The sequence below is a fragment of the Bos indicus x Bos taurus genome, chromosome 5 (assembly GCF_003369695.1).
Source record: "Bos indicus x Bos taurus breed Angus x Brahman F1 hybrid chromosome 5, Bos_hybrid_MaternalHap_v2.0, whole genome shotgun sequence".
Taxonomy (NCBI): Eukaryota; Metazoa; Chordata; class Mammalia; order Artiodactyla; family Bovidae; genus Bos; species Bos indicus x Bos taurus.
The window spans coordinates 23,344,980-23,489,158 of record NC_040080.1 but is presented as its reverse complement, the minus strand read 5'-3'; the positions used below and the strand labels follow the sequence as shown (position 1 = coordinate 23,489,158).

Sequence of the window (144,179 nt, the reverse complement as noted above, 5' to 3'; positions counted from 1 at the left end):
GAAACAGGGACTTCCCTGGTGGTCTATTAGGGAAGACTCCGTGCTCCCAATGCAAAGGGTCCAGGTTTCATCCATGGTCAGGGAACAAGATCCCACATGCCTCAACTAAGAATCCTGCCTGCTGCAACTAAGATCTGGTGCAGCCAAATAAATTACTTAAATATTTTTTTAAAATACACAGCAAAAAACAATTAAAATTTCAAAGGAATACGTGCACATGATTAATTTAATCTCTTGCCCTCCTCTTCCCTCTGCCCCTGAAATCCCTCAACGAAACCACCTTTCACTCTTTAAAATTTTCTCTCCTTGTGGTTACATTCATTTCTCTAGGAACTATTTCTGGATTTCTAGAAAGTCATTTCTTAATTTAGCAATTTTGCATAACTTTATTTTTTTTGCATTCTGACTCTAATAAGGAGTGCTTAGCATACACGACGCATACTAAAATTTTTATTTTCTTGGTGGAAACCATAAATCACTTTAAGTTACAAGAAGAAGCAACATAAGATTAAAAGAAAGTAAGCATTCACTCTCTGAAGTTAGACTAATTGGGTCCAGATTGCCAGCTTCAACTGACTTAACAATTCTGTGTTTATGTCTTTATAAATGGCGGAAAATACAAATCCGACTTTCCTTCAGCTGTAAAATCTGTACTGATCTCTCGTTAGACCTACAGCAAAAATGTCATCTTCATTTCTCTTCCCTCCTGTCCAAGTTGCAGGTACTGCTTCCAGAATCCTACGTCTCCTTCTGGCTTGCTTTACTCTCTCCTTTTGCAGAGCTGTGTCCTCAAATGACTTCCTTCAAAGATGTGTGGAATCAAGCCTTTTCAACACTGCATTTGTCTGAAAATGTCTTTTCTTCTGCCTTCAAAATTCACAATTATTTTTCCTGAATAGAATTCTAGTGAACAGGAGCTTTCCTTCATAATACGAAGCATCTCATTACAGTCTATCATCTAGAGTTGCTCTCAAGCCTTCAGTGCCCATTTATTTGTGGGTTGTTGATTTTTTCTTCATTTCTCTCCCTGTCTCTGTCTCTGTCCCTCTCTGGAAGCACTTAAGATCTCTCTTTTAATATCAACATTCCGAATTTTTAAATGATGCTTGTGCTATCTTTTATTCATTATGGTGGGTAGGTGGGCCCTTCTGTTTTAACTTTTATATCCTTCCACTCTATGAAATTCTTTTGTAATATTTCTTTGTAATTCCTTCCCACATATTTTTCGTTTGGATCGTCCATCAGCTGGATATTGAGCCCCCGGGTTATTTTTAAATGTTTTTGTTGTTGATGATCATTTTATACTCTTTTTCTTTTGGTTTTCTCTATTTTATCTTCCAACATTTTAATTAGCATTTCATAGCATGTTCTTGTTTAATTGATGTGGTGTGTTCATAAATGTCTCTGAAGATACAAATTCATTTCTCTCAAGCTCCTTATTTAGGCTGAACTATCTCTTGTGTTCCTATGAGATAATTTCTCTATTCCACAATGTTTTCTTTTCATGTATCACAGTTCCCTCAAGTACCTAATCACTGGTGGGATTATTAAAGCTAACTGTGAACTCAATGTGACACTGTTGGCTATTGGGTTCCATGTCAGGGTGAATGGAAATGGAGCCCAGATGTGGCATTAGTTCCCACACGAAGAACAGATTGTTCATTTTCTTTAGACAGGGACGAACCTGTGGTTTCAAACCCAAGTTCGTGTGCCTTATGCACAGTGAGGCCAAACAAATGGGAACCTCAAAGTTTGGGGCCCAATATGCCACTGGAGATCAGTGGAGAAATAACTCCAGAAAGAATGAAGAGACAGAGTCAAAGCAAAAACAGCACCCAGTTGTGGATGTGACTGATGATAAAAGCAAAGTCCAATGCTGTAACAAGGAAAATTGCACAGGAACATGGAATGTTAGGTCCATGAATCAAGGCAAACTGGAAATGGTCAAACAGGAGATGGCAAGAGTGAACATCAACATTTTAGGAATCAGTAAACTAAAATGGATTGGAATGCGTGAATTTAACTCAGATGACCATTATATCTACTACTGTGGGCAGGAATCCCTTAGAAGAAATGGAGTAGCCATCATAGTCAACAAAAGAGTCCAAAATGCAGTATTTGGATGCAATCTCAAAAATGACAGAATGATCTGTTTATTTCCAAGGCAAACCATTCAATATCATGGTAATCCAAGTCTATGCCCCAACCAGTAATGCTGAAGAAGCTAAAGTTGAATAGTTCTATGAAGATCTACAAGACCTTCTAGACTAACACCCCAAAAAAAGATGTCCTTTTCATTATAGGGGACTGTAATGCAAAAGTAGGAAGTCAAGAAACACCTGGAGTATCAAGCAAATTTGGCCTTGGAGTACAGAATGAAGCAGGGCAAAGACTAATAGAGTTTTGCCAAGAGAACACACTGGTCATAGCAAACACCCTCTTCTAACAACACAAGAGAAGACTCTACACATGGACATCACCAGAGGGTCAATACCAAAATTAGATTGATTATATTGTTTGCAGCCAAAGAAGGAGAAGCTCTATACAGTCAGCAAAAACAAGACCAGGAGTTGACTGTGGCTCAGATCATGAACTCCTTATTGCCAAATTCAGACTGAAATTGAAGAAAGTGGGGAAAATCACTAGACCATTCAGGTATGATCAAAATTAAATCCCTTACGATTATACAGTGGAAGTGACAAATAGATTCAAGGGATAGACAGAGTGCCTGAAGAACTATGGACAAGGTTCGTGACATTGTACAGGAGGCAGGGATTAAGACCACCCTCAAGAAAAAGAAATGCAAAAAAGCAAAATGGCTGTCTGAGAAGGCCTTACAAATAGCTGTGAAAAGAAGGGAAGTGAAAAGCAAAGGCAAAAAGGAAAGATATACCCATTTGAATGCAGAGTTCCAAAGAATAGCAAGGAGAGATAAGAAAGCCTTCCTCAGTGATCAGTGCAAAGAAATAGAGGAAAACAATAGAATGGGAAAGACTAGAGATCTCTTCAAGAAAATTAGAGATACCAAGGGAACATTTCATCCAAAGATGGGCACAACAAAGGAAAGAAATGATATGGACCTAACAAAAGCAGAAGATATTAAGAAGAGGTGGCAAGAATACACAGAAGAACTGTACAAAAAAGATCTTCATGACCCAAATAATCACAATGGTATGATCACTCCCCTAGAGCCAGACATCCTGAAATGCGAAGTCAAGTGGACCTTAGGAAGCATCACTATTAACAAAGCTAGTGGAGGTGATGGAATTCCAGTTGAGCTATTTCAAATCCTAAATGATGATGCTCTGAAAGTGCTGCACTCAATATGTCAGCAAATTTGGAAAACTCAGCAGTGGCCACAGGACTGGAAAAGGTCAGTTTTCATTCCAATCCCAAAGAAAGGCAATGCTAAAGAATGCTCAAACTATTGAACAGTTACACTCATCTCACACGCTAGTAAAGTAATACTCAAAATTCTTCAAGCCAGGCTTTAGCAATACATGAACCATGAACTTCCAGAGGTTCAAGCTGGATTTAGAAAAGGTAGAGGAAACAGAAATCAAATTGCCAACATCTGCTGGATCATCGAAAAAGCAAGAGAGTTCCAGAAAAACATCTATTTCTGCTTTATTGACTATTTCAAAGCCTTTGACTGTGCAGATCACAGCAAGCTCTGGAAACTTCTGAAAGAGATGGGAATACCAGACCACCTGACCTGCCTCTTGAGAAATCTGTATGCCAGTCAGGAAGCAACAGTTAGAACTGTTAGCAACAGTTAGAACTGGACTTGGAACAACACACTAGTTCCAAATAGGGAAAGGAGAACGTCAAGGCTGTATATTGTCACCCTGCTTATTTAACTTATATGCAGAGTACATCATGAGAGGCACTGGGCTGGAAGAAGCACAAGCTGGAATCAAGATTGCCAGGAGAAATATCAATAGCTTCAAAAATGCAAATGACACCACCCTTATGGCAGAAAGTGAAGAAGAACTAAAGAGCCTCTTGATGAAAGTGAAAGAGGAGAGTGAAAAAGTTGGCTTAAAACTCAGCATTCAGAAAACTAAGATCATGGCATCTGGTCCCATCACTTCATGGCAAATAGATGGGGAAACAGTGGAAACAGTGACAGACTTTATTTTGGGGGGCTCCAAAATCACTGAAGATGGTGATTGCAGCCATGAAATTAAAAGACGCTTACTCCTTGGAAGAAAAGTTATGACCAACCTAGACAGCATATTAAAAAGCAGAGACATTATTTTGCTGACAAACGTCAATCTAGGCAAAGCTATGGTCTTTCCAATAGTCATGTATGGATGTGAGAGTTGGACTGTAAAGAAAGCTGAGCACAGAAGAATTAATGCTTTTCAACTGTGTTGTTGGAGAAGACTCTTGAGAGTCCCTTGGACTGCAAGGAGATCAAACCAGTCCATCCTAAGGGAAATCAGTCCTGAATATTCTTCGGAAGGACTGATGTTGAAGCTGAAACTACAATACTTTGGCCACCTGATGCGAAGAACTGACTCATTTGTAAAGACCCTGATGCTGGGAAAAATTGAAGGCAGGAGAAGGGGACGACAGAAGATGAGATGGTTGGATGAGATCACCGACTCAATGGAATGAGTTTGAGTAAACTCCAGGACTTGGTGCTGCAGTCCATGGTTCGCAAAGAGTCGGACAGGACTGAGTGCCTGAACTAAACTGAACTAAAAGTTGAGGCAGAGAAAGAGTCAAGCAGGGAGGATGGGCAGGTCATGCTCAAAAGACCCAAATACCTCATGATTTTCAGGGTAGAGTTTTTAAAGGCAAAATTTGGGGGTTTTTTCTGATTGGTGCTTCCCAGGTGGCTCAGTGGTAAAGAATCCTCCTGCCAACTGCAGGAGACACAAGAGATATAGGTTCAATCCCCAGGTCAGGAAGAGCCCCTGGAGTCAGAAATGGCAACCCATTCCAGCATTCTTGCCTGGAAAATTCCATCGAAAGAGGAGCCTGGTGGGCTACAGACCAGGGGGTCGCAAAGACTGAATGACTGAACGACTGAGCGTGTAGTAATTGGATGGAATCCCAGGAATCTTGTGGTCAGCCTGAAATTACCATCCTCCACCTGGGTAAGAACCTTAGTTCCAATAGAAGAACTCTAGGATTTGTATCAGATTGTTATGTGTCAATATATCCCTTGAGGAGGAGCTAGCACTCTGCTTTATTGCTGCACTATAAAGTGGCTGCTTCTCCTTTGTTTCTGCACTCCCTCCCTTCTCTAATTAGTAACTGCTGGAATCTGCCCTTTGGAACTCCGGGAAGGTCTAGGAGACAGGAATCTTTTTCCTACCAACAAGAATATAACCCATACAAATGAGATCTGAAAAAGGGAAATCTAAACTATAGGGACAGGAAATAGTTGAGTGGTTGCCTGGGGCTGGATATAGGGACAAGAGATTGGTTACTAAGGGGCATGAGGAAATTTTGGGGGTGACAGCACTGTTCTGCGTCTTGATGACAGCGGTGGTTACACAAAGGTATAAATTTTCAATGAATTGTATTCTTAAAACGAGTGCATTTTATTGTATGTAAATTATACCACAGTTAAATTGGTTAAAAAATAAATGAGAGTACACACACACACACACACACACAGAAAAGAAACGGGGGACCTGGTTGGGGGGTCGGGGGTGGGGGTTGTACTTGGAAGGGTTTTTCAGGATGCTACTCAGTTTCAATCCTTCCCCACGACCTCAGGGTGGAGAAGTTGTGGGTTTCTCAGCCTGTCTCTCCCTTTTGTGCTAAGTCACATCAGTTGTGTCTGACTCTTTGCAAACCTTTGGACTGTAGCCCTCCAGGCTCCTCTGTCCATGGGATTCTCCAGGCAAGAATACCGGAGTGGGTTGCCATGCCCTCCTCTAGGGGATCTTCCAGACACAGGGATTGAACCTGTGGCTCCTGGATTACAGGCGGATTCTTTACCCATGAGCCACCAGGAAGCCCATATCTCCCTTTTGCCCACCATCAAATCTAGAGCTTTCGAGTCCTGAACCCTTTTAGGATTATTCAAGAAAAGCCTCCACTAACAGTCACCCACACTGCTTGTGTTCTTCACAGCACCTACTTCTGTCTACCTCCGCTCATCAGCCCCCAAGCCTCCTCCCGAAACCAAGCTCCCCTAAGACCAAGTTCCCCGGTGGAGTTTACAATAACTTCTCGATCCAAAATTTAATTCCCTTTCTTGTCCTGCCCCTGTTCCCCTCAGGATTGAGGGATATCAAAGAAAGGAAGGATTAAAATTGAACAGGACCCCACAGGACCCTCCTGGGTATATAAGTCCCCCTGAGTCCCTTGTTTATTATTTGCAGAAAAATGCTTTAGTCTCCTAGGCCCTCCCTGAGTTTCTACTTATCAGAGAAGTGAGGGAATGCAGAAACAAAGAGCAGTCAAACAAGAAAAGTAATGATTGCTTAAACAATAGTGCAACAACAAAGAGTCATAGTTCCTCCTCAAGGGATAAAATACCAATCTGACACATTATCTTTGAGCTGTTCTGCAGAAAGTAAGACCCCAGCCAGGTGAAGGATGGAGACCACATGCTGATCACAAGTGCATAGACCTCAGATAACCAGAAGGTTCATGATTAAGATTCCCCAAACATCACCCTGTTCCCTCACCACCAACCAATCAGAAGAGAGTCATGCACCCCACAGCTCTCACCCCCAAATGTTGCCTTAAAAAGTGCCTCCCTGAAAGTCATCAGGAAGTTCAGGCCTTTTGAGAACAAGCTGCCTATTCCCCTTGCTTGATGCCCTTTGATAAACACTTCACTGACACCATGGTGCTGTGTCAGTAGATTGGCATTGCTACATCAGATGAGTAGACTCAAATTCCTTTTGGTAACAGTCCTACTCCCTATAAACCACATGTCACATAATTGCCTATCTTCTGAAGACTCTTTCTATGCTGTCTATGCTATTGGAAGTTTATACTACATTTTTATTCCTTTGCTGTCATGTCATGGGGCTCAGAAGGTAAAGAAAGTAAATGTATTTTAGGAAACCAAAAATGATAATGTTAAAAGTTGCCAGGGAGAAAATATAGATCACCTAAAAAGAAACAGGAATTCTTAATATCTACAATAAATGCCGGCCAAGAGAATAACTTTTTCAGTGTTGAAATTCAAGAACCTTCAACCTAGAATTTTAACACCAATCAAACTATAAAATTGGGGACAGAATTAATGGTATAGCAGGCATACATAAGACTTCTCTTAATATTCTCTTGGAAGAAGTACTCCACTAAGAAGAACTCACTATGAGACTTATGTCAATTAAGAATAAATAAGTAAACACCATATATATTTTTATTTTTTCTATAAAGAAACAAAAAAGTGAAAGTTAAGGTATAGACTAGAGAAGAATTGAAAAGACTTACAGAGTGTTATTATTATACAACATAGATAAGCAGAGGAATCCATAACCTAATGACATTATCGTGAATTTTAAAAGTGCAAAATTATATGTGGAATCTAAAAAAATGATACAAATGAATCTATTTACAAAACAAAAATAGACTCACAGACAGAAAACAAACTTATGGTTACCAAAGGAAGAAGGGAAGTGGGATCAATTCAGTCTGGGATTAAAATATACACTCTACCATATATAAAACTGACAAACAATAAGGACCTACTGTATAGCACAAGGAACTATACTTGATGTCTTGGAATAATCTATAAAGCGCATGCTTAGTCGCTCAGTTGTGTCTGACTCTTTGTGACCCTATGGACTGTAACCCACCAGACTCCTCTGTCCATGGGATTTTCCAGGCAAGAATACTGGAGTGGGTAGCCATTCCCTTCTCTAGAACCTATAATGTAAAATAATCTAAATAAGAATAGATACATACATTGTAAATCAACTATACTTTAATATAATTTTTTTTAAAGAATGTGAAAACATACAATTTAATAAAATGACATTTTATGTGACTTAACTGAAAAATAATAATTAAAATTTTAAAATAAAGTCCTTAAAAAATAAAAGTGTCAAATTAGCAAAGAATAAATTTAATACTTGCATAGATAAATAACCATTATAGAAGTGAAAATGTCAATCACTTTATGAGGCTAATAAGTAGACTCTTGATTCCATAACTGAATGAGAACAGCACAAATTATATTATCTACACTATAGATAATTATATATCTAACTCATAGGAGAAACTCTTGCAAATCAACATGAAAAAGATTGGAAATTCAAGGGAAAAATGAACAAAACATGTAATACACAATTTAGAGAACGGATAACAAGGATGAGATATGTATTTCTAGGAGAGCATAGAAAACAGAGAAACACAAACTTTTAAACAGTGACATACTACTTTATTCACATACACAATGCACAAAGATTAGAAGGCTGGGTAATACCAAGTGATGGAGAAGATTCAGGGAAATAGACTTGCCCATGCATTTCTGGAGCATCATCAAAGTGGCACAAACATTCTAGAAAACAACCAAGGAGTATTTAGTGAAAATGAAGTACTCATATACCTTATGCCCAGCAATGCTCCATGCTGGGCATGTGCCCAGGGATGCTCTTGCCGAACTTCTAGGAACACAGGTTCAAGGTTGTATCATTGAAGACTATCAGATATGAGTCAGTGATTGGTATTTGGAGGAAGTGGGAAATGAGAAAGGGAGTGGAAGAGAAATGGGAGTGACCATCAGGGATAAAGGGGGAAACAACCAAGATAAAACCAGACTCTGATCTTGCACAGCCTGTGAATGAACGGAGGAATGTGTTCAACTCTGTATCTGAGGATCCTATCATGGGTCAAGGCATGTGTAGTAGAAAAATAAATGAGTAGCAGCCACCTGACTGCTCCATTTGCTTTGACCAAAAAAGTGAGCTGTGCATCGGATGTGACACTATCCTTGACCTTCTGACAGGCTCCCTCCCCTCCCCCCTCCCTACATTCAGCTGGTCTCACCCTCTACAAACAAACCCGGCCCTAGTCCTCAGTAATCTCCAGGCTTAGGGTTTCCCACCCAAATCTCATTTCCTCCCAGAACACTTGTGGAGCAGGTTGCTCAACCCTCCTCAGGTTGAAACCCTGCCCACTTTACCTGGAGTCACATCAGACTAGTGCCCACCTCTGTCCCCTAAACTCGCCTGAGCATCACTGCAGCCATCTCATGGGGTCTCCAACCCTCGTGCAAAAGAAGCACTAAGGAACCAGATGGAGGGAAGATCCCATGTTTTCTGGGGAAAAATAAATTCCTTTCTCAGCAATTACTTGTGTACCTTCCTAGGTAATCAAACCAGGCACCTAGATAGAGAAGCCCCGCCCCCACACAGATAAGGATCAGAATGGACTTGTTGAAGTGAGTCGGTAAGACAGAAAAGGCAGCACAAAGGTGAACTCTAAGAGCTGGAGAAGTTACAAGAGACAGAGTGTTCTATGGTAACATTTCTTGTCTATATGCCTGCAGCAGACTACTCTTTCACACTAAATCCTCAGTCCTTTTTTCCCTAGATGTCTGGCTCATGGATCTGGCCTCACCTGGTTCCCTGGCAGACACGTGCTGTCCCATCTTTCCATTTCCTACAGCCCACCTGGCATGGGAACCCTCAATCTGGGACTTTGCCAGACTTCAGATCACAAATTTTACAAAGTGTTAGTCGTTCAGTTGTGTCCGACTCTTCGTGACCCCATGGACAGTAGCTCACCAGGTTCCTCTGTCCATGAAATTCTCCAGGCAAGAATACTGGAGTGGGTTGCCATTCCCTTCTGCAGGGCATCTTCCTGACCCAGGGATTGAACCCCAGTCTCCTGCATTGCAGGTAGATTCTTTATCATCTAAGCCATGGTCCTAAATCCTTTCCCACTTGCATGTCCTCAGCAACCAAATAAGATAGCCAGTCAGCAGTCCTGATGAAGCTTCTCTGATGAGCAAAACAGCACCCTGAGCCCTTAACAAGGAAAACCATAGAAACAGAAGGAGCTTCCCAGGTGCCTCAGTGGTAAAGAATCTGCCTGCCAATGCAGGAGACATGGGTTCAATTCCTGGGTCGGGAAGATCCCCTGGAGAAGGAAATGGCAACCCACTCCAGTATTCCTGCCTGCGAAATTTCATGGACAGAGAATCCTGGGGGCCAACAGTCCACGGCATTGCAAAGAGTCAGACACAACTGAGCGCCTGAGCGCTACTACTACTACAGAAACAGAAGTTAAAGACACTGCCCTTAAAGAACGTGAGCTAGTGTCTGCGGGTCACCTGTGAAGTGTTAGCCATTATCCTAAGCACTTTCATACATTTTCCTTGATGTTTTTTCACAATGACCCCAGCAATTAAAGTCCCATTTTCTCTGTTTTCCAGATGAGTAAACTGAATCTCTTCAAGGCTGAACAATGTGTCTCAAGTAACAGCTGGAGAGTGACAAATCCAATACTTCTGATTCCAAGCCCAGACATTTTCCAGAGCACCAGAGTTGCATTAAAGAGAATCCATCCTGCTTACAAATACAGAGCATTGTGACCTGAAATAGAATATGTGCAAAAGAGCATATCAGCAAGAACAAATGCATGAAAAAATCAGCTCCAAGCCTGTGTGCTCTGGTCTCACTGGACAAGAGGGGTTCAACAGTAAAAGATTCAGAAAGGCAGTTCAACGCTTGAAATCTAGCTGGAAAGGGGGCTATAGATTGGCAAGGAAGAGAAAAGAAAGTTGGAATAAGCACCTTCCCTTAAGATTACTTAGACATTCCTGCTGCCATGAAACGAATTTTCCAGTCTGTCTCCCAGAGTAAGAAAAATCATGCTGAAACGTGGCAGGGTGAATTCAGGTTAAGACTACAGAAATATTTCTGGTGATGAGGTGGTTAAATACCAAACCATTTCATTAAAGGAAGTGGTGAAATGCAGATTTTTTTTTTCTCCCGTGGATTATTTTGGCTTATTCCTGTTGGAGACTGGAGCTAAAATATATGAGCTCTAGAAACCTCACTTGGAGATCGCGATTCTACAGCTATAACTTACGCTCGCATAAAAAGGCTTCAGGGTGAGCCATATAACAACAAACTATTACTCAAGCCCAGACCCTCCCAGAGAGCTGGTGTATAGCTTTTCACCTTTCCTCCCTGGTTCTCACACTCCAACAAGCATGAACCAGAATGGGCCTGAGTCACCGGGTCACATGACTGAAAGTGCATTCGGGGCCTCTCCACTGTTGGCAGGGCCACATGAAACCAAAATCGCCTGTGCTCTGCGAGCCTGGGAGCACCAGACACTTACAGGTTCATGTTCGGAAACACCCCAGGGCAGCCATCCAGCCATTGGAGCTTTAGAGAAAATCCATGCCTGGAAATACTTCATTCCAAGGCACACTGGCCTCGCTGCAAGACCAGTCTAGCTGGCCACGTACATTACTGTCACTTATACGTGGGGTCCACTGAACAGCTGCAGGTCTGGGATTGCTGGGGGTATCTCAGTATGCTCTCTATTTCAGCATTATTCGATGTTTTTCACAGAAGAGGATGTTTGCCAGGGCTCCACTCCTACCCATTCAGGTATGTGTTGGCCAGTCAGTTGATTTGTTGGGTAATTAGTTGGTTCATGGACTTCCCTGGTGGCTCAGATGGTAAAGCATCTGCCTACAATGCGGGAGACCCAGGTTCGATCCCTGGGCTGGGAAGATCCTCTGGAGAAGGAAATGGCAACCCACTCCAGTACTCTTGCCTGGATAATCCCACGGACGGAGGAGCGTTATAGGCTACAGTCCATAGGGTCGAAAAGAGTCGGACACGATTGAGCAACTTCACTTCACTTCACTTCACTTAGTTGGTTCATTGGTTGATAGGTTTGTTCATTTTGTAAGTAGCACAGGGCACAAACCACCTCTGAGAAAATCATGTTTCACAGACTCATTCATGATTTCACTGCCCCCACGGGAAATCAGAAGAGACCTTGAACAGGAAGTCTGCCTGAAGAAATTTTTCTCCTGCTCTATGATTTCCGTTTTCCTACCAATGAAGGACTCAGAGACAATTTGGGTTTAGTCAGACCTTAGGAATCATCTAGTACCGTCTCATCATCCAGGAAAGGAAGCCCAACCCTAGAAAGATGAAGGGACTCACCCAGGTCACGTATCTGGCCAGTGCCCTTCACTGGGGAGCAGACCAGCCCACACCCAAGGTGAAGGAGGAGGAAACAGCCCATTTCCTGCTTGTGTTTCAGGTAACACAGTGCCCTTCACCTGTCCATGTCCCGACTACCACCATCATCACCAAACGCCCACCTATGTTGCCTGCCTTACTGCTTCTAAGAACTCATTAAGCCTTTGATTTCCAGAAGACTTTAAATATATAGGTACCATGGTGTCCCTTCAGTAGATATGGAGATGGCTTCCTGAACACAGAGGAAGGAACCATTCTCAGCAAGCTAAGACTGGGTGGCAGTTTTGTATCATTGCTTTTGTCATTCACCTTTTCCCCCTCATTCTTGCCTTTCAATTCCCAGAACCCACCTCCCCAACACTCAAGTGGATCTGTCAAGTATAGATCTTGGGGGTGCTTGAAAGAGCTTGGGTTTTCAAATCAAAAAGCCTGATAGTAATATCAGCTGCATGGTCTCACTCCAGATACCTAGTGATTGCATCTTTAAATTGGGGACAGTAATGTTATGGTGCCATGAGAATGAAATGACATCATATTTTGGGAAAGCCGGTTTGAAATCGTTATGAGAGGAAGTGTAAGGGATTTTCCTCACTGCCCCAGGCCTGATCATGGGAGTAGAGTTCACAGCCCAAAGGAAGGGTGTCAGCAGATGGGCTGGGCCAGAGGCAGGGCTATAGATGGGAATAGGATTTACTCCACCTGTGTACACAAGAAAGAGATGCGTCCCACAGTTCTGGGAGGGAGTGTGGCCGGGGGCGTGGCAAGGGCTCAAAGGGGCTGGAGCCCAGAATGCACTGGGGCTGCTCCAGTCAGCCCCTGAAGCTACTCTGTGTGTGTGTGTGTGTGTGTGTGTGTGTGTGTGTGTGTGTGTGTTTCTGTGTGCGTGCTTGGTTCTCATGGCTTCTGGAGCAGTTTAAAGAGGCTGCATCACTGCTGGCCTGGCAAACAGGGAGCTTGCTCCAGGGCAGCAACTCATTTTTTTCCCCTTCTGGGCTTGTGCAAGTGGAGAGTATCTGGCATGTGGACGCCTCTTCCTTCTTACTCCAGGTGCTCCAAGCACTCACTTCTTCCTCCCACTCTGCTATCTTCAGCAGTCTTGACGAGAAATGAACATCTCCTAAGACGAACGTCTAACCTTCCTTCTCCAGCTCCAAAGACTTAGTTCCTTCCAGAAAGAGCAGCCTCCTTTTTTGTTTTTTAATTGGAAGCAATGATATAGATTTAGCCATGACAATGATGGGGGTTAAGAACAGTCTCTTTTTACTAAAGAGGAAAAGTGGTGCTGTGCTGTGCTTAGTCATGTCTGACTCTTTCCAACCCTATGGACTACAGCCTGCCAGGCTCCTCTGTCCATGGGATTCTCCAGGCAAGAATACTGGAGTGGGTTGCCATGCCCTCCTGCAGGGGATCTTCCAAACCCAGGGATTGAACCCAGATCTCCCACAACTGCAGGCAGATTGTTTACTGTCTGAGCCACCAGGGAAACCCAAGAATACTGGAGTGGGTAGCCTATCCCTTCTCCAGGGGAACTGTCCAATCCAGGAATCAAACTGGGGTCTCCTGCATTGCAGGCAGATGCTTTACCAGCTGAACTGAGGAAAAGTGGGGGGAAGGGTAAATTAGAAATTTTGGATTAACATATATAAAATAGATAACTAATAGAAACCTACAAACTCTGGAAAATTCTTAAAGAGATGGGAATACCAGACCACCTACCTGCCTCTTGAGAAATCTGTATGCCAGTCAGGAAGCAACAGTTAGAACTGTACTTGGAACAACAGACTGGTTCCAAATAGGAAAAGGATTATGTCAAGGCTGTATATTGTCACCCTGCTTATTTAACTTATATGCAGAGTACATCATGAGAAACGCTGGACTGGATGAAGCACAAGCTGGAATCAAGATTGCTGGGAGAAATATCAATAACTTCAGATATGCAGATGACACCACCCTTAATGCAGAAAGCAAAGAAGAACTAAAGAGCCTCTTGATGAAAGTGAAAGAGGAGAGTGAAAAAGTTGGCTTAAAACTCAACTAAGATCATGGCATCTGGTCCTGTCACTTCATGGCGAAACAGTGGAAACAGTGACAGACTATTTTTCTGGGCTCCAAAATCACTGCAGATGGTGACTCCAGTCATTAAATTAAAAGACACTTACTCCTTGGAAGAAAAGTTATGACCAACCTAGACAGCCTATTAAAAAGCAGAGACATTACTTTGGCAACAAAGCTCTGTCTAGTCAAGGCTATGGTTTTTCCAGTAGTCATGTATGGATGTGAGAGTTGGACTATAATGAAAGCTAAGCACTGAAGAACTGATGCTTTTGAACTGTGGGGTTGAAGAAGATTCTTGAGTGTCCCTTGGACTGCAAGGAGATCCAACCTGTCCATCCTAAGGGAAATCAGTGCTGAATGTTCATTGGAAGGAATGATACTGAAGCTGAAACTCCAATACTTTGGCCACCTCATGTGAAGAAATGACTTATTGGAAAAGACCCTGATGCTGGATTGAAGGCAGGAGGAGAAGGGGACAACAGAGGATGAGATGGTTGGATGGCGTCACCGACTCAATGGACATGAGTTTGAGTAAACTCTGGGAGTTGGTGACAGACAGGGAGGCCTGGTGTGCTGCGGTCCATGGGGTTGCAAAAAGTCAGACACGACTGAGCAACTGAACTGAACCGAACTGAAGAACCTACTGTAAAGTACAGGAAACTCTACTTAATATTCTGTAATAACCTATATGGGAAAAGAATCTGAAAATGAACGGATATATATATATATAACTGATTCAACTTTGCTGTACTCCTGAAGCTAATAGAACATTGTAAATCAACTATTCTCCAATATAAAAAATTAAAATTAAATCTAAAAAAATTTAAAAGCACATCCTCTTTTACTCAACTCAGCCGCATACCTTTTTCATCACTTCCTGAATCCTCCTCCCTCAATAAGCATGGCACACTCCACCTTCAATTTCTTCTCTCCACAGATTTTTTTCTCTTTTGCTTATAAGCATGTTTAGACTTCTGATAACTTGAGGAATGTTCCTCTATGCTTTCTCCATGATTTACAGTCCTATTTTTATTTTCTTTCCATTGCTACACTTCTTAAATCAGTGAGCTGTGTAAGCACTCTTTTCTTTTCTTGAAATTTTACCCCACTTCATGCTCTATAAAATCTTTTCTCCCAAAGGTCACCAAGGAGCTGTCTAAAGGTCAGTGGCTGATTTTCTGGCCTCACTCTTCTGCAATACTGATGTTTCATTCAATGGGATTCACTCTCCCTGTGGCTCCTATGGATGACCCTCATCTCTATTTCTCGTGGATCCCATGTCCCCCTGGGATAATTCCTCTTCCTTTTACTGCCTCCTGAAAATAGACATTTGTTCTCAGGGCCTCTGCTGCTCTGTTTATTCTCTTTCCCTTATTAATTTCATTTGCTCTCTTGGATGGATGTTTGTTTTATTCTGAAGACATGTCCAAAACCCTTGTGGGGGGTGGGGGCGAGATGGAAACGTAGGAGGCGAACTAAAAGATGCTGGGTTTCTCCTGAGGTCATGAAAACCTTCTAAAATTGACTTCTAAAAATCACATATCTTTGAATAGTTTAAAACATTAAATTGTGTATAAATACTTTAAATGAATGAATTGTATGATACATAAATAACATCTCGAAAAAGCTGCTAGAAAGTCAAAAGAGGTCTGTAAGTAATTGACAATTAGAAAGCTTAATGGAAAAAATATCATCCATAAAGTCAACAAAATCTAGAAATGAATAAATATTTTGTAAAATCTTTATTTTAAAAATTACAATAGTGTAGTTCACATGCAAAGACCTGAATGAATGGAGAAATAAAATATGTCTGTGAATGGAAGATTCAATATTGAAAAGAGATTAATTCTCCCTGAATAAATCTATAAAAGAAATGAGACTCTATTCAAGTATCTATTCAATTCTACAATTCACATGTAAGGGAAAGGGGTTAAAACACTCCTAAACTAGATATAAAGTGAAAGACAGGTTTGCCTTACTAGAGATCAAGACTTAACTATAAAGTCAAATTATTGAGAGTATATTAGTAAGAAATGGACAAATAAGCCAATAGAAGAGAGTAGAGAACTCAGAAGTAAGCACATGTGTAAATTAAAATTTGATGTATGAAATAAATGACCTTAAAAGAAATCAATGGAGATATTTAAAGAAAAGATGGGATATTTAATCAATGATCCTGATATGATTAATTGCCCACAAAATTATCTCTCTCTCTTCCACCAACGACAGAAATAAATTCCAAGTGAATTAAGGCATAAACTTGAAAAAAAAACCTCACAAGTTTTAGGAGAAAATTGGGAGAACGTCTTCTTGATCTCAGTAGAGATTTTCTTAAACAAGACAAAAAGCATGAATTTTTATTTTATAAAAAATGGATTGTGGGGATGGTTTAGTCCCTAAGTCGTGTCCAACTCTTGTGACCCCACGAACTATAGCCCTCCAGGCTCCTCTGTCCATGGGATTCTCCAGGCAAGAATACTGGAGTGGGTTGCCATTTCCTTCTCCAGGGGATCTTTCCTGCCCAGGAATTGAACCTGAGTCCCCTGCATTGCAGGCAGATTCTCTACAGACTGAGCTATCAGGGAATTTGATTAAACTGGTGTTCCAAAAGTCTGCTGCTGCTGTTGCTGCTGCTAAGTTGCTTCAGTCGTGTCCAACTCTGTGTGACCCCATAGATGGAGGCCTATCAGGCTCCCCCGTCCCTGGGATTCTCCAGGCAAGAACACTGGAATAGGTTCCCATTTCCTTCTCCAATGCATGAAAGTGAAAAGTGAAAGGGAAGTCGCTCAGTCGTGTCCGAATCTTCGAGACCCCATGGACTGCAGCCTACCAGGCTGGCTCCTCCATCCATGGGATTTTCCAGGCAAGAGTACTGGAGTGGGGTGTCATTGCCTTCTCCAAAAGTCTGCACTGTTATAAATATGAAAGCAAAGTGAAAAGGCAAGTCACAGCCTGAAAGACTATATTTTTCAATGCATGTTATCAACAAAGGATTAATGTCTAGAAAATATTAAATGCTTATATAATCCAATATGAAAGAAGAAGTAACCAACGTAAAGCTGGTTAAAATATACAAATAGGATATATACTGAAGGAAAAATCCAAGTGGCCATCTATGAAATGATGTTCAATTTCACTAGAACCAGGAAAATGGAAACCTAAAAAAATAATAATTAAAGCTTCTCAAGACCAAACCTTCTCAAAGGTGCAGAGAATTGGGAGTTCTCATTAATCGCTGGGGAGAATGTAAATTGGGACAGTCCACTATGGATTAAAATATGGCTGTAAGTAGTAAAATTGAGGACGTAGATTCTCTGCTGCTGCTAAGTCGCTTCAGTCGTGTCCGACTCTGTGCGACCCCATAGATGGCAGCCCACGAGGCTCCCCCATCCCTGGGATTCTCCAGGCAAGAACACTGGAGTGGGTTGCCATTTCCTTCTCCAATGCATGAAAGTGAAAAGTGAAAGTGAAGTCGCTGAGTCTTGTCTGACTCTTTGCGACCCCAAGGACTGCGGCCCACCAGGCTCCTCTGTCCATCGGATTTTCCAGGCAAGAGTGCTGGAGTGGGGTGCCGTTCTCTAGGACCTAACAATTCTTCTTCCAGGTATATGTGCCTTAGTGCACCAGGAGGCTTATTTTAAATTTTTTGTATTATTTGCAATCAGTTCAGTTCAGTCTCTCAGTTGTTTCTGACTCTTTGCGACCCCGTTAATCACAGCACGCCAGGCCTCCCTGTCCATCACAAACTCCCGGAGTTCACCCAGACTCACATCCATTGAGTCAGTGATGCCATCCAGCCATCTCATCCTCTATCGTCCCCTTCTCCTCCTGCCCCCAATCCCTCCCAGCATCAGAGTCTTTTCCAATGAGTCAACTCTTCGCATGAGGTGGCCAAAGTACTGGAGTTTCAGCTTTAGCATCAGCCTTCCAAAGAACACCCAGGGCTGATCTCCTTCAGAATGGACTGGTTGGATCTCCTTGCAATCCAAGGGACTCTCAAGAGTCTTCTCCAACACCACAGTTCAAAGGAATCAATTCTTCGGCACTCAGCCTTCTTCACAGTCCAACTCTCACATCCACACATGACCACAGGAAAAACCATAGCCTTGACTAGATGGACCTTTGTTGGCAAAGTAATGTTTCTGCTTTTCAATATGCTATCTAGGTTGGTCATAACTTTCCTTCCAAGGAGTAAGCGTCTTTTAATTTCATGGCTGCAGTCACCATCTGCAGTGATTTTGGAGCCCCCAAAAAATAAAGTCTGACACTGTTTCCACTGTTTCCCCATCTATTTCCCATGAAGTGATGGGACCGGATGCCATGATCTTAGTTTTCTGAATGTTGAGCTTTAAGCCAACTTTTTCACTCTCCTCTTTCACTTTCATCAAGAGGCTTTTGAGTTCCTCTTCACTTTCTGCCCTAAGGGTGGTGTCATCTGCATATCTGAGGTTATTGATATTTCTCCCAGTGATCTTGATTCCAGCTTGTGTTTCTTCCAGCCCAGCGTTTCTCATGATGTACTCTGCATATAAGTTAAATAAGCAGGGTGACAATGAACAGCCTTGATGTACTCCTTTTCCTATTTGGAACTAGTCTGTTGTTCCATGTCTAGTTTTAACTGTTGCTTCCTGGCCTGCATACAGGTTTCTCAAGAGGCAGGTCAGGTGGTCTGGTATTCCCATCTCTTTCAGAATTTTCCACAGTTTCTTGTGATCCACACAGTCAAAGGCTTTGGCATAGTCAATAAAGCAGAAATAGATGTTTTTCTGGAACTCTCTTGCTTTTTCCATGATCCAGCAGATGTTGGCAATTTGATCTCTGGTTCCTCTGCCTTTTCTAAAACCAGCTTGAACATCTGGAAGTTCACGTTTCACGTATTGCTGAAGCTTGGCTTGGAGAATTTTGAGCATTACTTTACTAGCGTGTGAGATGAGGGCAATTTTGCAGTAGTTTGAGCATTCTTTGGCATTGCCTTTCTTTGGGTTTGGAGTGAAAACTGACCTTTTCCAGTCCTGTGGCCACTGCTGAATTTTCCAAATTTGCTGGCAATAGCAAAAAACAAAAAATGCTAAATATAAGAATGAATAATTATGATTAAATATCTCTAGCAGTTAAAGTGTTTTGACATGGATAAATCCTTAAAAAAAAGATTAATTTGTAACAAAAAATTAAAGAGAAATTGCCTTCTGAATGACACATGCAGTATGATACCGTTTACATACATTTTTAAAACATGAAAACATCTTTAAAAACATCTTGCTCATAATATCTTAAAACTCATTATCCAAGAAATTCAAATAAAAATAAGTAGATATCATTTTCTCATATTAGATTATCAGAAATATTTTTCTTGGTAATAATATTGACAAAGGTATTATTCCATGAATGCTGATATACTTCTGATAAAGGTATGAATTATAACTAATATTCAGAAAAACTATTTGGCAATTTGGATAAAAGTGTCCATAGTTTTTTACTTTGTAATTATACTCCTAGTTACTTATTAGGAGCAAAAAACAAGATGTGTGCTCAGAGATGTTATTTATAAGAGCCAAAAAGGAGCAAACAGAAAATATCCAAAATAAGGTAATATTTAAATAAATTATAGATTATAATTTATCTGTAAGATAGACTATTAGTAGTCATTTACTTAAATGATGTTTATAAAGATTTCTTGAAGACATTGAGAAATAACTGTCCTCAGGATTAAGTAGCAATATAGAGTATAGACCTGTATTAAAGTGTTATCCCCACTATATAAACATATACCAGGGTCCTCATTATCTACGTAGTCATAATCTAAATCATCAGAGTTCCAAGACTTAATGAAATAAGAGAGAGTCTGGAAAGCACAAAATCACTTGCAAAGCTGCTAAAAGATAAGAATTCAGAGAGTTAGATCAATAAAAAATTGAAGATAAAGTTAACAAGGGTGATGATAAAATGTGCCATACAAAAGAGAATAATCTGACTAGTAAAATATTCTGAGAGGCCATTAAGGAAATTGATGAACTCTTCAAACATTTCTTCAAAATTGGTCCTCTTTATGCCTATGTTTCAAAATAATCCAATATGAATTGAAATGTGTAGTCTTAAACTATCTTTCATTTTCTTTGTAAAAATTATCTCCCAATTCCCTCCCCGTCACTTTATTTATTGATATTTTCTTCTAAGAACTGGTGTATAGTTGAAAGTATAACCTAATTTCATTTTAAGAAGGCTTATGATAAAATTATTTTTACATCTTTCATTACACTTTCAAGATGAAAAATCATAAGGATCCTTTTGAAGAACTGTTATAAGATTCCATATATGTGTGTTAATATGCAATATTTGTTTTTCTTTTCCTGACCTACTTCACTCTTATGACAGACTCTAGGTTCATCCACATCAGTATAACTGACTCAATTTCATTCCTTTTAATGGCTGAGTAATATTCCATTGTATATATGTAGCACATCTTCCTTATCTATCCATGTGTTGACATAGAGGGTAGGAGGGAGACTCAAGAGTGAGGGAACATATGTATATATATAGCTGATTCATGTCATACAGCAGAAACTAACACAACAAAAATAAATAAAATTTTAAAATTGAAAGTGTAAAAAAACAAAAAGGAACTGTTAAAAGACAAATAAGCCATATTAAAAATTTTAAGAGTTTATTGGAGCAAATATTTGTTGGGATCAGGCAGCACCAAACTGGAAATGATTAGGAGCATTCCAAAGTCAAAAGCCAGGGGAAAGAGTGACGTAGAGAGCCTGGAGGCAAAGAAAGGAAACTGGTTATAACAGAAGCCTGGGTGACTTGATTGGTTTTCTTAAAGAGATGGGAATACCAGACCACCTGACCTGCCTCCTGAGAAATCTGTATGCAGGCCAGGAAGCAACAGTTAAAACTAGACATGGAACAACAGACTGGTTCCAAATAGGAAAAGGAGTACATCAAGGCTATATATTGTCATCCTGCTTATTTAACTTATATGTAGAGTACATCATGAGAAATGCTGGGCTGGAAGAAGCACAAGCTGGAATCAAGATTGCCAGGAGAAATATCAATAACCTCAGATATGCAGATGACACCACCCTTAGGGCAGAAAGTGAAGAGGAACTCAAAAGCCTCTTGATGAAAGTGAAAGAGGAGAGTGAAAAAGTTGGCTTAAAGCTCAACATTCAGAAAACTAAGATCATGGCATCCGGTCCCATCACTTCATGGTGAATAGATGGGGAAACAATGGAAACAGTGTCAGACTTTATTTTTGGGGGCTCCAAAATCACTGCAGATGGTGATTGCAGCCATAAAATTAAAAGACGCTTACTCCTTGGAAGGAAAGTTATGACCAACCTAGATAGCATATTCAAAAGCAGAGACATTACTTTGCCAACAAAGGTCCATCTAGTCAAGGCTATGGTTTTTCCTGTGGTCATGTATGGATGTGAGAGTTGGACTGTGAAGAAGGCTGAGTGCCGAAGAATTGATGCTTTTGAACTGTGGTGTTAGAGAAGACTCTTGAGAGTCCCTTGGGCTTCAAGGAGATCCAACCAGTCCATCCTAAAGGAGATCAGTCCTGGGTGTTCATTGGAAGGACTGATGTTGAAGCTGAAACTCCAGTACTTTGGCCACCTCATGTGAAGAGCTACTCATTGGAAAAGACCCTGCTGCTGGCAAAGATTGAGGGCAGGAGGAGAAGGGGACAACGGAGGATTAGATGGTTGGATGGCATCACTGACTCGATGGACATGGGTTTGGGTGGGCTCCAGGAGCTGGTGATGGACAGGGAGGCCTGGCGTGCTGTGGTTCATGGGGTCGCAAAGAGTCGGACACAACTGAGCAACTGAACTGAACTGAACTGAACGTTTCAGTTTGGTAATCTTGGGGCATTTACAGGTTGAGATTCTGATCTCTTTACATAAGCCACCTCGACATTAGAGCCGCCTCAGTCTCACAACCTCTTTATTTAACCAATTTAATGTATTTATGAAACTTCTATTCCCATTTTAATTGAGTAACTTCAGATGATTCTAGGTTTAACAAAGTCTTCCTGGTTGTTATGTATAGGAAATAAAAAGTAGATAGCACCATCAGAGAGAAATATAATGTGACCCACTCATGTCATTTAGACAAAATAATTTTAAATATATTATGGTTAACACAATTTTCTAAAATATTATAATTTCTATACATCAGTTCAGTTCATGTCCGACTTTTTGCATCCCCATGGACTGCAGCTTGCCCGATTTCCCTGTCCATCACCAACTCCCAGAGCTTGTTGAAATTCATGTCCATCAAGTCAGTGATGCCATCCAACCATCTCATCCTCTGCCGTCCCCTTCTCCTCCTGCCTTCAGTCTTTGCCAGCAGCAGGGTCTTTTCCAATGAGTCAGTTCTTCACATGAGGTGGCCAAAGTATTGGAGTTTCAGCTTCAGCATCAGTCCTTCCAATGAACATTCAGGGCTGATCTCCTTTAGGATGGACTGGTTGGATCTCCTTGCAGTCCAAGGGACTCTCAAGAGTCTTCTCCAACACCACAGTTCAAAAGCATCAGTTCTTCGGTGCTCAGCTTTCCTTATAATCCAACTCTCACATCCATACATGACTACTGGAAAAACCATAGCTTTGATTAGACAGACCTTTGTTGGCAAAGTAATATCTCTGCTTTTTAATATGCTGTCTATACATTTGTATACATAATCAATACATAATCAATATAAAATTATTAGTAAATCTAATAATAAATAAATTTTACTAACTCTCCAAAATACAGCATGTATTTGACACTTAAAGCACACCTCAATTTGGACTAACCTTATTTCAAGTATTATATAGCTCAGGTCTAGAAGAAAATGCATACAAAGTGGTTATGTATAATTGAGGGATTAGATGTGAGAAAATATTTTCATGATTAACATTTTTTAGACTTTGGCTTCAAGTATATCAGATTTTTAGCCTTCTTTTTTCTCTTACAAAGGTAGTATTTTTTCTACATCTCTCATTTATGGCTTTGATATTTAAACAATACATTTTTTTTCTGCTATTTTTTCCTAACGTTCTTCACTAGTTACATTTCATTTCCTACTTTGGCTTTTCTGGTTTTCTCAGCAAATTATTTCCATTTTTTTCCATCCTTTTCTCTGGTAGCCTGGCAAACTTCCACTTCTGAGATCATTTTACAGCAACCCTTGGCCACACCAAGTTAATTTCCTTCTACCCTTCCCTGCTTTCTCATGGGTCGAGATCGTTTTTTCATATGTTATTGAAACCATATTGTTTTCTTATGAAGCAAGCAGTTCTCTTACATGTCTATGTCTTTTTAAAAAACCCTTCCCAGGAGACTCTTTAAGCTACTGGAATTCACTTTGTTGATTTTCATTCTTTCTCTCCTTCAGGTTTCTTCCTGTCCTTCAGAATCATACATTTTAGAATGCATCAGCTAGGTTGCTAAATTAAAATCTCAAATACTTTATCCCTGAACACGAGTATCACATCAAAAGTCCTGTTTCCAATCCAGTGCTTTAACTTCTCCACATCTTGCCATAAAGGGCTATTTTTCATTAAATGAGCCCGAGAACTTATTTTGTATCACTTCCACACTATCCTCTTTCACAGAGAGAGACACAGAAACTGCCGGGCTACACTATTGCATTCTGTATTGAACATTTTGGGGTAAGGCGTTCAAAGAAAAATGGAGCTTGATCAAGAGATGGTGTATCATTTTCTTGAGGGTAAATTTCACTTTTCTGATGTCCCTAAAATCTCTGAGTTAGATGAGAAAAGCACTGTCAATATACATATTGGGTTGGCCAGAAAGTTTCTTCAGGCTTTTCTGTAGCACCTTATAGAAAAATCCAAACAAACTTTCTGATCAACCCAACATAAGCAAAATAATGTTGAAATCTTCCTAATATATTAGCACATATATTTTTATGTAATATATTATTGATTGTACATCATGAATGATATATTCCTTACATATCATTAGAGCTTTCCCTGTGGCTCAGAGGTAAAGAATCCGCCTGCAATGCAAAAGATTCAGGAGGCCCAGGTTCAATCCCTGGGTGGAGAAGATCCCCTGGAGGAGGAAATGGAAACAACTCCAGTATTCTTGCCTAAAAAATCCCATGGATGGAGGAATCTGGCAGGCTACAGACCATGGATGGGGATGCAAAAAGTCAGACACGACTGAGCACGTTCCTTACATACTATTACTGCAAGACACTACACACTCAGAATATAGAAGGTACTTGTGTGTGCTCAGTTTAAATAATAGAAAAGAACAGAAAGGGGGAAAATAACAGAGGTGCTAGGGAGAGCTACTCAGGTAGCAGCTTACTGAATACTAATATATTCCTGAATACTAACAACTTACCAAAGTGATTCAGACACGACTTTAGAGACAAAATCTAATTCTCAAAACATCTGCTTGGAAACCCTCAGAGGCCACCCACAGAAAACAAGATCTTTTTTCTCCCCTCGGGGCTGGGAGAGGAAGACTGTGAATAATAGCTTCTTAATGAAGGAAATGGAAAAATAAAATAGAACAAACACTTGAATTTGGGGTGGAATGAATTCATAATAATTTATATTTGATATGTGATGGTGCTCAGGTGCTCAGTATCGTCTGACTCTTTGTGACCCCATGGACTGTAGCCTGCCAGGTTCCTCTGTCCATGGGATTCTCCTGGCAAAGACACTGGAGTGGGTGGCCATTTTTTCCTCCAGGGTATCTTCCCAACCCAAGGATTGAATGCATGTCTCCTGCATTTCCTGCATTGGCGGGCAGATTCTTTACCACTAGCACCATCTGGGAAGCTCCATGTGATATGCATTGTGGGTAAAAGTGGTGAAACAGATCAAATGAGGTCATTTGAGAGAACCACATTATCTGTTTATTTTCTGCCCCTCTCTATTTAAGGCTTCAAAGGAGACAGGTAGTCATGCTAAAGATGGTAACATTTTGTACACATCACTAGTTAGGAGCAGGTGGGACTTCCCTGGTGGTTCAGTGGTTAAGCCTTCGCCTTCCAACGCAGGGAGTGTGGGTTCAATCCCAGGTTGGGGAGCTAAGATCCTGCATGCCTCACGGTCAAAAAATCAAGACATATAAAACAGAAATAATATTGTAACAAATTCAATAAAAGATATTAAAAATGACCCCCATTCAAAAAAAAGAGGGGGGTAAAGTACAAACTTTAAAAAATATACTTAGGAAGAGGTAAGAAAGTCAGAAAAAAGAAAGAAAGAAGGGGAAGGAAGAGAGAAAGGAAGAAATTTCAGTTAAGTGTATTTCATTTGTGGAATTGGTTTCCTGAAGGGAGGGATAAAACAAGACAAAATATTGGTTACCATTTGATTAAGTTAAAAAAAAAAAACATTCATTGAGTACCTGCTCTGTCCTAGGGCTTCCCTGATAGCTCAGATGGTAAAGAATGCACCTGCAATGTGGGAGACCTGGGTTCTATCCCTGGATTGGGAAGATCCCCTGAAGAAGGGAATGGCTGCCCACTCCAATATTCTGCCCTGGAGAATTCCATGGACTCTATTGTCACAAAGAGTCAGACACAACTGAGCAACTTTCACTTTGCTCTGTCCTAACTCGCGCTGGGTGCCGAGGAGTGTCACGAGATAACCGGTATGAGAAGATCTCCGTGTAATGCATAAACATGTCTTCCTTCCCTCCATCACACGCTCACAGAGGATGGTTTAGTTTTTACCCCACCACAAGGCAGGAATCCACATTAGGATGGAGCCCAAATCAATGCCAGGTCCTTCTGGGCAAGACCCATCTGGGGGAGTCTCAGAAGGGAGGCATGATTCCAGAATCCATCTGAGTCTTGCAGAGTCAACTTTAATCCAGAATTATTGTCAGCTCATCCAACAGCCATCTCTGACCATTCCCAGGATTCTCTCTGTCTTCTTATTAACCTCTAAGCTGGCTAGAGAGGAGCTCTGGGGAATGACTCAGGCCAGAACAGAATATTTAGGGAAATGTATAAAGCATTATATATGACTAGTAGGTGCCACCTACTTGTGGCAGGTTACTCTCTTCCCCAAGAACAAAGGTGCTATAAGCTAAGGGAAACTGTGTAGTGCCAGAGCTGAAAAAAGGAAGAAGAGGGACTTCCTGGTGGTCCAGTGATTAAGAATCCACTTTCCAATGCTGGCATTGTGGGTTCTATCCCTGGGCGGGGAACTAACATCCCACATGCCATGGGGCAACTAAACTACAGGCACAACTAGAGAGCCTGTGTGCCACAACAAAAGAGCCCATGTGCCACAACCAAGATCTGAGACAGTGAAAAAATACATTTTTTTAAATTTTAATTAAAAAAAATTTTTTTTTAAAGAAAGGAGAGGTAGGGTCTGGGGAAAGCCAAGAACCCTGGATTTGGGAGCCAGTCACCAGCTGTGCACCCTTAAATAAACTACTCAACTTTTCATGTCTGTTTTCTCAAACTCCAAATGATAATATTACCTATATTACTGATGATTAAATGCGTGAAGAGACCTGAATATTCCAGAAATGTCTAACATAGATGTTAATTAATATTTGTGAAATTATGAAAGAGATATCTGGGTGGGTGAAAGGATCGATTTCTTAACAGCAAAGGGAGTGAGCTGGAGAGACCAGAGTTCTAAGAGAGCCTCTGGAGACAAAAAAAAAAAAAGTACTAGACTCAGAAAGTTGGAAGCAAGCACCTGGCTTAATGCATCCCAGATAGAAGCTGCCCAAATAATTAGATGCTGCTCTTTAATTTGGGAATCTGGGATTATATCTGTATAATCCTATTAGGCCTAAACTCTACATGCTGTCTGTGATAGAATTATGAGCAAAGGACATCAGAAGGGAGCCTAAAATCCACCTTTGTCAACGGCTTTACAGTCTGGGGAGTGTTGTATTCCAGAAGTAGTAAACATGGGCGGGAGGGAGCTGCCTGCTGACAGCCACCTGGCTACAGTCCCACCACACCCTCATCCCCATCCTGTCTGAAACTGCCCTCCTGGGGCTGGCCTGAAGCTGGACCAGATTCCACGTAAGCTGGGATGCAAAGCACCTTTCCCTGGACAATCCAGGGAGACTCTGTATTTCTTCTTGGGTCCCAGTCCTGGGTTTCTTTCCTCCTTGTCCAGTTGTTTAATTTTGCCATTTACTCTGTTGCATATTTTCAGCCCACACAATAAAGCTGTGAGGAAACCAGTCCTGAGCTGACAAACAGGGCTGCAGAATTGAGCTAAAATGGTCCTTTGGATCCCACTCCTGGTAAATCCTAGAATGACCAGCTTTTCCCTTACATCTGTTTCCTCCTGTCAACTAAATGCCAACAAAGATACATAGCCTCTAAAACTTACTTCTATTTTGCAGACAGTTGCAGAATTCCAAGACACTGTAAGAATTTTGAGCAACATAAAGCAGGAATCATTAAAAAACAAACTGCATTTGGCTTTGGACAATTAATCCAGGTCAACAGGGACTTCACTGGTGATTTGGTGGCTAAGACTCTCGTGCCCCCAGTGCAGGGGGGCACAGGTTCAATCCCTGGTCAGAGAACTAGATTCCACATGCCTTAACTAAAGATCTCACATGTCACAAAGACCTGGTGCAACCTAATAAAAAAATGAATATTTTTAAAAATCTGGGTCTATAATAAGGTGATAATATTTAATGTTTAAATAGCAGGTTGAAGTTTATAAAATGTTTTATACCCATTGCCTCATTTGATGAAAGCTATATAGGTGATGCTATGCTATGCTAAGTCGCTTCAGTCATGTCCGACTCTGTGCGACCCCATAGACGGCAGCCCACCAGGCTCCCCCGTCCCTGGGAATCTCCAGGCAAGAACACTGGAGTGGGTTGCCATTTCCTTCTCCAATGCATGAAAGTGAAAAGTGAAAGGGAATTCGCTAGGCATGTGTTTATGGTAGGTACCCCCTGATGGCTCAGAGGGATTCTAGACTCCTGGCATTCTTGCACTTCTTTAGCCACTCCCACATTGAATAGAGCTGGCCACCATAAGAATGTTGCAGAAATGATGGAGTGTCACGCTTCATCAAGACATTGTAACTTTCACCTTACCCTACTCCTGGATCACTCTCTCTGGGAGAAGCCAGCTGCCATCTTGTGAGAACATTCAACAGCTCTGATGCCTAATTTTATGTTGTTAATTTGATGGGGCTAAAGGAATGCCCAGATAACTGGTAAAACATGATTGTGGGATATGTCTGTAAAAGTGATTCTGGAGGAGCTTAGCATTTGAATTAAAAGACCGAGGAAAGAAAATTGCCCTCACCAATGCAGGTGGGCATCACCCAATCCACTGAGGACTCGAATAAAACAAAAAGATAGAGGAAGGGCAAATTTGGTCTTTCTGCTTGAGCTGAGACATCCATTTCTCCTGCCTGTGGACAATGGCACTCCCCATTTTGGGGCTCTCAGGCTTAAACTGGGATTTATACCATTGGCCTCCTGAATTTTCAAGCCTTTGGGCTCTGAATAACATCACGGGCTTTCCTGGTTCTCCAGCTTACAGACAGCAGATATTGGGATTTCTCAGCCTTCATAAATGCATGAGTCAATTCCTATAATAAAATAAATATCTTTCTATGTCTGTTTAACTATTGGTTCTGGTTCTCTGGAGAATGCTGGTAATTCAGCAGCAATGAAGATGTCTACTCTACTTAACGAGGAACAAGGGCCTTCTGACAACAGCCAGGAGCAACTTGAAACTGGATTTTCCAGTCCCCATCAAGAATTCAGGTAATTACAGCCTCTCCCTACATTTTTTCTTAAATAACAGCTATATTGAAATATAATTTACATCTCATACAACTCACCCATTTAAAGTGTACAATTCATTTAAAGTGTACAGTGTCTCTTAAGTATATTCACATATATGTGTAACCATCACCACTGCCAGTTTTAGGACGTTATCATCACCTCAAAAGAAACTTTAGGTGTTACCTCCTATGACTCCATACTCCCCAGCCCTAAGTAACCTATATTCTCTTTGGGGACATTTTATTTAAATGTAATTATATAGAATGTAGTCTTTTGTGACTGGTTTTCTTCACTTAGCATAATGCTTTCAAGGTTCATCCATGTTGTAGCATGTATCATTACCTCAATCATTTTTATGGATGAATAATATTCCATTATATGGATATACCACATTTGTTTATCCATTCATCAGTTCATGGACATTTGGATTATTTTTAAATTTTGCCTACTATGAATAATGTTACTATAAATACTCATATATAACTTTTCATGTGGACATATGTTTTCATTTCTTTTTGGAAGAAATCCATCATATATATAGGAGTGGAATTCTTGGGTCATATGGTAACTTTGTGTTTAACCATTTGGGAAACTGGCAGACTGTTTTGCAAAGCAGTCAAATTATTTTATGTCCCTAATAGCAGTATATGAATATTCTGATTTCTCTACACACTCATCACTTTTTGGTTCTAGTTACCCTACTGAGTGTGAAGTGACATTTCACTGTAGTTTTGATCTGCAATTCCGTAATGACTAACAGAGTCGGACACGACTGAAGCAACTTAGCAGCAGCAGCAGCAATGACTAATTATGTTGAACATCTTTCCATGTGCTAAGTGGTCATTTATATATCTCTTTTAGTGATATGTCCATCTGTTCAGTTACTTTGCCCTTTTATTAGCTGAGTTATTTGTCTTTTAATAGTGAGCTGTAAGAGGTCTTTACATATTTTAGACACAAGTCTCTTAACAAATATGTAATTTGCAAATATTTTCCTCCATTCTGCGGTTTGTCCTTTTACTTTCTTGACAGTGTTTGTTGAAGCACAAAAAATTTAATTCTTATGAAATCCAACTTATTCATTCTTTTCTTTTATGGGTTGTGCTTTCAATGTCATATCTAGGAATCCATTGCCAAATTCAAGATCATGAAGATTTACCCTTGTGTTTTCCTCTAAGAGGCTCATAGTTTTAACTCTTACAGTTAAGTCTTTGATCTGTTTTTAGTTAATTTTTGTATGTGGTGTGAGATGAGTCCGATTTCATAACTTTTGTGAATATTCAATTGTCTCAGTAGTTGGTGTCTCACACACACACACACACAGCCATCTGAATAGAAGAGAAACTACACACTTACCTCTCCTTATAATGCCTGTAGTGGAAGGTTCAATTGACTAGGGCAGACACGGGTAGTTTAAAAATAAGCAATAGCCCAGAAAGCTGAGATAATGCTTCCCAAAAAGCTTCCTCTTATTTCTCAATTAAACAACCAGAGCATACGCCCAGATGTCTCCAAGCAGCCATTCTCGGGGCCAGAAAGAGAGGCTCAGACTATACTCCCCAGTGACCTGAAGATGAAGAGAAGGCTGAGAGAAGGACCATGGACCATAAACAACCTTTAGGGCAACTTGGCCTCTGAATCCGGAATGTCAGCTTCTTATTGCTATGATTCAACCAGGGAATTTCAGAAGGTGGAAGAGTTTGGGTCCATTTCAGAGCAACACATAGAAAGAACTGACTGGCCACCCAAAACCTTATCTGAACCTACAATGTTCTGCAGAATTGGGCAACAAAGTTGAAAGAAACAGCCTTTTCCTTGCAGGCTGTTAGTGCCAAGACTCCTTCTGGTACACTTGTAACTGAGTGAATACAGGAGCCAAGAAAATTAAAATGGAATTTTTGGAACTTGAGACTGGGTGTGCTGCAAGCTGAGGACAGAAATATTCAGGTTGATGAAAGTGGGGTGTAGGCTTGTTTGCTTTAGGGTCCTTCCCATCCTCTAGCACTCTGGCCAATGTTCATGGAATCAGGCTGATTTCCAGGCTTCCTTGCAATGACCAAAGTTCAAAGTAATATGTCCCCAAACGTCTCCACTTACAACACAGAATATTAACTGACAACCCCCTTTAAGACAGACTAGGTTCTGAAACTCCATATGCCAGGAAAAATGGTTCAAAAAACTGAATTTGACACCATATCAAAGAAACAGATGCAAAAGTACTGATAAGATAGGGATATGGGCAGACGCAAGGGGTACTGCAGAAGGCAAAGAAAAGGCCAGGTGCAGGCCCTTCATCTCCCTTCAGCCAGAACACACAGCTTTCCCTCTTCATAAACCTGGGCTCAGGAAAAGATTTAATTTGAGGGGAAAAGATTCAGATAAGTGAAATGGATAGATGATAGATAGATAGATGGTAGACAGATATGAAATCCATAAAACATAAAAATCCCTGTGGTGTAGAAAGAACACTGCAGTGAGAGTTAAGAGACCAGGCTTCTAGTCCAGGCTGCCCCTAGGTGCCAGTTGACCTTCAGCAACTGATCGTAACGTCTAAGGCACCATTTCTTTTAGCTGATAAATGCCCAGTGTGTGCTAAAAGTTCTCTAACAGTCTTCAGGTCCAACTCCAGAGTTGATTTCTTGACTGCAAGAAAGCTCTCTCTGCCTTTAATGACCACAGTTTAAAACCTACCCTAGTCACCCCGTTTTGAGAAGATGGAGTTTTACATGGAGATAAGCCTGAGAACTGTTAAGTCATCTCTTGGCTTGGAAAACCCCTGTAATGGAGCACAAAATTCAGTTTACAGATGGAATCAGCACACTGTACTTTAAAGAGAACTATATGGTGCCCCGGGCCATAATAATACCCTCAATAATGGTAATAATAAAAGCATACTGTTATTGAGAACTCATCATGGGTCAAACATAGGTCCCAACATCTTATACTTATTGACTCCTTTAATCCCCACAACAGTCCTATAAAACTAGAACTATTAGCATTTCCATTTTACAGATGAGGAAACTAAGGCTCCAAGTAGTTAACTGGCTTATCCATGATCGCAGTGCTGCTAATAGCAGGAGCAGACTTCAACACCAGCTAGGCTGATGTCAGTAATCTTGATGACTGCCCTGTTCAAAGTGGAAACCAAGATGGCGACCCTGTTGACATCTGAAGACTCATGAGAGAAGGGAGGAGAAATTGTAAAAGCAACAAAATACATTGTCTAGCAAAGAGGGAGCTACTCAATAAAAGTTGGAATCCAGGGGGATGCCTCAGAGATACTTCAGTATAGGCTGGCCGGACACACTGAGCTATTAAAGAGCGGTGGCTCCAAGGACAGAGGAAAGACAGAGTGAAAAGGAGTTCTCCAGAGAAATGATGAAATCAGATTACTGACTATTGGCAGAACAAGGGAAAGATAAATAGGCAGGCTCCAGCAGACAGGATGAGGGAGGCATGTTGGCAAGGGGAATTGCCAGAAATTCACACCAAGTATCCAGGAGTCTGTCTGCATTGCTTAATAGATCTAGGATGATCTGAATGGGACTTGTACACTACTGGATTCCTGGTTTAGATCTAAAACCAGGGTTGGTTCTGGATCAAGTGAGCTGACAGAGAGCTCTCTCTTCACCTGCTGAGGCAGCTTGTCTTCCATATTTGTGCTGAATTTTGGTGGAAGAGGAGAAAGGGATGTAACATGAGTTAACATTTAAGATATTCCCTCTGACACTGGACTGATTTTCTAAGATATTCCCTTCCCTGGACAACCGTCACCTTCTAGTCCAGAATTTCTACCATCCTAATCTTTCCCTCACTCTCCTTGAGGTTAAATGCATATTCCACATGGCTTATTTCTTTTGAAAAACTTTCATCCCTTGCTTCTTTCCAACCTTGGCAACAAGGAAGCATCGTTGTCTTTCTAGCTTTCTGGAAAAGCTAGTCTGCAGGACAGAGAGAAGAGTCCACCCCAGGGCTGAAACTAATCAGGAGCTGATGGCAGGCCTGGTGCCTCCCAGGTGCAAATGACTCAAGTTATATTTGTAGGAAGGAAGGAAGCAAGGAAGGAAAGGAGGAAAGGAGGGAGGAAGGGGAAAAGGGAGGAAGGAAAGAAGAGTTATTTTGATTACTAGTTATAGCTGATTTAAGGATTTGATGATCTCCAGACCATACTAAGGGACTGACCGAAGCCACTGAAAATTATAAAATGAATTATGTGCATGCATGATAAGCCCCTTCAATCATTTCCGACTCTTTGCAACCCTACGGACTGTAGCCCACCAGGCTCCTCTGTCGTTGGGATTTCCAGGCAAGAATACTGAAGTGGGTTACCATGCCCCTCTCAATGGGATCTTCCCAACCCAGGGATCAAACCCATGTCTCTTATGCCTTCTGCATTTGTAGGTGGTTTCTTTACCACTAGGACTTCCCTGGTGGCTCAGATGGTAAAGTGTCTGCCTACAATGTGGGAGACACGGGTTCCATCCCTGGGTCAGGAAAATGCTCTGGAGAAGGAAATGGCAACCCACTCCAGTATTCTTGCCTGGAAAATCCCATGGACAGAGGAGTGTGGTAGGCTACAGTCCATGGGGTCGCAAAGGGTCGGACACGACTGAGCAACTTCACTTCACTTTTCACTTTCTTTACCACTAGAACCACCTGGGAAGCCCCAAAATGAGTTAGATAATACATTCTATTTACGACCTTGATGGCTGCTTTCTGTTTCTTCAACCCTAACTCTAGAAATTCTCCTAAAAACAACCTTCCTAATAACAATCTAACTTTATCTTCCTCAGCTCCTATAGGAAACCCTGTTCTCCAGCCAAGTCACTGGATTGGATCTGTCTTTTGAGAATTATTTACATACCAGTCTCCTGCACTAAAGTATAAGCTTCTAGAGGCCAATGTGCTAAAACATTTTCTATTCACCCCTCCAGGTCCACTTTTCACTGTTTTCCACCCTCTCCTGGAGAGGCTGAACTCTTCAGGCTATTACCTAGACTCCCTGCACCTTTGGCTTCCAGCAGGTTTGGCCAATGGGAGATACAGATGAGAGATTGGAGGGTGGGGAGTCACTCCCTCCTGCCGACCATGTTCATTCTGCACATCGAAGCCTCCCTTCCTGGTTCTCTGCCTCATCCCACAGCTTTGCAAACTGTCTATTCATGAAACCTCCATTCGTAATTTTATTCATCCCGGATCAGTCATGATGTGGAGCTGGAACTGCTGGGCACACCCCAGTCTGGCACCAAAAATGAAGCCCACTTTACTGCTCCCTTTGACCTACTAGGGCTCCAGAGCCCCCACCCTAGTCCCACAGCGGCTCCTCCTACCTAATTCCTTTCCCTTTACTGGGATTCTTTTGAAGGTGATTAATGTATCTTTCGGGCTTCCCTGGTGGCTCAGAGGTTAAAGTGTCTGCCTGCAATGTGGGAGACCTGGGTTCGATCCCTGCGTCGGGAAGATTCCCTGGAGAAGGAAATGGCAACCCACTCCAGTATCCTTGCCTGGAGAATCCCATGGACGGAGGAGCCTGGTGGACTATAGTCCATAGGGTCGCAAAGAGTCGGACACAACTAAGTGACTTCACAATGTATCTTTGAGTTCAAGCTTATAAATCTCTCTTACAATGTACACATGGCTTCTGGGAGGAGCACAGTCTTATCTTGATCATTCCGGAAGTGAGCAAGCTTATCAGACTCATAGGAGAGAGTGAATAACTATGACATATTTTGAAAGCCCATGATTATTGGCCATGACTTAAGTGCTATTGCTTATGGGAGTCCCTAAATATGCAGTACAGAAGATGATGCTTTGGAGTGGGACAAAGGCAGGGAGAGACTGGTGAAGGCAGAGCTAAGGAGGACCTGAGGGTGGGTGACTAGAGGAGGGCGAGGACATGGGGAACAAGGAAAGGGGATCATGTCCAAGGATAGGGAAGGACCCTGGAAAGAAACTGGATTCATTCACATATTTGTACAGGGCTGGGTTGGCCCCACCCTTTCCTTCCTCCTCTCCACCCACCATCACTTCTCTGCTTGAACTGTTGCTTCCTCCCCCTCCTCTTTCCCTCCTGTGTCCTCAGTTGCCACTCATAGAACGTATTGTCTAGGTGACAGAGGAAATTCACATTCACAATTGCTCAGAAAGGTGCCCAGTACCTCTTGTGTGGCATTCAAACAGCTGAAGGTCTGGGAGGGGAAATTGGGAACAGTCACGCTGATGTTCTCAAGAAACCTGGAGGGCTAGGCTGGTAGCAAATGGGTTGGCCCCACCTTTCCCTGGCATTTAAATAAGCCCAGTGCTAAAATTATCACACTGATATGGGGGTTGGTGACTCTCTGGAGGGCCCCTACAGCTGCTACATGATTCTCTGAGGCACAAGTCTCTTTGTTAAGAAGCAGAGGAGAGAAGTAAGGGTGTGTTCACTCTGATCACATGTACAGTGCTTGTGGGATTTGCACCAGAGGCTGCTAGTTGCTTACTGGAGCATCTATTTTCACCTTGTCAACTAGAGAAATGACAGCATTTCCCAGGCTCCACTAAGTCCTGACCAATGCATTATAAGCAGAAGTGGTGAGTGGCAGCTTCCAGGAAATCTCTATAGGACAGTTGCCAGGTGCCATTCCCCTCACCTTTCCTAATTGTTCCTTCTTTCTGCTGTTGGGAGTGTGGATGTGATAGCTGGTGCTTGAGCAGCCACCCAGGGTCATGAGATGGAAACCACATGCTGAAGATAGCAGAGTATTAAGACCAAAGTCTGAGTTCCTGAGACTGTGTATGATTGTACCAACCTTAGACAGCTTACCCCTAGACATCTCATACTTAAAAGGAAAATAAATTTCTATTTTTTAAAAACACTGTTATTTTGGTTTCTTTGTTATACGTGTGACCTGATCTGATTCTAATTGATAAAGCCTCCTTTCAGGCTTTAACTAAAATACATAAGGTGCTCAGTTATGTCTGACTCTTTGCAACCGCATGGACTGTAACCCACCAAGCTCCTCTGTGCATGGACTTTTCCAGGCAAGAACACTGGTGTGGGTTGCCATGCTCTCCCACAGGGGATCTTCCCAACCCAGGGATCGAACTGATGCCTCTTGCGTCTCCTGCACTGGCAGGCAGATTTTTTTTACCACTAGCACCACCTGGGAAGCTCCAGAGAACACCTAATTTATCTTTATAAACTCTTGTCCAAAAATTCCATTGTCATTTCCTTAATTTCTCCAAGGGTTCTAAATAGGAAAATCCACTTCCCTTTCTTTCCAGGGATATGAAAAAGGCCACATTTGCATGGTTCCGGAAGATGCTCATCTCACAGTCTGAAAGACAAAGCAGAAAATGGTGTATCATCTAGGCTCCCATCCAGGCCAAACTCTGGTCCACAGATTTCCAGAGAGCATCTGTGTTACAGTCTAACTACTAAATAAGCACATGAAACCCACCGACATTTAGAGCATGAGTGAGCTTAGTAGTGATTCAAAGTTCCCAGATGACTTGGTGACCCTTAGATGAAAAGAGGCTTAGGAAATAGAAACACATCCTTTTCGGCTAGAGAACACCACACAGTGAGTCAGAACTGGTACAGCAGGACTGAGGCAAAGAATGGTTTCTCTGGCCATTTCAGGAAGTAGTTAACCCCCGAGGGAAATGGTCAGTGATGAGAAGGGAGGGTGGAGGTTGGCAGGCTGGGATGGAGCGAACACAGTGTTCCTGATCTCTCTTCCCTCCAGCTATGTTAGCCACGTGGTGTGCTTTGGTCCTTAATGGTCTTGCCCTAATGAACCTCTCTTCTCCAGTAACTCTCCATCTTCTCCACTAACATCCCCTCTGTCCTAAACATAAACTCTAGATCTTTCCCTGAAGAAACTCAGTTCTCCCATAGCTACAGGTCTGTGCATGCTAGTCTCTGTGTTTAGAATGCTCTTAACCCTCCACCTGTTCGAATGACACCTCCTCAGGGCAGCCTTCCTAGACTTCCTATGGCAATGTTAGAACATTTTTCCTCTGTGCTTTCAGAGCACCTTGTATGTTCATACAAATTTCCATCTTAGGGATAACAAAGGGCTGTCTCATATGCACTATAACTTGCGAGGATCTAACTGCACATGCTCAGTAAACAGGAAGAAAGAAAAGAAAACAAAGAGAAAGACATCTTTTTTTTTTTTTTTATTCCCCACCCCCTGCAAAATATACCTTAGATTCATAGGATTAAAAAAAAGGAAATTCTAGCTGAAATGCAAAGAAAAATGCAGGAAGTTTCTTAGAGTCAGTTTCAGGGATTTTTATGGGGTGACTTCCCCTGGTCATTTCACATTATGTGCTGACTTTGGACTAAATCTTTGAATAAGATGTGACACTTCTGTACAGCATCCTGTGGTGACTTCTCTCTGAGTGTCCCCAGACAGAGGGCTCCAGGCTGTGAGCTTCTGAAGGGCAGAGACTTGTGTTCTTCATTTTGGGGTCTCCTGGGCTTAGAACAGTGTCTGGTAGACAATTGATGCTCACTAAAGGTTTGTTGAAAGAAAAATTGAAGGATTCCAGCTTTTCCCATCAGTTACACTATTGTGTACTGAAGCTGCCACCCTCCCCTGTAACATTTGTGTCGGTGATCTCCCCAGCAACGGATGGGCCGTGGGATCCCATCTGCTGGCCTCCACAGATTGCCTAGTCCAGCGATACTCAAGATGAGGAACTCACACCAAAACGTCATCACAAACAGCTTCTTTCACATAAAGCAGAGATTGGCAAACTACTGTGTCTCCCCCATCCCAAGCCACATTCAACCCACTTTCCATTTCCTGCCTTTACCAACTTCTGTTTTTTGTTGTTGTTTTTTTTATTGTATTGGAACACTGTCATACCCATATGAGGTGTGTCATCTATGGCCATTTTAGTAGCATTGACTAGTTGTGATAGAGACTGTTCAGCAAAGCCTGGAATTTTTTTTTTTTTTTTTGGCCCCACTTCGGGACACGTGGGATCTCAGTTCCACTACCAGGGATCCAACCAGTGCCCCCCCATCCCCCTACCTCCCACCCCCGCAGTGGAATTGTGAAGTCTTAACCTCTGGACCACCAGGGAAGTCTTCCTAGAATATTTTTCTACCTGGCCCTTCACAGAAAAAGTTGGCCAAGCTTTGATCTAGAGGTCTTATTCTAAAATGTCAGTAGAACCTAGCAGTGTGCTTAGCGACATGGGTGGTTGGCATTTTTGGTGCAAGCTCCTTCCTTGGGGTAGGCAGACCTAGCCTACTAGGGGTTTGTGGACTGGCTGCCGTTGACACTTCCAGTCAACCGAGCAGTGGGGAAGGGTCGCTACTACCCATCTGTGGGTTCAAAGCTCAGGCTCCAAAAATGCAGAGCCACCACTCTACCCTCATAAGTGCAGTCACCCAGCACTACAGACGCCTAGAACGCTCCGCCATCTTAGGCACCATATTTAAAAGATAAAGGTGTTGAGAAGCTGCAAAGCAGAGGCCCTGCCTGCAGGTTATTTTGATGAGAGGAGCACTTACGTGTGTTTATGCCTGTTTATCTTCATTATAATTAGGCTGCTAACTCCTCAGGCTAAAACTTGTCTAACCATAAGCTTCTCAGTGTATACTTCATTACTAAGGGTAAATAAGTTAATAACAGAAAACCACCAAACTCTTTACTAGGAAAAAAGTTTTATTTTAATTCAATGCAAACTTTTGTGAAGTAATGGCCAATAATAATAATCTGGGTATAATTTTCCCAGTGTCTCCCAATTTTAGTATCTAATTAATTTCTTGTGAGAAGCTCTAGAAGAGATGGAATACTGTTTGCTTTGTTTCTTGGTGGATGTGTGTGTGTGCTTTAAATCAGAAGTGGCAAGTAGTTTCAGAAATGTAGATTGATTCTGAAAGTGAAAATGATAGCTGCTCAGTCATGTCTGACTGTGCAGCCCCATGGACTGTGTGTAGCCCACCAGGCTCCTCTGTTCATGGTATTCTCCAGGCAAGAATACTGGAGTGGGTTGTCATTCCCTTCCCCAGGGGATTGTCTGGATCCAGGGATTGAACCCAGGTATCCTGCATTGCAGGGGGATTCTTTACCCTCTGAGCCACCAGGGAAGTGCCAGATTGATTCTGGCTCTGGTTCTAATCCTGGCTCTGCACAAGCTGTTCAGTTCAATGCTCTCTGGCCTCCTGGGCCCACAGGCTTCCCTGACACAAGGATGACCTTGCCAGAATGCTGTCCTGTTCTGAACCAGTCCCTCTCTGCTTGGTCAGATTCACCTCCCTGTCCTGACACCCATGGTGTACTTGACTCACTCCCCCAGCCAGGCTGCAGCAGGGCATGAATGCCTGGAGGAGCTCTCTCACAGCCACACCTCCTGCAGTCCTTCCAGAAAGGCCCCTCAAGGATTCCAGCAACCAGCCCTTCCAGTTGAGCAGAAATTTCCTGCCTGGGCAACTGAGAAGCATTATGTGTTTTATTTTAAATGCACTGTACATCCCCAGGCAGCCCTGCCCTCTGTTCTAAATCCATTAAATCGATTCCTTTGGCCCTTTATTTTTATGCATTAGAAAGGGGCCTGGGAGAGAGGTGGGGCTTCCCTGATGCTCAAACAATAAAGAGTCCACCTGCAAAGCAGGAGACCTGGGTTCAATTCCTGGGTCAGGAAGAACTCCTGGAGAAGGAAAAGGCTACCCACTCCAGTATTCTTGCCTGGAGAATCCCATGGACAGAGGAGCCTGGCAGGGTACAGTCCATGGGGTCCCAAAGAGACACGACGGAGTAACACCACTTTGGGAGAGAGGTAGGGAAAGAAGCTAAAAAAAGAAGATTCTCCATAAACAGATGAGCCTTGAGGGTCCCTTGTGCTCCTATGCTCTTTTCTTTCTCCTCTCTTGAATGTGTCACCACGTCTCATCAAACGGCAAGCTTGTATCTGGTCTCCTCACCCCGAGGAGGAAGGGGCTGCCTTAACTGAGCTGAAATATATAATGTCAAAAGAGTTGGCAATAATTAAAGGACAAAAAAGACATCTGTGTCTTCAAAAACTAACACATATGCATACTGCTTTTAATTTCAAACTAATAACAATGTCATGTTAATATAATTAATGTCTTATTTATTAGGTCTAGTGGGAAATGAACTGTTCTACATAATTGATTCTCCCAGATTCCTAGAGTCTAACATTTGGGGACTCAAATTCTTTCAACATTTTTCATCGGTATGGAACTCTTTCTAAATATATGGTATCATTCTGTATCTTTCTAAATACAACTCACCCAATCATTTATTTATAGGTTTCCCTGGTTGCTCAGTGGTAAAGAACGCACCTGCCAATGGGGGAGACTCGGGTTCAGTCTCTGGGTTGGGAAGATTCCCTGGAGAAGGAAATGGCAACTCACTCCAGTATTATTGCTTGGGAAATCCCATGGACAGAGGAGCCTGGGGGGCTACAGTCCATGGGGTCACAAAGAGTCGAATGTGATTTAGCAACTAAACAACAAATAATAATATATTTACCCTCCATAAGTGAAAATGAAAGCCGCTCAGTCGTGTTCGACTCTTTGCAACCCCATGGACTGTGAATTCTCCAGGCCAGAATACTGAAGTGGGTGGCCATTCCCTTCTTCAGGGGATCTTCCCAACCAAGGGATCAAACCCAGTTCTCCCACATTGTTAGCGGATTCTTTATCAGCTGAGCCACCAGGGATAAGGACAGAACCATTCCTGTCATTATGTATCTCATACCTGGTGGCATACCCAGTCTTCCAGTGTATGTTGGTAGAACAAATAAATGATTATAACCTCCAGTAGTGAACTTTGATGTTCAAAAATAATGAACTGTTGGGCCTGCAAATTATAGAGGGCTATTTGCTTTTACCTTGAATTATGTTTCTTGCATTTTTATTTGTGCTTTTATCATTCTTCTGTCTCCTCCCTTGCCATAAAGTTGCCAGCTTCTTGCTTCTGTTTCTAAAAATTTCTCCCTGCCCCATAAATGCACTGATTCTAATCTGCTGTACAGCAGAATTAGGCTTATTAGGTCATGCCTGAAATAAAACAAAATAGTCTCTGAAAGAGGAGGAATCACTCTATGGATTTTTGATGCCCCTATTGGCCACCCCAAGCCAAGCCCCCTTCCCCGCTTTTTTTTTTTTTTTTTTTGCTTTCTTCCGGTTTCTCAGCTGTGTTTCATATGATTGCGTCTGTTGTATGAGTAACTCCCAGGTAAGTCAAGCATTACCAGAAAAGCGATGATAGAAACTCATGGTAAATGCATCTTTCATAGGTTAGAACCTCAAACCATCCAGGAAAAGAATGCTTCTGATCATAGGACCTGACATCTAAATTAACTGGTTCTTCCAGCTTTATGAACCAAAGCCAACAAAAGTCACACCCCAGACAATGAGGGGGCCCTGATAGGCTACACAAATCCTCAAAATTCAGAAGTAAACCCAATCTTCCATTTATTGGTGCTTTGAATCTACTAGGTTTTCCCTCCCTGCGTCCCAAAGATTCCACATTTATCGTGCCATCAATCCAGCAGTACTGGGCACTTCCCAAATTTCCATGGAATGGAGAGAATCTCTGTGCAAAAAGACAAAACAGATGAAAAGCACATGGGTGGAAATCCTGATTTTGAGCTCACCAAGAAATTATTTAGGCTTCAATCATACATTCTTTCACTCACAATAAGTTCAATGAAGACAGAAGAGAACTGGCCCAAAATAGTGAGGGAGGAAGTGAGGAGGTGAGCTTAGTATCAGCCTTGTTGGACGCTACCCTTGGTGTGCATCTTATATCATCTTGGTTCCAAAGCAGACTAGCTAAGGCATGAGTTTTCTGCCCCCTCAATGGTCTGGTTTAGGGCCAGAGAGTTCCTTGTTGATCAGAATAAGTGAGAGAAGGGCGAGGACACAGAACTCAGGCCTCAGCACTTTGTCGGTGACTGCCGTACCAGCTGACCCTGGGCTGGCTGTCCCAGCACTTTTGGAGTCCAATTCTCAGTCTGTAGAGGAAGTGATGACTGTATCCATCAGCTCCTAGGATGGTGGCGACTTTGTTCATTGGTGTTTGGAAAAGCTAACATCATTGGATGAAGGCGTTTACAAGTTTTGTGCGCTATTCTTAGCTCAGTCTCTGTACAGTTGGGTTTTCTTGGCTGTGGTAATGGGGCTTCTATAATTTCCCTTTGGAGAACTAATTCCATGACCCTAAGAGTGTCATGGTGAACTGATGCCTTTGTAAGCATCTTATGTTTTCCTCAGATTCATTGTTCATCCTATAGATGATCAACACCACTCCTTCAACTCTAAGAAAAATTCTTTGAAAACTTTTTATTTCTAAAAATGTGTGGTATAAACTAGATTTTTCTGGATTGAACACAGAAGTAACTGTGCTTGCTTAAAATTTTAAATTTTGAATCTTTTAGAAATGATTATGTTTTTCTAAATGAATAGCTATCTTCTGCTATCATCTTTTTTAACAACCATATTGGGGTATAGTTGACATGTAATAAAATGCACTGTTTAAATTGTACAATTTGAAAAGTACAGACAGAGATATACATCCACTGAGCCATCACCCCAATCAAGATAATGAACATACCCATCACCCCCCCAAACTTTCCTTGTGCCCTTTGTAAGCCCTCACTGTCTTCCCGTCCCCCATAGTCTGCATTTTCTAGAATTTTATGTTAATAGGAACAAAAAACATGTGCTTTCTTTTGCCTAGACATTTTCATTCAGTATAACTATTTTGAGATTTATTCCATGTTGTCTGGTATACTACAGTGCACTCCTTTTTATTGCTAAATAATATTTCATTGTGTGGATAGACCACTTTTGTTTCTCTCTTTGAGTGTTATGGGCTTCCCAGGTGGTGCTAGCAGTAAAGAGCCCGCTTACCAATTCAGGAGACAGAAGAGATGTGGTTTCAATCCCTGAGTGGGGAAGATCCCCTGGAAGAGGAAATGACAACCCACTCTAGTATTCTTGCCTGGAAAATCCCACAGACAGAGGAGCCTGGCAGGCTACAGTCCATTGGGTCACACAGAGTCAGATACAACTGAAGCAACTTAGCAGGCTTGCTCATGGAGTGTTATAAACATCTGGATTGTTTCCAGTTTGGGGATATGAATAAAGCTGTTATGGACACTCATGTATAAGTCTTTGCATGGATGTATCCTTTCATTTTCTTGGGTAAGTACTTAGGAGGACAATGGCTAGGTCATATGGTATAATATTATGTTCTGAATAGATCCTAAATAAATAGAGACTGTGGGCTTCCCAGGCAGTGCTAGTGGTAAAGAACCCACCTGCCTGCAATGCAAGAGATACAAGAGACTATGGTTCAATCCCTGGATCAGAAAGTTCCCCTGGAGGAGGGCATGGCAACACATTCCAATGTTCTTGCCTGGAGAATCCCATGAACAGAGGAGCCTGGTGGGATACTGTCCATATGGTCACAAAAAGTCAGACAAGACTGAAATGACTTAGCATGCATGCATGAAAATAGAGATTGTGTTTGGAGAAAATCAGGAGCTCCTGAATATAGTTCTCTTGATTCCTGCCAGTGTTTACCATGAAATTTTAAAAAGTATACTTTCTTTTTCTTTCCTTATGATAATAATAGATTTTGCTTTTGTGTTACACAAAGCAATTTACAAAATGCCTTTGCATATGTTGTCTTAACATATCCTCACAAATAATTTCTTCTTCTGTTTCTCTGATTCACTCCCATTGATTATCTCTCCCTGCAAAACAATGACATCTCCAAGATTGAATAAAATATTCCAGATGTTTTCTCAGAAGAACTACATGTTCAAATTGCTTTTGCTACCTTTTTTCTCAAACCCTGGGTCATACCCCCTTGCCAAAATGTACAGTGTCTCTACCTCAAAAGTGACTCCACAAGGCATAGACCAGACCCCCATTTGCCTGCTCTCAGCTGCTGTCTTCATTCTCTCTCTCTCTCTCTCATTTCCATGGCTACAGACTCATTAATCAGTAACAATACAGGTTTTATCCTACAAACTTCATATTTGAGTTCTAACTCATTCACAGACATCACCACTAAAAAGTACAGATGCTGCAATTCCCAAACTCTGAATCATCTTACCATGTTGTTTAAGTTAGAAAACAGTATTATTTAGGAGATGCAACTAACCCAACTAACCCTGCATGTTCACTGTTCTATGCCAGGAATCATTCCATTCAGTTGTTGCAGAAAATTTTAGAGAGACCTTTAGAATCTCCATTCCAACAATCTTCTGCCTTTTCTCTCTTCATTCTTCCAACTATTCTATGATTTGGAGCAAACTCAGTCAAAGACTACAGCAGAGAATTCTAAAAAGAATGTTTGGCTTTGAGAAAACTGGTTTCCACGTGGCAAAAGCTAGATTGTATCCCTCCCTATACAAAAATTTAATTTAATGTGGATTTAAATTTTTCTACCTAACACTACCAAAGCACTGAAAATATGAAATGTAAAAAGTAGTACTAGAATGGGAGACATCCTCCTAAGCAAACACAGCCCTGAGAATGAATAAAGAAAATTTTTGATAGATTGACTATGTAAATTTTCCATTTCTGTGTGTGAAAGATATCATAACAAAGTTAAAAAGTAAGAAGCAGATTGGTAAAAAATACCTTATATATATGTGTGTGTGTGTATGTGTATATCAGATCAGATCAGTCGCTCAGTCATGTCCGACTCTTTGCCACCCCATGAATCGCAGCATGCCAGGCCCCCTGTCCATCACCAACTCCCGGAGTTCACTGAGACTCACGTCCATCGAGTCAATGATGCCATCCAGCCGTCTCATCCTCTGTCGTCCCCTTCTCCTCCTGCCCCCAATCCCTCCCAGCATCAGTCTTTTCCAATGAGTCAACTCTTCACATGAGGCGGCCAAAGTACTGGAGTTTCAGCTTTAGCATCATTCCTTCCAAAGAAATCCCAGGGCTGATCTCTTTCAGAATGGACTGGTTGGATCTCCTTGCAGTCCAAGGGACTCTCAAGAGAATTCTCCAACACCACAGTTCAAAAGCATCAATTCTTTGGCGCTCAGCCTTCTTCACAGTCCAACTCTCACATCCATACATGACCACAGGAAAAACCATAGCCTTGACTAGACGGACCTTTGTTGGCAAAGTAATGTCTCTGCTTTTGAATATGCTATCTAGGTTGGTCATAACTTTCCTTCCAAAGAGTAAGAGTCTTTTAATTTCATGGCTGCAGTCACCATCTGCAGTGATTTTGGAGCCCAGAAAAATAAAGTCTGCCACTGTTTCCCCATCTATTTCCCATGAAGTGGTGGGACCGGATGCCATGATCTTCGTTTTCTGAATGTTGAGCTTTAAGCCAACTTTTTCACTCTCCTCTTTCACTTTCATCAAGAGGCTTTTGAGTTCCTCTTCACTTTCTGCCCTAAGGGTGGTGTCATCTGCATATCTGAGGTTATTGATATTTCTCCCGGCAATCTTGATTCCAGCTTGTGTTTCTTCCAGTCCAGCGTTTCTCATGATGTACTCTGCATAGAAGTTAAATAAACAGGGTGACAATATACAGCCTTGATGTACTCCTTTTCCTATGTGGAACCAGTCTGTTGTTCCATGTCCAGTTCTAACTGTTGCTTCCTGACCTGCATACAAATTTCTCAAGAGGCAGATCAGGTAGTCTGGTATTCCCATCTCTTGAAGAATTTTCCACAGTTTATTGTGATCCACACAGTCAAAGGCTTTGGCATAGTCAATAAAGCTGAAGTAGATGCTTTTCTGAAACTCTCTTGCTTTTTCTATGATCCAATGGATGTTGGCAATTTGATCTCTGGTTCCTCTGCCTTTTCTAAAACCAGCTTGAACATCTGGAAGTTCACGGTTCACATATTGCTGAAGCCTGGCTTGGAGAATTTTGAGCATTACTTTACTAGCATGTGAGATGAGTGCAATTGTGCGGTAGTTTGAGCATTCTTTGGCACTGCCTTTCTTTGGGATTGGAATGAAAACTGACCTTTTCCAGTCCTGTGGCCACTGCTGAGTTTTCCAAATTTGCTGGCATATTGAATGCAGCACTTTCACAGCATCATCTTTCAGGATTTGGAATAGCTCAACTGAAATTCCATCACTTCCACTAGCTTTGTTCGTAGTGATGCTTTCTAAGGCCCACTAGACTTCACATTCCAGGATGTCTGGCTCTAGGTCAGTGATCACACCATCGTGATTATCTGGGTCGTGAAGATCTTTATGTACAGTTCTTCTGTGTATTCTTGCCATCTCTTCTTAATATCTTCTGCTTCTGTTAGGTCCATACCATTTCTGTCCTTTATCGAGCTCATCTTTGCATGAAATGTTCCTTTGGTATCTCTGATTTTCTTGAAGAGATCCCTAGTCTTTCTCATTCTGTTGTTTTCCTCTATTTCTTTGCATTGATTGCTGAAGAAGGCTTTCTTATCTCTTCTTGCTATTCTTTGGAATTCTGCATTCAGATGTTTATATCTTTCCTTTTCTCCTTTGCTTTTTGCTTCTCTTCTTTTCACAGCTATTTGTAAGGCCTCCTCAGACAGCCATTTTGCTTTTTTGCATTTCTTTTCTATGGGAATGGTCTTGATCCTTGTCTCCTGTACAATGTCATGAACCTCATTCCATAGCTCATCAGGCACTCTATCTATCAGATCTAGGCCCTTAAATCTATTTCTCACTTCCACTGTATAATCATAAGGGATTTGATTTAGGTCATACCTGAATGGTCTAGTGGTTTTCCCTACTTTCTTCAATTTCAGTCTGAATCTGGCAATAAGGAGTTCATGGTCTGAGCCACAGTCAGCTCCTGGTCTTGTGTGTGTATATATATGTGTGTGTGTGTGTGTGTGTATATATATTTAGAAAGATTGCTACTGTTAATATACAAAAAGCTCCCTGCACTAAACTGTACCCTTAAGATGTGTACATTAAAAAAAAAAAAAGATGTGTACATTTTACTGTTTGTAAATTTTACTTCAAAAAGTAAGAAGGCCTGTAAACAAATATTAAAGTCTGTTATTGATAAACATCTAGAGTATTTAGAGTACAGATAGTGACAACTTATTTTGAAGTGCACAGAAATAAGGTGGCTTGATAAATGAATAAAAGGATTGATGGAAAGATAAGTGATAAAGTAAAAATAGCAAAATGTTAATGATGATTAAATTGATAAATTTTAAATGGTGGGTTCATGGATGTCTGCTATACAGTTCTTTCTGTTTTTCAGCATGCTTGAAATTTTTCACAATAAATATTGGGAGAAAGCCCCTGAAAATAAGAATATGCATATAACTCCAAAGAACAGTAAACAAAGCAAATTAACAATTTGAAATAAAGAAAAGCAAATGGACCAAAAAAAAGGGGGGGGATGTTTAATCTCACTCAAAACAGCAACAAGTTATAAGGCTTGATAACATCCAACAGAAATACACATACATAGGAAAATATATGTGTAAGGACATTTATCGGGTTTTTTTGTTTGTTTAAAACAGAAAATAAAAAAAGAAAAAAAAAAAGGTGGAAGGGAAGGAAAGAAACAAGCCAAACACCCCTCCCTGGGGAAATGTTTAATTAGTGACATCTCCATGGTACAGAGGAGACTTAAGAGACACGGGTTCCATCCCTGAGTCAGGAAGACCCCTGGAAGAGGGCACAGCAATCCACTCTAGTACTCCTGCCTGGAGAAACCCATGGACAGAGGAGCCTGGTGGGCTACAGTTCGTGGGGTCACAAAGAGTCAGACATGACTGAACAACAAAATACGTACTATGATAAACCAAAATGGAACAGAACGACTAAAGGGGCTTAGCACTCCATGCTACAAAAACCTTGGCAGTACTGGAGATGAGTGAGGTAGTTCTGGGTGCACTGACACGAGATTCCCAAGGTCTATTGAAAACATGAACATCGCAGAGTGAATTGTATAAAATGATCATTTACATAAAACAATAATAGTAATAGAATTATGAACATATGCAGATGCACAGAAAAAAAATGTCCAAAAGGAAAGTCAATCTGTGATTCATCTTAGGAAAGAGTAAAATTGGAGGGAAGGGACGGAGAAGGCAATGGCACCCACTGCAGTACTCTTGCCTGGAAAATCCCATGGACGGAGGAGCCTGGTGGGCTACAGGCCATGAGGTCGCTAAGAGTCGGACACGACTGAGCGACTTCACTTTCACTTTTCACTTTCATGCGTTGGAGAAGGAAATGGCAACCCACTCCAGTGTTCTTGCCTGGAGAATCCCAGGGACAGGGGAGCCTGGTGGGCTTCCATCTATGGGGTCGCCCAGAGTCAGACACGACTGAAGCGACTTAGCAGCAGCAGCAGGAGGGAAGGGAGAAGAATCTAGAAGGACATGAAAGTTTCTACCCTGTAGACTGTCATCTTATTTGAATTTTTTACAAGTTGGAAAACTTTGGTAACTTTTTAAATTACCTAAATTGATCCAAAATGCTAATAATGACTATTCTCTAAATATCTCTAAAACACCCTGTGAAGTTGCAAAATTCTGTCAAGAATCCACACGTTTTCCCTGACTAACATCAAAAGCCTTAAGTCTCACAGACGAAACATCTGATGATCTTTCATGGGATTTTTCTTTACTTTTCCTCTGAATGTCTCTGCATTCATGTCGATTAAGTTAAAATGGTCACAAGCCTATAAACCATGTGAAAGTTCTTTCTTTTCCCAATTACTCTGCCCGAGGGCTGAACCCAACCCTGGATGCAGAGCCTGGTCTCAGAAGAAACTCCGCTGAGAGAAAAAGATTCTGTATTCTGAGCTAAATGCCAAAGAGTAGATGGGTCAGGGAGGGGGCAGTTTTACAAAAACACTGCACGTCAAAGGAAAGAGAGGCAGAGATGAGAAGTGGGAAGAAACAGAAGGAAAAGGGAAGTAGAGACAGCAGAGAGGGAGGACAGGGTTTTGATTTTAAAGGGTGAAACATTTTGATCTGTGAAAGAAATTCAGGTGGAATTTCACAACCTTGGCTCCCATGTGCGCTTGTGCATACTGGCTCCATTCAGGAAACCAGAAGAGACTTTCTGGAGGTTTCAGTCGTGTCTGACTCTCTGGGACCTCACAAACTGTAGTCCACCAGGCTCCTCTGTCCATCGGATTCTCCAAGCAAGAATACTGGAATGGGTTGTCATGCTCTCCCAACTCAGGGATCAGCACTTACATCTCATGTGTCTCCTGCCTTGCAGGTGGGTTCTTTACCACTAACGCCACCTGGGACCCCTTCTGGAGGCAGGTGGAATGGTAAATCAAAGTGAAGCTTCTGTCCATGCAAATATGCAGACATGGATAGAAGAGTAGAAAGATGAGCAGGGATACACTCTCTGAAAGATTATGTGTCCGTGATGAACAGGCTCTCTCTGCCCAGGGAGAACCTGAGCGTTTCACAAATATTTTGTCATGAGTGGGGAGGGCATTTAGTTTCTTGCCCCCCTGTGGCTTCTCTGGTGTGGATCGGATGGCTTGCATCTAGAACCTACCAAAAATACCTCTGTCTAAGTGAAGATGTGATGTAACCAGTACCAGAATGTCCGTCATTCCCAGAGCACATGTCTCTGCTGAAGGAGAGACTCCCCCTGTGCTTTTGAGGGAGGCAGGGGTTGCCCAGGTCAGCATGTCCTCATGTTACACTTCGGTTCAACACACATGTACTGAGTACCTAATTAATGCCAGACACTGCGCTTTGCTCTGGAAATGCAAAAATGAGTGGCATGACCCTCTCCTCAAGAATCTCACAGTCTGCCAGGTAAATATTTGCAATACGATGGATGTTTGCAAAAGGTGCAGTGTCAGTACAAAGTCAACAGAGATCAACTGCTGGGGAAGGGAAGAGACAGGCCAAATGTCACAGAAGGTAAGCGCTGAGCTACTCTTTAAAAATGAGTAGAAACTCAAGAGAATGAAAAGATAAGCCAAAGACTGCAAGAACATATTTGCCAAGGATGTGTCTTATGAAAGACCATTATCCAAAATATACAAAGAACTCTTAAAACTCAACAATAAGAAAAGAACAACCTGATTAAAAAATGGGCAAAAAAATCTGATCTGACACCTCCCCTAAGAAGATATACTGATGGGGAATTAACATATGAAAAGACGCCCCCCCCCCCCATCATATGTCATCAGGGGAATGCAAGTTAAAACAATGATGCCACTATGCACCTACTAGAATGGCACAAATCAAAAACACCGAATGCTGGTGAGGATGTGGACAGAAAGAACCTTCATTCATTGTTGGTGGGAATGCAAAAAGGTACAGCTACTTTCGACGACAGTTTGGTGGCTCCTTAAAAACTAAATATACTTTTTACAAAGTAATCCAACAATCACAACCTTTGGTATTCACCCATAGGACTTGAAAATACATGTGCACCCAGAAGCCTGCACGTGGAAGTTTATAGCAGCTTTATTCATAATTGTCAAAAACAGGAAGCAACCAAGAGGCGCTTCAGTAGGTGAATGGATAAACAAACCATGGTACATCCAGAAAATGGAATAGCATTCAGCACTAAAAAGAAATGAGCCATCAAACTATGAAAAGACATTGAGGAACTTTAAATCCATCAGTTCAGTTCAGTCGCTCAGTCGTGTCCGACTCTTTGCCACCCCATGAATCGCAGCATGCCAGGCCTCCCTGTCCATCACCATCTCCCAGAGTTCACTCAAACTCACGTCCATTGAGTCAGTGATGCCATCCAGCCATCTCATCCTCTGTCATCCCCTTCTCCTCCTGCCCCCAATCCCTCCCAGCATCAGTCTTTTCCAATGAGTCAACTCTTCGCATGAGGTGGCCAAAGTACTGGAGTTTCAGCTTCAGCATCATTCCTTCCAAAGAAATCCCAGGGCTGATCTCCTTCAGAATGGACTGGTTGGATCTCCTTGCAGTCCAAGGGACTCTCAAGAGTCTTCTCCAACACCACAGTTCAAAAGCATCAATTCTTCAGCGCTCAGCTTTCTTCACAGTCCAACTCTCGCATCCATACATGACCACTGGAAAAACCATAGCCTTGACTAGATGGACTTTTGTTGGCAAAGTAATGTCTCTGCTTTTGAATGTGCTACCTAGGTTGGTCATAACTTTTCTTCCAAGGAGTAAGTGTCTTTTAATTTCATGGCTGCAGTCACCATCTGCAGTGGTTTTGGAGCCCAAAAAAAACAAAGTCTGACACTGTTTCCACTGTTTCCCCATCTATTTCCCATGAAGTGATGGGACCAGATGCCATGATCTTTGTTTTCTGGCTTCCCTAGTGGCTCAGATGGTAAAGCATCTGTCTGCAATGCAGGAGACCCAGGTTCGATCCCTGAGTTGGGAAGATCCTCTGGAGAAGGAAATGGCAGCCCACTCCAGTATTCTTGCATGGAAAATCCCATGGACCACGGAGCCTGGTAGGTTACCATCCATGGGGTTGCAAAGAGTCAGACACGACTGAGTGTATTACTTAACAGTTTAAATGCATACTACTAAATAAAAGCCAGTCTGAAAATTCTACATTGTATGATTACAACCATATGATATACCAGAAATGGTAAAACTATAGAGACAGTAAAAAGATCAATGGTTGCCAGGGGTTGGTAGGAAGGAAGGATGAAGAGACAAAGTGTTAGTTACTCAGTTGTATCCAACTGTTTGGAAACCCATAGACTGTAGCCCATCAGGCTCCTCTGTCCATGGCATTCTCCAGGCAAGAATACTTCCCAACCCAGGAATCGAACCCAGGTCTCCTGTATTGCAGGCAGATTCTTTACCATCTGAGCCATCAGGGAAGCACTCCAAAAAGGAATTTTTAGGGTAATGAAATTGTACTGTGTGATTCTCCATTGGTGGATGCATGTCACTATACATTTGTCAAAACTCATAGACTGTACAACACCAAGAATGAACCCTAATTTAAACTATGGACCTTGGATGATGATGGTATATCAAAGTTGGTTCATCAGTTTTAATAAATGTACCGTTCTGGTGTGGGCATTGATAGTGGGAGTAACCGCAAGGGAGAAGCATGGAGGGTGCAGGAACCTTCTGTACGTTCCACTCAGTTTTGCTATAAATCAAAAACTGCTCTCAACAATAAAGTCTATTGGGAAAAAAAAAAAAAAAAACATGAGTAGCAGGTACAGCATAGTTATTACCACACATGCCAACATGGGCTCTTCCTGTAGGTAAGAGACCCAGGCAAAGTCAAGTCCCCTGGATTGTACATGAAGCACTCCCAATACGAAGATAGACCTTGCTGCTGCTAAGTTGCTTCAGTCGTGTCCGACTCTGTGTGATCCCATAGACGGCAGCCCACCAGGCTCCGCTGTCCCTGGGATTCTCCAGGCAAGAACACTGGAGTGGGTTGCCATTTCCTTCTCCAATGCATGAAAGTGAAAAGTGAAAGGGAAGTCGCTCAGTCGTGTCCGACTCTTAGCTACCCAATGGACTGCAGCCCACCAGGCTCCTCGGTCCATGGGATTTCCCAGGCAAGAGTACTGGAGTGGGGTGCCATTGCCTTCTCCGAAGATAGACCTTAAAAGATGATAATTATATTAGAAATATCATATGATATCACTTATATGCAGAATCTCAAAAAATATATACAAATGGACTTATTTATGAAACAGAAACCGACTCACAGACATAGAGAACAAATTTATGGTTACTGGGGGGAAAGGGTGACCGGGAGGGATAGTTAGGGAGTTTAGGATTGACATGTGCACATTGCTATATTTAAAACAGATAAACAACAAGGACCTGGTTCTCTCTATAGCATAGGGAACTCTGCTCAGTATTCTGTAACAAACTAAACAGGAAAAGAATTTGAATAACTGAACATATGCTGTACACCTGAAACTGACATGACATTGTAAACCATCTGTACCCCAATATAAAATTAAAAGTTGAAAAATGAAATAAATAGATAAATAAATTTCCTGAGATTACAAAAAATATATGACAGTTATGTTTGATGAGTTGGGGAAAGGCAGATCATGAATGTAAAACACTTAGTGTTGAGAACAGTACACGGCGGCTGGTATGCTTATTATCACCCTCCTCTGCTTTGTCATCCTCCTCCTTATTATGAACACCATTCAGAGAGGGGGGACGTGTTTAAGGCACAGAAATAGAGCACCCCACAAATCTCTTGGGACTTCCCAGGCCATGTTGTATCTCTGGAACACAGGAATGGAGGTAGGAGCAGGAGGAGACAGGCCAGGTCTTGCTGAGCTAGAATCACTCCCAAAGACCTTGGAGCTTTATCCTCCACCTAAACAGAGACGGTCTTAAGCAAGAGAGTCCAAGAGATCAGATTTGTGTTTCTGAAAGACTGGGGGTGGGAGCCAGCCCCGGAGGGTGCTGCCATAGTCAAAGAGAGGAATTATGCTCTTCTGGGCCAAGCAGCAGAGGTGAGAGCAGAGTGGACGGAGGCTGAGCTGGTGATGCTGATAGACTTTCAAGACCACTCAGATGTCACAGGTGAGGGAGAAGAGAGGCAGCTAGGGGTTTCTGGTTTTAGTGAACAAGAATGATGGGGACCCTAAGGGGAGGCACGGATCCAGACAGGGCAGTGAGGTGAGGGGAAGTGAGCAAAGGGCATAAGAGTTCTCAGTCCCTGAGCACCTCCTGGATGGCCGTGGGCATCACGGCCTCATCGATGATGAGCAGAGGCAGCATTTAGGAAGCTCTGAACATGATCCCATCACCCTGCAAGGCTTCTGCATGCATTATCACGTTTAATCCTTCCATCAACCTCATGAAAGGGGACACTGTGGTTATCCCTGTTTACAGAGAAGGATGTTGAGGCTTCCGTTGCCTAAAGTCATAAAAAGTAAGTGGTGGGGCAGAAATATACACCCCTGTCTTCCTGACTGCAAAGCCTACATCTCCTAAACCAAGACACTCTACGGACTCCATGAATTATCATCACCTCCAGCCCTTTCTCCTCTGTGTGACCTAGAGACACACGGCCTCATCTTCCTAGCAGAGCCAGGCCCCATCTGGATGCATAGCTTGGTGAGGCAGCCCCCATCCCGAGCTGGGGACCCCTGGCAGGGGGCAGTCTGCACAGCTGGACTTGGGGTCCCCCAGCCCCATTTCCTAAGCATGGTTCCCTTGCTGACACCTGGAGCAGGATCAGGCCCCTGTGAGGACATCAGGAATCTATAAAGGGATTTCAGCGGCTACAGGGCATCAAGTTTCACTCTGGTTAAAGGACACTTCCCAGAAGAGTGGTCCTTTTCTGGACTTGCTGCTTGCTACTTCCCTTGCCTGGGTGGTGTGCACTGCCCCAGGAACTAAATAAGCACCGCCAATGGGGTGGGGTTTTAATTTAAAAGCGAGAAGTAAAACTAGGGGATAAAAACTGGACCAAGTAGAAATAAAAGATAGCTGTATATTTGATACCTTGGTCAGGAAAACCTTTGGGACTGTGAAATTTGCTTTCCTCAGCAATGTGGAGCAATAAAAATTGCTCCAGTTAATTAATGGTTCTGACTTTTAGCATAGCAGTTTCTAAATGCCAGTCCTCAGGCCAAGTAAGTCCATGATGAAGTGTCATGGCAAGATGAAATGGGAAAAATAAGGGCAAAGCAAAATGCATATGTGTGTGCATGCGCGCACGTGCACGTGCATGTGTAGACTATAACATACAGATTACATACATGTATCCATGTCGGAGAAGGCAATGGCACCCCACTCCAGTACTTTTGCCTGGAAAATCCCATGGACGGAGGAGCCTGGTAGGCTGCAGTCCATGGGGTCGCTAGAGTTGGACACGACTGAGCGACTTTACTTTCTCTTTTCACTTTCATGCATTGGAGAAGGAAATGGCAACCCACTCCAGTGTTCTTGCCTGGAGAATCCCAGGGACAGGGAAGCCTGGTGGGCTGCCGTCTCTGGGGTCGCACAGAGTCGGACACGACTGAAGCGACTTAGCAGCAGTAGCAGCAGCATCCATGTCGGTATAAGTTTTCCAACTGCCTTTCTTGGAAAGAACTCTCCTTTATTCTGAGACTATTATCTTCCCATTTTTAGATGATTTTTTTACCTTCTAAGCAACAAGGCCAAGATTCTGGAACAACGATTACAGTTAGCAAATTTTATTTAATCAATTAGCCAACTCTCGTTAAACATCTACCATCTGCAGAGCTCTGGGGGTATCCCAGAAGGCAAGACCAACCAACTGCTGCACTCACAGAGGTTACCCAGTGAAAAAGCTGAGTGCTGGTGATGTCATCAGGAGCATAAGGAATATTGTGAAGGAGAACATGGGGCGTGACAGGAACAGTGACAGGCAGCTATGCCTCTCTGGGGCTCTGGGGAGGCTTCATGTAGAAAATGGCACTTAGGCTGAGCCCTGCAGGGTGGGGAGGAATTAGCTGGTTGTATTAACCCTAAGTGGCTGCAAAGAGTGAAGCAATGTTGGAATATTGCTCAGTAATAAAAAAGGAACAAAACTGGGTCATTTGTAGTGATGTGGATGAACATCTGAGTCTGTCATACCAAATAAGTCAGAAAGAGAAAAACAAATATTGTATACTAACGCATATACACGACTGAGTGACTTCATTTTCACTTTTCACTTTCATGCATTGGAGAAGGAAATGGCAACCCATTCCAGTATTCTTGTCTGGAGAATCCCAGGGACGGGGGAGCCTGGTGGGCTGCCATCTATGGGGTCGCACAGAGTCGGATATGACTGAAGCAGCTTAGCAGCAGCAGCAGCAACGCATATATACGGAATCTGGAAAAATGGTATAGATGACCCTATGTGCAGGGCAGGAATAAAGACGCAGATATAGAGTACAGCGGCAGCTGAGGGAAGGGGTGGGTTAGATGAATTGGGAGATTGGTATGGACATACATACACTACCAGGTGTAAAATAGCTAGCTAGTGGGAAGCTGCTGAACAACACAGGGAGCTCAGCTCAGTGCTCTGTGATGACCTGGAGGGACGGGATGGAGGGGGGTGGGGGAGGGAGGCTCAAGATGGAGGGGATATGTGTGTGCACACAGTTGATTCACTATTTGTACAGAAGAAACTAACACAACATTGGGCAGCAGTTTTACTCCAATAATAAAGAAATAACAACTTTTTAAAGAGTGAGGCATTTTTTGAGGACTGGAGGAAATGGGGTGTGGCTCAAGTACCTGGAGGCTGGCTGTGCCACAGGGGCACTCTACTGGTTTCATCAGGGTTAGACCATATGAAGTACTATATATAAAATAGATAAGTAACAAGGACATACTGCAGAGCACAGGAATTATCTTGTAATAACCTGTGGTGGTGGTTTAGTCATTAATTCATGTCCAACTCTTGCAACCTCATGGACTGTAGCCTGCCAGGCTTCTTTGTCCATGGAGTTCTCCAGACAAGAACACTGGAGTGGGTTGCCATTTCCTTCTTCAGGGGATCTTCCTGACCCAGGAATCCAACCCAAGTCTCCTGTATTGCAGACAGATTCTTTACCGATTGAGCTATGAGGGAAGCCCTGTAATAACCTGTAATGAAGTATAATCTGCAAAAAATACTGAATCGCTGTGCTGCACACCTGAAACTAACACTACATTGTAAATCAACTGTACTTCAACATATAAATTAATTCATTTACTTAAATAAGAGGGTCGGGTTAAATAAGCTCTAAGGTCTACCCTGGGCAAACGTTCCACAAAGATAAATACATAACAGCTGCCATTTATCAAACATTTGAAAATTGAGGTCATGGTGGTAGGTGTTTCATGTATGTTATCAACTGTCCACATCACAGCCCCATGAAACAGGTGTTGCTGCTGCTGCTGCTAAGTCGCTTCAGTCGTGTCCGACTCTGTGTGACCCCATAGACGGCAGCCCACCAGGCTCCCCTGTCCCTGGGATTCTCCAGGCCAGAACACTGGAGTGAGTTGCCATTTCCTTCTCCAATGCATGAAAGTGAAAAGTGAAAGTGAAGTCATTCAGTCATGTCCGACTCTTAGCGACCGCATGGACTGCAGCCTACCAGGCTCCTCTGTCCACGGGATTTTCCAGGCAAGAGCACTGGAGTGGGTTGCCATTGCCTTCTCCGGAAACAGGTGTTATTACTACCATTTTACAGATGAGAAACTCTGAGACATAGAGCAAAATTTCCAATGTCATCCTCTAGTACCTAGCAGATCCAGGATTCAAACCCAGTTCTGCTTGATTCCCAAATTCATGCTCTTGCCACGAATTGCTGAGCACACTACCATCAAGTCTTACCATGCTCTATAATTTAGTGGTTGTCCCCTGGGTATTCTGCAACCTGGCATTCAGAGTCTCTTCTGTGACGCTCTTCCCCTGGCGCTAATCACCCTGGCCTCTGAGTTGGCCCAATATTGCCATGACCCTGCAGCACTCTGCTCATACTGTTCATCCTTCATCTCCCCATCACCTCCTCCCTCTCCCACTGGAATGAAATCAAGTAAGCAACTGAATGATGACCCAGAAACAAAACACATTTGACACAGTCATATAAGCACATGGAAGGAGATGTTACAGGAAAGGATATTTGAAGCCAACTGGTCTAAGTGGCCTTAGTAGAGGGAATGAGATGACAGTGCTCTTGGTGGGCAGGTCACTATCAGGAGCTCCTGCAACTGTGACCATTGGACCAAATACAGCGGGGTAGGAGACACCCAGAGTCAGGCATGATGCTGACCAAGCATGGGAAATGGAATTCCTGAGGCTGTGGAACTGGGTTGAGAACCAACGCAGGCATGTCTGCAATGAGGAACAAAGCAAGAAACATCACAAGAATGGAGCTAAAGATTAGGACCTGGCTCCAAGGAGCAAAGAAGGCACCCAGTCCTTGACGAGGGATGCCTCATATGGGCCAGACCAGCAGCATAACTCCCCAGGTAGGATGAGGGCTGGTTCTATGTGTTGGGAGAAATTTGAGTCTGATATCTTAGGGAACCAGGGAGACCGTTTCAGTGATCTTGGCTGCTTTGGTTCCAGTCTTAGCCCTGATACTAACTAGCTGGGTAACCTTGAGACAGTCATGAAAGACAGTTCTTCTTGGGTCTCTTGTAAGTTTGCACATCATATGAGAGAGGCACTGACAACTCTTTGTTCCAGATTTATCTTTTCAAAGACATTGGTATAATATACAGCCTTGGAAGATAAGTCTCCCTCTGGAACAAAAATCAAGTCTTAATCCCCATCATAAAAGATTTGGGTTCCCTAAGCTCAAGATTTCTCTTCTGTAATGAAACCCACTTTGTGTGAAGGTGCCATCCAGTCCACTTTGCATATTTACTCAACAAATTCTTTGCCTTCCTTTCACCATCTGTCTCAGAGAGACAATACAGAGATCGTAAAAAGAAGTTATTGTAAATACCAGTGGGCTCCATTATTATTATTAACAGCACAAATTCTACAACTTTTCCAAGTTCCAGCTCATTTCTTCATCTCCATGATGACCTTCCCCAGCCCTCCAGGACAGAGATTAGTCACACAATTTATTCATATCGTCAGACATTTTTATGCTTATTTCTTGAGTGTTATTTTTAACTCCTGGACTTTATTAGTGTTTGAGGGCAGAGATAATATCTCCCACCTCTTTTGAATTCAGCATTTGCACTTAGCTTTATGGTAAAGATGACCAGCAAACATTTGTAAATTGATGTCATCATTCTACATACCTATTACCAGGAGAAGCTTAAGAAAAGTCAATAAGAAAGAATGTTAATTGTTTTTAATCAGTTTTACTGTCTCTGTGATACAGGTTTTATAGCCCGGAGAGAGGGCAGGCTGTTAAAAACTGTTTGTGGGATGACAAGCCCATTGAACTTATCTGAAAGGCTGATTTAGCAGCTCGTGTGTTCATGGGATATTTACATCAAGGGTATTATTAGGCTCAGACTTAAGTATTTATATATGCAAAGCAGAATGCAATAATTCATATAAGTTCCTTTCAGCAACTCATCATGTGGAACAGACCATCTGCCCACCCACAGGAAACAGTCAGGGTCAAACCTCAGAAGCCACATCTTTACCCTGTTTCCTGGGACCTCTGAGCCACAAAGTGTGTCATCTATTCAAAAACAATGTTAATGGAATTAAGTTCTTTGCTATTATGGTCAGCAAGCAATTACTCTTCTGAGAAAAAGCAAAACTAAGGCAATAAGAACCAAAATTAAGCTGATACTACAAATATTTATTATGCTATTGACATCATTATGCACGTTCAGGATACGCAGACAGTTTATTGTCTCTGAGATACTTGTCCTGCAAGGTGGGTAGAGGTACCCTGGTCATAGCCTCATCGTCTAACAGTCATGCATCTCAGACACATGATATACGAAATACTGAGAATGTTCTCTCAATGAATTGTGCAAAGATGTTAAATTATTTCTACAGAGTCACCAGGACAAATGCAAAATGCTACTACCATCAGGTGTGACAATCCACAAAGTAATATGAGTCTATCATTTCACAAACCTGCAAAGGAGGATTTGCACTCCCCCAGTGTTAGACTCGGAGAAGGCAATGGCACCCCACTCCAGTACTCTTGCCTGGAAAATCCCGTGGACGGAGGAGCCTGGTAGGCTGCAGTCCATGGGGTTGCTAAGAGTCGGACACGACTGAGCGACTTCACTTTGACTTTTCACTTCCATGCATTGGAGAAGGAAATGGCAACCCACTCCAGTGTTCTTGCCTGGAGAATCCCAGGGACGGGGGAGCCTGGTGGGCTGCCGTCTATGGGGTCGCACAGAGTTGGACACGACTGAAGCGACTTAGCAGTAGCAGCAGCAGCAGTGTTAGACTCTGACCACGTGGCAGCATCTCCCTCGCCTATGAGCAGAGAGAACTGAGGCGGTTCTACAGAGAGAATCTTCCTGTCCCTTTATCTCCTGTGTTCTGGTCTAAAGTGCATATCATCTCCTATGTACCTTAACTTGGATTTTCAAAAAATACCAAGATTCTCAGGCAACATCACAACCTGTGAAATTAAGTGAAATCATGTATGTAATATGTCTGATTCATTATAAGCACTCACCAAACGTTAATTCACTTCTCCCTGTTCTTATCCCTGAAGAAACCAGAAACTAGGAATAAGAATGTGCCACCAAGGTACTTGGGCTTCCCAGGTGACACAGTGGTAAAGAATCCTCATGCCAATGCAGGAGATGCAAGAGATACGGGTTCAATCCCTGGGTCAGGAAGATCCTCTAGAGAAGGAAATGGCAACCCATTTCAGTATTCTTATCTGGGAAATCTCATGGACAGAGGAGCCTGGCAGGCTACAGACCATGAAGTCACAAAGAATCAGACACAACTGAGCATGCACACACACACACACACACCAAGGGACTTCCCTGGGTGTCTAGCTGTGAGGACTCTATTCTTTCACTGCATGGGGCACAGGTTTGATTCCTGGTCAGGGAACTAAGATTCCACTTGCCATGTGGAACAGCCAAAAAAGAATAAATTACAATAAAAAAATTTAATTAAAAAACTAAAAAATGTGCCACCAAACCCAACAGAGCAGTGACAGAGACTACAGATCACTTCACCAAATGCTCCATCCCACCAGCCGCACGCAGGGCAGAGGGCAAGAGGAGACACAGGCATTTGTTGCCACTGAAGATGGGAACACATGGCTTTGAAAGTCTGCTGCCTGAAGAGATCCACCCAGATTAACAGAACCTTTCCTAGAGGGTCAGGTTATCTATCCCCAGGCAAACAGCAGATGACACATCCCACTGGGAGTGTTCACGTGAGCCATCAGGAAATGGAATTTTAGCATCTCTTTCTTTCACCAGATCATGAAGGATTTGCAATGTGATTGAATACAGCCTCTGACCATCACAGTTGTGCATGTGACAACCTCCAAATCCCACTAAGCTGTAGGGAAGCAAAATGTGCTCCCTCCCCCAAAATGTACCTCTTTGGCCTGAGGATTAATTTAGGCTGCTTATTTTTAGGAAACAGAAGACTCAGAAGATCTTCCCCATAACTGCCTAAAAGAATTTAGACAGAGGGAATTTCCTGGTGGCCTAGTGGTTAATACTCCAGGCTTCCACTGCATGGGGGTATGGGTTCCATCCCTCGTCAGAGAAATTAAGATCCCACATGCTGTGTGGAGCAAAAAAAAAAAAAAGATGAATTTAGATAAAAGGACTGTTCCTGGAATAGAGCTGTCACCAGAGGGATCTATGAAGAGTATGGGCTGAGTGGGATAAATTCTGCAGAGCCTGGAGAACAGAGTCTACTTTGGGTCCCATCATTTCTGAATGGCCCAGCAAACAATGGTTTACCAGGCATTTGCTTTTCTAACTCCATGTGAATTGCTTTCCTCCCCTTCAAAATCCCAAATCCCTACCCCTAACATTCTCTTTCATCTTTAGCTGAAGATGAAATCCCTCTTTCAGCTTCCCTGGTGGTTCAGACGGTAAAGAATCTGCCTTCAATGCAGGAGATCTGGGTTCCCTCCCTGGGTCAGGAAGATTCCCTGCAGAAGGGATGGCAGACCACTCCAGTATACTTGCCTGGAGAATTCCATGGACAGAGGAGCCTGGTAGGTTACAGTCCACAGTGTCGCAAGGGAAGGACCTTGGCCAACACTGTGGTGAGTTACCTTGTTTTCCTGGGTCTTTCCCATGTATACTTGTTATTAAACTTTTGTTTCGATTTCATTCTTGTCAACTTCATTCTTAGACCAACCAGAACTACCTAAGAAGGGTAGAGGAAAATTTCTACCTTCTCAACAGTGCAGTCACTTCCTTCCAACCATGCTTCCCAGAGCTGGGGCCAGAGCAAACCTCCAGCATTTCCTTGATTGAGGAACTTTGCAGAGTTAATTAAAAATCAGAAACAATGACTGATCTCACAAACCAATATATCATGCTGGTTGTTGTTTATGCCTAAGAGGTGAAATTCTAACCCTGGGTAAGTTAAAATACTCTCTCTATAAATTATGTGCAATTATGTCTGACAGCAGATAGAGCTATGTCAAGAATAAAGAGCTGTGAGATCTTAAGATGAAAGGACAGTTCTCTTTGCTGTCTGTGATGTTATTTTGCAGGAATCCCAAGTGACTACCTTTGTCCTCTTTTGTCCTGCACCTTCCTTTTCTCCTATCTGAGGAGATGGAGCTGAAGGGAGTGCTCAAAACCTTTGTCTCTGGTTTTCCAGAAGGGAAGGGGAAAAAAAAAAAAGACTCTGGATTGAGCTTCAAAATTTAAAAATTACTTAGAATAAGCTTTTAAAACCAAAACTTCAGATAACAAGCAATTACTACAGATAATAAGCTCTATCAGAAAGACTTCTTGTACCTGCCATGCAAATGTCCATGTTTTAATGAGTGTTTTGGCTTCATTTATTCAAGAGCCTTGGAATAATTCTTTAGCATGAAAGGCCCCAGGAATCTGAAAGGGATTAATGACAGGCTTTTGGTGTTATTATTTTCCCACTAAGACACCAGCAATCTGAGGGGCAAAGGTGAGTCTCCAGCCTGAAGCACTCAGATGAGCTTTTTGCTTCTTCAGAAAAGCTCTCCAGCTCTCTTCTACCAACAGCATGAAGAAAAAAGAAGGGCAGAGACAGTAAGGTGAAGTGAAGTGTTAGTTACTCAGTTGTGTCTGACTCTTTATGACGCCATGGACTGTAGCCCACCAGGCTTCTCTATCCACGGGGATTCTCCAGGCAAGAATACTGGAGTGGACAATATCATAAAGTAATTAGCCTCCAATTAAAATAAATAAATTTAAAAAAAAAAAGAATACTGGAGTGGGTTGCCATGCCCTCCCCCAGGGGATCTTCCTGACCCAGGGATCGAACCTGTATCTCCCGCATTGCAGACAGTTTCTTTACCATCTGAGAAACCAGAGAGAGTAAAAACGCTTATAATAATAATAGCACCAGAGAGACTTCCGTGTCACCAGGTACTGTCTTCAGCATCTTCAATTTCATCCTGACAACAGCAGTAAGACTTTACATTTTCCAGATGGAGAAACTGAGGCACAGAGAGAGTAAGTAACTTGCTCGAGTTTAAACATCTTATAAATGGTGCAAGACAGGATTTGAATCTAAGTTGGCTGAGTCTGAAAGCTAAGCCCTTGACCAAAAAAAATCAGTCAAGGCTATTTAATTCTGTCCATTTCATAAATGGCTTCACCAGCTCAATTCAGTTCAATTCAGTCATTCAGTCGTGTCCAACTCTTTGCAACCCCATGGACTGCAGCACACCAGGTTTCCCTGTCCGCCAACAACTTCCAGAGCTTGCTCAAACTCCTGTACATCAAGTCAGTGATGTTTGACCAGCTCAGGTGGTCTTTAAGCCTTTGTTCCTCTCTCTGCACTTCTGTTCTCATTACTGATGTACACCAATCCTGCCTACCATGTCCAAGAAAGCATGTGAATGTGCTGCTTCACATGCTTGGCTCTCTCTTGCAACAAAAGGAAGCTCAAGAAAATAAGAGGGTAAGGAAGCTCAAGAAAATAAGAGGGTATCTGCTGAGCCTGTTCTCAGGTCTGTATAAGAAGCTGCTGTGTCAGGTCAAGGTGGGAGATCTAATAGCTGAAGGCTAAAGGAGGAGTGCTTTTACTTCCAGGCAAGCACTTTCAAATACAGACAAAGTGAAGCTCTTTCAGAAGAGCAGCCCAGGTGGCAAAAGACCAGGAGACTACACCAAATAAGAAATTGCCAAAGGAACTAGAATGATCTAGCCTGATGAAGAAAAGACTCAGCAGGACGGGAGAACTATCTTCTAACACCTGAGCTGTTTCTGTGGGAAGAAGGTTGAGGTCCTGCCTGATGGCTCAGTGGAGAAAACCCACCCAGAGGCAAAGAAGCTGATTTCAGCTAATGCTCAGAGCTGTCCAGAGATGATTGCACTGCCAAAACTGGGCAGGACCCTATGGGGCCTTCCCAGGTACAAAAGACTTTCCGTGTCTCAGTTTCTTATTCGTAGGGAAAAGGCTTCTGTCTCCTAGACCTTCTCTGAGTTCTGAAGGGCAGATTAAAACAGTTACTATTTAGGGAAGGGAAAGAATGAAGAAACAAAGGAGAAGTAGTCAAGAAACAATAATGCAATGATGGAGTAGAGTCTTGGCCCTCCTCCAGGGATGTGCACAACAGTATCTATGAGTTCTTCTGCAGGACCTAAGGCCCCCACTCGGGTGGAGGATGGTAACTTCAGGCTGGGCACATGATTCCTGGCGCACTGCCTGGTTACCTCACCACCAACTAATCAGAAGAAAATGACATAGCCTGCAGCCCTCACTCCAAATGTTGCCTATAAAAACTTCAAAAACCACCAGAGAGTTTGGGGGTTTTTTAAGCATCAGTTGCCTATTCTCTTGTTTGGCCCTGCAATCAATCTATCTCCGCTCCAAACTCTGATGTTTCAGTTTGTTGGTTGGGCCTCACTGTGCATCAGGCACACGAACTTGAGTTCAACACCACCACCTAGTCTTGTATTTAAGTACATACTAGAAGACCACTGGCATCGTCGATAGCAATGCATTCTTTCAGCTGGGTTGGGTCTAAACTGTTACCAAAGGGAAACCCCTTCCAGAGCCCGAGAGTGGAGTCTTGTCTAACACTCAGAAATGAATTATCCAAGAAGGCAGATGTACTGACAAAGCAAAAGGCTTTACTGGGGAGGGGCACCCAGGCAGAGGGCAGCAGGGCAAGAGAACCCAGAAGAACTGCTCTGCCATGTGGCTCACAGTCACAGATTTTATGATGATGAGGTTAGCTTTCTGGGTTTTCTCCGGCCACTCATCTTGACTGTGCCCACATTTGGTCCAATTCAAGGCCCTTCCTGCTGGCACACACATCTCTCAGTCAAGATGTTTCCCAGCACGAGCGTTTTAGGGAGGTTGGCAGAACATCTTATGGGTTGGCCTCTCCTCCCTCCTTTTGGCCCCTCCCAAGTTTTCCTGGTTAGTTTTCCAGTGGCAGCCTCATGTCCCTTATCAGAACAACTCATGCAAGTGGTTATTTTCATGCCTGGCCAAGGCGGGCAGTTTCGGTCAATGGTTCCCTAACAAAATTACTGGTCACCAGAGCGAGAGAACACAGCCCTTTGGCTCCCGGATAACTTGGGTAGGTTGCAAAACATTTCCAAGCATGTAATTTTTTAATTTGGATGTACCAAAGTTTTTGAGATAATAATCCTATGAATGATTTGTAACTATAAGGAGTATACTCCATATCGACTTTTCCATCGTTTCCATTGCGGTAGCTGAGCCTTCACAGGCTTGCTCCGTTTTCCTCTATTTGTGAGCTCCCTGCCAGCAGAGAGAGGAAACAGCCCTGGAATGTTGTGCTGGATGGAAAAGGCAGGAAAGCACTGTTTGACTTGGAATTCCACGCCATGTGGCAGGCAGGGTGGAGGAGAGACCAGGCTCACTGAACAGGGTGTTCTTTGGGGTCTGGGGAACTTGGTGAAAGAATCTAAGTTCAAAACAAATGGGAGGGACGAGCAGAAGGGATGAGCAGGGACCAGCCTGGTGTCCTGACATGCCTGTCGGAAAACAGCACTTGGGATGAAGTTGCCTTGCCACATGGCTGCACAGCTTTGTTTTGCTTCATGCTTTTTTTTTTTTTAAAGAAAATACATCATAAACCTAGGGACTGGAATAGTTATATTTAATTACAGTGTATAGGGAGGGAGGAATTAAGAGTAAAAGCAAGCAAAAAGAGAAACAGTGAAAGATAGACTTATAAGAGACCTCACTGACAAAACATCATTTAGGAAGATGAAGTAAATAGATTTGCACCCAGTCTGGGTACCAGGTCGATGCTGCCTCAATCCAGAGGTATAGCCGAAGCTCTCTCAGGTTCCCTTCTAGTGTAAGTAACATGCTTTGATTATTGCAAGGAGGAATTTCAGCCACTCACAATGTGAGAGAGCAAGGAGTGTATGGCGGGGAGCCACTTCATCCCCTGCTTTGTTATGAGGCTTTAACTGAATCCCCTCATCTCTTTGAGGCTTTGAATCCATATGTGTCCACATAAAACTTTTAGGACAGCTGTTTGCAAGGCCCTTTCTAATTCTGAAGTTCAGCAAGTCAAACTTTAAGGAAATTATAATTTTTTCAAAATCATGTCCCCATTTTTTTTTCTTTTGAAAAGTCTTTGTTGAATCTGTTGCAATATTGCTTCTGTCTTATGTTTTGGTTTTTTGGCCATGAGGCGTGTGAGATCTTAGCTTCCTGACCAGAAATCGAATCAGCATCCCCTACATTGAAAGAGGAAGTCCCAACCACAGGACAGCCAGGGAAGTCCCTAGAGGAAGTTATAATGGCCCTGGAAATATCTTTCTCCAGGTAAAATGAGGAAATGGAGAGAGTAGCAGGAAGGGAATTTGTCTCATGAGCATCTTGGTGTATTTGTGAAAAGGAACAGAGTCGATGAAAAATATAAGCAAAAAAGTCTCTAGACTTCTCCAGGGGATCAATTACCTCTGTCTACCTTTTTCTTGGGCTTCCCAGATGCCTCAGTGCCAAAGAATCCACCTGCCAATGCAGGAGACACGGGTTCAATCCCTGGGTTGGGAAGATCCCCTAGAGTAAGAAATGGCAACCCGCTCCAGTATTCTCACCTGGGAAATCCCATGGACAGAGAAACCTGGCAGGCTACAGCCCATGGGGTCACAAAAAGTCAGACACGACTTAGTGACTAAACAACAACAACAATCTTTGTCTTATATGTCCAGTGGGAGGGGCAAAACAACCTCAGATATCCCCTTCTCTTCTGGAAATGTCCTTGAAAAATGAGGTGACATGTGATAATAGTGGCAACCAATAGTGTCCCTTCTTCTGAGGGACCTGGGAAGACATAATTGACCCACAACACATCAGTCACCAATTTTGTCATTGGCCAGGTCAGGGGTCATACTCCAAGCACCAGGTGTGCAAGTGGGTCACCCAAACCAAGAGTGAAAGCAAAGAATCTGGAAGAAGTCTGAGGAAATGTGGAATGGCCTGGGGGTGGGTAGGGTAGAAACACTCATAGAAGCATGTGGAAGACCAGGAAGACAGAACAATGAGGGAACGGTTACCCTCCCACAAGGAAATTCTGCTCTGGACTCCTCAACTGCACCCCCAAATACAGCCAGGTGCTGCCTAAATGCTTGCCCTTGGCTGCAGGCATCACTAAGCAGAACAGTGACCGATCAGTGCCGAAACACAAGGTTTGGGTCTGCACTGCTTTGGAAAAATTGATAGCACAGTCTGCGAGCTGGAGAGAGCACAGCCCTGAAGCCCTCTGGATAGCAGCCCCTCCTGGGAAGCAGTGGAGTCCTCGATGCTTCAGAAGTAGCTGATTATCATCTCTGGGCAAGAAGCCACCAAAAAGAGCCATGCCCATAGGGGTGGATGACATCATAACACACCTTTGTGGGTCCCATCCTGTGTATCAGTGTGCATAGCTTTTATGGATGCCTTCTCAATGGTACTTGGGACAACCCCGGGAAGCAAATAGAACTGATATTATCACCCCTGTTTTAAAAATAAGAAGATGGAGGCTCAAAATGACTTAATGACACACTCCAGCTCCCACAGTTAGGGAGTGTCAGAGCCTCGACTTCAGTCTCTAAATTAATGAAAGGCACTACTTCAAAAAAGAAAGAAAGGAGGCATACCTAGTCCTTCGGACTTCGCTTCAGAATTGCTTTCCTTCACACCACTGTGGATGCAACCCTAGGGAGAGAAGTGCATCCTTTCCCAAATAAGAGGCTCCCAAACAGGGAAGGCTGGTCTGCTACAGTGCATGGGGTCCCAAAGAGTCAGACACTACTGAGCGAGTGAACGGCAACAATCCTGGCAGGTCTTTGGCATCTCCCTTGCTGACTCCCCTACACACAACTCCCCAGAATCACACTTGGTAGAAAAGTGAACAGTCTCTGCTCTCTGCTCTGCTCTGGCACCAGTGAGTAATTAATAGATTGAACACCCATGCCATTCTCACCAAGCCCCACCTGGCTCAGTGGCCACCAAGGAAATGTTGTCTTTATTCTCAAGGAATTTGCAGTCTTAGCAAGTAGAAGATGCATATCAAGTTACACACAGAGCAAAATGCTTCACAAAGTGTCAGGATTAGTAGGCATATGCGAAGTCGAAATACAGATGGACAATGTCTCAGTTAGGGTTTTGGTCGTACTTCTACGTCTAAAGCTAACTGACCGAACAAGCACCTTTGCTTTGCTCACTGTCAATAATTGATAAAAATGTGTTAGCATGTTTCACAGGCTTGCTTAGATATTGCTGGCCTTGTACCTACTACTACTGCGACTGTTACAGAAAGGTGGGATCCAGCTGCTCGCCTCCAAAAGCCAATAAACGGGCTGGATTGGTGGAAAGGAAAGTTTGTTTTATTTCAGACACTGGCAACCGGAGTGGGAAGGGCAGTCATCTGTCCAAAGGCTGACTCCCCCTTCCCTGCTAAGCAGAGGGTGAGAGCTTTTATAGGTTAAGGGAGGGGCTACATGCAGAAACAGCATGTCAGCTCTGACAGTCATCTTCAGATTGGTCATTGGTGGTCTGATCAGCGTCATCTTCATTATTTGGGGTACAGTTAGCCTTCAGTTTCAGGGTCGGTTTGCTTTCATTTCTTTGAGGCCAATTCTTGGAATTGTGGCAGCTTATGTCACAGCTACATTCTGGTCACCGTGCAGTTAACTCCTCCAACTAGTGGGAGTTTCAGTATCTATAAGACAGCTAACAAGATATAGCTCAGACCCTTAAGAAGGAACTAAAGGGCCTTGACTATGCTTAATGACTACATTATTATTACTTGGTCTCCTTGGACTGTTTTCCTTTGTTCCTGCATGTCTTATTTCTTTGATTAAACTTATTCTTTGACTAATGTTTTCCACAGACAAAAGGCAGGCATAGGGCATGGAGGGGAAGGATCATAGGGTCCTGCTTGGTTTTACTATCATCAGTAAGATGCTGCACAATTCCTTTTAAGCATTTAAATTCCTTGTATATCAATTATGACTCAATAATAATAGCTTTCATGAATGAGATGTTTATGCCTGACACTATTAAATGCTTTGTATGAGTTATCTCATTTCATTGCCTCTAAGATCCTAGGATCTCCACTGTTTAGACACAGAAACTAGGCTAGAGAGATTTTGAATAAACCAGCTCCAAGTGCTGTAAGTGGACCAAATAGATTAGAACCTAGATCAGTCTAAATCCAAAGCTCTTAAGAAGTTCACATTTCCTCATCTTAGCTTTACAACATACTCATGAAATAAGTAGGAAAGATTTTAGTAACCTCATTTTAAAGACAAGGAAACAGATTTAGTCAAAGTTTCAATGACTTAACCTAAGAGTTTTGGCACTAACCCTATAATTCCATTCTACCTACAATCTATTCCATCATCTTTATACAGTGCCAGCAACTACTTATATCAAGAGGGAAGGACAGGCTATTATAATTGACTTGGAGACTGAAGTATCAGCTGCATTTTAAAAAATTGTTTTTTCACTGATTTATTTATTTGGCTGTGAGGGGTCTTAGTTGCTGTACACATAATCTTTGACCTTCACTGCAGCATGTGGGATGTTTAGTTGTAGCATTTGAACACTTAGTTGTAGGATCGGGTTCCCTAACAGGGATTGAACCCTGGCCCCCTGCATTGGGAGCACGAAGTCTTAGCCACTGGACCAGGGATGTCCTCAGCCGCATTTTTTAGCCATGCCTTTTTTTTTTTAAACTGTTCTTTGCTACATGGCTAATATCACCTCCAAATGTCTAAATTCTACCCTTTACTCAACAGAGAATGTAGATGGTTTAGAATCTTCAAATCCAAACTAGAAATGACCTACATTTGAGAAAACTCCTCTCCTGGCTTCTCTCAAAGCCACATGATGCCAGAGATGGTTGGAACCCTGAGCAGACTTTCTTGAGCCCTTATCCACTTAAAACTGGTTATTTTGAAATCACTGATGACTCAACCGACTCCAAATTCCACTGGAATTCCTCTCCGCAAGCCCTGTCCACTCTCAGTTTGCCTCCATGGAGAGTCACCTTCTCTGAACTTCTGCCAAATCTTTTAATCACCCAGCTAAGCCGGGCAAAATGTGTGTCCAGGTCATGCTTGCATAGCCCTCCACCTAGATCTGCAACCCTACAGTAACTTATCAGAAAGGCGTGAGTCATCCTCACGGCCACATCCTCAAGGTCACCCACACCAGTAAAACAATATTAATAAGCCTACCTGGCTGCTGCTTGGGGATTAAATGAGACAATGAGCCAAATTAATGATGAGGAGCTTAAGTATATTAACTTTTATTAAGGAGAGTATGACTAATAAGTACATGCAATCAGATTCTTCTTTTAAATTCCGAATTGGAGCCCTTCTCAGCCAAATAATGATTTAAGAAAGAAAAGGACAGGATGTAGAATTATTCACAGAATCAGTTTGGATCACCTTGAGCCCCTGATGTCTGGATGGATCAGAGAGAGAAGGCAAGGTTGGGAACTACCTAACCTTCTGTATTAGAGGGAGGAAAGGTTGGCATGAAGAGGTTGTATTTTGCAGACCTTTGCATGTCCCTACATATTCTGTTTTCCTATGTTATAAATTACAAGCAGTAAGGCACAGGGCCTTCCCTGGTGGTCCAGTGGCTAAGACTCTGAGCTCCCAGTGCAGGGGGGGCTGGGTTCAGTCCCTCGTCAGGGAACTAGATCCCGCATGTTGCAACTAAGAGCTCACATGCCATAACAAAAGATCCTGCATAAAAGATCCAGTAAGACTTAGTGCAGTCAAATAAACAAATGAATAAATGTGCTGTTCAGTCGCTAAGTTGTGTCTGACTCTTTGTGATCCCATGAACTGCAACGTGCCAGACTTCCCTGTCCTTCACTATCTCCCAGAATTTGCTCAAACTAATGAATAAATAAATAAGCAATAAAGCATAAGAGAGGACACACCTTCCTGAAAGAATGTGTATAAGATGGGAGGGTAAGGATGGATGTTGAAGTCATTTCACTGTGTTAGTTTCTGAAGGCTCCTCTAACAAATTAATACAAAACTTGAAAACCTGAAACAGCAGAAATTTACTTTCTCAGATTTCTGGAGGCCACGAGTCTGAAAGTTGTTTCACTAGACCAAAATCAGGATGTCAGGGGGGCCGTGAGAATCCTTCCCTGCCTCTTCCAGCTACAAGGGTGTGGCTGCCAGCATTCCTTGGAACATCACTCCAGTCTCTGCCTCCATGGTCTTGTCATCCCCTTTTCTGTGTGTGTCTAATTACCCTCTACTCCTTTTTTTTCTCTCTCTCTTTTATTAATCTATTTTTATTTGTATTTAGATACAACTGACATGTAGCATTATATTCATTTCAGGTGTATAACATAATGATTTGATATTTGTATATATTGCAAAATGACCACCATAGTAAATCTAGTTAACATTCATCACTATACATAGTTACAAATTTTTCTTGTGAAGAAAACTTTCAAGTTCTATTCTCTTAGCAACTTTCAAATATACAATACAGAATTATTAGCTATAGCAACTTTCAAATATACAATACAGTATTATTAACTGTAGTCCCCAAGTTGTACATTATATATCTACAACTTATTTATTTGTAACTGTGGATTTCCACTCTTTAATCCCTTCACCCATTTCACCCACTTCCCACACCACCTCCCACTTCTCCTCCCCACCTCTGGTAACCAGCAATCTGTTCTCTATATCCATGAACTCAGTTTGTTTGTTCATACTTTGGTTTGTTTTGTTTTAGATACCACATATAAGTGAGATCATACAATATTCTTATATTCTTATAAGGAGTCGTGTGATTGCATTTGGGGTTCACCTGATGATCCAAGGTCATCTCCCTATCTCAAGATTCTTAACTTCACCGTATCTGCAAAATCTTTTTATAGGATATTAGGTGACATTTATAGGTTCCAGAGATTCCCATGTAACTATCCTCTTTTGGGGGGAGGGGTGCATTTTGAGGCTACCACAACCACTTTATCTGCTAAACACTGCACCCAGCACTATTTACACCATTTTCACCAGATCCAAAGGGGAGATCTTGGAGCTGCTGCTGACTAGACAACTCTGCTCGACCTTCAGGAGGTTTCTCTCCAGACCACCCCACAAAATTGTCAGATACTAATACTACTGGGTTGGCCAACAAGTCTGTTCAGACTTTCCTTAAGATGTTATAGAAACACCCAAACGAACTTTTTGGCTAGCTCAATAGGCCAGTCTGGGCTCATTCAATTAATTTCAAGTCAGCAAATGATAATTGAGTAAGTACACTGTGGGGATTTCAGAGACAACTAAGGTTTTGTTCTTTGCCCCCAAGAAGGTAAACTAGGAGGTAAGCCAGGTAAACTAGAGGAAACCATGGTTCCACTTTCCTTTGAACAATAACATGACAAATGAGAGATCAATAAGGATGAAGACCAGGAGTCACGGAGGGACAGATGCCCTTGCTCCAAAGAGATCTAATGGCAACTCTGGATGTATTCACACCAATTCCTGAAGCATAGCCAAGAACTGTTTAGGAGTCTCTAGAACTTTTAATGTTTTTTGAAGGAGTGAGAGGGGGACAGAAATAATTTAAAATTCATGGGGAAATTGCAATATAAATAATACAAAGAATAGTCATCTTTCTCCAAATTTATCTATTGGTATAATTTATCATGTGTCCTCTCTCTCATTGATAAATTCTCTCTCTCATAGATAAATAAATTTTTCTAAACCTTCTGGTAATAAATTGCTTACATCAGGACCCGTTCCTCCTGAATACTTTATTGTTTACTTTGGAAGAATAGGAATATTTTTTCACACACTGTAATGCAATTAATAACTTTAGTACATTGAGCACTAATATAATACTTGTATTTAATCACTTACCAGATTTTTCAATTAAACTATTGGCTCAATAAAGTTGTTTATCATTAGTTTTTTTTTTTTTTTTTCCTCCTTCAGAACAGAATCCAGCCTAGGATCAAAGATTGCATTTGATTGTCATGTCTCTTTAATTCCCCTAATCTGAAATATTTCCCTAGATTTTCTTTCTTTTTTGTTGACTGAAGTTTTTAAGGAACATAGTCCAACTTTTTAAAATAGAATGTTCTTGTTTTTTGGCCATGTCTTGCATCACATGGGATGTTAGTTCCCCAACCAGGAATTGAACCTATCCCCTACATTGGAAGGCAAAGTCTTAACCACTGGACTGCCAAGGAAGTCCAAAAATAGAATGTCATTTATTTATCTATCTGCCTATGCTTTTATCAGTGGGCACTTATTAATTTCTGTTTTTTCAATGGTTTATCATGCAATGCTATGCTTAAATTATTTTGGCCTCAAATTGTACCAGATTTAACTGGTAAGAATCCCTTCAAGGTGCTTCCTGTATCCTTGTGAATACCCCTCATCATTTTTTGTTTTTCAAGAATTTCTTTGCTTTCTGGAAAAATGCTCCAAGTTCATCATGTACCTACCTTGTCCCAGCTCTGGAATTGGCCATTTCTTTGAAGAACTCTTGGAATTAGAGACCAAGGTTTGAATGTCAGGTGCTCGTTGTTACTGGGGAGTCTTTGCTCCTAGGACCTTTCAGTAGACAAAGCTAGAAAATAAACATGTATTTATATACATACATGGGCTTCCCTGGTGGCTCAGAAGTAAAGAATCTGCCTGCCAATGAAGGAGACATGGGTTGGATCCCTGGGTCAGGAAGATCCCCTAGAGAAGGAAATGGCAACCCATTCCAGTATTCTTGCCTGGAAAATCCCATGGACAGAGAAGAATGCTCACGAGAAGGCTCACTGGATAGGCTACAGTCCATGGGGCCACAAAAGAGTTGGACAAGACTTGAAGACTAAACAACAACAAATATACATACATGCAAACATAATACCCATACACCTAGTATATATACATACATATGTGTGCATGTTCAGTCGCTTAGTTGTGTCCAGCTCTTTGCAATCCCATGGACTGTAAGCCTTCCAGGCTCCTCTGTCCATGGAATTTTTCAGGCAAGAATACTGTAGTGCTTGCCATTTTCTCCTCCAGGAGATCTTCCCAACCCAGAGTTGGAACCTGCATTCCCTGCATTAGCAGTGGATGCTTTACCACTGCTGCTGCTGCTAAGTCGCTTCAGTCGTGTCCGATTCTGTGCGACCCCATAGATGGCAGCCCACCAGGCTCCCCCATCCTTGGGATTCTCCAGGCAAGAACACTGGAGTGGGTTGCCATTTCCTTCTCCAATGCATGCAAGTGAAAAGTGAAAGTGAAATCGCTCAGTGTCCGACTCTTCGCAACCCCATGGACTGCCAGGCTCCTCCGTCCATGGGATTTTCCAGGCAAGAGTACTGGAGTGGGGTGCCATTCACCACCTGACAAGCCTATACATCCATGTACACAAATACATATACATGTGTATATATTCATGTGCACATGTGTATATACATGTATATGTATACATATGTGTGCATGTGTGTATGTATGCATAAAGTCATGAGTTAACCTGATGTCTCTAATTTCAATCCACCTCCATAGGGTTGCTTCTTGCCTTTCCCAGTTCACATTTTGATGTCTGTTGACTGAGCAGCATCCCTGGTGGCTCAGATGGTAAAGTGTTTGCCTAAAATGTGGGAGACCCGGGTTTGATCCCTGGGTTGGGAAGATCCCCTGGAGAAGGAAATGGCAACCCACTCCAGTATTCTTGCTTGGAGAATCCCCATGGACAGAGGAGCCTGGTGGGCTACAGTCCATGGCGTCACAAAGAGTCGGACACAACTGAGTGACTTCACTTTCCCATATAGAATTTCTCACTCCTGACTACATTAGCACATTCCTTCATTTGCCCAACACCACAGTACATCTAAAATAGTTTCAAAATTGCTTGACATATCTTACCATGAGATAATTAAGAATATATACTAAAACAAGTTCAAGAGTTGTTTGCAGTTCTACCCTCCTCAACCTCAGTCAAGACAGAAGGTAAATAGTCAAGCAACCTTTTCATGAATTACTAGATTCTTTCTTTCTTTTGCTTTTTTTCCCTTCAGTGTGATTGAAATACAACCGGATTCATTCGTTTTCGGTTTAGATTCTCTTTCCCTTCCCATCTTGCTTTAACCTTATTTTTGAATATGTAGAAGATTAACATGCTTCCAGAAGTCAAACTATACAAACAACGTTATTCACAGAGAAGTGTCACTCCCTCCTGAATCACTTCCAACCCCTCCCTCCAGTAAGTAATCAAGTTGATTGTTTTCTGATTTATCTTTCCTGTGTTTCTTTTGGTAACAATAAGGTATACGTATGTTTTATTTCCGTTCCCTTTTTACACAAAAGATGGTGTACTATGTATCCTCTTTTGTACTTTCCATGCTCTCAGTTAGTATTTCCTAGAAATCATTTGATATTAATAGTTCAGAGTAACTGCCCTTATTTTGTGGGGTTTTTTTTCAAATACAGATCACAGTATTTCATTGTGTGTATATACCATAGTTTATTCAACCCATCTCCTGTGCTTGGAGATATAGGTAGTTTCCAATATTTTACAATTACAAATAACACTGCAGTGAACAACTTTGTGTATATTTATTTTCATACCATTGAGGTGCAACTTCAACGGGAAATTCCTAGTTGAATTTCTGTGATCAAGGGAGCAAGCACTCATCAGTTCAGTTCAGTTCAGTCGCTCAGTCGTGTCCAACTCTTTGCGACCCCATGAATCTCAGCACGCCAGGCCTCCCTGTCCATCACCAACTCCTGGAGTTCACTCAAACTCATGTCCATCGAGTTGGTGATGCCATCCAGCCATCTCATCCTCTGTCGTCCCCTTCTCCTCCTGTCCCCAATCCCTCCCAGCATCAGGGTCTTTTCCAATGAGTCAGCTCTTCGCATGAGGTGGCCAAAGTACTGGAGTTTCAGCTTCACCATCAGTCCTTCCAATGAACACCCAGGACTGATCTCCTTTAGGATGGACTGGTTGGATGTCCTTGCAGTCCAGGGGACTCTCAAGAGTCTTCCCAACACCAAAGTTCAAAAGCATCAATTCTTCGGCACTCAGCTTTCTTCACAGTCCAGCTCTCACATCCATACATAGCCACTGGAAAAACCATAGCCTTGACTAGATGGACCTTTGTTGGCAAAGTAATGTCTCTGCTTTTCAATATGCTATCTAGTTTGGTCATAACTTTCCTTCCAAACAGTAAGCATCTTTTAATTTCATGGCTGAAGTCACCATCTGCAGTGATTTAGGAGCCCAAAAAAATAAAGTCTGACACTGTTTCCACTGTTTCCCCATCCATTTCCCATGAAGTGATGGGACCAGATGCCATGATCTTCATTTTCTGAATGTTGAGCTTCAAGCCAACTTTTTCACTCTCCTCTTTCACTTTCATCAAGAGACATTTTAGTTCCTCTTCACTTTCTGTCATAAGGGTGGTGTCATCTGCATATCTGAGGTTATTGATATCTTTCCTGGCAATCTTGACTCCAGCTTGTGCTTCTTCCAACCCATCATTTCTCATGATGTACTCTGCATATAAATTAAATAAACAGGGTGACAGTATACAGCCTTGATGTACTCCTTTTCCTATTTGGAACCAGTCTGTTGTTCCACGTCTAGTTCTAACTATTGCTTCCTGATCTGCATATAGGTTTCTCAAGAGGCAGGTCAGGTGGTCTGGTATTCCCATCTCTTTCAGAATTTTCCACAGTTTATTGTGATCCACACAGTCAAAGGCTTTGGCATAGTCAATAAAGCAGAAATAGATGTTTTTCTGGAACTCTCTTGCTTTTTCCATGATCCAGCAGATGTTGACAATTTGCTCTCTGGTTCCTCTGTCTTTTCTAAAACCAGCTTGAACATCTGGAAGTTCACGGTTCATGTATTGCGGAAGCCTGGCTTGGAGAGTTTTGAGCATTACTTTACTAGCGTGTGAGATGAGTGCAATTGTGTGGTAGTTTGAGCATTCTTTGGCATTGCCTTTCTTTGGGATTGGAATGAAAACTGACCTTTTCCAGTCTTGTAGCCACTGCTGAGTTTTCCAAATTTGCTGGCATATTGAGTGCAGCACTTTCACAGCATCATCTTTCAGGATTTGGAATAGCTCAACTGGAATTCGATCACCTCCACTAGCTTTGTTCGTAGTGATTCTTTCTAAGGCCCACTTGACTTCACATTCCAGGATGTCTGGCTCTAGGTAAGCGATCACACCATCATGATTCTCTGGGCCGTGAAGACCTTTTTTGTACAGTTCTGTGTATTCTTGCCACCTCGTCTTAATATCTTCTGCTTCTGTTAGGTCTTTCTGTCCTTTATGGAGCCCATCTTTGCATGAAATGTTCCCTTGGTATCTCTAATTTTCTTGAAGAGATCTCTAGTCTTTCCCATTCTGTTGTTTTCCTCTATTTCTTTGCATTGATTGCTGAGGAAGGCTTTCTCATCTCTCCTTGCTATTCTTTGGAACTCTGCATTTAGATGCTTATATCTTTCCTTTTCTCCTTTGCTTTTTGCTTCTCTTCTTTTCACAGCTATTTGCAAGGCCTCCCCAGACAGCCATTTTGCTTTTTTGCATTTCTTTTCCATGGGGATGGTCTTGATCCCTGTCTCCTGTACAATGTCATGAACCTCCGTCCTTAGTTCATCAGGCACTCTATCTATCGGATCTAGTCCCTTAAATCTATTTCTCACTTCCACTGTATAATCATAGGGGATTTATTGTCAGACTTTTCAGTTTTGCCAATCTGACAAATAAGAAATGATTTTCTTGTAGTTTTAATCGACCTGACTCTTACAATAAATGAAGTTGAACATCTTTTCATGTATTTAGGGCCATTTATATGTCTCTTTTTGTGCCTTGCCTGTTTCTGAATTTTGCCAGTTTTTCTATAGGAATTTTGGCCATTTTCGTTCCTTAATTTTTATAATTTTTTCTATATATTAGGGTTATTAATCTTTTATCTGTCATATGTATTGCAGATATCTTCTCCCAGTTTGTTTTTTATTTTGTTTATGGTGATTTTTGCCATGAAGTTTGTTTTGTTTTTCAGTGTAGTCAAATCCATCTTTTATCTACTAGCTGTATTTTTAGGCATAGTTAGAAAGCCTGGTGGCTCAGGCAGTAAAGAATCTGCATGTAACATGGGAAACCCAGGTTAGATCCCTGGGTCAAGAAGATCCCCTGGAGGAGGAAATGGTAACCCACTCCAGTATTCTTGCCCACAGAATCCATGGACAGAAGAGCCCGGTGGGCTCGCAAAGTCCATGGGGTCACAAAGAGTCAGACTGAGCAACTAACACTTTCACTTTTCAGAAAGCCTTTATTTACATCTAAGTTGTAGAGAAATTTACCCATGCTTTCTTCTGGTATTTGTATAATTCATTTTTGCATTCAGATCTCTAGTTCATTTGGAGTTTGTTTTTATATATGGTATAAAAATGGATATACTTTATATTTTCCTAAATGGCTATCAGTTTGTGGCAACACTATTTGTTAGAAGATCATCTTTGCCCTGATGATTACAGACATCAGCCTTGTCAGATGCTAGGTGTTTGTTTGTAGCTGTGCTTATTTCTGGACTTTCTCTTCTCTTCCACTGGTCTGTTTATCTAGCCATGCACCAGTCAGTACCACGTTATTTTAAGTGTAGAAGCTTTGTAGCATGCTATATGTTCGGGCTAATCCCCCTCTGACATATTAAAGCATGCTATAAAGTCTAATGGCAAGGTAGTAGAGAATCCGCCTGCCAGTGCAATGCAAGAGATGCAGAAGACATAGGCTCAGTCCCTGGGTCAGAAAAATCCCCTGGAGGAGGAAATGGCAGCCCACCCCAATATTCTTGCCTGGAGAACTCCATGGACAGAGGAGGCTGGCGGGCTACAGTCTAAGGAGTCACAAAGAGTTGGACACGACTGAGCACACACACACAATCCCCCCTCTGAGCTCTTTCTTTCCAGTGTTTTCCTAGCTAGTCTCGTGCATTTATTTTCCCATAGGAATTTAATATCAATCTGTCTTGCTCTTTTTAAATGCTCCTTGGTATTTGTATCAGGGTTCCATTAAATTTATAAATTAACTTAGGGAGACCTGACATCTTGATCAAATTGAGATGTGCCAAGAACAAGGCGTGTTATTCCTTTTGTTCAAGTTATTGCTACTTTTAGATCTGATGTTTTATCTTGGACATTCCCTTAGCTATCAGTCCATTCAACAAAATAATATGTTGAGCAGCTATTACACCCTTAGCACTATATTAAGCACAATAGAAATAAAGAAGTAGGTTCTGTCCTCCAGCAGCTTAGAATTTCATAAGCGAGATGGGCTAACATTCCTGAAACAAAGCAAGCAGTGTGAGAGCCTGTGGAAGAAAGCCCCCTATAGCACAGTGAGACCATCCATGCAATGCAGGCTCTGAGGGTGGGCAGAGAAATGATGGCTAGAATAACAGGGCAAGACTCTGGATGGAATTTAGGGTGGGATCATACGCCCTGAAGGTCATGTAGGACTTAGGTGGGGTGACAGGAAGAAGAAGGAATCTCAGTGAGGGGTACCTAGGTGAAAGCTCAGAGGTGGACCAAGCTGGACACTGCACAGGGCAGAAAGCCCCCAGCCGGACCCTTAGTCGGAAAACACTCTTCAAGCCTCAGTGTTAACAGCTCCAATCCTCATTATGTACTTATTAAAATAACATTAGTGAATATCTACTAGTTTCTTAGTTCTTTTGAGTGCTAATTTCTGTCCATCATGACCTTCTCTGGGGATGCTCCAGAGCTGAGCTGTCCAGTAGCTACCAACCTCTTTAAGCCCTTGGAGGAGTGCAACTGCGGCACTGGATTTCTAATTTTATTTCATTTTAATTTACATTTTTAAAATGGAAGCAGGATTTCCATGGTGGTCCAGTGGTTAAGAATCTGCTTGCCAATGGAGGGGACACAGTTTCCATCCCTGGTCCCAGAAGATCCCACATGGCGCAGAGCAACTAAGCCTGTGCACCACAGCTACTGAGCCCGAGCTCTGGAACCCACGAGCCACAACTGCTAAAGCCATGTGCCCGAGAGCCTGTGCTCTGCAACGAGAGAAGCCATGGCAATGAGAAGCCCACGTACTGCAACTAGAGAGTAGCCCCCACTTGCCACAACTCGAGAAAGCCCACCAGCAGCAACGAAGCCCCAACACAACCATAAATAAAATAATATTTTTTAATAGAAGCTCCTAAATCCTCGTTATGTACTTATTAAAATAGCGAACTAGTCTAAATGAACTAGAACATTTACTAGCGTACTTTTTCCATTGGACTCAACTTTATTGTTTGAGGGAGGCCTGCCTTTGACATCAACAACAGAACTGCATAAAATATCATTGTTAGATTGTAGTGTGTGTCTCAATTTTACTTTTTTTTTTAATGTGGCTACTGGGAAAATTTAAATTACATCTGTGGCTCATATCGCATTTCTCTTGGACAGCACTGGTCTAAGGTCTTACAGCCCTGTGAGGGCTGGTCAGTGTCCCATGGGAGCCATTCCCGACTTTCAGAAGCTGATAGTTTACTAAGATGCCCAGGTGATTCTTATGCACAGCAATAAAAGCATAAGATCTGGAGGACACAAGAGACATGCTGGCCTCTGGGCGGTAACCCCAGAGTGGCCCCAGTCCTTCTGAGGGTGGGGGCAGGAGGCAGAGTGAGCGGCAGAGAGACCCCTGCCTGCCACTGTGATGTCACAGAGGCAGCCTCCTGGGTCAGCCAGCCCCACCCCAGCGTGTCCTGGTTATGAGAGGACACCCTCTCCAGCCTACCTCATACCACCTGACCCCTCTGCTGGCAAGAGGGGCTCTGATTCATCTTCACACTCAAGGTTCATCCCATGCAACCAATTAAGACATAACAGAAGAAACACTGAAACCCCTCTGCCTCATAACTTCAAAAGTGAATGAGCAATTCCTCTCAGCTGATTCAAAATGTTTGTCTCACCCAGAAGGTAGGTACCTTAAATTTTGAAATCTCATGACTATCTCATGTGTAGTCCCCTTACTATTGGATGTGTAATATGGGTTATACAAACTCATCGTAAGGAGCTTGAGAACACTCGGTAGGATTATCTGAAATGGAGTAAAAATGTGTTACTTGAGCCCAGTTTTTATTGATAAACCCAGTGATGGCCCTACCTTGGCCTCTTGTTCTTTCATCATCTATTAAAACTTCCATTTCTTCCTCCTTTGTCTCTTATCACACCTTTCCTCTGCTCCCAGGGCAGCTTAATGCCTTCTAGGTCTTTTTTCCCTCTCCATCTGTATGATTTCTACTACAAAATCTAGTCCCTGGCAAAGGCCCAGTGGCACGGAAGTGATAGCAGTGATAAACTATCACTCCAGTGAACTGAAAGAGATGCTGAGGCATTCCCATGACCAGCTCCAATCCAAAATCTGCTGGAACTAAGAAAGGACAGCACAATCTTGGGCTCTTCCCAGTCTCAGAATCTGCAGAGACACTTCCAGACCCAGGAAGACACTCACAGCCAACAAAGATATCTTGGCTTGTTTAGTGGAGAAGGCACATCTGGAAGTGACTTGCCTTCCATTTTGAGAAAGTTGGCAACTCCCAACTTGCAGCTCACAGGGTTACTAAAAAGAAAAAAAAAAAAAAAATGATGTTCACTCTCCTATATCTTACCTTTCGCAGGGGAGAAAAATGAAACTTACGATTAGCTTGAGAAATAAAATACACACACACAGAGCAATGTGGTGCGCTGTTTATGGGCTGGAAGTTAGAGATATCTGAAGAAAAGGAGTTTCTTTAAAAAAAAAAAAAAAGACACTTATGGAGCCTCAGAAAAGAGCTCACAGTTCTGAAGAACCACCAGATTATTGGACTCAGCCCACTTCCCTGGTTCAGAATCTCCCTAAGCGATTAGATCATGAATAGGCCAACCCTCAGAAGTGAATACAGCTAGGACTAGCCGTAGTGGAAAAAAAAAAATTTATTGGTTTACGAGGAGAGATACAGAGGAAATGATGGGAGAGTCCGTTTATCAGTATACACCTGTGAAGTTTAAAGGAGGCAATCTGTTGCCTCATTCTGAGTGCGCTTTCATAACTGGGCCACGGGTAAGGGTGACCAGGCTTCGCCTTGACCGAGGGGCGGCCTGGCCTTGACTCAGGTGGTTTCCAAGTTGACTCTGCGATTACGAGCGTGTGGCCTTGAGACACTGGGGTTCTGACTTCTCCGGGTAGTGAGGATTAAACGTCCGTGGCTGCTAAGTCGCTTCAGTCGTATCCGACTCTGTGCGACCCCATAGACGGCAGCCTACCAGGCTCCGCCGTCCCTGGGATTCTCCAGGCAAGAACTGCCAAACCGTCTAGGAGAGGGACGGGGTAACCGAGGAGGACAACTCTCTTTAATTCGCCTCCGAGAAAACAGTCGCTCAGGGAGGTTAGGGAACTTGGCCAAAATCTTTAGAGTCATGGGGTGGGGCAGGGACTAGAATTCAGATCTGCTGTGGGTTGGTGGCCTCGAAGTTCCGTCTCTCGGACCCACGAAATGAGGCAGAGACAAGGCCTTTCTGCAGAACAGGAGCCGGGGCGTACCTTTAGGGGGAGGGGGCAGGGTGCGCGGAGACCTTAGACTTGGGTTTCAGCTCCTCCCGACCCTCTGCCCACCGGCTCGTGAGCGGAATTCAGGGGGATGAACGGGGATCTCCGCACTCCCTCTGCCCACCCCGCCTGGGAGGACCCTCGGGACGCCGTCCCCGTCCCCCCAGGAAGATAGAGAGGCCCCGGGCGGGGAGCCCCACCCGCTCGGGACATCCCGGCGCTCCGCCGCTGGGCTGGGCCTAGCCAAACGATTCAAAACAGGCTCCAAGCGTCACCTTGGCAACGCTCTCCCGTTGCTAGGCGACCGGGCGCCGTAGTAAACCGAGGGCGGGCGTGTTACTAGCGGATGGGAGGAGGCCCGCGGGAACTAACCCGACGTTCCGGCTCTGCGACTGCCGGGGGAAGTCGGGGGAGAGGGCAGAGAAGGAAGGGACGGGGTGGGGCGCGCATGCCGGATGCAAACGGGGCACCCCTTGAGAGGCCACTCCCGTTAGGCCCCTGCCCCGCCAGTCTGTGCCCGACACCCCACCACCCCCGCCCCGCCCCAGCAGTCCCCCGAGAGCTCCGTCACCCCCGCGTGAGCGATTGCCCCACAGGATGCCCAGATGGGACTACCCCTCTGATTCACTCCAGCTGCTGGAGGCATGAAAGAAGGCGGCTTCCTCTCCTGGAAATGACTGCATTCGCAAAAGCCCTCAAACAATTCCATTAAAAAGAGGAACGGGAAAAGCCACAGAGAGGAGAGCCCCCGCAAATGATTTTCTTTGGCCCTCCCCACTGCACAGAAGTAGGTGTTCCCAGAACTCGGGACCCGTATTAGGAAAACTGGAGTCCTTTTCTTATTCTGTGAGTGTCTGGGCCCATGTGAACATAAAGCATGATTACATTAGGAATTAACCTGAAGCTGGGAAACCCCAGAGCTCAATGTCCTGTAGTGGCTTTAGTATTTTGGACACTCGGCATGGGCATTTTAGTGATGTTAGACTTCCCATTAGGGCTGGGAAGCGGATATCAAAATGTCCTGAGCCAACGTTGCTAATCATCCTTAGTAAATGTGTCATGTGTGAGGCATTGAAGTAATAATTGTAATAAAGGCTACAGAACCTCAGAACTTTGGACATTCGCGATCTACCATCCGAAAGGGCTTCAACCAGGAGGGAATCACAGGGCTTGGGAAAGGACATAACATTTCCAGACTGTCACTGGCTTGTGAACAATCTGATTGTACCCCGGTCTCTGTGAACTGAAGATAATACTTGCTTGTGAGATCACTGCTGTTTTCTGGGCTTGGCGCGTCAAACAGCAGGAATGTTTCCACAGGTGGGAGGAAGCGTATTGGCACAGGGTCTGTTTGATGAAACTCAGGGTGCTCCTGTGTAGAAAGGCCTAGGGTGTGTCTGTGGACCCTCTTTGCAACTTCTCCCTGCTCTTTCGTATGTGAAGCAGGAGGATCCCTGTCCCTTTCACCATAGAAGGCTGTTTGGACACTTCTTTAAGATCTTATCTTCAGCCATGGTCTTCCTAATTGTATTTGTGAGCCAGGTTTCCATTATGCACTTCATTCATTCATTCCATTCATTTGTGGCTGTTAGGGCTAGGCTCTGAGGATCAACAATGAATAAGACATAGTTGCCACTGTATCTAGAAAGTTAGTCAAGTGAACAGACCAGCCAAGTAAACCATGTGATGAGTTACAGGAGAAGGCACACAGAATAGAGCAGTGTAGACCAGAGCCAATAACAACTGAAACCTTTACACTGTATTGCAACCTTTCGTCTACTTAGTAACAGAAAAGAATTAGTTAATAGGGCCTGAGTCAGAAATCTGACTCCTGGGAGGACAGAGAGTATACTATCTATGTCCCAAAATAATGGAAATTAACTCTGAATATCATTGGAAGGACTAATGCTGAAGCTGATTCTCCAATTCTCTGGCCACCTGATGTGATGAGCCAATTAGTTGGAAAAGACCCTGATGCTGGGAAAGATTGAGGGCAAGAGAAGAAGGGGACAACAGAGGATGAGATGGTTGGATAGCACCACCCACTCAATGGACATGAGTTTAGCAAACTCCAGGAGATAGTGAAGGACAGGGAAGCCTGGTGTAATGCAGTCCATGGGGTGGCAAAGAGTCGGACACGAGTGAGTGAGTGAACAACTGTTCCAAACAAACCTTTCTCGGGACAAGATGCCAAAATGGATATGTGTGAGAATTAAAAAAAAAAAAAAAAAACAAAACCTGGAATCCATAGCCCAGGCTTGGACCTGAGGGAAAGGCTGTGCTTTACAATCTTCCCTGGTTCAGGGAAGCCTGGCCTGCAGTCTGTGGGGTCCCAAAGAGTCAGACATAACTGAGCGACTGAACTGAACTGAACTGGTTCAGCACCTCAGCATTCTAACCCATTGTTTTAATCACTTCTAATCGCCAGAGTAGTCACAAACCAAATTGAATTCCTGTTTACAAAGTATGTGTGGGTGTCCCAAGATCAATTTCTCTTTTTTTCATACCTAGTAAATGTGGTTTTAGACAGTGCAGGGCACAGTAACTGAGGACCTTAGCAGGGATAGGTTGGTCCCAGCCCTTGGCTTTGTGATGTCACAAATGTTCAGTTGCACGTACATCCCTGTGGAGGTATCCTGAGGGGGTCAGGGTCCAACACGCCAAAGTTCAGGAATGTTCTGAGACACGGAATCTTCTCATCTGTGTTGAGTCAGGAGCTTCTGAGCCTACTCAAATTATATTTATGTGGCATTGACTAGCAATTACTTTAAGAGAAGAAAGAGAAGGAACAAAAACCTAACATGCTCAAATTACAATGAAAAGACGTGAGTGGGATACTCGACTCTGATTTTTGTGGTCAGGCAGGCAAACTCATGCTTTGTCAAAAAGAGGAAATTGAACATTGTGGCCCAGGGTTCTTGGGAAGGGCATGGGGGTGGGGGGCACAGTCAAACAAGCATGTACCCTAACTGCACAGCTTCCTACAGGTATGTGCATGTTAAGTCACTCATGTCCGACTTTTTATAATCCCATGGCCTGTAGCCCGCCAGGCCCCTCTCCCAGACCTAGGCCTTAGTGTTAATCTCTCAGTCGTGTCCAACTCTTTGCGACCCCATGGACTGTAGCCCGCCAGGCTCCTCTGTCCATGGATTTCCCAGGCAAGAATACTGGATTGCATTGCCATTTCCTTCTCCAGGGGATCTTCCCTATCCGGGGATTAAACCCAGGTCTCCTGCATTGTAGGCCGATTCTTTACTGTCTGAGCCACTAGAAAAGCCCAGAGCTAGGCTTTGGGAAGGCTAAAATAATATAATTTGGAAGGCCCTCTTTAAAAAAATAGTATAAAATGACAAGTAGAAATTAAATAATAAGCATCTTGGAAGGGGCCTGAGTAAGTGGGGGACCACAGAGCTGAAGTTTCATCAGCTCCACTCTCTAAATCTACCTCTAGACTTCCTCACGTAACCCATCTGAGACTCTGCTGCTCCCATCTCCTTTTCCCTGGAGAGGGCATATTTTGGGCTATTAAGGTACAGGAGGTGCAGTTTATGAGCAGAGGTAATAAAAACCAAAGACAGGACTATGCCAAAGGGTGACTCAAGCGGGATATGAGAAGTGTCTCCAAGTATTTGCAGGGTGGAAGCAGAGAGAAGGGAAAAGAATTGGTCACTCTTCTGGGGTGGAAAGGGAATGAGGATACGATTAAGTCAAGAAAAATGTGCACAAAACTCATCAGGAAACATTGTTGAACAGTATTTTCTGATACCTCGGAGTTGTATTTCCCATGGGAAGTATTTGAGGACCTATTGAGTCACTGAAAACTAAAACTGGCCACAGAAAAATGTGCCACAGGAAACAATCTTACAAGATGTTCTCGAGGGAGCAGCTGGATGGCTCCAGAGTTCATTGTGAGCCCTGAATTCCAGAAAGCTGACGCATGGCTTCTATAGATTACTGTGTGGGAAGGAGGCCAAGGCAAGAAAAGAGAGTGCGAGCCTGTAGGGTGGGGCAGCCACCTCCACCCACCTTTGCTGCTGGTGTGGGGAAGCATGCGATTGAAGAAGGAAAATATGGGAAGATAGTGCCACCCAGCGTTGAGATGAAAACTGCAGCCAGAAACCAACAGCCAATTCAATGGCGAACAGGAATCAGAAATTCTCCGCTCCCTTTTCTTAAAGGAGAGGAGGGAAATAAAGGGTCTTTGGGTAATACAGACATCACCCCTGGACTGAAGCACACAGGTGTCAAACAGGGTGTTAAATAAGGCTGACAAATAAGGAGAAATATGGTATGATATCCCTATATGTGGAATCGTATAGTGAGTGAGTGAAAGACAATCAGTCATGTCTGACTCTTCGCTACCCCACAGACTATACAGTCCATGGAATTCTCCAGGCCAGAATACTGGAGTGGGTAGCCTTTCCCTTCTTCAGGGAATCTTCCCAACCCAGGGATAGAACCCAGATCTCCTGCATTGCGGTTGGATTCTTTACCAGCTGAGCCACCAGGGAAGCCCAAGAATACTGGAGTACTAGCCTATCCGTTCTCCAGCAGATCTTCCTGACCTAGGAGGAATCATATATGTGGAATCTAAAAAGAAATTATACAAATGAACTTATTTACAAAGCAGATACAGATTCACAGACCTTATGGTGGATGGGGGAATGGAAGGATCAGGGGAAGGGATAGTTGGGAAGTTTGGGATCTACATGTACACATTGCTATATTTAAATAGATAATCAACAAAACCATACTGTACAGCACAGGGAACTCTGCTCAATGTTACCTGGCAGCCTGGACGGAAGGGGAGTTTAGGAGGAAATGGATACAAGTATGCCTGAGTCCCTTTGCTGTCCACCTGAAACTATCACAGCCTTGTTAATCGGCTATACCCCAATATGAAATTAAAAGTTTTTAAAAAATAGAGTACAGAATATATCGGGTGACAGGATCGAGATCAAAGACTAATTTGGCAGAATGTGGACTAATTCAAATGCTCCAAGGGGAGCCTGCCTTTGAGTCCCCAAACCAACTGCACAAACACAGGATGTGAGCATCATGACTCGGTTGGTGGCAGATCTGGTCGACGTGGCGGAAGGGCAGGGCAGGGCAGGGCAGAGAGGCTTTCGCTAAATGTCAGCCCAAAGTGAGTCAAACAGGTGTGATTTTTATGGCACGTTAATTCCCTATTATATAGTTTTCAGTCTGTTCAGTTTTTTTACTTGTGTGGTCAGAGTGGTGACTCCCAAGTTCCTCGCATGTGGAACCGGAAATTCAGAACTCCATCCCTGGGTGTATGCAAAAAGTTTTCTAAAATTATAGGTTCCTGGGCATCACCCCAGAACCACTATGGCAGCTCAGGATGGAGCCTAGGAATCTGCATATCTTCCAAAGTTGCAAAGATGGTTCTGATGCTGATCAGAATTGACCCCTACTGCTCTCAAATATGGAGCCGACTTTGAGGACTTTACAATCAAGACAAACAGCTGGAATATAGAAAGCACCATGGGAGCGGACAAGGACAGAGAGGAGGGAATGGTCCTTAGGAAGAAGCATTTTCAAAAATGAGTGACTTGAGTTCATCTTGACAAGAGGCAGATCCTTGGGTAAGAAGAGAAGACATTCCAAGAAGAAGGAAGGAAGAGCATCTGCCAGGATGAGGAGGATGAGGTCCTTGGGTATTCAGGGGAACACAGCAGTCTCCCCACCTTCTCAACCCCAATTAATTGGCACAGTTTTTGAGGACAGAAAGCACCATTTGTATTCCTAGGGGACTGACAACAAAAGATATGCAATCAAACCCTTATTGATTTGCCAGGTTTGTTTGCTTTTTGTTTAAGTTTTAGAAATGTACTTTAAAAAACAAATTTATCCCTTTGCCCAAAGATTGGGAGAGACATGGTAGATAGCCACAGCTTTGCTAACCCAGGGATTTATTTCTCTCCAATCCTCCTCCCTCTGCAGGCTTACCCCCAACACTACCTAACACACAGATGGTCTCAGGATGTTATAATTCTTACTAATGTCACTCACTGGAGAGTGGAGACCACCCGTGACACCAGGAAGCCTTTCCATACCCATGGCTCTATGAGGCCCCTGACATTGCAGATCACAGGGCTTATGAAGGGGATGGAAAACCCGACACAAGGGAATGGGAACTGACAAAAGTTACTACAAAGCAATGGTGACTCTGTGATGTTTTGTCTGCCATAAAATCAAGCCCAATCCATTCCCACCAGGTTCCTAGGGAGTGGCAGTGTGATGGACACTCAATCACTGTGCACTTTTTTAATTTATTTTTTAATTGAAAGATAATTGCTTTACAGAATTTTGTTGTTTCTTCACTCTGCACATGTAGGTCCTTGCGTCTTTGTGCTGAATCCCCAATGGCAAGCTCTTCTGTGTAATCGCTCAGGACAACTGGACCATGAGTGCCTTGTCAATTTTTAAATGCCCAAGTTCCCCACAAGGCAGCGTTTAATCATGAAGCACTCCAAAATATATGACAGAGGGGAGGGGTGGGAGGAGGTGGGAGGGAAATGGAAAGGGAGTTTTCTTTCTACCAACACTAAACCAAAGGGATTTGGAGCACAGATGGCATCTGCAGTCATTCTGGACAAGCTGTGAGACAAGGACCATGGTCAAGGTAACCAGCTTCCCTCTCTTATTGTTTGGAACATGCATTTCATAGCTGTTTTGCTCCTGATTTCTTTTAAGAGATGTGCCAGTCTCATCCATTTGTTGTCCTTACTAGTCTGTGTTAATCCTGAGGTTTTGCCATTAACTTATGTTGATGGAAGCATCACTGAAAATTGGTAGAAATTAATTATTGAAAAGTATAGATTTTCAATCTATATTTCCTAGTGGTCTGAGCCTGTGTCTGAAGCCACACACTGTCCCTTTTTTAGAGACTGAAGAGTCCCCTCGGCTTGGGGCTTGTCAGTACATGCAAAGATAGAACGTGTCTGTGGCCGCTATTTCTTCTCCGTGATCCCCTGAAGGAAACCGACTGCCAAATTAGATTGTTCTTCTAAATCAAGAGAAAGGCATTTTTAGGGGGAAGAATAAAATATGTTGTGAAGGGTATGGCAGTGTGGGTGTTGAAGACAATTCTTGAAGATTCTTGAATGGATTCTCATTCAGTTATCAAGATAATCGTTGAATGAGTTTCCTTGAGTCTGTCCTTGGTAGACACTCCTGGGAACAGCGTCTTTGGACTTCATTCCAAGCTCTTTTTCTTCTCTTTTCAAAACTTTTTACTTTATATTCGAGTATAACTGATTAACAATGCTCTGATAGTTTCAAGTGCACGGCAGAGCGACCCAGCCATCGTATACGTGTATCCATTCTCCCCCAAACTCCTCTGCCGTGAAGGCTGCCGCAAAACATGAAGCAGAGTTTCTTGTGCTATACAGTAGGTCCTTGTTGGTTATCCATTTTAAATATAGCAGCGTGTACATGTCCATCCCAAACTCCCTAACTATCCCTTCCCCCTGGTAACCATAAGTTCATTCTCCCAAGCTCTTTTTCATTCTCTTTCTCAACTTCTTAAATTGGTTGTCACCTTAGAGCTGCTACAAAGTGGTTGTACTGTGATGAGGGGATTCATGACTCTTATTTCGGAATAACCTGATGAATAATTTGTGAATAGGTATGATTTTAAATGGATTGAGGGTAAAATTTTAAAATCTGATGGGATAGTGGATAAATCTCCAAGTAATATGGGGTTGAAAATAAAGTTATCAAAAACGTAGAATTGCCTGAATCCTTAGTTCCATCTTTATACAGAATAATGGATGAAAATGTTGTACCTTGAAGTCTGTTTCCTATTCAAGCAATGGATATAAAAATAGAAAAGGTAAGTAATTAAGAGGAGCAGAACAATGACAAAAACCAATAGGATTTTCAAAACTAAAAAACAAGATGAAAACATTCTTTTGGGAGAAGAAAAGGGGCTTATAATGACTTCCATATCTGGCAATATAAGACCACCCCCCCTTCCAGGTATCATGGCTTTTGAGTCCTCACCAAGGTCACCCAGAGTCTTGAACCAACAATTCTTGCTGGAGTTAATTTGTTGAGTGCTTTAAAAAAAAAAATCTTATTAGCAAATTGCTTTACAGAAGCTGTTTTATCATACATTTTCCTTATTGGCTTATATCTACATATGAATCTGGTATATTTCTTATTGCCATAAAAAAGTGCACTTTGTCTGTGGCATGTACTGTTTTAGCCCCTAAAAATTATAAAGAACAAACTATTATGATTCTAAGATAAAGTTGCCTGTTTAATGTAGAAAATGTTCAGCTGGAGATGATGAGAGAGGCAGATTTATGGGCCTGTCTTATTTAGCTATGGTTTTATTTACATCTCTTAAACTAAGCAGATTTGGGTCTGATTAATTCTGATGTAAGTGATTCCCCTTAGAAAGCTCAAGATGGTTTACTTTAAGAAGTGTCTGTCAGCAACTAAGTATGGGCTTCTTTTCCGTTCAGTATATATTAATATAACAGTACAAACTGCTTCGTAATGCAAAGTGTGAGACCTGTCAGATCTCTTTATTTTTATTAATAAATCAAATTCAATCTGGCTCCACGCCACCACTCCCCAGCACTGAAACATCTAACATTGGACATTTTCATCTCACCCTTCTTTTAGGTTAAAAATGACAAGGCCGAGGGCTCTAGCCAAAGCCACGGGGGCTGCCTTCATTCTGCAGCCACCCACCGGGTCGCCCCCGGGCACTGCAACCACACTGGGCTGTGGAGCTGCACCTGCAGGTTCCTTGTCCACCCGCCAAGGACACCCTCCTATGGCTCCAAGGCCAGGGCGCTCAGTGCCCAGCCTCCATGAGTACCACGCAGCCACCTTGCATTTGAGATTCTCTCAGTTCAGGCATTGTGGGTGGAAGCTGCACTCAGATCTCCACCTCTCTCAAAACCCACCACTCTATTTCCTCTCCAAGGGTTGCAGCATCCCATTGGTCCTCTGCCCTCCCACCCTCAAGAGCCCGGTGCCTCTATCTGCTCCCCTAGGGAGCATCCTCTTTAACATTCATTAATAGGATAAATGGGCTTTCCTGGTGGCTCAGATGGTAAAGAATCTTCCTGCAATGTGGGAGACCCAGATTCGATCCTTGGGTCAGGAAGATCCCATGGAGAAGGAAATGGCTACCCATTCCGCTATTCTTGCCTGGAGAATCCCATGGATATATGCCCCCTTACTCTTCTCAGAGGAATCTAGCACAGGAAAAGTGAAAGCGTTAGTCACTCACTCATGTCTGAATCTTTGAGACCCCATGGACTGTAGCCTGCCAGGGTCCTCTCTCCATGGAATTCTCTAGGTATGAATACTGGACTGGGTTGCCATTCCCTTCACCAGAGGATCTTCCTGACCCAGGGGTTGAACCTGGGTCTCCTGCATTGCAGGTGGATTCTTTACCATCTGAGCTACCAGGGAGGAAGACATCAAAACCTTATATAGGAGAGTCGTAAATTAAAACCCATTTATAACTAAAAGGAGTATAAATATTTTTGTTAGATTGGAGGAATGGAGAATTTAACATGTGAGCCATTATTATATGTCAGATAAGTGCCCAACATTTTGTTTGTATTATTTAAGTAAATCCTCGTAACAACAACAACAACAAATACCTCCCCACTACTTTTCCCTGAAGACAAAACCAAAGATTACCAGCAGGAACATCTGGTGATCGCCCAATCCTTTTTCTCAACCAGATGCACACTAGCTCAGTGGCTTAATCACATTACTATCTGATGCTTGTTCAGATTATCCCCAATAAGCGTTTTAATATAATAAGGTCCGGCTGAAATAAACATCATCGCTTCAGCGCCTGCTCTAGGCCACTCCTGGAGCCGAGCTCGCCCAAGGCTACTTGGAGAAAACTCCTAAGGGCTGGTCGCGCCCACTGTGTTGGAGGAAAGCAGCTCCATGGAGTTTAGGGACCCTCGGGGGAGGGTGCTGATCTCGGATCTCAGATGAGGCTCTAACATCAGGCTCCGCGTGTGTGTGTCTTATTACAGATGGGGCTCCCGAAGGGCTTCTCTAGCCAACGGACACGCCTATCTGCCGTCCTCAACATGCTATCACTCAGCCTCTCCACAGCATCCCTGCTCAGCAACTACTGGTTTGTGGGCACACAGAAGGTGCCCAAGCCCCTGTGCGGGAAAGGTCTACCAGCCAAGTGCTTTGACGTGCCGGTGCCCCTGGATGGGGGCGGCACCAACGCATCTTCCCCGGAGGTGGTGCACTACAGTTGGGAGACCGGGGATGATCGGTTCACCTTCCATGCCTTCCGGAGCGGCATGTGGCTATCCTGTGCGGAGATCATGGAAGAACCAGGTAGCTGCCTCGCCCCCAGCCGCCTGATTTCTTGTCCTCCCTCACAGAGGGAAGTGGCCCTCCCTCGTTCACACCTGCAGGGCTCACCCCTAGCCTCAGCATCTCCCCCTTCTCCATTGTATCCCTTCCACATCAGACTCCTTTGTCATAAGGTCGAAATTCCATCCATCGGGCATTTCACCTCCAGACAGTCGCTGGTTTCAAACAGCATCCCCCTTCAACAGTCTCATGCAGACTTTGAAGGTTATGAGACTTCCCATTCCTGCCAGCTAGAGTTGCCATTTAGAGACAAAACAAGGAGACTATCGTAGAAAAAGCCTGGGCTCTGACCAGCTGTAACCTTACAGGAACAACTTCACTCCTACAGGCATTGATTTTCTCATTTTTGAGATGCAGGCATCAGAGTAGATGGCCCTTAAAGCATCCTAGAAGCATGTTCTCATTCTAAGTGTTATTGTTGCCACTGAAAAGGCAGGGCAAGTGAAGCCCAGGGAGGATAAATACATCGTGGAAGTTCTCCCCAGAGGAGCCGCAGACAGACCCTCTCAGGTCTCAGGTCGCGGGGCGTACACTCTCAAAGCAGGCGCTATGCCAGCATGTTAGGTGGGGACTTGTCCTTGGGTGAATAGCAGAAAACGCTCCCTCATCCCTGCTCAAAGCTTACAAAGACCCCCTTTGGTGAAATTTTCCTAAAGCCCAGAACTGTGTACAATTTGCAGTCTACAGCTTCTCCCAGTTTGGGCTAAGGCGAAAAGGAGATGGGAAAGGATTATAAACTCTTGGGTATATCCATTTATTTTTACATTTTTAATTTATTTATTTTAATTGGAAGATAATTACTTTACAATATTGTGATGGCTTTGGCCATACATCAATATGAATCAGTCACAGGCATACATGTGTCCCCCCATCCTGAAGCCCCCACCTTCCTCCTCACCCCATCCCTCCAGGTTGTCACAGTGTTGGCTTTGGGTGACCTGCATCATATGTCAAACTCCCACTAGCTATCTATTTTACATGTGGTAATGTGTACATTTCCACATACATGTAAAGTACAGACTTTTGGACTCAGTGGGAGAAGGACGGGGTGAGATGATTTGAGAGAATTCCATTTATATTTATTATTGTGCCATTTAGCACTGCTGTGACTCCAGTCCGGGAAACAATTTAGAGCCACTCAAGCCAGCAGCAGGAGCAGAAGGAGCTGGTGAACCAACGCTGGAAACACCCCCTGGGTGACTTGGGGAGTGTCCTCTTCAAAATCAGGACTTGAGGCAGAAATTAATCTTGGATGGCTCTGGCCTATTTTGTTCATCCATCCTTGCATCCTTCCCTGCTGCCAAAGAGACATTTATGGCCTGCCTCCCATGTGCTGGGCAGGCCCCCAGGATGCAATTAGGAAAAGCCTGTGTCCCTCAACCAGGGCAATACCTCACCACCTTGTACCTTGTCTATTTCAGGGGAGAGGTGCCGAAGTTTCCTTGAACTCACACCACCAACCGAGAGAGGTGAGAAAGGACTACTGGAATTTGCCACGTTGCAAGGCCCACGTCACCCCACTCTCAGATTTGGAGGGAAGCGGTTGATGGAGAAGGCTTCCCTCTCCCACCCTCCCTTGGGGCTTGTGGCAAGTATGTGGGTTTGATGATAAATTTAGTTACCATTGAGTTGGGCCTCTGGGGATCTAAACTGTACTGTGATCTCCTGCTTTTCTTTTCTTCTGAGTCTCACAGGGTGACACTAACTCCCACTAGGCTGATTCAAACTCCCACCTGGCTGACACTCATTCCCAGGCAGGAACACAAAAAAGCATCAGCAGGGACAAATAAAGTTCCCAAACAGAAATCTACCAACAGCTCTAACCTACTCCTGTTGCCAAGTAACCATGTAGAAAGCTTGAGTTTTTCCTTTTCCAATTTTTTTTTTTTTTTTGCATTTCAGTAACTTTATTGAAATGTGTATATCCCTTAGTACCAAAACATAATGATAGTTGGTTAGGTTATCTCTACCAATGCAAAATTAACACTGATGTAATACATTTTTTTGTAACATAGAAAGGAAGGAGTCAAGGCCTGAGGGGAGGAAGAAGAGAAACAAAATAGATGGTTCCAGAATTAAAATTTTTTAAGAAAAGAAACAGAAATAAGTAGCAAAAGTTACATCCCTAAAAGATTTGGTGGAAATTGGATGATTTCTTCTCCAGTCTCCCTAAGAGTATTTACACTGAGTTAAGCATGGTTGTGTATGGGATACTGCGTAGAGTGAGAGCTGATAGCCAAGAGCCCCCTGGTCAAGGACTGTCGCAGCTGCTTTCAACTCTGTCTTCTCCTCTGGTGCTAATGAGGCTCTCCACTTCTCATGGGCAGCATTTGTTCACCGCTCGTTCAGTTATTTAATTGTCAGGGTGAGGGTTCTTCTTCCTCTGGTTTCTGACAGAGATCCTCTGGTTATCACTGGGAGCCCAGTTTGCCTACATTGGACTTGAACTCATCAGTTTCATCCTGCTACTGACGGACTTGCTGTTCACGGGGAACCCTGGCTGCAGCCTCAAGCTGAGCGCCTTTGCTGCCATCTCCTCTGTCTTGTCGGGTGAGCAGGGTCTCAGGAGCTACAGAGGGGGTGGGTGTCCCCTGTTGCCTTTGAAGCCTAGCCGGCAGCTGGAATCTCTGTCCTAAGGGAAGGAAGGAGCCCTGAAGAAAGCTAAAGAATGGAGCCAGGAGATACAGCACAGGCGTCTTTAATTTTATTATTTTTTTAATTTAATTTTATTTTTAAACTTTACAATATTGTATTGGTTTTGCCAAATATCAAAATGAGTCCGCCACAGGTATACATGTGTTCCCCATCCTGAACCCTCCTCCCTCCTCCCTCCCCATACCATCCCTCTGGGTCGTCCCAGTGCACCAGCCCCAAGCATCCAGTATCGTGCATCGAACCTGGACTGGCATCTCGTTTCATACATGATAGTATACATGTTTCAATGCCATTCTCCCAAATCTTCCCACCCTCTCCCTCTCCCACAGAGTCCATAAGACTGTTCTATACATCAGTGTCTCTTTTGCTGTCTCGTATACAGGGTTATTGTTACCATCTTTCTAAATTCCATATATATGTGTTAGTATACTGTATTGGTGTTTTTCTTTCTGGCTTACTTCAATCTGTATAACAGGCTCCAGTTTCATCCATCTCATTAGAACTGATTCAAATGAATTCTTTTTAATGGCTGAGTAATACTCCATTGTTTATATGTACCATGGCTTTCTTATCCATTCATCTGCTGATGGACATCTAGGTTGCTTCCATGTCCTGGCTATTATAAACAGTGCTGCGATGAACATTGGGGTACACGTGTCCCTTTCCCTTCTGGTTTCCCCAGTGTGTATGCCCAGCAGTTAAACTGAAACAGCATGCAAAATGCTAGATTATGTCATTACGTACTTTGCAAAATGATTTCTCTCTGGGTTCTTTCTACTTGCAAGTTTTCTCATTATGTTCAATACGGTTTGGTTTATTACTTCTGAGTCGTGACATGCATACAGCTTTGCCGGACTCTGTTGGATCAAGTAAGAGATGCCTGTAAATCAGTGGTCCCCAAGCTTTTTGGCACCAGGGACCATTTTTTATGGAAGACAATTTTTCTGCAGACTGGGGGCAGGGGATGGTTTGGGGATGATTCAAGCGCATTACATTTATTGTGCGCTTTGTTTCTTTTATTATTATATCAGATCCACCTCAGATCATCAAGCATTAGACCCCAGAGGTTGGAGCCCCTAGTGCAGATGATGGAGAGGGTTCACGTTGGGGATGCAGATGGGAAAGACCTAAAAGGGAGGAGAGCCCAGCGTGCAGCATTGACTAGAAATGTTCCCATAGCTCAAAACCGAACATCTGGGGAACCAACAGTAAACATGCCTTCAAGGAGGAGCCCCCAGTGCAGGGTAGCCCTGATGCCAGATAGGGAATATGATTTGCTCCCAAATCGTAGTCCCTATAGGTAGATGGCAGTGCTAGCCTTTCTCTAAGGGTGCTGCCTCCCTGTTTCTTTTGCAGGCCTTCTGGGGATGGTGGGCCATATGATGTACTCACAGGTTTTCCAGGCAACGGCCAACTTGGGTCCAGAAGACTGGAGGCCACACGCTTGGAACTATGGCTGGGCTTTCTAGTAAGTGCTTATCACCTCCGCCACCTTTCTCTTCTTCCCCGGTCCACCTCCATTTAATGGCAGCCCTCAGCTAGGCACTTGCTCTCTGTCCTCCTTCCTTCTCTCCATCCCTCATCCCAGACACCTGTCAATCATCCAGAGGGCTGGACCAGCAGGCCATACCCATTCTCTCCCCACCTTCCAAGGAGAGGTACAGAGTGGATTCCTCCGGCTTATTTTTCGTGAGGACGTTGTCAAGTTTTTCTGCTGATAAAGCTGTTAAGAAGTGCTTCTACACCTGACATGTAGGACGTCCTAGGGAAATGAGACTGATTTTGCATGGTTTATGGAAATGAGGCTCTACATTTTATATATTCTGTTGCCCACAAAGTTCATTCAGATTTTTCCATAAAAGCTTATAGAGAACCCTGAACAAACTTTTTGGCCAACCCAATATTTTATGATTCAAAATACTTGGGAGACAGAGAAATGAAGAAATAGCCTTGAAATCTGGATTCCATTTCTATGAATGGCTGCCCACTCTCCTCCTATAATGAATAAGTTCATCCTGTCTCCATTCTTATTCCACCAAACCGTGTTAGAAATGAAACAGTCTCCCCGTAACCCTTAAAGAACTAAGGGCTCAGTTAGTTTGCTGCTGCTGCTGCTAAGTCGCCTCAGTCGTGTTTGACTCTGTGCGACCCCATAGACGGCAGCCCACCAGGCTCCCCCGTCCCTGGGATTCTCCAGGGAAGAACACTGGAGTGGGTTGCCATTTCCTTCTCCAATGCATGAAAGTGAAAAGTGAAAATGAAGTCGCTCAGTTGTGTCCGACTCTTAGCGACCCCATGGACTACAGCCTATCAGGCTCCTCCATCCATGGGATTTTCCAGGCAAGAGTACTGGAGTGGGGTGCCATCGCCTTCTCCTCAGTTAGTTTAGACTTATCTTATTATAAAGAAGGAAGCAGAGACCATGATGAAACACATACATTCAAGGGTAACATCCCCTTTATGTGGGTTTCTTACCTTCTCCCTTGAGGGACACTCTCCATTCACTACACAGATGCCGACTTAGGTCTTTATATGAACCATCTGGGCTGAGTGCTAAGCACTTACCAGTGCTGGAAAGACAGTGCCAGGCTTGAGTTTCTGTGCCAAAGAGGCACATGGAAGCCTATACCTGTCTGTCACAGGATCCCATCCCCTTTCCTCATGGTATAAATGGGCTATTGGATTCGGGGGTCTCTGATCTTTCCATCAGCCACCCTACCACAGTTTAGCTCATCTCCAGACTCATCATTTCTCAGCTGTTGTCCATTTTTTGAGCCATTCTTGGCATTTCAACTGCAGGGCTCAGACTTCAAAACTCCCACCAAAGCATCTTAGTCCGTCACAGGCAGCAGAGGGGAACGCACAGCAGCGGCACGTGGCCTTCCACTGTCACAGCCTCGTGAAATCCACCCCCCAACAACACCCCCCCAACTCCTGGTGTCCTGGGCTTCCCACGATGGTGAGGCACTTAGGGGTTTGACTTTCCTGGTTCTTAGGAGTGTGTTTGATATGGTTCCCTGGTGTCTTTTTCTCTTTGTTGAATCCATCCAGCTTCTGTTCCATCTTTTACAAATTTCTCTGGGCTAAGAACCACACTGTTTGCACTGTAGGCCTTGTTTCCACTAGAGAAGTCTATACTAATGCCTCTGGATGTGTACTCAGGGCTTCCTGAATGCCTCCCAGAGGCTCAACTCTGGAGACCCTACGACAGCTAGGCTGAAAACCAAGGAAGACGGAAGAGGTATCTGAGTGCAGGAAAATCTTTGGCAGGAAATATGTGTGTGTCAGGCTTCCCTGGTGGCTCAGAGAGTAAAAAATCTGCCTGCAATACAGGAGACCCAGGTTCAATCTCCGGGTCAAGAAGATTCCCCTAGAGAAGGGAATAGCCGGCTACCCACTCCAGTAGACTGGCAGACTATAGTCCATGGGGTTGGACACGACTGAGTGACTCACACACACACACACGTCAGGGAAAGGCAAGAGGTAGTGCGTTGGGCTGCGTGTACTGTGTCAGATGAGCTACAGGTCTGTGGAATTGTTGAGATTATATGAGGGTAACTGCAGCTTGGGAAACTGCAGTAGTCCAAAAAATTGTGTGTGGCGGGGCAGGAGTGAGTGTGTGTATGTGTGTGTGTATACACATATACACAGAGCTTCCCTGGTGGCTCAGATGGTAAAGAATCTGCCTGTCAATACAGGAGATGCAAGTTTGATCGCTAAGTGGGGAAGATCCTCTGGAGGAGGGAAATGGCAACCCACTCCAGTATTCTTGCCTTGAAAATCCCATGGACAGAGGACCCTGGCAGGTTATAGTTCATGGGATTGAAAAAGAGACAGACACAACTTAGTGACTAAACAACAACACACACAAACATACACACGTATAAAATAGGCCACCAGGTATGAAAGAACACAGCACTTACAACGAATCAGTGCAGTGAAAATGAATGTTAAACTCCTGACTTTAACCCCATATGAATCATGGTTTTTTACTACAAAACATTCAGAACTTACCCTAGGACAGACCAAATTCAGACCTCTGCTCTTTATCTATATGTGAAAGGTGACACCCTCATGTTCCTAAATCCCTAAGAGGCATCCCCTAGTTGACTAGTAGGAAGGGACCTTGATATTTTTCTTTCAAACCCGTGAGAAAGCATCTTAATTTCCCATTTTGTGTGTGTGTGTCCCTAGCACGGCCTGGGTCTCCTTTACCTGTTGCATGGCATCGGCGGTCACCACCTTCAACACCTACACCCGGCTGGTGCTGGAGTTCAAGTGCAGGCACAGCAAGAGCTTCCGAGGAGCCCCAGGCTGCCAACCACATCATCACCAGTGCTTCCTGCAGCAGCTGGCGTGCACAGCCCACCCGGGGGGCCCCGTGACCAGCCACCCCCAGTTCCACTGTCAGCCCATCCGCTCCATCTCCGAAGGGGTAGACTTCTACTCAGAACTACATGACAAGGAACTTCAACAAGGCACCAGCCAGGAGCCTGAGACCAAAGCAGCTGGCTCATCTGTAGAAGAGTGTTAGGAGTTAGGGGGTTTGGAGAGCAGACCGAAGCCCCACCTTACACGTTGCTCTGTGACCAACACGTGCTCAAGCCACAGTCTGTTTCCTGAGTGTGACTTTCGGAGGTTAAGAACAAGGGTATTGAAAGTCTAAGTCCAAGGGCTGCATGCCCAGGTGCCCAGCGCCCTGGCTCCCTTTTCCATCACAGCTCAGTCTCACTGCCCCCACTCCACCGCCCCCCACCCCACATCTCACTCATTCAGAAGTTCTTCTCAATTCGATTGTTCATTATGTGCTGGGTTCTGGGAGATAAAAAAAAGGAGTAAAATAGAGATCCTGCCCTTTAGGGGCAATCAGGCTGGTCAGGAGAACAGAGATGGGTGGTTGATGGGGCTCAGCTCAGCCGTGGCGCACTTGACTTTAAAGCCACACACGGGGAGGCAGTACTAGGAGCTATGCCGTGTAGAGCGGGTGCCTGCCACAGCGTCCTGCACCCATTGGTAGGGACCACATCACACCATGTTAATTACTATGTTAATTACACATTATCCTTGGCGAGACCAGGAGAGCAGGACACGTGAGAAGGCTCCCACAGCCTGCAGGGACAGGCCACCCCCAAAACAGTCCCCCTGAAGTCCCCTGGTGGCCTAATGCTTAGGATGCCAGGCTTTCAGTGCCATGGCCTAGGTTCAGTCTCTGGTCAGGGAACTGAGATATCCAACAAGCAGTGGGTGCAGCAAAACAAAAACAAAAATCCAGCCCACCGAGACCATGAGGACAGGACAGCGGTTCCCCAGTGGAGAAACCAAGGGACGCTTCCCCAGAGATCAGGCTGCAGCTGACACTCCTCTCTGAGCCTCCGGCTCACATCCACCGCCTCGCCCCTTCCCTCTTCCATCAAGGAGAACACACCATCCTTGACGGCTGGAAAAAATGTGAGCGGCACACACGTATGCTCCTATACACAGTGTTTATTTGTTCTGTAACAATTCACATTTTAAATAGTGCTTCCTGACAACGTACCAGCCGGCTCTCCTTAAACACGGGTACTAAGGATGGCCATTCACATTCGAAGGGGCGGGGGTGGGGAGGGGAAGCCACTGGACCACACGAGGAAAGGTGGCAGAGACCCTCTGGAAGGGGGATGGTGGGGAAGATGTTATCTAGGGTGGAGGGTTCATAAGGGATGTAAAAAGGAGGTGCTGGGAGAAGGAACAGCCTTGTGTTCTCAGAAGTCAGTACCGTTTCTAAGTAGTGGTTGATGGGCTCTGCTGGCACCCCAAGTGGAGCTCAGGGGAGGAGAGGAGCCCTTCCTGTCTTAGACGTCTGGTCAGGGGGTTGCCTGAGAAGAGAGGGAAGTTCAGGGACATGTTTGACAACAGCCCAGCACCCACACCGGTCAGATGAAGCTTCCTCGATCTTTATCCACTATGTACACCCCACTGTACTGGCTGCAAGAGAAAGAGGAAACCTGTGTCCTGCTGTTTTAGCCAGAGAGAGATTCAAAATGATCAGGGTCAAAACAGTGTATGTTAAGTTGGTTTGCAAACACACCACAAAGAATTTAGGGACTTTTTTTCCCCTGACTGCTACTGATGTGTTTCTGGGACACGCCCAACATAAATACAGTCTTCTGCCCTCAACAGTCCCTCTCAAACCAGATCCTCAGTAAACAACTCTGCATTTGACTCTTGCCTAAAGTGGGTGGCTTCCCAGTAAGCCTTCATGGGGCAGGGCACCAGGTGGCCCAGCCCCGGGCCATAGGATGGGCACTCAGGCTTTAGGTATTCAGCTGACTGAATTAGTCCTTAGGATTCTCTCCTAGACCAAACTTGATCCTACACCCTTCTAGCCAGGCAGATTCAAACCCTAGAAGTGAATCTGGAATCAATCCCATGCTCCTGGATGTCTTCTAATTGTTCCCCTAAGTTTACAATAAGCTGGACCCACACATGCCTTTCAAAGAGGTAGAACCAAATTTGCTTTCAGGGACTTAAGGCAGAGGGGATGAGAGGGCAGAAACCTGGTTAAAAGACCAGTCTACAGGCTGGGCACCATGGTTGCTTAGAGCTCTGGCTACCAACTTCTGTTAGGTCACAATGCCTACCAGTGGGCAATTCAGACATATCCCTTTAAATCTGGCATCCCAATTTTCTGTAATCTCTAAAGTCGAGTAATCTATTAACACAAGCTAAAAAGACACAGGTTTAAGTCACGAGAGAACCTGAGTGTACTCAGGGATGACTTATCAAAATTATTCCAGAACAAAAGTGGCTCTCCTCCGGCTCATGTGGGACTCCCTGCTGTATGAACAATGGTCTAGACGTTTAACAGAGAACCTGATAAAGTAACGTATTCATACAGAAGGAGGAAGAGGAAGCGCTAGAGATAACTCTAAAGAATTTCACCACTTATAAAAGCTATAGTATTTACAGAGACATTTTCTCAAAATACTCTGCTTCAAGGGCTCTGCAAGGAGGAGGAGTGTACACGGCAGAATGGTTGCATGCTGGGCTCAAGGAGCCAGAGTCAAAGTCCAGAAACAGCTTGGCTCTCGTGCAAGCAGAGCAGAAATTTCCCTGAATAAAAGAGCAGAAAGGAAGATGCCCATGAGGAGAAGATGCTGAGGAAGCAGAGTGGAGATGAAGGGGGCTGAGGCTGCCCGCCTCAGTCGTTCCTGACTTGAGTTTTCCTCTAAGCTGAGGATGGCATACACATAAGCACATCTGAAGTAAACATGATAACAATGACCATGACTGGCAGAACAATATCAACTGAGACGTAACCTCTGGGCCTTGATGGTGGAGGGGGTGGGGGGAAGGGGAGGGGGTATTTAAACCACTTTTGCTCCCCTTCCGATAGTCAGAATGGGAGAAAATTATTGCAAACAAAGCAACTGACAAAGGATTAATCTCCAAAATCTATAAGCAGCTCACACAGCTCAACAGCACAAAAACAACCCAATCAAAAAACGGGCAGAAGACCCAAACAGACATTTCTTCAAAGAAGATATGTTATTGTTGTTCAGTTGCTAAGTCGTGTCTGACTCTCTGCAATCCCATGGATTACAGCACACCAGTCTTCTCTGTCCTCCACTATCTCCTTGCTCAAATTCATGTCCATTGAGTCGGTGATGCTATCTAACCATCTCATCCTTTGCCGTCCCCTTCTCCTTTTGCCTTCAGTCTTTCCCAGGAAGAAGACATACAGATGGCCAATAAACACGTGAAAAGATGCTCAACAACCTCTGAGCCACTGGGGAAGCCCTCACTCATTATTAGAGAAATGCAAACCAAAACTACAATGAGGTATCACCTCACACCAATCAGGGTTAATTGTTATGGTCACTACATCTAGAGAGAAGGAATATGTGAGGAAACAAGATAGGAAGCGTAAGACGAGGAAGAAATGAGAATTCTGGCTGGCTCGTGCTATCCCCACGTCAGTCTTTCTTGCTGCTGCCAAGGTCAGGGGGCAGGCGAGGTACCAGCCGGGGGAGAATAGGGGAGAGAGGCTGAGGGGCCCTCCAAGTCAGAGGTCGGCGACCTGTCTCAAGAGGACCCAAACCAACAAGATGTGTTTCAGACGGATGAAAACCTGGGTCCCTGGGAGCTTAGGATGTGCGTATCTAGAGAAGACTTCATCACCACACGAACACACAAATGCACACTCAGGGCGTTAGGCACAGCAAAACGTTCCAGGAAGAACTTCCCCGGAATTTCCCAGCCAGGGTTCATAAATTAGACATACAAAAAATAAAACAGTAAGATTCACAGTTCCCAACTATCCACACAGAGTGCCTAGGAGAAGGGGTTAATCCAGGGGTCGGGCACGCAGGTAAGACACCCCAGCCAAACGGGTGGTGCTGTTACCAAAGAACTCCAAGTGCCTTTCCAAGTGCCTGGCGATGGTCACGCAGAGGAGGTGGAAAGGGGTGACAGAAGTCCTCCTCTCCAAAGAATTATGTTTACACCCGCTGGGGAGGGACAGTGACACTCCGTTCACTTCTTCTGGAACTGCAGAGTCCAGCAGCCTAGATCTAGGGAGAAAAGGGCACGAATCAGTGACTTTAATTTTTTTCATGGTAGAGACATGGAAGGGCTCTCAAGGTCAGAATATCCCTCTATTTCCCTATCCTTTTGTCTTAGCCTCCAGAGTTTACAAGTATCCCTCCAGAAAGGCCCAGAGACCTTATCTTTTTCCACGATACATTCTTGAACACTGAACTAGGCTGTCGTATTGAGGAGGGCAGGAGGTGCATTTTGAGCAAAATAACCAGTCAGTCCTATAGGAAATCAACCCTGAATATTCATTGGAAGGGCTGATGCTGAAGGTGAAGCTCCAATACTTTGGCCACATGATGTGAAGAGCTAACTCATTGGAAAAGACCCTGATGCTGGGAAAGACTTCAGGGCAGGAGGAGAAGAAGCCAGCAGAGGATGAGATGGTTGGATGGCATCGTTGACTCAATGGACATGAGTTTGAACAAACTCCAGGAGATGGTGAAGGCCAGGGAAGCCTGGCATGCTGCAGTTCATGTGGTCAAAGAGACACAACTTAGCAATTCAACAACAACAATAAGAGTTCTTCACAGTAGGTAACTGCCACAAGCCCTGCACAAGGCTGGCATCACCAGCCTTACCCAGGAAAGACCCGGAGTAACAGTAAAAGCCATGACCCCCCACTTCCAAATGTCTCCTTTAAGAGAGAGGGTACCATTTCCAGCTCAGAACAACCAAGCAATATAGTTCAAGGTCATCACTCACCCCTACAAAATAATGCTGGTCTAAAACAGCTGTTTCCTGATACCCAGCAATTCAAGAAGGTACCCACCCGCACACTTGACCTTCTAAAGAGCAGACTTGGAGTTGGCTGTGTTTGCCCTTCACCCTCAAGAGTAACCACACAATTTCTTTCCCAAGCTTGTCACCTGGTAGGGAGAGTCGACGAACTTTATCCTCGAGAGGAATCTGCGCAGCTCTCCGCGGCCAATTTTGGGGGTGGTCTCCTCCAGCTGGACCATTTGGCCTTCCATCAGCGCCCACCGCAGACTGAGCTTGCTGACCACCAGGGGTGCCGGGTGCCCTTCAGAGCTGGGCCCTGCGGTCCTGGTAACGTAAAAGGCATCTTTCCACAGGTCGTTGATCCCAACTGAGGAAGGATACAAAGGAGAGCAGTCAATGAGGACAGAAGACTTGGACTCACAGGAGAGTGGCTGGGCTCAAGACTCATTCGCTCATTTCCTTCTCTGCTGATTCATACAAGACGTTTACGGAGCGCTAATCAACACAAGGTACCGACTAGACAATGGGTGCATGCTGGTGAGCAGCTGCTGGCCAGCAGAGCGGCAAACTCTCTGTCTCTGTACCTGGCTTCTCCAAAGTGGCTACCTTTTTTTACTTAGTAATTTATTTATTTTGGCTGCGTTGGATCTTCATTGCGTCTCGTGGGATCTTTCACTGCAGCACACAGACTCTCCAGTTGTGGCCCATGGACTCTCTAGTTGTGGCGCACAGACTTCAGTAGTCGTGGCACACAGGCTTAGCTGCTCTGTGGCATGTGGAATCTTAGTTCCCTGACCAGGGGTCGAACCCATGTCCCTTGCATTTCAAGGTGGATTCTTTACACTGAGCTACCAGGTAAGTCCCAAAGCTACTTCTGAGAAAGCCCAAGATCAGGAAGTGAGGGGACTGGCCAACTGTGGTAGAAAAGGGAGCACAACAAACTAGAAATTCTGGTAACTCCTAGACTGTCAGTACCTCGTGGCCTAAGCTATGTACCAAGTTAGTGTTTATTCTGCCTCTATAAACCAGGTGTTGCAATAAAAATGGTCTTGATTCTTAATTACCAGTATGTAATGTTCACTGGAACAATGATTGGTTCAAAATTGGGAAAGGAGTACAGTAAGGCTGTATACTGTCACCCTACTTATTTAACTTATATGCAGAGTACATTATACAAAATACCAGGCTGGATGAATCATAATCTGTAATCAAGACCGCTGGGAGGAATATCAATAACCTGAGATATGCAGATGACACCCTAATGGCAAAAAGCAAAGAAGAGCTAAAGAGCCTCTTGATGAGGCTGAAAGAGGAGAGTGAAAAAGTTGGCTTGAAACTCAACATTAAAAAAAGTAAGATCATGGCATCTGGTCCCATCACTTCATGGCAAAAAGAAGGGGAAAAAGTGGAAGCAGTGACAGATTTTATTTTCCTGGGCTCCCAAATTACTGTGGACAGTGACTGCAGCCATGAAATTTAAAAATCCTTGCTCCTTGGAAGGAAAGCTATGACAAACCTAGACAGTGTATTAAAAAGCAGTGACATCACTTTGCTGACAAAGGTCAGCACTGTCAAAGCTATGGTTTTTCCAGTAGTCACGTATGAATGTGAGAACTGGACCATAAGGAAGGTTTGAACACCAAAGAACTGATGCTTTTCAATTGTATTGGAGAAGACTCTTGAGAGTCCCTTGGACTCCAAGGAGATCAAACCAATCAATCCTAAATGAAATCAGTCCTCAATATTCATTGGAAGGACTGATGCTGAAGCTGAAGCTCCTACACTTTGACCACCTGATGCCAAGAGCTGACTAACTGGAAAAGACCCTGATGCTGGGAAAGATTGAGGGTAGAAGAGGGCAGCAGAGGATGAAATGGTTGCATAGCATCACTGATTCAGTGGGCATGAATTTGAGCAAACTCTGGGAGTTGGTGATGGACAGGGAGGCCTGGTGTGCTGTATGCCATGGGGTCGCAAAGAGTTGGACACAACTCAGCAACTGAACAACATGAAATAGAACACTTGCAAATGTTAGTGGTTATGAGTGGTCAGATTGAAGGTGGTTTTTCTTCCCTTTTCCTCTTGGCTCCAGTTTCCATGCACTGGGCATGTGCAGTAAGAAAGTCTCTACTGAGCCTAACCCACTCCAGTATTCTTCCCTGGCAAATCTCATAGACAGAGGAGCCTGGAGGGCTACAATCCATGAGGTCGCAAAGAATTGGACATGACTGAGCATGCACTGAGCCTAAACAAAGGCCCTGAGGAAATATCCTGCCTCTGTTTTATCCTTTGCAGTGAGTTCTGGCTCCTAAGCTCCTACAGGGTTGAGAAACTATTCTGATTTGTATTCCCAGCACTGGGTGCAGTGCCTAGCCCACAGCTGATGATTGGTAAACGGCTGCTGAAACATTAGCTCCCTGAACCCTTGGGGATGGGATAGCACTGCCCCATAGCTTCTAGCATTCTAGCATGTTTGGGGACTGTGGGTCCTCACCCTGTGAGCCAGGTACAACCCCAGAGGGTGCTCTTGGGCAGTGGCCCCAGGCACCATGGTACCAAGGGAAATGCAGGGAGCCGCTCAATGCAGGGAGCCACTCAGGGCACACCGAGTCAAACCAGTGAGATCAAACCAGGAGATCAAACCAGTCAATCCTAAATGAAATCAGTCCTCAATATTCACTGGAAGGACTGATGCTGAAGCCGAAGCTCTAATACTTTGACCACTTGATGCCAAGAGCCGACTTACTGGAAAAGACCCTGATGCTGGGAAAGACTGAGGGTAGAAGAAGAGGGCAGCAGAGGATGAAATGGTTGCAGAGCATCACTGACTCAGTGGGCATGAATATGAGTAAACACAGAGTTGGTGATGGACAGGGAGGCCTGGTGTGCTGCAGTCCACGGGGTCGCAAAGAGTTGGACACAACTTAGCAACTGAACAACTTAGAGTCCTGCTCTCATCCACAGCACACACCCTCATCCCCCTCACCTGGCCAGCACGTCCCCTCCCCTCCTCTGCATCACCCCCAGGGACTTACCCTCTGAAGCGGTCACAGTGCCTGTGGCATTGGCCAGATCCAGGAGGATGGAGGGGAAGGTGGGATGCAGGAGGTATAGGTGGTGAAAGCTGGGTGGCCCGGTTCCCAGGACAACATCCTGACAACGAGAAGCAGGGAGAGCAAAGGTCAGTCCACTCTCCCTTGTACAACGTTGCTCAGATGAAAGGACGGCAGAGACGGTGGGGGTTACTCATCCCCTACGAGGCCAAGACTGGATCCCACACCAAGGTGTGTGTGAGAGAAACTCCACGTACGAGAGACATGTCATTTCAAATCTCAAAACACTGACTAAACACTAACTTCATCAAACCACCAGAGCTGGAAAATGCTTTCTCCCTCATAGGAAAAAGAAAGGAAGAAAGAAAATAGGCATGCCCCAGGAGAGAAAATGATGGCGCCCTCACAGTCTGGTGCCTCTGGGAGTATCAGGAACGGTTCTTCCCTGGCAGCAGGAGGGGCTTTGTCAAGGGAAAGCCTGCTTATAAAAACACGGTGAACCAAAGACTCCTGCTTTCACAGGATAGCAAAGCCAACTGCAAGTGTCAAGCTAAAAAAAAAAAAAAAAATCCTAAAAATCTTATCTATTCCTGAAATAATTAAGACATGGATCAGACACTCATTAATTACAAAAACAAAGATCCCAAGGTCTCAGTGTCAGTCTCCTGACACCCTAAGGCAGAAGCAATGCACATCGGAACTTTCTTCACCATCTGACTCCATGCAAGGTTGATATTCTGCAGACACAAGGCCGTAGGCAGAAGCAATGCACATCGGAACTTTCTTCACCATCTGACTCCATGCAAGGTTGATATTCTGCAGACACAAGGCCGTAGAGCACAGGAACCCCCTGAATGGGTTACCCAGTGCCTCCCCTTGTCAGCCCTGCTCCTCCACTATCAGCAGGCGGGGGTCATTTGGGCGGGAAGCTCACAACCCCGCTCCCACCAGTACCCACAAAGTGTAAGAGGGATTTCCCGTATCCAGAATCCCACACCATGGACAGCTCACATGACAAGAAAATAGCCTATTCACGTCACAGACACCTAAGTTACCAGGGGAGAAGGCTGGGGGGAAGGGATAGTTAGGGAGTTTGGGACTGACAGGTGCACACTGCCATATTTAAAATGGATAACATGTGTGGCGGAGTCCCTTTGCGGTCCACCTGAAACTATCACAACACTGGTAACTGGCTATACGCCAATATAAAAAGTTATTAAAAAAAAAAAAGGATAACCAACAAGGGTGTACAGTATAGCACAGGGAACTCTTCAACATTCTGTAACAACCTAAATGGGAAGAGAATTTGAAAAAGACGAGATACATGTATATATATAACTGAATCTCTCTGTTGTACACCTGATACCAACACATTAATCAACTATGTGAAAGTGAAAGTGTTAGCTGCTCAGTCGAATCCCACTCTCTGCATCCCCATGGACTGTAGTCCGCCAGGCTCCTCTCTGTCCATGGGACTCTCCAAGCAAGAATACTGGAGTGGGTTGCTGTGCCCTTCTCCAGCAGGGATCGAACCCGGGTCTCGCATCTCCTGCATTAGCAGGTGGGCTCTTTATATTATACTATATTTATTTATATTAGCGCCACTCCAATATAAAATTAGAAGTTTACAAAAAAAGAAAGAAAGTCCCTCCTCACTGCCTACAGAATGGAGCCCAAACTCCTTCATGTGAAAACCAAGGTCTTACACCATGTAACCTAAATCAGCCTTTCCCAGCCTCCTATGATTATGTGCCTGCACATCCATGCTCCAAGAAGGTCTGTGAAACAAGCTCACACTTCACAGGCTTTACCTGTCCTTGGCCAATTTCATTTCCCCTTGGACATCATCCTCAAGAGCCACCTCCACATTAAAACACTTGTCACGAGGTCTCCAACTCGATGTCATCTCTTGTGCGAAAAGCTCCCTAATCGCCGACCCCCTCCACAAAACGAAGACCCTCCTCCTTTTGTGCTTCCATCTAAACTTTGTAGCTGCATCCCCTTAGAGCATTTGTAGCCTGCTTTTGTTTTGTGCTTATTTGTAGATGCTTACATTTGAGAGTCATCTGGTCTGAGTCCCTCATTTTATTAAGTGAGGAAACCAGGAAGTTAAATGTTAAGTAGAATGTCCACGGTCATCCGTCAGGGAACTTCAAAGTTAGGACAATCATCAATGGAAATCTGATCCTAAAGGAGGGACTATATTAGCATCTGCATTAACGGATAAAGAGCGTGAGACTCAGAAAAGGTTAAGTTCTAGAGTGCATGGCTGATGAATGCAGGACTCCCCCTCCATCAGGCTCCCCATCACCCACGGTCATCTGCTCGTCCTCCAGAAGGCTGCACTGTCCCCAGTCTACCCTGAGGTCCCTGGCACACAGTAGGTGCTGGTCAACTTGGGTTTAACTGAACTAAATCAGAGTGAGTCTTACTCAAAACCCCCTGGCACCTGGCAGAGGCAGCACCCCCATCTCCTCAACCCCATTAAAGCCCCTCAGGATAGTACTGAAGATGTTCTCAGGGCTTCCCTGGTGGCTCAGAAGTGAAGAATGTGCCTGCCAGTGTAGGAGATGTGGGTTCGATCCCTAGTCTGGGAAGATCCCACGTGCCAGAGTGCAGTAACTACTGAGCCCATGTACCACATCTACTGAATTTGTGCTCTTGAGCCCGGGAACCACAACTACTGAGTCCACGTGCTGCAGCTACTAAAGCCTGTACACCCTAGAGCCCATGCCCTGCAAGAAGAGGAGCCACTGCAGCGAGAGAGTAGCGCCCACTCGCTCCAACTGGACAAAAGCCCGCACAGAAACAAAGACCTGGCACAGCCAAAAATTAAGTAAGTAATTGAATCAAAAAGAAATCTGTTCTCAAATCTGCCTTCTGCACATTAGAACATCTCTCCCGTGAACCCCCAGGGGAACCTTCACCTTCAGCCGATGGAGAGAGTCAGCGATGACTTAGCGACTAGAAACAACAACGTGGTTTCCTCACAACAGTGAGATGGTTTCTGCTACACAGTGAAGTGAATCAGCCTCATGCACACACACACGCCCTCCCTTCTGGGCTTCCCACCCATCCAGGCCACTGTCTCTACCCACAACCACTTGGAAGACAGCAGATCTAATAAGACCTCCAGACCCAGTCAGCCTCAAGAGCAGGTGCCATCTGACATTAGGCTCACTCACGGGATTGGGCGATGCAGCTGACAGCCCTTCAGCCCAGAAGAGGAAGACAGATTTCTGCTCCACAGTGGCTGCTGACGTGGCCGGAGTTTCTTTCATGTGACACGGGATGCTGTAACTCCACGTGACCAGGCCAGAGTCTCCATCCACCACCATCACCTGCAGAAGAGAAGGCGATGAGTACGACCCATCCTCAGACAGACAGCAAAACGCACAAACACAAAACCAGACAAAAACCCACAGACACGCAAACGCCACATACATTAACGGAGCTTAAACCAGATGCAAACAATGGGGTGTTCAGGGAGCATTACGTAACTAGGTCCAGGAGTCTGGACAAGGACATGAACTTGGGCAAACTCTGGAAGACAGAGAGGGACATGGGGTCCTGGTGTGCTGCAGTCCATGGGGTCACAAAGATTCAGACATGACTTAGCAACTGAACAACAACAACCAGAAGTCTAGACGGAGCCCAAAGGACTGCAGGATTCCCCGTGGGAAGGGACATTATAAATCATCAAGGCCTCTTCTCGTCGTCAGATGAGGAAACGGAGGCTCGGAGACAGGAAGTGACACTGATTACTCTGTACTTGGGGAGGTCCTGGGCAGAGCAGCTATTCTGCTGTGGAGGAGCTAAAACCCACGCCTCGTCTCTGTCCCTTCCTGCTGGTGACCATGGCCAACCACAGTTAGGGGAACACGATCAGGTGACAGCTCAAGCCTATCCCCTGCGCTTTAGAGTCTGACTCTGGTGCGTCCTGGCAGGTGCAGCTCAGACCAAGGGGAGCCTCAAATTTAAAAGAGCAAACTCTGAACAGGCAAAAAATAAATAAGAGAAAACTCACTCAGTTGTCTCTCTCAAAAGATAATTAAGGGGAATTCAAAATCCCTGGCTGTATGTGTATTTGCTCATCACCCCAAATCCCTCATATCTCACAGTTCTAGAACAAAACAGCTTCTCATTTGCCAAAATCCCAGGGACTTCCCTGATGGCTGAGCGGGCAAAGAATCTGCCTGCAATGCAGGAGCCACAGGAGACTTGGGTTCAATCCCTGGGTCAGGAAGACCCCCTACAGGAGAACAAGGCTACCCACTCCAGTATTCTTGACTGGGAAATCCTATGGATAGAGGAGCCTGGCAGGCTACAGTCCATGGGGTCACAGAGAGTCAGACACGACTTAGCGACCAAACAACAACATTGGTGACCTTGGAATACACGCCACCATCCATCTCAGGGCCTCTGGAGCTCCTGAGTGGATCTGCCCCTCTTCTAGAAATGCAATTCAACTGCCAGGCCCTGATCACCTTTCCCCCCTTCATGAAGTCCTCCATGACAACCCACCACCCCAGCTGGCCCACCTTCTCTGAAATCTCAGTATATAAACTGAAGTGGTACATTTATTGATACCAGCCTTTCCCCAGCAAGAGACTTCAGAAAGCACATGGACACTGAGAATCCACAAGAAACTGCTACACAAGGAGCAGGGCAGCGAGAAAAGCTTCTGCTGCTGCAGACGTTAGCACTGCATTGTGACTGCTCATTTCACCCACGCAGCTACACCTGGAGTTCTTGGAAGGAAGGGACCGTGTTTTCAGGTTCTTTCTATCCTTCATGATGCCAAGCGCAGGCCTGGACACCAAGTTCATCCTGGATATATGTTCTGACTTGATCTTCATCCCCAGGTTTTACCTTTTTCATCCCAACTCCATTCGGTATCTGCAGAAGGAAATCTATCGTCTCATCATCCGTGAAATACCCCGGAGTAGGCTGGCTGCAAGTGAGAGCAATGTGAGTGATGGGAAGTGAAGGACCAGAAGGGGAGAATGGGACCCCCCTCCCCTTGCACCAGCTCCAGATATTAACATCAAGCAATGGTTCCAGGCGGTTTTGAGTGAATAGGAGTATATCACTAACCTGTGCAGGCCTTGGAGGCCCAAGACCCAGGAAGGGGTGAGGTTCTGCCCCCGAAGCAGGACGAGGCCTTGTGTGGTTGTGATCAGGAGGTTGCTGCTGTTGGAATCCGGCGCCTTCACCATCTGGAGGAGCTCCACCCCATCGCTGAGTTAAACGAGAGACCCCGAAAGTCTCAGGCTGGGGTGAAATTCCTGCCCACATATTCTGGCTAATCCTCTAAGTCCAGATGTCTGTACAGACCCTTGCATTAGTCTCCTAGCAGTATCTTGTCTTGGGACTTTCCTGGTGGTCCAGTGGTTTAGACTCCATGCTTAAAATGCAGGCAACATGTGTTCACTCCCTGAGAGGGGCAGTGAGTTCCCACATGCTACATGGTGTAGCCAAAAAAAAATTTTTTTTTTAAAGAGGGGCACTCTTGCTGTTTCAGTTGAATCTCTTTTTCCTGGTTTCTTTAGAAATCAAGGAGCCCTAGAAAATTTACGCAATTTCAGAAGGAAAAGACAAGAAAAGTGCCCCTCACATTGCACGTTCTGGAAAGATAACAGAGCTGAGAACAATCACAGGGAAGGAGCCAGAGGTCGGGACAGGATGCCTGAAACTGTCATTAAGCTTGGACAGCAGCTCATACTCTCGTCATTGTTGTTGTTCAGTCACTAAGTTGTATCCGACTCTGTGATCCCATGGATTGCAGCATGCCAGGCTTCCCTGTCTTTCAGCATCTCCTGGAGTTTGCTCAAACTCATGTCCACTGAGTCAGTGATGGTATCTAACCATTTCATTCTCTGTCACCCCCTTCTCCTCCTGCCCTCAATCTCTCCCAGCATCAGGGTCTTTTCTAATGAGCTGGTTTCTCCTGTCAAGGGGCCAGAATATTGGAGTTTCAGCACCAGCTCACACTTGACACGTCATCAAATTATTGGGTTGGTCAAAAAGTTCATTTGGGTTTTTCTGTAAGATCTTAAGGGGAAACTCAAATGAACTGTTTGACCAGCCCAATATTTCTTCCTTTGTACAACTAGGACCACTCTATTTAACATCTGTCAAATACACTGACACAATATGATGCTGCCTAAGAAAATGCTGGGTTTCCCCAGTGGCTCAGCAGTGAAAAACCCACGTGCAATGCAAGAGACATGGGTTCAACCCCTGGGTCGAGAAGATGCCCTGGAGAAGAAAATGGCAACCCACTCCAGTATTCTTACCTGGGAAATCCCATGGACAGAGAAGCCTGGTGGGCTACAGTCCATGGGGTTTCAAGGAGTTGGATAGGACTGAGTCAGACACAACTTAGCACTAAACAACAAAGAAAATGCTAGAAGGCGATCTGAAGCTTCTGGTAGAAAAATAACAAAGATAATTATTACACAAGCCCAGGGTGAAATGGATAACATCCACTGCATATGACAAATAACATGCTTTTAGTTAGGAAAAAAATGAGGGACAAAAAACAAAAAAAGATTTCATGGCTGTTATTTTTGCCTCTGCCACAATGATTCTTTAAGAGAAAAACTCAGGAATGCAGCAGGGCTGATCCTTCAGCAGAGTTTTACAAGCAGTTCTGTTAAATAAATCCATTTCCCTACCTGAGGTTCCCCAGTCTCAACTGCCCTGCTCTGACTCCCACTGCAAACAAATACCCTTCTCTGCCCGCTGTATGCAAAGTGATCACCCACACACAGACATCAACACATTAGGTCGCCAGGAGAAGAGCACTTCTAACTCCCCGCAACCAGATTGGGAGGTGGTCCATGAAGGCCAGGCACCATTTTTATCCCCAAACCTGTGCCCACGTGTCTGCCAGCCCTCCAGACACCGAGATTCCAGGCATGCATGGGCTCAGGTCTCACCATGGCAGGACCAGGCGGCTGCCCACCTGTAAACATCAATGAGCTCACCTGTAAACATCAATGAGCTCAGAGAGGTTGACGGATCTCCGCTTCTCCCACTCAGGTTCCTCTATCTGCAGGGAAGGTGGTAAGCTGTCTCGATTTTGGGCCTGAACGAAAATATCCCGCAGGGCGACAGCCTGGATATTACCTAACAGCACAGAAGAACCAACGTGGAGAAGCTGAACTCAACAGAACTTTCCCAGGGGGAGGACAGGAGTGGGAGACCCAGAGCCTGGGTGGAGGGATGGATTCACACAGGGAGCCAGTAGGGAGGTGGCTAAGCAGATGCTGGGCAGTCTTCTCATTGGAGAAGGCGGCCAGGGACAACAGAGTGAATACCCTGTGGCAGGGGGTCCCCAGCAGAGGAGGTGACAGAGGGCTGGTGTCAGAGACTCCAGGCTTTCTCCCCATCGCCCAGGGAGACCTCACCACACACCCATGGGGAGAGCAGCAAAAATGAGCCTCGCTTCTTACCAAAGCCAAACAGGATGTAGGCGGCCCCGCTGGTGGTAATGTAAACCTGAGGGCCAATCAGGTTGCCCACTCCCACGATGTTGTACTTCACAGGTCGGCCCACGGGGCTCCCTGTCCGGCCAGACACCAGCAGAAAACACAGATCTGGCTGATGAAGTGAAAGACCGGGGTTGAGTCCACAGAAACCCTGTTGTTACCCAATCAAGTCATGTCTCCACAGTCATTCCTTCCCGTTAGCTAAGGGGTCAGAAACACCTCCCAAAGTTGAAAAGCCCAAGGCCACACCTGCCCTGCTGTATTTCCCAGGAAGTTAGAAAGTGAAACAAATGCCCCATTCCCTTGTTAGATACAAGCCAGGGGCACCTGCATGGTGATTTGGGCAATTTCTCCAAAGTACAGCTATTGCTGAGGAGCAGTCTCCTGAAGAATAGAACTCTAGCCTAGAGCTACATACAGGACCAACCAGTCACTACCCACCCCTATACCCATAAATTCCCAGCGATATTTGGTCCCACAAGAATCAGTGCAAAAAAAAAAGAATCAGTGCAGGCCAAGTGCTCCCATTATAACATACATGTCTGGCCTGGCCACTATCAACCTCACTCTCAAGCAGAGATCAGCAAACCTTTTCTGGGAAGGGCAAGACAGTAAACATTTTATGTTTTTCCAGCCAGGTAATTTCTGCAGCAACTACTCTACTCCACCACTCTAGTGTAAAAGCAGCCATAGACAATATGTGAATGAATAGGCATGACAATAAAACTTTATTTACAAAAACAAACAGTGGGCCAAACTTGGCCTGCATGCCATGGTTTGCCAACCCCTGCACGAGAGGGTTTTCTTTTGGGAATAGAGGCACTGGTTGAGAAATACAAGGACTACATTGCTGTCTTGATTTCAGTAAAGCTTTTCACTGAGTTTATTGTCATGAATACTTATGGACAAGATAAAGAGATATGGTTACCCCAAGAAGGGGCCAACGCCAACCCAGAGGGAGTTTTAGTGGAATGTCACCTCACCCAGCTATTATCTTACTCCTATTATTCATTCTTTTATCAAAGACATGAATGAACAGAATTCAGGTTTATCACAAAGCTGAGAGAGATAGCTAGTATGCTGTATGACAAACTGAAAATTCCAAAAAGTCTTAGGCTGGAAGGTGGGTCAAAATCTGGAAGAAAAAAATTGGCCCGTTAATTAAAAGACATGGATATTTCATGGTAACAAGACTTACTGTGGTGATCATTTTGAAATATATAGAAATATCAAATCAGTATGATGTACACCAGGAATGAACATAGTATTGCAGGTTAATTATATACAAATTCTTAGAAAAAGAAATCAGATTCATGGTTACTAGAGGCAGGCGATGGGAGGAGCGGGCATTGAAGGAAGGTGGTCGAAACTGACAAACTCCAGGAATAAGATAAATAAGTACTAGAGATGTAATGTACAACATAATAAATATAATTTACAGTTTAAGTCATATATGAAAGTTAAGAGAATAAATCCTAAGAGTTTTCATCACAAGGAAAAATTTTTTCTATTTCTTTAATTTTGCATCAGTATGATAACGGATGTTCACTAGATTTCTTGTGGTCATCATTTCATGATGTATGTAAGTCAATTCATTTTGCTGTAACACCTTAAACAGTGCTACGTATCAGTTATACAGTGCTATTGTGTCAGCTATATCTCAATAAAACTGGAAGGAAAAAAGAATGAAAGAAGTAATGGGAAAGATATGGGTGTTTTAACTGATTATAAACAAAAGCAGGAAGGCTATCACCATCTTTGGCTGCATTTATAGATATATGGAGTCAATATCAGAAGAAGTAACAATTTCTTTATTTCATATAACTGGTTATATTACAAACAGAATACTGTTTTCATTTATGGGTACCACATAAAAGAGATATGGACAAAGTGGAGTGAAAAATGAAAGAAATCAAGAAAGAAGGGGTCTGGATCATGTTACATGAGGAACAGTACGAGAAACTAGCTATCTAGGCTTCCCTGGTGGCTCAGACAGTAAAGAACTTGCCTGCCAACGTAGGAGACACAAAAGATGCAGGTTCGATCCCTGGGTCAGGAAGGATCCCCTAGAGGAGGGAATGGCTGTCCACTCCAGTATCCTTGCCAGAAGAATTCCACGGACAGACGACCCTGGTGGGCTACAGTCCATGGGGTCACAAAGAGTCAGACACGACTGAGCAACTAACACTTCCTCTTTTTTTTTCAGCCTTGACAGTAGCAGGCTTTAGAGGAACCAGGCTTCCAGCAAAACAGCGTTCATGTAGAAGAGGATTAGATTCATTCAGAGTGTTCTACGGGGCTGATGTGGGCACAATGAATGGAAGCTAGGAGAAAGCAGATTTCTCACCCATAAGACAGAATTTTCTAGAGTGAACCAAGAATGAAATAAACTATGTCACAAATCAGTGCTATTGCCATCAGCCTGAGGACTCAGAGGGTATGGCTGCCCACGTGTCTGGAACAGTGTATCAGTGACTACAGCGCAGTGTGAGAGCGTTAATGTCATGGCTTCCAAGGTCCACTCCCTTTGACGTGCTAGCCCAGATGCGCTCTCTAACCCCAGCCGGTCCAGACGTCCCAAGGCCGCCTCACTCTAAGCCCAGATCTAAGAATGCCGCCCCTCGAAGTCAAAGACCTGACACGCCTCATTCCCCCTTCCACGTCTACAGCGGACAGCAAGCGTGTTCCTCGGGTTCTTTGTCGCTGGTACAGAAGTCAGAAAGGTCAGTATGAAGACAAAGCGACGGCTCTGAACCCACCACTCCTCCAAGATTTTGCTGCTCCTGCCTATCACTTTCCAGACAGAATGGAGACTGGTCCACATCCACACCCCTACCCCCACCACCAAAAAAAAACCAGGCACAGAGTAGGACCAGGTGAGAAGTCAAGTCTTCTAACAGAGCCTCCTCAGCATGGAGGGCCCCTCAGTCAGGTCTGAACCATCGTCCTGTCCCCTGCTGCTGGCCAGCAAGAAGCCAGACGGAGGAGTCAAGGCCAAGATTTATAACCTTGTTCGGGACATGTAAATCTGTCTGAGGTTTCGCTGTGCTTCTGCTAACAACCACAGTTCCTTAAAAAAAACAAAAAAAACAAAAACTAAACTCCCCATACTTCCCACTCCCTGACAGATGAACCTTCTGAGACTCACTCCCTGATGAATGGAATTGTTAAAATGTTCCCGACTCCCCAGTCTCTTTATTCACAGAGACCAGAATGAAAAAAGATTATGTGCAGAATTCTAGACATTTTGGTTCAATCTTCTCTGAGACCAACTGGCCAACTGAAGAAAAACAAACAGAAAGGACCCCTAAAAGTGACTCATCTTTGGAAATTTCCCTCACGATCTCTCTTCTTTTCTCTCATCTCATGAACATAAAGTATCATCTGAGGTACCAGCGCACGGCTCCTCAAACTTGTGACTGGTAGGGCACTCTTGACAAAAAACCATTAAGTACTGACAAATTCAATTCCATTCTAAATAATCTCACTTGCATATTTTGTACTAATAACTCCATTCCATGTATGCATTACAAAAATCATGAGGTCTAGTCAAATTACAATAAGCCACAATGTCCTATAGACACATTTGTCCACAAATATTCTTGGCCAATACTTCAATTCTTCTGTCCATGAGACTTTTCTGGCAGATTCAGGCTAGACAGTCCAAGAAAAAGTCTAAGAGAAAGTCTGACAGAAGTTCCGAGAAAAGCTTCAGGAACAAAAACTTAAAACTGAGACAATTCTGGCCATTAATATATTCCTTCCTGTGATTTAGGGAACATACTATTATTTTATCTGTGCAGAGAATAACTAGTTGCCGGGCACTGGAATTCCAACAAAGCAAAAATTGAGGAGCAAAATTTAGGGATTACTCTACCAGAATCAGTCTGCAGTCACAGCCTAAACAACAACTCTTTTTTTTTTCTGGTCCCTGTTGTTATTACTTGTTTCACTTACAATTTTATATATGTATATATATATCCTATGGACTTTCTATCAGTCTGTCTCACTGATTTATAGTTGCAATAAAAGTTAAACATATTAATATATTCTCATTCCTTTTGTCACTTATGTCAAATGTGATAAGATGATAAGAGGCCAAACCAACGTGCCTCCACAAACCTTAGTTTCTTCACTGTCACATTTTTAACTGGTTAATGCCCAAGTTCACATGTCAACCCTTGTATGTTGAATACAAAGAGACAAAGCTCTACTGCAAAATCAACAATACAATACATACTCTTGGTGAAAAATAGGCACCACTCCAGGCATTTGAAATTTGTTAGTTCTAATTTTCATAACAATCCTGCAAGTAGAATAACATCCCCACTTTACATACGATGTAACCAGAGCTAGGACAGGCTCTGTGGTTTACCAAGAGCACAGAGCAGTAGAGCGGGAATTCAAACACAGACCTACCTATTTGGCTCCCAAGCTCCACCAAGCTCCACGTCAATGGAACCAGGTGAATGGGTTCATACCAGCAATTTATTCACCTGATCTCACAAACAGAATTTACTGAAAGCTAAGCCCTTACAATGAGGCGGTTTCAAGCAGCGTTTCTAATAATGATACTAGGAAGTGACCAAAGTTGCCTTCCCTGTAAGAGACAAGGACCACTGAGCATGGCACATACCTGCAACTCCCCAATGGCCAGAACCGCGAGGTCTCTAACACCATCTTCATCCACGTCCGGCAGTACCACGGCTGGGGCGGCCAGGGTCCCATTGGATAAGTAGTTTGGGTTTAAAGTCCACATGGCTTTCCCTGGGGAAGGATCAATATGCTGATCACAATGAGCGCTTTCTGCCTCTGCAAAAGGCAGATGCTAGGCTCCCAGGCCAGAAAAGAGACTCCACGAGCTGAGCAACAGACAGAAACTCCTACACATTTTTCTCTTTAGTTTGTACCTTGCTGGGGAGAAAGGCAGGGAGTGTGAACCGAAATCTGCAAGCATCTGGCTATCAAGCCCATATAATAACCCAACACCTGGGTTTTTTAGGTAATATGGACATGATGAAGTTTGTTCAAGAAAGAAAAGCCCCCTTGTCTGGAATGGAGGAATTGATCTGTTCAAGATGATTCCAACTACTAAGGAACTGTCCAAGGACAGCCAAACAGAAGCCCAACCCACTCCTTCTGGCACATGTTCAGAGGAGTAGAGAAACCATAAAAGATGACTTCAGTTCTGGAGTTAACTCACATGCAAAATGTTTTTTTTCACTCAGAAGAACCCCATTCCCAGACTCCAATCTTTACATCTAGGAGAGAGGCTACTTATCCAGCTTTATTTGAGTCCAAGGTTAAGAGCACCTTGGAAGTGAGTCATTTCCTAGGCAGGTTGATAGGGAGTCTAGGGGTCCCCAAGGAGAGCGGGGTCTGGAATTCTCAAGGAGGAAGAAAAGACAAACTTTTTTTCTTTCTCCACATTCCTTAGGATTATATACCAATAATGTATCCTGCCTAAGGACAGTCTTTGGATTCAACCTTCTGTTATCTTAAAATGTTAATTATGGGAGTAGACCTGGTCTTTACAAGGATGTATCTTGCCTGAGGACCGTGTTATCTTAAAATGTACATTATGGGAGCAGGTCTGATGAGGTCTTTACAACCTCCAGATATTCTTTGGATTATATAACTTCATTGTTAACACTAGCAAGCAGGTACTCTTTCTGCCCCCTTCTGATGCCTATGTCAGAAGCTTTCTCTATCTCCTTTATACTTTAATAAAACTTTATTACACAAAAGCTCTGAGCGATCAAGCCTCGTCTCTGGCCCCAGATTGAATTCTTCTCCTCCGGGGGCCAAGAATCCTGGTGTATTCGCGTGATTCAACAACAACCTTTCAGAAGTATAAGACTCTGTAAGGAGCCTTCATAATACTTGCCTTTTTTCTATCTCTTTTGTCACATATGTCTGAATCCAATAAGATGAGAAGAGGCCAAACCAACACGCCTCCACAAACCTTAAGTTTTTTCACTGGCCTATTTTTAACTGGTTAATGCCCAAGTTCACATGTGAACCCTTATATATCAAATACAAAAGAGACAAAGCTCCACTGTCTTCTGTACAAAGAACACAGTAGGGAGATTATTTCAAAACCGAAAGCCCTGGGGCAGTTTCTGTTTGGATAACTCAATTTAGCCCTATCCTATCACCAAACAGGTTGAACCATGGATGTGATACTCTACTTAAACCCTTTCTCTTATTTCCCTTAATATCCACCTTCCAGAGCAGGAGATCAGACCTCCCACCGTGGGTGAGTGGAACGGTCCCTTCCCTACTGGACTGTTCTAATCGAAGACGAGGGCTCCCAGGGCCCTCTCGTGGCCAACGATCTTTACCTGATGTCCCGTTGAATGCACTGAGCATCTTGTGTGTCCCTGTCACCAGGCACACAGTTTTGGCCATGTTCCCTGGTGTCAGATCCAAACAGGTAATATCTCGGGCTTCCTCGGGGAGGGGACTAGACCACAGTGTGCTGCCGTTCATCCCCGAAAGGCACACGAGGACAGCAGGGGGTCTTGAGACACCTAAAAGCACACAAGAGACAGCAAAGGGAGGAAGCTAAGGAGATGAGAAGGAGATATGAGCAGGGGACCAGAAAACCTAAAGGACCTGTGTGCTCAGCTCCCTCCCGTATTTCTGGGGAAAAGGTCTGCGAACGGGGCACCTGTCACATCTGTGCAATACATCTCTCATGTAAGGTGAGCTGCCGTGACCTCCTCCAGGGACCTGTGCGCGCCTTCACTCTTACAACATGTCTATTGATATGTCTGTCACCTTGGTCCTGCTAAGCAGGGGTATCCTTAAGGCTAAAGCCTGTCACATTCATTTTTGCATCCTCAGTGCTTTGCAAAGCACCTGGCACAAAAAGCAGCCAACTGCTTTCTGAATAAAAGGAGCAAAATCAAGAACATGAAAAAGGAGTGGTTGGAAACAAAACAAACAAAAAACCCAGAAGGCAAGGTTATGCTCAAAAATTCAAGACTGATCGAGGGACTTCCCTTGTGCCCCAGTGGTTAAGACTCTGAACTTTCAATGCAGGTGGTGCAGGTTCGATCCCTGGTTGGGCAACTAAGATCCCACATGCTGCATGGTGTGGCCAAAAAACACGAAAATTAAGACCAATGTAGAATATGTGGAGAGAAGGGAGCAAAGTGCCTGAATTGTAATCACTGCTAGCAAATGCTGAGAGCAGAAAAAAATCTTTTTTAAAACTAAACCAGAAGATGACACATAGCGATATCAGGAGGTCCCCTGGTCTAGAGTTCCATGGACTCAGCTGATTTGGTCCCAGCAGGCAAGAATACTTGGGCAAACTTAGTACTGAGGTCCAAGGACAGCTGATAAAGGATAAACGCAGCTCACTTCTTTAACAAACAATCCTCTACATTAGGCAGCAACCCTATCAGAAGCATCGTGTTCTCTCTTGCCAGTTTCACATTCACTTTCAGGACGGGCAGACGGCCCAACTCACTTCCCCATTTCTGGCAACAGCTAATAAGGACTGGACATGTAAGTTTTACAGCTTCACTGTACCTAGTCCTTGAAACTGTTAATTAAATATATACAACCAAGGGGACTTACTGGGGGCGTGGAGTGGTTAAGACTCCAAGCTTCCACTGCAGAGGATACGGGTTCAATGCCTGGTTAGGGAAGGAAGATCCCACATGCCACATAATGTGGTCAAAAAATTGAAATAAACAAACAAGCTAAAAGCAAGTAACAAACTGGCTCACTCTTTCGGAACTTGTTGCTAGAAGCAGCAATTTACATGGTAAATTGTGGCAATACATGTTATCTCCCAGACTTCCCAGAGATTCTCTCATTAACAGACTTGGCTGTCCTTCCCTCTTCACGTCCCTACCAACTCCACATCAACTGTGACTCATCTTTTTCTGGGTGGTGATGGGTAAGCCCTTCTCTACCAGACCACAACTCCTTGAAGCAGAGACCACTCTCCTTGTTAGCTCAACAGAACCAGTGCAGCTCTATGTAAGGAGCACAGCAGGTCATATAAGAAACGCAGTCCTCCTCACATCCAGTGGCACAGATCTTTGAACCCACTGGCTGGGGTTACACGCACAGCAGTCTGACATAAGGGTCAAGGTCATGAACTCCCCAGAATCTCCAGGCTGTACAATTTGGATCCCAGTTCTACCACTGCCAGCTGTGGGGCTTCAGGCAAGCTCCTTCACCTCACTATGCCTCAGTTTTCCCCATCTGCAAATAGGGATAATAACATTAGTCTGACTTACAGGAACACTGAGGGACAAATCTATTCATAGTATGTATATACAACAGTACATAGCACATACAAAGTACCATGTGTTCACTTTATTATTATTTTTTATAATCTATAACCAAATCAGGCTGGTCCATCTTATGTCCAAACTCATGGCCTTACCACTGACTGAGTCCTGATATATAGCAAACCGTGCAAAATACCAAATGACTAAAAAAAAAAAAATCTCCAAAAAGTGAATGGGGCAAGTTTTTACTTCAAAAGCTGATCAATCATAAGCAGAAAAAATATATAATTAAAGTTCAACCATATAAGTCAATTTCTAGGCTAGAGGTTCTTCCCATAAAAAAAAAAAAATTATACCCAAATTGCTTCTACATATTGCACAAGCCCTGGGAAGATATTTCTAATGCTCTCTACAATGTACCTAAACTTTTAATTATTTATGAATGATTAAAAAGTAGCTAGGAGGTTGTGCGTACGTGCTCAGTCACTCAGTTGTGTCCAACTCTTTGTGATCCCATGGACTATAGTGGGGCCAAGCTCCTCTGCCATGGAATTTTCCAGGCAAGAGAAAATTTCTAGGCAATTTTCTCCTACTGAAGAGGGTTGCCATTTCCTCCTCCAGGGGATCTTCCCAACCCAGGGATCGAACCAGCATCTCCTAAACTGGCATCTCCTGTGTCTCGTGCATTAGTAGGCAGACTCCTGGGAAGTCCTAGGAGGGCGTTCTCTGCCTCCAACCATAGCTACTGTATCAGTTTACAGACTGCAGTTCAAATCCACTTAAATGAAGACGGCAGGACAAACCCAAAGGCCCCATGTACCTATACTGAAAATGTAACTTTTTTGTTTCTGCAGTTGACATGCATCAGCTGGGGTCCCCCAAAAAAACAGCCCACTCAAGTAGGGTAAGTTGTGAAGGTTTAATAAAGACATAAAGATGTGGTCAGGGTGTAGAGAAATCACAAAAGACAATACAGTCCCTCAGAACTGTGACCACTCCCAGGGCCCAAGAGATAGGGGAGGAAGGGAGTCTCAGAAGCCAGAAAAGGAAGGTCCGTAGGAGGACCACCTTGAGATAGACTGTGACCTCTGATCAAGGAGACCCAGCGGGGAAAGCCCAGGAAATAAATATCCTCTTGTTACTCTGCCTCTCCTCCAGCTTATGGCCTGTGCTCCCCACTGGCCAAACCTAATGGAAGCCTGCAGACTGGGGAACCTGCTGACTTAATGCATACGGGTCCACTTCTCATCCCTCAGGGAGTAGGACGGGGAGCAGAGACAGAGGAGCAAACAGATGGGGTTAGAGGAAAACACAAACACCCAGGCAAGACGTACATGCGTAAGGATATGTTAGAACACCAGTAAAAGCTTTCTTCCAGGGATGAGAGCCTATGTTTATGATCATCTAAGAGGCCTGGTAGAACTGACTCAGGGAAAATTCAAGCAACCTAAGCGCTGGTGCTATTCACGGCAGGCGTGTGGCCAAGAAACCTTGTCTCTGGATCTCAGGGTCGTCGCTGAACAGGGAGGCCACTGAAAGTGCCCTGCAGCTCTCACCTGCCATGACTTCTTCCAACAGGCATTATGTACAAGCTCTTGCGTGAACTTGGCTTATGTTTAATGCCCAGGGTTTCTAGCTGCCCTTAGTGAGAGGCACAGGCAGAAGTGGGTCTGTGTATCATATCATATCTAGGGATGACCAGTTTCATTGGGTACGAGGGATCGCCAAGGGCTTTCTCCTCACTGTAGACCCATCAGCTCACAATCCCAATGCCTCTCTTATCTCACACCCTCCAATCAACCAGCTCTTCCCACCCAGGCCTCCAAAATCCACCCTCTTACCGGCCGCGCTCCCGTTCCCTGCTGGTACGAAGGAGAGGAGCACATCTCGCAGGCCGTCTCCATTTACATCCGCCAGGTCCAACGGCGACAGGTCCCCACCTGATGGACACAAGAGGCACAGAGCCCTCAGCAAGTGACACAGGCCAGCGCCCTGTGCCAGGCTGGACAGGGAATGCGCCATAAAAACCAGGCAGATCTCAGCTCCTGGATGAGATACACAGACCCAGTTCTGCCTGTGCCTCTCACTAAGGACAGCTAGAATTTCTGGGCATTAAACGTAAGTCAAACATGAGAAGATTCTGGAAGGTGGAGAGAAGGCAGATCAGCTGGGGATGGTAAGCCCCGAGTAAGGACAATCTGGGGGTTCCCCTGGGCTTTCTTTGACCTCACATATCCCAGGCAGGGTGCTGCAGAAACTGGCACCCCAGAAATGCCAACAGGGACACATAGGAAGGCCCCAGAAAAGCTGGTCTCCAGCCAAAGGACAGGAAAGGTGCAGCCCAGCAAGACGAAGAAGTTTTCAACAATAACCATTCTACTCCAGGCAAAAACCACAGATAAAACTGTGGCCCCACCCAGGCCCACAGGACAGGCCAAATGGAAACCCTTTCTAAGTAACAAGGCCCCTCTCGCCCCAGGGTCATGTCAGAGAAGTCGGGTGAGGAGGCTGGACTCTCATCCTCGCCCAGCAGCACTCAGGCTTCCACACACAAGGGAAACCTAGAGTCCTTCCTCCACCAAGCATTCACGGGGCAGCCCCCCACCCCTGGTGTCCTCAGAGGCCTGGACTTCCTCGTCCACCGAGCAGTGACAAGGTAGGCAGCATCACCCCTCCACACACACACACACAGTGTGAGTCAGAGGCTGACTGTCAAATTCGGAGAGAATTCACACGTGGCTGGTGGAAGTGCAAACTGGTACAACCACTATGGAAAATGATTTAATATAAACTCCTAGATGTGTGGGCTTCCCGGGTGGCTCAGTGGTAAAGAATCTGCCTGCAAAGCAGGAGACACAGGTTTGATCCCTGGGTCAGGAAGATCCCCTAGAAAAAGGAATGGCTACCGACTCCAGTATTTTTTTTTTTTTTTCACTCCAGTATTCTTGCCTAGAGAATCCCATGGACAGGGAAGACTGGCAGGCTATAGTCCATAGAGCTGCGAAAGAGTCTGACACAACTAAAGCAACTCAGCACGCACGCATGCCTAGACATACAACACACCCTGCCAACCAGCAATTTCACTCCCAGGTTTATGCTCAAAGGAAATCCTTACATACTCCATCAGGAAACACATTCTGGAATCTTCTTAGTGGTACTGCTGCTGCTGCTTAGCTGCTAAGTCGTGTCCGACCTCTTTTGTGACCCCATGGACTGTAGCCCGCCAGACTCCTCTGTCCATGGGATATCCCAGGCAAGAATACTGCAGTGGGTTACCATTTCCTTCTCCAGGGTAGTGGTATTAATTTTTTTTTTTTTTGGTATTACTTACTTTTAAAAAATAGAAACCACCTAAATGCTCGCCAACAGTAGAATGGATCACTAAATCACAGGATATTCACACCACGGAAAATTAGTGGTGAAAATAAAGAAATTCTAGTGACAGTACATTGATAACAGATAAACCTCAAACATTTTCTTTAAATATGCTGAACAAAAAAGCAAGTCACAGAAGACTGCATGATTATATTTATATGACATTCAAAAACAAGCAAAATTAAAGGATGGATCATTTAGGGATACAAATCTATGTGGCAAAACTTTAAACACAAGGAAAGGAATACTTACAGGAAACTCAGGACAGCAGAACCCTTTGGTGGACAGAGGGGATAAGGTGAGGAGGTGAAGGACACATGGGGAATTATAAGGTCTATGTGCACAGACTTTTCTCGGCCTCAACCTCAGGTGATAAGATTGTTCTTTTCTCCTGCTATACAGAGAGCATCTTTCTTTCACCTGGGAGTTTCATCTCCTGCTTTTAGGAAGGCTCGAAGATCAGTGGCCCTCTTGCACCTGTTGCTGTTCAGACACCTTCAACATACAACAGCCAATCCGCCAAAGTGCCACAGTTGGGCTTGTGTGTTCTGAGCCCCTTCCGCCTGGTTCAGTTTACAAGAGACAGGACCACTCAATACTAACAGTTAGATGGGATCTCCAGACTTGATTCAGAGTAAGTTGTATTAAAGAAACCTGCTTTACCACCTAAGTGTCCATCGACAGCAATGGATAAAGTTAAGATGTGGTACACTGCTATATTCAAAGTGCATAACCAACAAGGATCTCAATAAAGATACAGCACATGGAACTCTACTCAAATTATGTGGCAGCCTGGATGGGAGGAGGGTGTGGGAGAGAATGGATACATCTGTAGATATGGCTGAGTCCCTTGGCTGTTCACCTGAAACTATTACAACACGTTAATTGGTTATATATCCTGATACACAACAAAAAGTTTAAAAAGAAAAGATATATACCCTGTATACAAATATGCATGCTGCTACTGCTAAGTCACTTCAGTCGTGTCCGACTCTGTGTGACCCCATAGATGGCAGCCCACCAGGCTCCCCCATCCCTGAGATTCTCCAGGCAAGAACACTGGAGTGGGTTGCCATTTCCTTCTCCAATGCATGAAAGTGAAAAGTGAAAGTGAAGTCGCTCAGTCGTGTCTGACCCTCTGCGACCCCATGGACTGCAGCCCACCAGGCTCCTCCGTCCATGGGATTTTCCAGGCAGGAGTACTGGAGTGGGGTGCCATTGCCTTCTCCGATTACAAATATGCATACATATATACAATGGAATGCTACTCAGTCATAAAAAAAATGAAATTTGCTATTTGCAGCAACATGGATGGACCTGGAGGGTATTATGCTAAATGAAATAAGGCAGACAAAAGACAAATACTGTTCAGGATCACTTATATGTAGAATCTGAAAAATACAACAAAACAGTGACTATAACAAAAAAAGAAGCAGACTCACAGCTACAGGGAACAAACCAATGGTTACCAGTAGAAGGGCAGAGCAACACAGATTTTTTTAAAAGAGGTTATTATGGGATTATAAGAAACTACAGGTGAGAAACTTCTGAAAACTGTAGAGCACCATAAAATTTAAAGACTCTTTCCTTCAATAAAAAATATAATTAAAATAAAAAGTAAAGAAACCTGCTCCAAAATGAGTCAAATAGCCAGAATTACTTGGGTAGCACCATTCCAACCATTAAGAGCAGGAAAAAAAAGTTACTGCAAGAAAGCAACCCTCTTTTTCTGGAAAAAAAATTATTTCATAAACAACAGTGTCCTACTGCAAAGCACAGGGAACTATACTCAATACCCTATGATAGCCCACAGTGGAAAGAATCTGAAAAAGAAGCTATAGATATAGATACAGCTGGGTCACTTTGCTGTAGGGCAGGAACTAATGCAACATTGTAAGTCAACTATGAAAGTGAAACTGTTATTCCTTCTGTCATGCCCAACTCTTTGTGACCCCATGAACTGTAGCCCACCAGGCTCCTCTGTCCGTGGGATTCTCCAGGCAAGAATACTGGAGTGGGCTGCCATTTCCTCCTCCAGGGAATCTTCCCCACCCAGGGATTGATCCCAGGTCTCCTGCACTGCAAGCAGATTCTTTACCCTCTGAGCCACCAAGGAAGCCCCCCAAATCAACTATATTTCAATAAAAAACTAAATTTTAAAAAAGTATTCGAAAATTCAATTGAGACTGGGCTTCCACAATCAGCGACCGCCCAAGTGCCCTACAGGAGCCCTACAAGGCCTCTGGCCTGGCCAGGACGGGAGCTTTACTTTGTGAATCCTCCTTCCCCCGGCTCTGCCCTCCCCTGATCGAGCCTCAGCTGCACATCTGGAGCCCAGCAAACCAGGGCTTTCTCCTCTCTGTGTCCAAATAAGACCTTCCCCCAGTAGAAACACAGCCAGCCATCCTCCCAAGATTTTGGAACCATAGCGATCCATCTTTTTGTCTCATGTCCAACCTTAATTTCCAAACCGTCTCTGCACACAGCAAGAGAAATGGTAGGTGACAACGCGTTAACATGTAAAGACTTGAAAGAAATTTTCAGTGTCATCAGGCACTTTCCAGAATGACACGCGATGGAGTTTTACAGACTGAAACCCCCCCACCCTACCCCCTCCAGCCGCTTACCTCCCTGGGGACCCAGGTGGCGGCTCCACGTGCTGTGCAGGTCTCGGGGGGGACAGGGGATCAGGAAAGCACACACGAGCACTAGGACCATGGAGACCACCAGCATCAGCAGAAAGACGGATGTGCGCACACAGGACACGACGGAGGAGGCTGCCTTCTGCTCCAGGGCCCCCAAGGGCTCCAAGGGGTACCCCTCGGGGGTAACCTCGGAGAGACGTGGCTTCCCAGCCCCTGCAACCTCGGCATCCGAGTCGGGCTCCGGTGCCTCCCCCAGTGGGCTCTTCCCGTTCTTGACCCCTCCGTTCTTCTGCTGCAGGTTAAGCACCAGATCATCTTCACTCTCATCGCTGTCGGCCTGTGTGAGGGGGTCATACTCCCCCAGGTCCGGGCTTTTCTTCCCTGAAAAGACAGAAACCCAGACGGTCAAAGGGGACTTGCAAGGAAGACCCCTCAGTCAACACATGGAAACTGGAAACACCTAGGAGAACACACAGAACAGAACAGGTCTAGGCTGATAAGCCTGGACCGCGGAGCCATCTATAAAAACAGATGCCAGTGAAAGGGGGAAAGGATGGGGGAGAAAAAGAAAGAAAATCACAGTGTTCTGGAACAGGGCTCCCCAACAGAGAACTGGGTCACACAGCAGGAGGCAAGAGGTGGGTGAGCAAGTAAAGCTCCATCTGTATTTATAGCCATTCCCCATCACTCAGCTTCCCCTGTGGCTCAGCTGGTAAAGAACCCCCCTGTCAATGCAAGGGATGCGGAATCCCTGGGTTACGAAGATCCCCTGGAGAAGGGAATGGCAACCTGCTCTAGTGCTCTTGCCTGGGAAATCCCATGGACAGAGGAGCCTGGCAGGCTACAGTCCATGGGGTTGCAAAGAGTCAGACGTGACTGGGCGCTCGTGCACACGCGCACATACACACTCCGTCACTCAAATCACTGTCTGAGCTCTGCCTTCTGTCAAATCAGCGGCGGCATTAGATTCTTATAAGAGTGTGAACCCTACTGTAAACAGCCCATGAGAGGGATCTAGTATTCCACCAGACCAGTCCCTGGTGCCAAAAAGGTTGGGCACTGCTGTTCTAAAATTATCACTTTCATGAATTTAAGAACATTCAAAAAGAAATAGAAAATAGCTAACTTCAAATACTAGTTTTTTTTAAAAAGTTCTGTTAGTTTGTGTGATTCTCAGTAACGAAACGACCATGGCTCTTCCATGGATCTTGCATACACCTAATGTGTATATTTCCTTTGATTTTCATAGAGTGGTAATGTTCCAATCTGTCCCATGACTCCTCTAAACTTTTAGAACCATTGTTCTCTGCACACCGCTCCTCACAGGCCAATATGTGTGACTTCCCAGTAGTTTCTGGGCTTCGCAGGTGGCGCTAGTGTTAAAGAACCCTCCTGCCAATGCAGGAGACATAAGAGACTCGGGTTCAATCCCTGAGTCGGGAAGATACCCTCTAGGAGGAAATGGCAACCCACTCCAGTATTCTTGCCTCTGTCCGTGGACAGAGGAGCCTGGTGGGCTACAGTTCATAGGGTCCCAAAGAGTCAGACACAACTGAAGCGACTTAGCACAAAACTGTTTCTACAGAAACCACGAAGAAAGTCAAATGCTGAAAGTCACCTGGAGACATCTTACCAAAAAAGTTTTGAGAATCTTCCTGAGAGTCTAACACCCTTTCAGTGCATGTTTCAGTAAACAGTGGTTACCTGAAAATTGCTATTCTGATCCTGCAGGCTGGGAGTGGTGGAATCTAGCAGGCATGTGGAGATGGAGGACTTGTCTTGACACTAGTTTACACAATAAGCACCCCAGTTTTATTTAGACCGTGTCTTTGCTGGGGTGGCAGGAGGCGGACATTTATGAGGGTAGAGGGGGTTAAACCTTCCTCCTCCCAAGCCGCCCCCTGCTCTAAGTGCCAGCAACTGGAGGAGTTTATGCCTTTATTTCAGGCTTATTATGGTTGTTTAGTCACTAAGTCGTGTCCAATTCTTTTGCAACCCTATGGACTGTAGCCCACCAGGCTCCTCTGTCCATGGAATTTCCCAAGCAAGAATACTGGAGTGGGTTGCCATTTCCTTCTCCAAGGGATCTTTCCAACCCAGGGATTGAAACTGTGTCTCCTGCATTGCGTCTCCTGCATTGGCAGGCAGATTCTTTACCAATGAGCCACTGTTATGAGGATTAAATAATACATGCATGGTTCTCGGTGCTGACGTGAGAGTCAAGCTCAATAAATTTCAGCTTCTGTTATTACTGTTGGTATTCTATCTCTCCTCTGCCCTCACCCCATCTCCTCATCCCCAGGTTAAATATCTCTACCTCTTCAACCCATTACTTGAAGAAGCATTATTTCAGGTGTCCATGACACCCCGGTCCCTCTCCTCTGGACACAACATGTCCATGCTCTTCAAAGGACAGTTCCCAGACCTGAATATGGTCCCAGGGGTGCAGTCTGACCAGGGGAGGGCAGAGGGGCCACTACAATTCAAAACCTGTAACTAGGATCAAACCAGTCAATCCTAAAGGAAATCTACCCTAAATATTCATTGGAAAGACTGACACTGAAGCTGAAGTTCCAATACTTAGGCCACCTGATGCAAAGAGCTGACTCACCGGAAAAGACCCTGATGCTGGGAAAGACTGAAGGCAGGAGGATAAGGGGGCGACAGAGGATGAGATGGTTAGATAGAATCACTGACTCAATGGACATGAATCTGAGCAAACTCCGGACATAGTGGAAAACAGGGAAGGCTCACATACTGTAGTCCATGGGGTCACAAAGAGTTACAACTTAGCAACTGAACAGCAACCACTACCACCTAGGATCAGGCCAGCTTTCTTGGTCATCCCATCACTGATTCAGCTAAAACTGATTCAACAACTGATTCAACTAAAACTCCAAAGCACTTTCTACATATGCTCAAGCCATCCTACAATTACATGATTTTTAGCATCAAGTGAAAAATGCAGCATGAACACTAACTGAATTCCATTTTCCTAGTCAGTTTCCAGCATGCAACAAATACGGCCTAAAACAGCATCTCTGCCAAAGTGAAATTATGACTGTAATACTAGTGAAAAAAACAGTTTAAAGGAAATCCATTTTCATTTTATGATATACTATCACAGGGAAGAAGAGAACTTGACTGCAAATGCTGCAGAGACTTGTACAAATTCTTTAATAAATCTATAAATTACAAGCATTGTTTGAAAATCAAAGCCTCTGTCGAACTGGTCCCTCTAAAAAGATTATGTGCTGCTAGTTAACGATGGCAAAGGATGACCTTTCTGTCAGTCTCTCCCTAAAACCAGAGGGGAAGAAAAAGAAACAAAAATAGAAAAAGAATAAAAAAGGAAACAGCCACATCCCCAAACTGTAATTTATGAAAAGTCGTTGCCAAAGGCAGTGAAACTTGCATCCAACTGAGGAAGTATATTAAGAATAGGGACATACATCTCAGGTCTCCAGCAAGGAGCCGAGTTCACGCAATTAATAATAGTGATGACATGGAGGACCAGTGGAAATGTACTAAGAGCTACTATGCCAGGCACTGGTCCATGCGCTTACAGGGGTTAACGCATTTAATCCTCACAACCACCCCAGGAGGTAGGTGCCATTATTATCCCCACTTTATCAACAAGAAGATTAAAATATAAAGAGGTCAGTTGCCTGAGATCACAGAATTAACAAGAAAAGCCAGGATTCAACATCAGGCAATTTGATTAGAATCCACGGCTCTAACCAATCAGTTGTGCTGCCTCCCTCGTTCCCCAGATATAAAGCCAAACCAAATAATCTTTTGCTCAGAAAGACAAAGCGTGGGGGTCCCAGAAGCATCAATGAGCCTCATTCAACACCACAGTGTGAACAGCCAAGATAAGACTGAAGAAGAAAGAGAACGAGCTTTTCTCTTTACAAGAAGCAGGCTGGCAGTGCCGCAGGTTAGAAAAGGTAACATTGGCAGTTCTCAAGGGGCGGATTTTTTTGGACAGTGTGGGTCCAATCAGGAGACAGAAACCAGCCACTAATTCAAACAGGACAGTTTCATGCAGAGACTGATTAAACAGTGAAAGGAAAGTAAATATAAACCTGGGAAGAGAAATCCAAAAGGTATCCTGGAATGGGGAGACTGTAGCCCAGAAGAAGAATTGGAATTTAAAGGGTCCAGATCCACGTTTACAGATCAGACAACAAAAGCGAACGTGGAGCTCAGGGTCAATAAACTGACAACTGGCACAAGTAACAAGGGACTTCCCCAAGGGCTTACAGTGTAAAGAATCGGCCTGCAATGCAGGAGACACAGGAGAGTCGGGAAGATCTCCTGGAGGAGAGAATGGCAACCCACTCCACTATTCTTGCCTGAAAAACCCATGGACAGAGGAGGCTGGTGGGCTACATCCATGGGGTCGCAGAATCGGACATGACTGATCATGCATGCACAATAAGAAACAAAGAAGTAAATGCTAAACCAGCATTCTGAGGCCCTGCGACAGATGCCAGCCTGTGACGAAAGCAACATCCACAAAGGAAGAGCGCTGGTGGGAAAGGGATTTGAGTTGACAGCCTAGCTTAGGTTCCAGCCTCAGCTGCCCAAATTCATTCGGCCTCTGCCCACCAGTCAGCCAATAGCTGGCTGTAAAACAGCCGCCCATCCAAATACGAATAGAAATGAGAACACAGCCATCATTAGTACTCAGTCCATAAGCTACTGCAAAGTTCTACAAACACTCAAGAAAGAAATTACAACAAAACCCAGCAAACAAAAACCCAGCTACAGAACAAATGCTGGACAAGTGATACCACGAAATGGAAGAAATAGTGAACAGATACTTCCCCCTAGAATCCAAGAAATTGAAGCAATTGCCTTCTCTGAAATAAGGGCTCATGGAAAAACAGAACATTTCTAAGAAGAAATGATGATTCAACAGAGAAGATGTAAAGTAAACAAGGAGGACTCAAGAAAATGATGGAAGGAAAGAATAAAACAATCTTACAAAGGATATCCTTATTGGGATTGGCAAAAAGAGCTGAAAGGCTGAAAAGAGCATCAGAGATGTAAAGGTTAGACTGTGAAAATCAAGCAAGATGAAACAGAAATAACAAGGGCTCAAAGTTTTGAGCACTTACTATACTCTCTTTCAAGCCTTTTAACTGCCTTAGCTCAGTAAATTATCATAGCAACTCTTTGAGGCAGACACAATTTTATCTCCATTTTAAAGACGAGGAAACTGAGGTTTGGAAGTTTAAGGCCCATAGTTAAACAGCAAATAAGCAATAGTACAAGGATTCAGTCCCAGGCAGTGTGGCTTGAAGGCTGTACTATCTCGGCACTTCATAAGAAAAACAGCAAGGTATTTAAAAGGACTAGAAAGAAAAGGACAGATACAGAGGATAAAAGTGATCCAATCACGTAACTGAAGAAGAAAATAGAAAAGAGAATGGAACCAAAAATTATTTAAAAGACATACGAATAAAGCTCCTGCAGTTAAGGGTTAGTTGCTCAGTCATGTCCAACTCTCTGGGATCCCATGGACTGTAGCCCACCAGCTTCCTCTGTCCATGGGATTCTCCAGGCAAGAATAGTAGAGTGGGTTGCTGTGCCCTTCTCCAGGAGATCCTCCCAACCCAGGGATCGAACCCAGGTCTCCTGCATTGCAGGTGGATTCTTTATAATTTGAGCCAGCAAGGAAGCCCATACGAAAAAGGTTCCTACAGGAGAGCAAGACCTGAAACTGCAGAATAAGGTGTCCACTGAGTCTCAAGAAAAACTGATACAGAGCAATCAATACTGAAATATATCCTAGTAAAGGCAAAGAACTTCAAGGACAAAGACAGAATCCTATGAGCAGCCAGTCAGTCCAAGAGAAAAAAAGCAAGTCACGAATGGTGGGAACAAAAATCAGGCTGACTTCTCCACAGCAAAACACATTACTAAATGACAGTGTGGCAATATGGAAAAATCCTCAAAGAAAGAAAATGAGACCGCAAAATCCAAGAACTGACCCAGACATGATATTTCTGAAGTACAGAGGCAAGCACAAAAGATCACACACGCTTTCTTTAAGGGATCACAGATTACAACCAGTGCTTGGCTAAATTACAGAGGAAAATAAATATTGACTTTTTTACTATTAATATGTATTTTTCCAGAACGTGCAAAAACAACCTTCCACTTAATTACAGCAAGTTTCAATTACAGAAGTCCTAAGTAAAATATTTTTTCTATCTATTCACAGAAAAAGAGTGAAATATATAGTACATCACTTGCCTAAAGTTACACTCAGGCTGAGGAGTAACATCCAATCCATGCTTCAAAGCTAGGGAACTTTACCAACATCTTGTCTGCTGATTTCAGCCACCACCCACATTTTTAGTCAATGAAAGGTTTTCAGAAAATAAAGAGAGGACACTGATTTCAGAATGTGCTTAGACTCTCAGTTGTGTCCAACTCTTTGCAACCCCTGGACTGTGGCCTGCCAGGCTCCTCTGTCCAAGTGGGTTGCCATTTCCTTCTCCAAGGAATCTTCCTGACCCAGGAATAAAACCTGTGTCTCTTACATCTCCTGCATTGCCAGGTGGATTCTTTACCACTAGTCTCACCTGGGAAGCCCAATTTCAGAATGCTGCTGCTGCTGCTGCTGCTAAGTCACTTCAGTCGTGTCCGACTCTGTGCGACCCCATAGATGGGAAGCCCACCAGGCTCCCCTGTCCCTGGGATTCTCCAGGCAAGAACACTGGAGTGGGTTTCCATTTCCTTCTCCAATGCATGAAAGTGAAAAGTGAAAGTGAAGTCGCTCAGTCGTGTCTGACTCTTCGCGACCCCATGGACTGCAGCCCACCAGGCTCCGCCGTCCATGGGGTTTTCCAGGCAAGAGTACTGGAGTGGGGTGCCATTGCCTTCTCCGAATTTCAGAATACATCAGTGTAAATAAGCTTCCCACGACTGTCACTTTTAGAAAGACAGAGGATGCTGGGCAAATAGCAATCCAAAAACGAGACAGAGGAAAATATCAATAGGAAAGAGATGCAACTGTACCAGCCCCAAGTGTTTTCAGGAAAACATACTATAGTGTGTCCTACTCTGTGACATGCACTATACTTTACACAGACTTTCGCCTACACTCTACTGTAGCTAAAGGTAAATCACTTCCATCATGAATTAGTTTATCCAAGGGCACAGAATCATTCCATGTTACACATAATAAAGCAAACCATTACAATAACATTATGCTCTTCTATTCCCTTCAGTGTTTGACCTTTAAACTTTTAAATGGACTAAAAATATATATTCTTAAGAGATAAGATGCCCCACCAGCTGCTTTATGAATCTCACATTGTCCTTCTGTTACTAATTAACTGCATTCTATGCATGTCGGCCAAACGTCTTTCCATCTTGAGCTTGATGAAAGGATATGCAACTGAAAACATCCCAGGGACTGCTCTTTCTTCACCAGGTTGATGGACACTGGCCATGAGCACATTACATCAGGCCTCCCTCCAGTTACCACATTTGTAAAGATCATACTGCTGCTGCTGCTGCTAAGTCGCTTCAGTCGTGTCCAACCTTGTGCGACCCCATAGACGGCAGCCCACCAGGCTCCCCTGTCCCTGGGATTCTCCAGGCAAGAACACTGGAGTGGGTTGCCATTTCCTTCTCCAATGCATGAAAGTAAAAAGTGAAAGTGAAGTCGCTCAGTCAGGTCTGACTCTTGGCAACCCCATGCACTGCAGCCCACCAGGCTCCTCCGTCCATGGGATTTTCCAGGCAAAAGTACCAGAGTGGGGTGCCATTGCCTTCTCCAGATCATGGTGCTAATGATGAAGATAATAATGCCTGACACTTACTGAATAATTAACATATATCAAAGGTCAACAAACTTCTTAAGCACATCCATCTCTTTAACTATCCCAAATAACCCTACTGTATGGCTAACAGTGAAAGGTTCCATAATAATATTATTAGTACATATGAAGAAACTAAAGGTTAAAGAGAATCTGATAAAGAGTGGATTAATCCAAGTTGGTCTCATGCTCTTCACCACCATTCTGTTCTGCTTCCTTACACATAAAAATAGTAAGGATGTCATTGTGGTGATTTTGCAATATCTACAAATATCAAATTATTCGTACACCTGAAACTAATACATCAATGATATTATACATTGATTATACATCAATGATACTCAATGTAAGAAAAGAAAAAAACAGTGAGGATGTTAACTAAAGTAACATGATACAGTAGCCAAAACAGGATAACAGCTTCACAGACCCAACTATAGAGTACCCAAAAAGGGCTTTCAGAAAGCAACTTCCATCTAATATAAAAGCTAACAGTTGTATTTGTGGTAGAAGGGAGAAAGGGTAAGAGGGAGAAAAGCAAAAGCATGAGAAAAAACCCCCTAAGACCCACATCACCTAAAAAAACATACAGCCTTTGTACCTGGGCCTAGACTCAACATTCGAAAAAGGAACATCATGGTATCTGGTCCCATCACTTCATGGTAAACAGATGTGGAAAAAGCGGAAATGGTGTTAGATTTCATTTGGGGCTCCAAAATCACTGTGGACAGTGACTGTAGCCATGGAATTAAAAGACACTTGCTCCTTGGAAGAAAAACTATGACAGCGTGTTAAAAAGTTGAGACACCACTTTGCCGACAAACATCTGTGTAGTCAAAGCTATGGTTTTTCCAGTAGTCATGTATGGATGTGAGAGTTGAGCCATAAAGAAGGCTGAGCACCGCAGAATTGATGCTTTTGAACTGTGGTGTTTGAGAAGACTCTTGAGAGTCCCTTGGACAGCCAACAGATCAAACCAGTCAATCCTAAAGGAAATCAATCCTGAATATTCATTGGAAAGACTGATGCTGATCCAGTACTATGGCCGCCTGATCGAAGAACTGACTCATTGGAAAAGACCCTGATGCTGAGAAAGATTGAAGGCAGGAGGAGAAAGGCAACGACAGAGGATGAGACAGTTGGACCCATCACCAACTCAATGAACATGAGTTTGGGTAAGTTCCGGGAGTTGGGATGGACAGGGAAGCCTGGCGTGCTGCAGTCCATGGGTCACAAAGAGCTGGACACGACTTAGCGACTGAACAACAACAGCCTGGACCTCAAAGTGTCGAGAGTACCTGAGTGCTCAGGGCCCTACTGCCGTCCACACACACAGGTCCAGGACCAGACTGTGCTTCCCCCACCTGGTCAGCTGACACACTTACTGCATCTGAATACTCCAGGAGCAACGATGAAGCCTCAGCATGCAAAACAGCTCAAGAGTTTCAAAAGCAAGATTTTTTGTTTTGCATTTCCAGCCTTTGAGAATGACAATTAGCTATATGAGAGGGGGCGAGGGGCTTCCCTTGTGGCTCAGCTGGTAGAGAATCTGCCTGCAATATAGGAGACCTGGGTTCGATCCCTGTGTTGGGAAGATCCCCTAGAGGAAGGAAAGGCTACCCACTCCAGTATTCTGGCCTGGAGAATTCCATGGACTGTACAGTCCATGGGGTCGAAAAGAGTTGGACACTACTGAGCAACTTTCACTTCACTTCACTTCAGAGGGGGCGCGAGGGGGGAAAAGAATCTAAAAGAAAAGGAGAAACAAAGCTAAATATGTCTGACATCCCATTACCCCTTAGGAGGATATCTATGCTATGCTATGTAGGCGTGCTCAGCCATGTCTGACTCTTTGTGACCCCATGGACTACAGCCTGCCAGGTGCCTCTGTCCATGGGATTCTCCAGGCAAGAATACTGGAGTGGGTTCTCATTTCCTCCTCCAGGGGATCTTCCCAACACAGGGATCGAAGCCGAGTCTCCTGAGTGGAGTCTTTATCACTGCATCACCTGAGAAGCCCATGGGAGGACACTACCCTACACTAAGGATATATACGGCTACTCTCTTCAAAATAAATCCTGCAGGTTAAGGGTTATCCCCATTCTATTCCAGTGTTACATACACACTCCAACAGAGAGATCAACGTTCCTTCCAAAGTTATAATGAGACCATGTGCAAAGAAAAAGTGTCTGAAGTCATGAAATCTGGGGACAGAAATGCAAATTCATATCAAATTCACAACCAACCCAGTGTCAGCTGTGGCACAGTATAGCAGACTGGAAACTCCTTGAGAACAGGGACCCTCCACTGGGTATCCGCCAGACACCCAACCAGCCCTTTCTACCCATGCTGGGCAAGCAGCTGCGTTTCTCACTAACAACTTACCAGCAAACAAACAGTTTATAGTTTAATGTTTAAAATGTATTTAGGTGGGACTTCCTTGATAGTCCAGTGGTTAAGACTTTGCCTTCCAACGCAGGGGGTGTAGGTTTGATCCCTGGTCGGGGAGCTAAGATCCCCCATGCCTCACAGCCGAAAGAAAAAAAAAAAAACCAAAACATAAAACAGAAGCAATACTGTAACAAATTCAATAAAGACTTTAAAAATGGTCCACATCAAAATAACAACAAACATATTTAGATAAAAGCATAAATTTTTCTAAAGCCTTAAAATCTAAAATGTATTTGAGCAGAATAAATATACTTTTATTAAAATAGCAAGTTTCTAGCAGGACAGTTCCATTCTGGAGGTTTAAAAGGAAAACCAAAACCTTGGAGCTGTTGCCCCCAAGTACTGAATTAGCTCTGACTTCACCACTAGTGCCTCCTTAAAAGAATATTCCATCCATTATCTGCAACTTACCGGTGCAAATAAATTATCCTCATAAATGCTCAGGCTTGAGAGCCTGAGGCTGAACAAGTGGAACCCAAGGCCCAGAATCTAAAGTCAGAAGACCCCCCATGTTCAAGTCCAGGCTTTTCCTATGCTGTTTGTGCGACCCTGGACAAGTCAATTTGACAGATAATTAATTTTTTAGAAGGGGAAATACCTGTTCCACCTACCTCACCGCAGCATCAATGTTGTCATTAAATGGGGAGGCTGCTCCAAAGGGGTCACTCGCCATCCTGCCGCCCTCTTGCCCCCAACCCCCTGTCCAGCCCAAGACGGAAAGAGCTGGAGACCCTCCCGTAGGTCCTTCGCGGCGCTCGGGAAAGGATGCTAACCTCATCGCCCTCCCCTGGGGACGGCGGCGACGCGCGCCCTGACATCCGCCGCCGCCGCAGCGCCAGGCCACCATCCCGGCGCGCCTTCAGGGTCCTTCCCCCAGCGTTTCCCAGGTTCGCCCCGCGCCGGCAACCTCCGACCCGCCAGGCGCCTCTTTTGCCCCCTGGTGGCGCGTGGACCCCAGCCCGCGGGGGGCTGCACCGTCTCGCCTCCGCGCGCCTGCAGCTCCGCTCGGGCTGGAGCCAGACTCCGATAGGCTTCGCCCCCGGGAGCCTGGAGTCCCCACCCCCCCAAGTCCGGCGTGGGCGGGGTGGTCGCGAGGTTGCAGCTTACCGGGGAGCTTGAGCGCCCTGGACAGCACGGTCGCCATGGTGGAGGCCCCGGTGCGCGTGCGCGCGCTCGCGTCCTGCCGGGAAGTGTAGTTCGCAGTCGAGGTGCGCGGGGCCGGGACCTGAAAAGGTGGGAGCCGGGCGGCGTGGCAGGGCCTGGAGGAGGCGTCCGCTGCCGCCTCCGCGCCCACGTGCGCGCTCCTGCCCCTCCACCCCGCCCCCTCCGGGACAGATGCCTTACTGGGCAGGTCACGTCACCGCGCTGAGCCTCACTCTCCTCCTCCGTGAAATGGGGATCTGATACAGCCCACTGCTTGCAGTGAGCACGGAATGAGATAATAGATAGGAGGCAAGGGTTGTGAAATACGCCTGGGCTTTGGAGTCAGACGGGTTTGAATTCCGCCCACATCCCTCGCAGGGCAAGTCACTTGTATGACTAAGCTTCAGCTTGGATATGGAGATAATAGCACCTACTTCAGGAGCATATTGTGAGGATGATATTACATAATCTATTTAAAACACGTAGCACACAGCAGGCACCTAGTAAGTGTTTCTCTACGTTTCTCAGGTTAAAGGCGAGGTTTCCCCTGGAGCTCTAAGCTTCATCTCTGGTTACCAGTTCTTTACAGGGATCCACTCAGCACCCTACCCCGCAGCTTCCAGCTTGAAAGGTCTAAGAACGCAAGATCAGACCTGTTTCTTCCCCTCAGGCACCAAGAGGTAGGCATTTTAGTCCAGGAATGCTGAAGACATTATTTATCTTAGAACTGAAGCAGACCTTAGAGACTTCATGTTTTACTAAAGAGAAAACTGAGATCTATAAAGGTGATGTGACTTGCTGCTGCTGCTGATAAGTCACTTCAGTCGTGTCCGATTCTGTGCGACCCCATAGAGGCAGCACACCAGGCTCCCCCCATCCCTGGGATTCTCCAGGCAAGAACACTGGACTGGGTTGCAATTTCCTTCTCCAATGGATGAAAGTGAAAAGTGAAAGGGAAGTCGTTCAGTCTGTCCGACTCTTTGCGACCCCATGAATCGCAGCACGCCATGCCTCCCTGTCCATCACAAACTCCCGGAGTTCACTCAGACTCACATCCATCGAGTCAGTGATGCCATCCAGCCATCTCATCCTCTGTCATCCCCTTCTCTCCTGCCCCCAATCCCTCCTAGCATCAGAGTCTTTTCCAATGAGCCAACTCTTCGCATGAGGTGGCCAAAGTACTGGAGTTTCAGCTTCAGCATCGTTCCCTCCAAAGAAATCCCAGAGCTGATTTCCTTCAGAATGGACTGGTTGGATCTCCTTGCAATCCAAGGGACTCTCAAGAGTCTTCTCCAACACCACAGTTCAAAGGAATCAATTCTTCGGCGCTCAGCCTTCTTCACAGTCCAACTCTCACATCCACACATGACCACAGGAAAAACCATAGCCTTGACTAGATGGACCTTTGTTGGCAAAGTAATGTTTCTGCTTTTCAATATGCTATCTAGGTTGGTCATAACTTTCCTTCCAAGGAGTAAGCATCTTTTAATTTCATGGCTGCAGTCACCATCTGCAGTGATTTTGGAGCCCAGAAAAATAAAGTCTGGCACTGTTTCCACTGTTTCCCCATCTATTTCCCATGAAGTGATGGGACCAGATGCCATGATCTTAGTTTTCTGAATGGTGAGCTTTAAGCCAACTTTTTCACTCTCCTCTTCCACTTTCATCAAGAGGCTTTTTAGTTCCTCTTCACTTTCTGCCACAAGGGTGGTGTCATCTGCATATCTGAAGTTATTGATATTTCTCCCGGCAATCTTGATTCCAGCTTGTGTTTCTTCCAGTCCAGCGTTTCTCTTGATGTACTCTGCATATAAGTTAAATAAGCAGGGTGACAATATACAACCTTGACATACTCCTATTCCTATTCGGAACCAGTCTGTTGTTCCATGTCCAGTTTTAACTGTTGCTTCCTGACCTGTATACAGATTTCTCAAGAGGCAGATCAGGTGGTCTGGTATTCCCATCTCTTTCAGAATTTTCCACAGTTTCTTGTGATCCACACAGTCAAAGGCTTTGGCATAGTCAATAAAGCAGAAATAGATGTTTTTCTGGAACTCTCTTGCTTTTTCTATGATCCAGCGGATGTTGGCAATTTGCTCTCTGGTTCCTCTGCCTTTTCTAAAACCAGCTTGAACATCAGGAAGTTCACGGTTCACGTATTGCTGAAGCCTGGCTTGAAGAATTTTGAGCATTACTTTACTAGCATGTGAGATGAGTGCAATTGTGCAGTAGTTTGAACATTCTTTGGCATTGCCTTTCTTTGGGATTGGAATGAAAACTGATCTTTTCCAGTCCTGTGGCCACTGCTGAGTTTTCCAAATTTGCTGGCATATTGAGTACAGCACTTTCACAGCATCATCTTTCAGGATTTGAAATAGCTCAACTGGACAGCTTTGTTCATAGTGATGCTTTCTAAGGCCCACTTGACTTCACATTCCAGGATGTCTGGCTCTAGGTCAGTGATCACACCATCATGATTATCTGGGTCATGAACATCTTTTTTGTACAGTTCTTCTGTGTATTCTTGCCACCTCTTCTTAATATCTTCTGCTTCTGTTAGGTCCATACCATTTCTGTCCTTTATCGAGCCCATCTTTGCATGAAATGTTCCCTTGGTATCTCTAATTTTCTTGAAGAGATCTCTAGTCTTTCCTATTTTGTTGTTTTCCTCTATTTCTTTGCATTAATCGCTGAGGAAGGCTTTCTTATCTCTTCTTGCTATTCTTTGGAACTCTGCATTCAGCTGCTTATATCTTTCCTTTTCTCCTTTGCTTTTCGATTCTCTTCTTTTCACAGCTATTTGTAAGGACTCCCCAGACAGCCATTTTGCTTTTTTGCATTTCTTTTCCATGGGGATGGTCTTGATCCCTGTCTCCTGTACAATGTCACGAACCTCATTCCATAGCTCATCAGGCACTCTATCTATCAGATCTAGGCCCTTAAATCTATTTCTCACTTCCACTGTATAATCATAAGGGATTTTATTTAGGTCATACCTGAATGGTCTAGTGGTTTTCCCTACTTT

At 44.2% G+C, this 144,179-nt stretch overlaps 2 protein-coding genes across 4 annotated transcripts; one reads left to right on the top strand and one right to left on the bottom strand.

The window, feature by feature from the left end:
- The first annotated feature begins 80,754 nt into the window (after nucleotides 1-80,754).
- Nucleotides 80,755-100,211, top strand: GSG1 (germ cell associated 1). The gene is made up of 6 exons (XM_027541386.1): nucleotides 80,755-80,933; nucleotides 92,589-92,907; nucleotides 94,368-94,538; nucleotides 95,344-95,496; nucleotides 96,958-97,069; nucleotides 99,796-100,211. The coding sequence occupies exons 1-6, from the start codon at nucleotides 80,886-80,888 to the stop codon at nucleotides 100,133-100,135; spliced, it is 1,143 nt and encodes a 380-aa protein (XP_027397187.1). The 5' UTR covers nucleotides 80,755-80,885; the 3' UTR covers nucleotides 100,136-100,211.
- Nucleotides 100,212-101,065: 854 nt separating this feature from the next.
- On the bottom strand, nucleotides 101,066-141,480 carry FAM234B (family with sequence similarity 234 member B). Of its 3 annotated transcripts, XM_027541385.1 has the most exons (14): nucleotides 141,356-141,480; nucleotides 141,119-141,236; nucleotides 129,705-130,103; nucleotides 125,544-125,642; nucleotides 121,792-121,980; nucleotides 120,084-120,214; nucleotides 115,412-115,559; nucleotides 114,944-115,085; nucleotides 113,049-113,192; nucleotides 112,824-112,905; nucleotides 111,137-111,292; nucleotides 107,934-108,051; nucleotides 105,045-105,265; nucleotides 101,073-104,153 (listed from the first exon to the last, which is right to left on the bottom strand). In XM_027541385.1, the coding sequence occupies exons 2-14, from the start codon at nucleotides 141,153-141,155 to the stop codon at nucleotides 104,148-104,150; spliced, it is 1,872 nt and encodes a 623-aa protein (XP_027397186.1). In that variant the 5' UTR covers nucleotides 141,156-141,236; nucleotides 141,356-141,480; the 3' UTR covers nucleotides 101,073-104,147. The 3 variants fall into 3 exon arrangements, with proteins under 3 accessions (XP_027397184.1, XP_027397185.1, XP_027397186.1); XM_027541383.1 differs by lacking the exons at nucleotides 141,119-141,236; nucleotides 141,356-141,480 and adding an exon at nucleotides 140,785-141,055 and having other exon boundaries at nucleotides 101,066-104,153; XM_027541384.1 differs by lacking the exons at nucleotides 141,119-141,236; nucleotides 141,356-141,480 and adding an exon at nucleotides 140,623-140,908 and having other exon boundaries at nucleotides 101,066-104,153.
- Nucleotides 141,481-144,179: the final 2,699 nt, after the last annotated feature.

Coding starts and splice junctions, on each gene's coding strand:
- GSG1 (XM_027541386.1), top strand. CDS start 80,886: ATGAGCAATTCCTCTCAGCTGATTCAAAATGTTTGTCTCACCCAGAAG. Junction 80,934..92,588: donor ATGTTTGTCTCACCCAGAAG/GTAGGTACCTTA, acceptor GTCTTATTACAG/ATGGGGCTCCCGAAGGGCTT. Junction 97,070..99,795: donor AACTATGGCTGGGCTTTCTA/GTAAGTGCTTAT, acceptor GTGTGTCCCTAG/CACGGCCTGGGTCTCCTTTA.
- FAM234B (XM_027541385.1), bottom strand. CDS start 141,155: ATGGCGACCGTGCTGTCCAGGGCGCTCAAGCTCCCCG. Junction 125,643..129,704: donor CCACCTGGGTCCCCAGGGAG/GTAAGCGGCTGG, acceptor TGTGTCCATCAG/GTGGGGACCTGTCGCCGTTG. Junction 105,266..107,933: donor CACTGTGACCGCTTCAGAGG/GTAAGTCCCTGG, acceptor ATCCTTCCTCAG/TTGGGATCAACGACCTGTGG.